The 144,179-nt window shown below is 40.6% G+C and overlaps 7 protein-coding genes across 7 annotated transcripts; 2 read left to right on the forward strand and 5 right to left on the reverse strand.

Moving 5' to 3' along the window:
* Positions 1-8,627: 8,627 nt before the first annotated feature.
* On the reverse strand, positions 8,628-16,353 carry rtn4ip1 (reticulon 4 interacting protein 1; the record flags this gene model as incomplete). The annotated part of the gene is made up of 9 exons (XM_083907429.1): positions 16,029-16,353; positions 15,411-15,562; positions 14,138-14,206; positions 13,768-13,892; positions 13,620-13,668; positions 13,224-13,360; positions 12,916-13,099; positions 8,997-9,089; positions 8,628-8,753 (listed from the first exon to the last, which is right to left on the reverse strand). The coding sequence occupies exons 1-9, from the start codon at positions 16,339-16,341 to the stop codon at positions 8,628-8,630; spliced, it is 1,248 nt and encodes a 415-aa protein (XP_083763555.1). The 5' UTR covers positions 16,342-16,353.
* Positions 16,354-16,748: 395 nt separating this feature from the next.
* Positions 16,749-19,932, forward strand: qrsl1 (glutaminyl-tRNA amidotransferase subunit QRSL1; the record flags this gene model as incomplete). The annotated part of the gene is made up of 11 exons (XM_083908172.1): positions 16,749-16,772; positions 17,235-17,394; positions 17,473-17,571; positions 17,666-17,762; positions 17,851-18,012; positions 18,102-18,277; positions 18,397-18,509; positions 18,700-18,892; positions 18,972-19,089; positions 19,189-19,394; positions 19,626-19,932. 11 exons carry the CDS (start codon positions 16,749-16,751, stop codon positions 19,832-19,834), a joined length of 1,557 nt encoding a protein of 518 aa, XP_083764298.1. The 3' UTR covers positions 19,835-19,932.
* A 5,496-nt stretch (positions 19,933-25,428) lies between these two features.
* iars2 (isoleucyl-tRNA synthetase 2, mitochondrial) lies at positions 25,429-32,831 on the forward strand. The gene is made up of 23 exons (XM_083908176.1): positions 25,429-25,763; positions 26,114-26,236; positions 26,427-26,580; positions 26,664-26,812; positions 26,912-26,961; positions 27,063-27,172; positions 27,278-27,365; positions 27,528-27,643; positions 27,728-27,897; positions 28,005-28,095; positions 28,214-28,365; positions 28,532-28,692; positions 28,802-28,904; positions 28,997-29,090; positions 30,622-30,730; positions 30,861-30,963; positions 31,058-31,174; positions 31,532-31,663; positions 31,749-31,855; positions 31,944-32,089; positions 32,166-32,356; positions 32,444-32,588; positions 32,669-32,831. Exons 1-23 carry the CDS (start codon positions 25,500-25,502, stop codon positions 32,812-32,814), a joined length of 3,021 nt encoding a protein of 1,006 aa, XP_083764302.1. The 5' UTR covers positions 25,429-25,499; the 3' UTR covers positions 32,815-32,831.
* Positions 32,832-33,781: 950 nt separating this feature from the next.
* On the reverse strand, positions 33,782-47,780 carry rab3gap2 (RAB3 GTPase activating protein subunit 2 (non-catalytic)). Its single transcript, XM_083908175.1, is given in 35 exon segments — positions 33,782-33,955; positions 34,267-34,431; positions 34,533-34,757; positions 34,908-34,997; positions 35,142-35,357; positions 36,122-36,196; positions 36,703-36,738; positions 36,819-36,889; positions 37,103-37,169; positions 37,303-37,409; positions 37,507-37,683; positions 37,917-38,095; positions 38,097-38,340; positions 38,451-38,559; positions 39,095-39,192; positions 39,647-39,860; positions 40,351-40,472; positions 40,588-40,678; positions 40,775-40,839; positions 40,944-41,026; positions 41,499-41,642; positions 41,948-42,143; positions 42,390-42,529; positions 42,639-42,731; positions 43,070-43,149; positions 43,245-43,393; positions 43,609-43,707; positions 44,085-44,184; positions 45,012-45,113; positions 45,201-45,276; positions 45,378-45,425; positions 45,527-45,608; positions 45,781-45,898; positions 46,134-46,219; positions 47,446-47,780. Coding segments are annotated over 35 exon segments (4,209 nt in total). The 5' UTR covers positions 47,555-47,780; the 3' UTR covers positions 33,782-33,802.
* A 9,734-nt stretch (positions 47,781-57,514) lies between these two features.
* On the reverse strand, positions 57,515-68,023 carry LOC310942741 (potassium channel subfamily K member 5-like; the record flags this gene model as incomplete). The annotated part of the gene is made up of 5 exons (XM_083908170.1): positions 57,515-58,446; positions 58,689-58,857; positions 58,956-59,122; positions 59,334-59,445; positions 67,838-68,023. The coding sequence occupies 5 exons, from the start codon at positions 68,021-68,023 to the stop codon at positions 57,515-57,517; spliced, it is 1,566 nt and encodes a 521-aa protein (XP_083764296.1).
* A 16,402-nt stretch (positions 68,024-84,425) lies between these two features.
* LOC310942623 (potassium channel, subfamily K, member 16-like) lies at positions 84,426-89,055 on the reverse strand (the record flags this gene model as incomplete). The annotated part of the gene is made up of 6 exons (XM_083908037.1): positions 84,426-84,562; positions 86,431-86,679; positions 86,959-87,127; positions 87,930-88,096; positions 88,237-88,351; positions 88,840-89,055. 6 exons carry the CDS (start codon positions 89,053-89,055, stop codon positions 84,426-84,428), a joined length of 1,053 nt encoding a protein of 350 aa, XP_083764163.1.
* Positions 89,056-90,582: 1,527 nt separating this feature from the next.
* On the reverse strand, positions 90,583-140,734 carry kif6 (kinesin family member 6; the record flags this gene model as incomplete). Its single annotated transcript, XM_083908038.1, has 25 exons — positions 90,583-90,791; positions 90,943-91,111; positions 91,830-91,996; positions 95,720-95,835; positions 96,485-96,592; positions 96,678-96,761; positions 97,840-97,922; positions 100,353-100,488; positions 100,630-100,720; positions 101,369-101,419; positions 106,114-106,169; positions 106,671-106,773; positions 115,133-115,327; positions 120,361-120,535; positions 122,617-122,722; positions 124,083-124,186; positions 128,449-128,535; positions 128,769-128,912; positions 129,178-129,384; positions 132,118-132,247; positions 133,878-133,987; positions 134,096-134,243; positions 138,072-138,146; positions 139,111-139,220; positions 140,675-140,734. The coding sequence occupies 25 exons, from the start codon at positions 140,732-140,734 to the stop codon at positions 90,583-90,585; spliced, it is 3,024 nt and encodes a 1,007-aa protein (XP_083764164.1).
* Positions 140,735-144,179: the final 3,445 nt, after the last annotated feature.

Raw genomic sequence — 144,179 nt, forward strand, 5'->3', positions numbered from 1 at the left:
TGGAGATCGGCTCTTATGGGATCCCACAGACCACTGGCTCCATTAAGGTCCATTCAGGCGTGTAAGTACTTAACCTCAAGTCTCATTTACACTAACAGTGAACAGGCAATTGTATAACACAAAAGAAATATGAATTTACAGACTTATAGTACATTAAAAATGTGCATGATGAACTAAAGATAAACCTATAAGGGCTGCAAGTACAAAAACACTAATTTGTATTGGTGCAACTAAGCTTATTGCATTATTTAATGTACTTTTCAGTTTTCAGTGCATTTTTCATCTTTTGTTTTCATTGCTAGTGGAATATTATGTAGCTCACTGGCCGTTTTTAAGGGTCACAGCGATGCACACTATGTGGACACTTTTACGGGGAAATGGTCTGTGAGCAGCATCTGTTTTCTGTTCTCTGAAGGAATGTGAGCTGTAGGGTAGGGCTTGTGCTCTCCGCTTGAACTGTTGCTGATAACTGACGGTTAGCATGGCGTGGAGAGGGTGAACATATGGTGTAGAATAGCCATTCCTAGACTTAAGAGAGCTTGAAATCTCAAAAACCTTAGAGGCAACACCCAAACCTTAAATCACGACTCTGATCAACACACGAGACTAGGATCAATAATTCCTATACATATATATATTATTGTTAACATATCGTTCACCACATGCATGTGGTTATTACAGCTGGCCTCCATATTTACCTCCTTTTTATCCACTCTATCTCATAGCTGGTTGGTGTGTAGCGATCCAGGCTTTGGAGGTTTTGTAGGAGTTCTAGAGGTGGGGGAATATCCCTGTCCAGAGGCCTGGGGTTTCTCTGAGCCCTTCATCAGCTCCCTCAGACCTCTCCGAATGGTACAGTACATTCCATTTTTTTTCCCAATGTAATTTACAGTCACGTTGTCAACTTGCTATCACCTGACAGTTTTGCTGTTTCTTTATTTTCAGGGAGCAATAAGGGTGGAGCACCCTCATGAAGTCAAGGTGTGTTGTTACTTTTATTACAACTGCTGTGTCTGTCAGTATCTGCTGTGAACTTCTGCTTTTTTTTTTAAACGCACATTTTATTGTCGCTGGGTCGTGTTTACAAAGCTTATGTGTTTGACCAATCTGATATTTTCAACAGAGAAAAAAACTCTCAGAGTAGGTGTAGTTCATGAATGATTATGAAGCCACAGAGCATGGAGGTCGTAATTCTATAGCTCCTTCAGTAGAAACACACATAAGATCCATGAGTTTCTCTACAGGTTTGGGCTTTAGAAACACTTTATACAGTTCCTCAAAGAGAGAAACATATTAAATTATGCTTTTACAGTGTGCTTGTGTTGTGCTGGCAAAAATGTGAGATACAGTATGTTAAAGTCCAGTCCAGTACAGTGAGGTCTAGTGTATCACATTTAGATTTATTGGCAGAAATTAAGTATGATACCTATAAAAAATGGTTTAGTTGTTTTATGAATAACTCTGTAATATGTATTTCCCACGGGTTGCTTGCTTTATGGAGTCATGTTTCTACAACAGCCCGAACAGACATGCGTTTTTGTTTTTTTGTTTGGTTTTGGTTTCTGAGACTCACCTCCTTCCTGCTCTTCCCCGTTTAGGCTTTATTGTATGAGAAGCCAAACTTTGAAGGAGAATGCATAGAGGTGGACAGCCATGTGTACAGCCTGCAAGAAACAGACGAGGAAGAAACAGCTAACTGTGATGAATACATCATAAAGAAAACATTGTGCACAGTGGGCTCTATGAAGATCCTCAGTGGTCTGTAAGTATCTGCTAACATGAGATCCAGCAATCAGTGTTATTAATGAATTCATGTTTAATTTAATGACACATTTTGTTTCGTTCTCTGCAGCTGGGTGGGCTATCAAGAGGAAGACTTTGAGGGTCAGCAGTACATTCTAGAGGAGGGAGAGTATCCACACTACAGTGACTGGGGAGCATCTGAGGATGGGATCCTGTCACTCCGGCCTGTGTGCACAGTAAGTGTCATCTTAGATTTGCACTTCTTAAAACAGTGCCCAACTCTCATTTGCTTTTACTAGAATAAATGTAGACATAAATACAGTGAGGGCATAAGAGAACTGTCTTTTCACTTTCTAATTATTCCTCTGTGTTTTTAACTCCCCAAGGATTTCCTGTCGCCACACGTTAAACTGTACAGCGAGCGAAACTGTGACGAGATGGGTCTCAACGTGAATTTGTTTGGCCCTGTCCTCAACATGGAGGGCACCAGCCATGGGACCAAGACTCAGTCTGCCAATGTCATGAGTGGAGTGTAAGTAAAAAAAAAAAAAAAATAACAAAGTTAAAATTCATAAGTAAGGGAGTGTCCTGGAAGCTGAATGGTTACAATGCATTCCACATAATTGCTGTGTCCGTGGTTTAATTCTGAGTCAGATACTTTAACCCTTTGAACCCTCAGGTCTTCTGGTTCTGGTATTTTAATCATCCCAAGAGTAAAAAGTAAGGCCGCTTTTTGGCCCACGTTTGTAAAACAGCCTCCCTGAAGACCTGAGGGCAGCACTGAATGTTCATATTTTATTGTAAACTCAAGACCGACCCTTTTAGTGTGGCTTTTAATCAATTTTCTTTTTATTAATAACAATATTTATAGTTTTATTTTACATTATGTAATTTTTGTAATTTTGTATTTACATGTCCGTTTACTTTATTAGCATTAATTTGATCTCTCTTACGCCATATTGTCTTTTAGCGCCCCCTGCCTTTATTGTTTAGCATTTATTTTCCCCAATGTTGTTATTTTTGTCCAACCTCCACATAGATGATAGTGTGTCCCGACAAGTTTTGTCCCATCACTTTTAATATTCCTTTTTTGCCTCCAAGTCTGTGACTCAGCACCTTTTCATTTACAGACCAAGACAGGGAGTGTCCTAGTAGCAAAATGATGTGTTCTGGAATAATCAAGAGTGATGATAACCATTTTGCACGGATTGTGTTAAATAAGCTACTTTCTAATTTACTATTCAGGATATAATGTGCATTACATCACCTCACATACGAATATGATGTGTAATACGATGTGTATAGCATCGTATTCACCAGATTTTGTGCAGTTATGGCTCGTCCTTCATTTAGCTTGGAGCCTTCTCTCGTAAGCCTAGACACTGGGGCGTTTCCCTTGGTGGTTGCCATGTGGCGAGTTCTGCCTTACAGGACTTCATTACTGTACAGTTTGTCAAATTACTGTCAAGTCAATGATTTATAAAATCCTAATTAAAGCTCATAAAAAAGCAGCATAGTTTTTCAAGTGAACAGACTTTTATCAGTCAGCCATTTGCTTGTCTGAGCTTGAACAGTCACTGTACTGTAACAGAGTGCTGTTTGTTTTACCTGGGTTCTTTTGCAATCCTCTTGTTTATATTCTGATTCACCCTTTGAGTCAGAGCAGTATTCAGAGCAATAATCTGATCAGTATTGGCGGTTGGCACTGTGGTGTTTCTTATCATAAGATGTTGTTTTTTTTGTGGATGGCAGATGGGTGGCGTTTGAAAAGCCTGGATTTGGTGGCGAGCTCTATGTGCTGGAGAAAGGCTTGTATGCAAACCCAGACGACTGGGCAGCCCAGAACGTCAAGATCTCATCCATACAGCCAGTCTTCCATGTGAGAAACGATATGATAGCAAAGCTGAATAGCAAGAATCTTCTGTCTTCTGTTTCTTATACTTTTATTCTTCCTGTTTTGTAGGAAATTCTGATGGGCTCTCCAAAATTCAAGGTATCATCCCTCCCCTCAAGGCTTTACTGTATATAAAATGAATTAGTAAACCATCTCTCTTCAACCGACCTGGTTGTATGTGCCTAAAGGGTCACTAAAGTTGTTTGTATTGTGTGTTACAGGTACAGCTGTACTCTGAGCCAGACTTCCAGGGAAGGCTGGTGGCTCTGGAGGAGAGTACAGCAGCTCTGGATGAAGACTTCATGCCCAAGTCCTGTAAGGTGCTGACTGGCAGGTAGGCACAACACACTGCCTGGAACTACCACTGGTATTTCTGTGTGGAAATGATGAATGATGTTGATGCACCAAGAACTAAATGAATAGGTCTGATTTCTCTGAGTCGGGGATTTTCTTCTGACCTTTAATATGAAAGAGTCACTTGAGAACCAGTGTATTAAAAGAAAAAACTGCAAACGTACTCTTAAATGTGAGCCTTTTGTTTAGTGGCTAAAATCTGTTTACTTTGGCAGCCATATTTTCAGAGAGGGTGACAACGCCTGTCCTATGTTGCTGCTCATTGTGCTAGTGCATGTTAATAAAAACCTGAACTGTCACTTTAAGGTTTGTTAGTTGGTCAATAGCGGTGTTTAAAATAAATAATTGTTTCATATGTGTATTTATGTCAGCTGGGCGGCCTATGAAGGAGCTCAGTTCACAGAGAACATGTATGTGCTAGAGGAGGGAGAATACTCCAACACTGTGGCCATGGGCTTCCCATCGCCGGACTCTACCATCCGCTCCATACACACCGCTGGACACGTGAGTATGACGGCATATATAGAAAAGCATATAGAATGCTATACATGTCACGTTTGGATATGTGAAATATGAATGATGCACTCACTCTCTCTCACCTCTTGCTGTTCAGGAGCTCTCGCTGCCCTCCATCAGCCTGTTCGGCATGGCTGGCTGCAAAGGTCGCAGGGTGGTGTTGCAGGCTGAAGCTGTGAACCTGCAGCTGGCGAGCCTCAACACACGCATACGATCTGTGCTAGTGGAGGGAGGAATGTATGTCACTATTCTTGCATTGCATCTTTTTTTTTTTTTTTTTTTAAATCATCCTGTTGAACTGAGTCATGGAGGAAGCCACTGTGTCTCTCTGTAACAAAGTGGTCTGTTCAGACAGGCCTGGACTAGCTGGTTAGCATGGCAACCTAAGTAAAAGCAAAGAAACTATGACAGTGGAAGGAAAAGACAGGAGTTAGCGCAAGTCTTGCCTTGTTTCTCTGAGAGACAGATTCGTCACACAGAACAGTGCGGAACAAAATACAGAGCATGTAACAACAGTAATAACAGTACGTTATATGATAAAAGTACAGTAACATACAGTAAAATAAAATACACTAAATGCACAACAAATGGTTAAATTAATGCTGACAGGTCTGTTTTTTTAGTGTTGGCATATTTTCATTTCAGGGAATTTGTTTCATTCTGTTCTTGTTTTAAATCCAAATGCTGATTGTCCTAGTGCTTTTTTTGGATGTTTACCACGTTATTCTGACTCAGTACACGGAATACATGTAGCTACTGGCTCGTCCTTAACGTCACGATTGGCAGTGACCGAAGAAAATCCAGTATTGATCGGGTTCTACGCCTGCCGTTAATCCTTTCTTGATGGCATGTTTTAGCATGAAAAGCACATTAACCACTTTCATGTAAGTCAGAACAGTAACATTGTACCAGATAAGTTATGCAAAAGTTGCTTCTGCTTTTGTAGACATTTTTTTTTTCATGACTTTTATGTTGTTAAAGTGGATACGGATGGCAGTTTAACCCTCACCTGCCCCTTAGATCTGTGCCACAGGCACTTGGTGAATTGACGTGGGAATAACACACTCCTTAAATGGACATCCTAGGGCGTGTATAGCTCACATCTTCTTTACTTTACAAAATGTGTTGTTTTCGTCTCCTTATGTGTTGTTGAGTCATAGTTATGATTCATTTTACAGGAAATGTAAAAAGTGGGAAGCATGTAAATGATCGTAACGTTCTTCAAAAGGTTTGACAGGGACGCGTGAAATTCCCAAAAATGGTGTTAGCTCAGTTTTTCGAACTAGCACGTCAAAGATGTGAGGAACCCAGCAAGTCAGTAAAATGTGGTAGAGAAAAAAAATCTTACCTAATACACACTTGTCTTCTCTCCAGGTGGGTGTTGTATGAAGGCAGTAACTACCGTGGTCGACAGCTGCTTCTTCAGCCGCGTGAAGTGACCGACTTGTGCAAGTTAAACGGCTGGCAGCGGATAGGATCCCTGCGTCCGTTACTTCAGGTATAAAGGGAGCGATGAGAAATTAAGAATTTTCTCGTGAATGAAAACAAATACTTACCCATGCTTCTATATGCATTTCCGGCCAAAACAGAAACAGACGTACTTCTGTCTGCGGAACAGGGAGACGGGATGTATAATGTCTCTGACAGGAACTCTGGATGACGTTAAGCTGATGAGGATTCAGGCTGTGGAGGACACAGGAGGAGTCGAGCAGATCTGGCTCTATCGGGACGGACAGCTTACCTGCAAGGTATTCAACTATGTTAGCAACGCATAAAACTGGCAAAAGTCATTTTCTAATATGAATGGAAAAATTACATCCACAGCAATTTTAAAACTACGAAAGTGAAGTGAACATAACTTTATACTGTAGCTGTGCAAGTATGGCCTTAAAAATCTAGTGACGAGCACTGCAGCTGTCTGCAAGGAAGATCTGCACTGAGCAAAAATGCAGCAACAACAACAACAGAGAGAACTTTCACCTACTTTCCCCTTACGAACACAGGCAATTGTGTTTAAAGGAAAAACCCAACCCAGAGCTAGTGACATAAAACCCTATAGTGGAGTCTTGCTGTCATAATGCAGACCAGGAAACAACTTGTTTTCCTAACAGTCTTCAATAATTCCACTGGTTGTGTAACCAGAGGCTCAGAAGCTTTTCCATAGCTATTTATAAAACGTTCACCCTGGATCTCTATTTGTATTTATTGCAGTGTAGATTAAGAGTGAACATTAACGTAAAATACAGTACAGGACACTGCAGGTATTTTTCTACACTTTCACAACATGAATGATTTATAAACCAGACTTTGAGGAAGTAAGTAAAAATAATATGTAGTTACAAATTAACTCCGTTTCCTGTTTCTGTCTCCAGATGGTGGAGGACTGTTGCCTGGAGACGTCAAGCAATGTGGTGATGGCGGGCAGCCGACTTTGCGTTTCCCCAGAGCGAGGCAAGGAAAACCAGCTGTGGAACATCACGCCAGACGGCCTGGTGCACTGCCATTTCAAACCAGATCTGGTCCTGGAAGTCAAAGGTCAGAGAGCTTTTCTTAACCCGCGTAATCACTGATCAGCTCATTTATGTGGAAAAACTTCAAATTGCTCTGAGCTGCACCGCTCTGTGCCCATCCTGTAGCTCCATCTCCTGGTTATGTAAGGAAGTGCACTTGTGAAAATTGCAGTTTTTATCTATGACACACATAGACCATATCTGAAAATGGAGACAGCTATCAATCACTCTGGTGTCCAATCATGTGCTGGGTACATCATTTACAACATTCACTTATTTACTTACAATATTTACTCATGTAATAAATCCAGTGAGAAGTAGTCAATATCAGCTTTATCAGTGAGTGTATATAAATTTAATAAATAAATTTAAATTTAAATTTAACATGCTCTGCTGTCTCGTTTCCCCAGGTGGTAAACAATACGACAGGAACCAGGTGATCCTCAACACATTTGATGAGAGAAAACTGAACCAGAGGTGGACCTTGGAGATCCTATGAGAAGAGGAGCTTTCACAGAGCTCTGTGTAGCGTGTGACCCATTCCACAGACGTGATGTTTATGTGCTTCGTTTTTGTTTTGACTCTCATTTACTCTCATTGAGGAGTTTAGCCATCGCCTGGACCAATATTGTGACAACTAACCAAACTTTAAAGTGCATGCTCGTACATAGCAGTTGATGAAATGTGTTCCTCTTTTCTGTTAAGTAAAACATTGCTAATGTTCTAACACTGTATATACCAAAGAATATGTTGTAATAGCATGTAGTGAAAAATCTGCCCTGTTTCAATGCTGCATCTCTCCATCTTACCCTTCTACTCCATGGTTTCAGGACTGACAAATATGAATGTATACGTCACACTGACGGCTACAATATCAAGTCTGATGTGCCTACACTCCAAGATGCATCTAAAGATGTCTAAATTATGTGATATCCGTCGGTCAAATATGATCTATTGTAAAGTTTTGATATATTTTTAGGAACCCCAACAGATTTTACACTTTTACACAAACTTTCTTTCATTTGGTTGTACATAAGCATTACATGTATAGTTGTTGGTAGAAATTTCAATGCAGAACTGCAGCAATAATGTTGCCCACTGTTAGTTGTAAATATGTTAATGTGAAAGGAGGGAACGGTTACACATGAAAATAAACAATTGGTTGTATTTGGTGCATGTTTGTCTTTTTAATGTGTCTTTCTTTCTTAAAAAAAACTAGTTTGTTATACAGTCTAATAACCTGAACCCTGTTCAACAGATCTGCTATCACTATTATGAGCTACTTGTGACACAAACCTGTCAGTTTGATCCCTGGGCATATAAAGTTGTATCTGTCGCATTTCCACCTCATTCTGATGTTTGATTTGAACATTCTTCTCCATGTGTTGATGCCACACGATTGGCTGAATGCAGGAATTAACATTTCCAGATGAGTGTGCACAGTATCATGAGAGAATCATATTAAAAACTACACAAACCACCCAGGAAAGCAACTAAAACTGTAGTTACCTTGTTTATTCCCATGTACTGCTGGAGATCTATTGAGCTGGTAATCTGTGTTGCAATGATTATTGTTCGTTTAACTTAACGCAAGTGTCCAAGAGTCAGTGCTATAGGCCATCACCCTCTTTAATGACCTGGATCACAGTCTTTCCTCGGGCGTGACCCTTTTCCAGCTTCTCAAAGGCCTGAGGAACCTGGGAAAAGCTGAAAGTCTCCTCCACCACGGGCCGGATCTGATGGAGAGGAGACAGAGGAAGGTTAAATGCATGTCACACAAACCTCTTTTTTTTTTTTTTTTTTTACTCTGCAAGGAAAGCAGCAGTTAACTTCTGCAATTTCCTTTAATAATAAAAATGCTTAGCACGTGAAATTTCCATCAAGCAAAATGATTGCCAAATCTTTGTGAAGCAAGAACACTGCCCCCTACTTTTTAAGAATGTATCTACAGTTAATTTAAGTATAATGGGATGCTGTACCTCTCCTGCATCCACCATCTCTGTTACTTCATCCAGCGCAGGACCACTTGGTGCAAAGAATCCCCAACGGTAGTGAACTCCTTTCATAAGGTGCTGCAAGAAAATAGAGTAAGAGAAAAATAAAGACCAGCACTTTATTAACATTTTGGGATCTGAGCAAAGACAGACACTTTTATTATCCAACTCTCCTATAAACTCTCGTGGGGATGAAAACAGATCGCAGAGGAGGTGCGCAAGTGTTTTTCTCTATGATTATATTATGCTGAAAGGTTATTAATTCATCGTCTACCACTTTATCCTCTACATGAAGGTCACGGGGCTGCTGGCGCCAATCCCAGCTGACATGGGGTGGAAGGTGGGGTACACCCTGGACAGGTCGCCAGTCCATCACAGGGTCACATATAAAGACAAGTTATTATGGAACTAATCAATCACGGCAAAAAGAAATACTGCCTATTGTACCTTTAAACTTTTACTAGGTGGAGATATTATTGGATGGGTGGGAGTCCGTGCCAATCACATTAAATGCTTGAGTCAGTCTTTGCGTGTGAGCCTGTGCGTGTGTGTAGGGAGTTCTAGTGCACAGTAGTGAGTTACTTAACATGTTTGCAAGGATACCGTGATAACCAATCCAGCTGTTGGCGCTCTACTTTCCCTTGTGCCTACAAAGTGAGCAAAGTGCGTGTTTTTAACTTCCTGTTATAAAACCTACAGTACTTCTCCCACACCTTTTTACTCAAAGGTGTAATTGTGTTGTCAAATCATCAACAGCTTGACATTTCTGACAGAAAGATCCAGTCATCGACAACAAGGTGATGCGGCTGCAGCAGCTGGAAAAAGACACCTCTGCTGCATCGGTCTAAATAATCAGTATCAGACTGTAATTCTGATTGGGTCTGTGGGTGCTAGTGAGACATAATACTGCTATGAATCTGGTTCTTCCTGTGGGAGTGCATCGCTTCTAATCTCTCCTTCTTACATTGTCTACAGTAATAAAATCAGGGGTTTATATCGCCGTTTAATATTCCATTTGTATGTAAACAGAGGGAAATGAACATAACTTATGTGCCAATGAGGCCTCGCACTGTGCAGGCAGTGCTACAATTAAAAAAAAAAAAAAAAAAAAAAAAAAAAGTGTCTCTGGGGCTGTCCCGGAAAAGGAGGGCGATGTTTCGAGTTCATGAGTAATTCAGGAACAGTTTTACTCAAGTTAGTTAGCGATGAGGAAGACGAAATGCAAGACTTCGTTACTCATCTGTGCCGTTGTTGTTTAAATATGTATTTATTTGAATGTCACATCATTAGCATGCTGACATTAAACAGCTATGTGTTGCCAACAAGAGCTCTTGTTGTAATCTCATTTAGCTGTTTTTAGATGCATTTCTATTTTGTGTCCATCACTATGATAACACTCACTGCATTAACTGTTTTTATATGTTTATTGAGGTTCATGGATTAACTATAATTTGACATCTTTTGTGTTTTTTTATTTGCATTTGTAGTTTTATCTCAGAGTTTTAAAAAAGGGTTTATACTTTTTTCACTTTAGTCTTTTCCTATTCATTGCACCCGGTGTGGTGTTTTATTGCTGTATTTTCTTTGTAAAGTTTATTTTTGTATTTTATTGTCGTATTTGCTTTTGTATTTCCCTTTTATTGTGAAGCACTTTGAGCTGCAATCCTTGAAGGAAAGGTGCTTTATATGTATATACATATACTGTATATGTATATGTATATATGTGTGTGTATATAAATATTTACACACATATATGTACACATATACATACATATGTATACATATACATATATACACACACAAATATATATATATACATAAACACACACATACATATATACATACACGCACACATATACATATATATACATATTATTACATTAACCTTGGCAATTTAGCATTTGTGAATTGGTACCAAAAACAGGAGCTGCAGTAAAAGTAATTTGTTATGAAGGTATTTTGTTAATGTGACCTTGTGAAGGGACCAGAGTAAGAGTCACAATTAATTATTGATTAAAAGACAAGAAGATCATGTGGCAATGAAAGCAAGATTAGAATGAATTTGCATTTTAATGCATGTTAAATATTCTCCGTCGTTTCTGGTCTCAACCAAAATCGAGTGAGTAACTCTGGTTGTCTATTGTGTGATGTTGACCAAGTAGCCATTAAAGAGTCTTCCAAATTAATGAAAGACAATTTTGTTGTTTGTGTGAGAGAGAGAGCGAGAGAGGGGAGGGGTGGAGGAAGAGATAAAAGTGGCAATAGTTCAGAACTATTACTCAGAAGTCAGCAATATTAACTTAACTTGTTATGGAATTTCCAGAGGATTTCCACCAAACTTTGTTTCATGTAGGAATGTGAAAATGTAATTGAAATCGTCATCGCGATTATTCATTATAATCCTAAATGACCTCTCCAATGACAAATTTGGCATTAGATGTGATTGGATGAGTTACATTTTGGTGCATCTATTTGTACGAACACTATAAACCACAGTGACACATGTTTGAGTCGGTGAATTCTCTGGTTAAGACTTGAGGGTGGAAAAAAGCAGTAATGGTAATACACCGGTGTAAAACAGACACGCCACAGTTGCACTGTGTGCAAGCGTTGCTCTGCTTTTAACCACAGTGGGCACGACGACAGGATGCCACCAACACAGTGTGCTCTGTGTGTGTGTGTGTGTGTGTATTTCTGATACGAACAAGGAAGGATTAATGACGTTATGTTTCTTCGTATTTCGTATGTGTTAATCTCATGTAACAAAAAAAAGTCTGTGACTCGTTTCTGTTGCATGTTCACACCACAGAAACAGTGCTACCATAGTCACTGCATTTTTTTTTTTTTATTGGCGATAGTCTCCTTTCTAATCAGAAAGGAAATGACTGTTTTCACACACGACAATTCAGATGAGATTACCATCTGATTTGACACAGCTTATTTCATTTCCTATGCACAGTATAAAGGTTTATAATTAGAGAAAGAAGCCAGATTTTGCATGGCAGAAATCTGCATTGGTTGTTAGTACTAAATCATGATTTATCACATCTCATTTGAACAGGTTGCTGGAATTTAGTCACACAATTTTAAATGGGTTTGGCATGAGTCTGACATCGATACTAGGACTGCACTTGATGAAACACACATTAATGTTCGTTTAAGCAGAATCCATGGGAAGTTAGAGGGTCAGGTGATGGAAAGGTCAACAGCAAACATCAATTGATTTGAATGATGATTATTTCAATGTTTGTTTTGCAAATGTCGCCTTCCTGTTTCTTATTTAACTATGACGTGTGCTGCTGCCTTTCTTGGCCAAGGTCACCCTCATCTCAATGGGTCTTTTATCTGGTTAAATAAAATAAAATAAATTTGATGCACTGTGCAGAACTATTAAAAATCACACAGGAGACTAATCATGTGGTTGCTTCAGAGTTGCTCACAACTCTACTTGTATTTAATATTGTTTTATAGTGGTGAATTTAGTTTAATATAATGTATAATTTAATTTTTTTTATATTTATATCTGATTCTGATGTGTGCTTCAAAAGGCTTGAAAAACCTTGCCATTTTTTGTGCAGAATGTGCAATATGCTGCTATATTTCCTCGTTACTGTGAGTGTAAAACACGAAGGGGAAGCTCGACATGTGCAAGCCTTTGCAATACTGTAAAAAGTGCATGAGTGGATATGATTAAGAAGGGCCTCAAGATGCATGTAGATGCATGACAGTAGAGGACACACAGAGCTGGCTACTTGATATGTTTTCTTATAATGTAGAATGTAAAAGTGGCGCACCACCACACAATATATTGGAAACTTATTATTTATCCATCTTATTATAATGTAATAGATGCAATGTGTGCAGAACGAGCTAAATTGAATCTGTGTTTTTTAAGCACAATTACCTTGAGGGCCTTGGTGGCCACAGTAGCAGCATTCTGCATCATGCCATCAGCAATACCCAGCATGTCCGTGTTCTGGAGGAAAGGCGTCACTAGAGTGACATACTTGGCGCCGCACCATGGCTTGAGCAGAGTCGGTGCCCAGCGCTCTGTGTCCCCTCCAACATTATCCAGAATCAGGTCAAATCTTGAGGTGTGAAAAATAAAAGTAAATTAGAGGGAGAACCTGCAGGTGTGGTGTCATATGAGAAAACAGAGAGACACAGCAATTAAATACCAACATGAATGAAATGATACTGTGTGCGTCTCACTTGTCCAGTGCACTGAGCGGCTCCTCGACAGGCCCAGCAGTGTAGTCCACCACATGGTCCGCACCCAGCCCCCTCACAAACCCCTCGGCATTCTGGGAGCAGGTAACTGTCACATGGGCTCCCCACGCTTTCAGCATCTGCATACAAAATTATATTCCTATCAGCTGAAATATGAAAATATTCCTGCAAGACTAAATGAGGACAAAAGTCTCAATAATCATTCACATTTAGAGCAAGTGCACAACATATACTGTATATTTAGGTTAGGTTTTTCTTCCGCTGTCTTAAGTATACACGTGGATATTAACTTTAGTATAACTTACAAAACAAATACTGCACTTATAATAACACATACAATGTACTGCTTGGCGTTCATCATTGACCTTTCTTCCATACCTGGATAGCGAATGTTCCCACTCCCCCAGAACCTCCAAGGATCAAAATCCTATGGATAAGATGAGAAGCAGTTATTAATGTACTGATAATGTTTTTTTTATTACTATTACTTTGAACTGCTAGTATGTCAGTGTTGTTTTGTCCTCACCGCTTCTTGCCACAGTTGTCTTTACTGAGTCCGCCAGTGTTGACCAGTGCTGACCACGCAGTGGTTGCCACATAGGGAATGGCTGCCGCCTCAGTGTGGCTCAGTGACTTTGGTTTGTGGGATATCTGAGCACAGCACACAAACATTTATTATAGGATTACCTTCACCTTCATCGACTATCAATAGTGCACAATCTGAGTCATTCTGAATAAGTGCCAAAACAGCCGTGCCTGCTACAGCTCAACTTGATGTTTTGTAATGATCTGCTTGTTGTGTTTTTTTTTTGCATGCAACAGAAATAACTGACTGAAACTGTGACAGAAATTTCCAGCTAACAAAGCAACAGTATATGAGTTCATCATGACAATACCTCATTTGCACTCAGCACCACAAACTCTGCTAAGCTGCCCTGCTTCCATGGTGGGATAGCAGCCCAAACCTAGAGAACACACACAGCAACAAAATAATCATCAAGCAAAACTCGATCATTACATATTAATGTATAATCTGGCATGCAAAGTTGGTTTTAAAAGACAATAAATGTCCTGAAATGAAAATGTACATTCTGTACAATTTACAAAAAAAATATACAAATAATAATATAAAGTCTATAATAATTATCATTCCAAGAAATCATAAGGAATAATTATTATAAACAATCCGTGAGGTGACAACTGAGAATTGTGAACTGAAGAAAAAAAAACCCAGAACTGAAACATTTTTGAAATGAGAATAAGAAAGTGCACGTTTACAAGCTTGTGGCTGCGACTATCAGTTTCATTTCCAAGTAATTGACCAATTGCAGTCTCACTTGATCGAAACATTTGCTTGTTTTTCATTATTACGGAAAGGGAAATGCTGTGGTAAAAGTAGAAAAACAGCATCTCATGTGTTTATTACACTTTAACCTCATTTATAAAATTAACTATGTAACACTGGCTCTACACGCTGCAGAAAGTCTAAACTCATGTGTAACTTTCTAAGCCAAGTTGTGCTGACAGCGCATGATGCTGTTTGAGTTGATTGTCGCCACATAGCATTTAGTGCGGCCAGGAAATGATGGACTAGGTCATCCATTCTGCCTGCACACAGTGTGGTGGTATTACAATGTTAGCCACAAACTGACACATTACCAGTGACATGCCAACACGATTCCTGCATAACAGTGACTCGACAAGCCAAGGGCTCATCATCAGAGGTTATTTGCCTTCTCCATTCTCTGATGTATCTGAATGATTCTATAATATTGACAAATCTGTCTTTCCAACACAGCATGTTTTTATCTCGGACAAAATTTATACTCACACATAGGGGAGGAAAATATGGCTGAAACATCACAATAAAACTATTTCATCACGATAAATACCAGATAATGAATTGGTAATTGGTGATAATTCGTGGACAGAAAACACTTCTAATCCTTCAACATATTTTTGCACAGTACATAAATAATATTTAGATACAGTTTATACTGAACGTCTGTCAAATTATAAATGTATACTGTATATGTATTGTTATTGAATCACATTTACATGAAGCACTGCACAGGAACAGGCCGTTTCCATAAGCACTGGGCTTCCTGTTTGTAAAATGAAGTGTGCACACATGCACTTTGACTAGAGGTGTGTTGGTTGCGTTACTACCTCATCCCTTTCTCTGAAATATTTCACGTCCATGCCACACTCGATGATGACCCCCGACACGTCCCTCCCCAGGATGAGAGGGAATTCGCTGCCCGACTGCGCGCTGTCCAAAGGGTTTCTCTTCATAGACAGAGAAGCTGCACCATAGCCACCTGACAGGGAGAAAGCGTTTTGATTACATGCAGAGCTTATAACAGTTCAGTCATCAGTGAAATCTATGATTCAACTGTATTGAGTAAATCCAAGGACCTATGAAGGAACTACAAATAAGGAAGGTGAATGACTGAATTTTCATAATTAATAAATAGGTCAAACTTCTCATCACTCACTCACTCATCTTCTACCACTTCATCCTCCACATGAGGGTTTACATATTAATTGTCTGTTCTTTTGGATGTTGTGTTCACATGCTTTTGTAAGCATTTGAAAAATTATGTCATTACTTGTTAGTCACAGAGAGGGACATAAAACACACAATAGACAATATTATATGCAAAAGATCAACAACCCAACCAGTGAAACTTGTGAAAAACTGTCACTCTCTTTCCTCGCCCACACTTACCCACAAACTGTAATATACCAGACAAACACTGACTGAGTGGGGGGCTTTTTACTTACCTCTCATGCTGACATCGAGTGGGTTTAATCCCGCTGCAAACACTTTGACAATGACCTCATTAGGGAACGCCAGAAAGGGGAATCTTGCATTTTTATTGTAGCGTAAAACGTCATTGCTTCCATATTTATCAATGACCCAGGCTGGCATAATAGTCCTGCACCTGCTGGAGGTACTAAACGGGCTGCTTTGCCTAGAAAGTAATGTTTTTACATTCGTCGAAGTACTGAGACGTAACAACCACCTTTTATACTCTAAACGTCTAACACAAGTCATACTTGAAATCTTAAATAGCACAGAAACTGTCGCAGACATTTTGTGGGACTGTACTAGTATTAGCAACGCATTTACTTGCTGTTTCGAGTCAAGCTGTACACGTTACTTTGCCTGTGTTAAAGTTCATTAAAAGCCACGGCTACACTGTGACTAAAACCATTTTCTTCCGGTGTAAACTGTTCGTCCTTGTCGGTAATATACACGCTTTAATAAATCTATAATTTCAAAACAACGTCCTCTTCCGTGACATGCCTCTCCCTCCACCGGCGCGCTGCACCTCTCACTCAGCGCCTAAACCAATCAGAATGCGCTTTACTAACCGGCTGTCCAATCACAGGAAGCGCTGTTAGACTGTGGCGTCAGGAGCAAACATGGCAGCCTTGTACAGCGGCAGCTACTGTACACCGTGAAGGTTGTTAATAACTTGTCACAGAAACATTGTCAACATGCTGAACCTGACAATAAGAGAGGTCGGTGTGCGTTTTTACTTATTGGCTAACCTTAGTTCTCCATGTTTTGTCATTTATGCTGTATTTTAGCTTAGCTTCACTTTAGGTTTGTTTATCGTTACTCATTTGGGATGTGCTCCCTCCTGACAGAAGCTTAAAATGCATTCCAGCAATATCAAAACAGTCAAATATTAGAAATGCAAGGTCAGTCAAATAAGTTATTATTTATATTGTCAATAATAGAGGTAGTAATTATGCAGACCACTATCATCATTTATAAGCTGCATTATGATATTGACCAATTCTATGACCAATTGTTCTGTGTGCAAGAATAACTAATTCAGGTATATATTTTAATTGTACTGTTTTGTGTATAATATCTTAATATCTAAATAGATTATTTATTGATACTGATGGAAACGTGTGCTTAATTTGTACTAGTCGAAAGGTTTGGTTTTAAAGTGTTCACCATTGTTTTTTCAGGTGTCTTTGGCACTCAGGGAGGGAAGGATTTCGGCAACGGAACTTTGTAGGAGGTGTCTGAACCGCATCAAGAAAACTCAGCATCTCAATGCGTACATCACTGTGACAGAGGAGCTGGCACTGAAGCAGGCTCAAGAAGCAGACAGCAGGCTTCAGCAAGGTTTGGACACATGAGGATGTGTTTGCGTCTCTCCTGCATGGAGTCACAAGGTGACTGTTTGACTTTGTCCCTCATTAGGTGTCTCCAAAGGTCCTCTAGATGGAATCCCTTTTGCAGTTAAAGACAACTTTTGCACAGAGAATATCAGGACCACATGTGCGTCCCGGATGCTCAGAGGTACTGCATGTCTGCATATCACCTCAGTGTTAAGTTACCATGTTCCACTTTATGTCAGTCCACTAATGATTACTTGTGACTGTTTTTGCTGCAGAATACTCTCCACCTTATAATGCTACAGTTGTTCAGAAGCTCCTGGACCATGGGGCTATCATGGTGGGGAAGACCAATATGGATGAGTTTGCTATGGGGTAAGACCTTAGGTATATTTTGTCATTTCTTTTTTTAATTTGAATAAACAAAGAGTACATTATTTTTTTTATTTTTTTCCTTTCAAAGTGCAGGCAGCACAGACGGTTCTTACGGACCAGTAAGGAATCCCTGGGGCTATGCTGCTCCCTACAGAGAACAGACAGGGGCAGCGCCAGAGTCTGATTGGGTCATCACTGGAGGAAGTTCAGGAGGAAGTGCAGCAGCTGTGGCTTCACTCACCAGCTATCTGTATGGAAACGCATTAATTTATATTAAAACAAATACATAAGTAATGGTGCTTGCATATTAAAATTGGCTTTTTTGTAATTACTTGACAGGGCTTTGGGTTCAGACACAGGTGGTTCTACACGTAACCCGGCGGCACTCTGTGGCGTTGTGGCCCTGAAGCCGACCTACGGTCTGTTATCCAGACACGGTCTTATCCCTCTTGTCAACTCTATGGACGTTCCAGGCATTATGACACGCACTGTCAGTGACACAGCCATCGTCTTAGGTAGCAAAACATATAGTGTGTGTCATGATAGACTCTGAAGGATAGTGTGCTATTCATTTTACATGCCATCCTCAAATAGTGAACTGTATAGCTGAGATTTTATTAAAAATGTCACACAGGAATACTCCAAGGCCTCGATGTAAGAGACTCAACGACAATTCCTTCCCCTCCATCCCTGACGGAGCTACCTGAAGACTTTGATGTTAAGAATCTCTGTGTAGGCATCCCTAAGGTGAGCCATTAACTCTCTTCTGTAATGCCATTCTCATACTCATACTCTCATAATAATACACAATGTATGTGTGTGTAAAATATTTGATATATTATAATATAATATTTGAATTCAAAAAAATCTGTGACATACTTTAAGTTTTTTTTAAATGTTTTTTTCCCCATGACTACCTTTTCCTTTTTTTTCCCAGGAGTACCACGCCCCTGGACTGTCTGTGGAGACTCGAGCTCAATGGAGTCGTGTTGCCGACATGTTTGAGAGAGCTGGGGCGAGGGTGGAGCAGGTATCACTCCCCCACACTCAGTTCTCCATTGTGTGCTACCACGTCCTGTGCCACGCCGAAGTGGCTTCTAACATGGCCCGCTTTGACGGGCTTGAATATGGTATGAACCTGCCTGCTCTATAGACTCTATAGATGGTGACAGTGGCGATGTATTTTGATTTGTACCTCTTCTCTGTCAGGCCACCGCAGTGAGGTGAACAGCTCAACTGAGGCCATGTATGCTTCAACGCGACACGAGGGCTTCAATGACGTAGTGAGAGGAAGGATTCTTTCTGGGAACTACTTCCTTCTCAAACAGTAAGACAATAGACTGAACCTTTGCAGACTATCATGCTTCAGTTCCCCCAACTTCAAACTGTTAAAACTCTAAAATGTGTTTTTTGGTTTTTTTTTCAGGAACTACGAGCACTACTTTGTGAAGGCCCAGAAAGTCCGCCGGCTTATTGCCGATGACTTCAAACACGTGTTCAGCTCAGGTGTTGACGTGCTGCTGACGCCCACCACTCTGACTGACGCAGCCCGCTACTCCGACTTCACACAGGAAGACAACCGAACGCGCAGCGCACAGGAAGACGTCTTCACTCAGCCTGCCAACATGGCAGGTACAGAGAGGAAAAAAAAAAAAGAGACATTTTTAGGCAGAACACACTTAAGTTTACAGGAAGTCCTGCATGCGTGGATACACTTACATACACCCACACAACTGTAACTGAAACCTTTCTATTGAAATAAAAAGAGAAGTTAATTTCTTCATCACTGAAGGCCAAAATGAACATCCTACCCCAAAACAACCCTCATAATCACTCTATCTTTTAACTCTTCTCATCCTGCAGGTCTACCTGCTGTTTCAGTGCCAGTTGCTTTATCAAGGCGAGGGCTTCCCATTGGTTTACAGCTCATTGGACCTGCTGTCCAAGACATGAAGCTGCTCAGCGTTGCCCAGTGGATCGAGCAGATGGTCGGCTTTCCCTCCATGAGGGACAATGACAACTCCAGGAATGAAATAGGAATGACTGAAAGGGAGAGGACCTCTGCTGTATGACTATGAAAAACTATGGACACAAGGAACCCAAGTACATGTCCTTAATGGAAGGGAAACACATGAAATACTCTCTTACTACATGGATCATATGCCGGGTGGAGGGAATGCCTGTCAAATGTTGATGAAGATGTTTCTATTGCTGTTAAATAAAAGTTGATTGTTATTGCAAGTGTATGCATTCCATTACCAGCACCAGATAAATCAGGTAGCAGGGCTTGACCTACCAGGAAATGTATCTGCACATTTAGCCCACATGGCTATAGAAATAAGCCAGATTGAAGAAAGTGACAAAAAGAGTGCATTAATGTCACAAATTAAAGCTTTATTCAACCCACAAATGTTTTCGCCTACAGCCAACTACTGAAACAGACTAATATTATTATTATTTACTATCATTTTGTCCTAAAGAAAACATAAAAGTAGAAGAAAGTTGAAAAGGCAACTCGGGTAGAAGAACGACTGATTAAACCATTTAAACAATAGAATTAGGAGGCCACATTGCAACAAACCACATGCATTTGCATATTTAAATATTAGGTTTAAAACAAATGTGCATATCCATTTTACACAAGCATGTTGCAGACTGCAGAGAACCCGTGTGGGGCTTTTGTTTCCTTTGACATTTTTCTCTCCGGATGAGTGGATTTACATGGTGTAACCCCCTCTCCTCTCTTTCATCCTCACTCCATCCCATCCCATGCAGCTTTTTCTTCCCATTGCTGGCTATTTGATCCTGATCTCTGTGTTCATATACGCAAATATCACCTTTGCTCAGGGCTGACAGGAAAGGTTGTGCAGATAAAAACTCCCTACAGTGAGCAAATACAAGAAACATTTATTTGAATAATGCAATATCACCAGCCATCATCAGGAGACAGTGCAGTAGTCTCCTGATGTGGATGGTTGTGTAAACTGATGCACATCTTTAAACCACATGTAAAATGACACGGATGTTGTTTTTTAACCACCACTTTTGTTTTTTAAACCACTCGTTCACAGCATTATATGATGAGACCAAATTATTTAAACTGCTCCTAGTATGTTGATGTGTTTATGGATCATTCAGTTCCTTCTGTTGAGAGGAGATATGATACGATTTAACCGTATGCGTGTAAAAATCTAGGTGTGAAAAACAGGAACAGGATGAAGGGTGTGTTGATTTATACGCAGCATTTGACTACAACCCCCCACAGAGCTCAACTGAGACTGGAAGTGGAGTAAAGTTTCACTCAACCGAGACTCTAACATCCAGACAAAGTGTCAGCGGTTAGTGAAGTGGAGAGAAAAAAAAGACGGAAAAAAAACCCCACACACACAACAAAACAAGTCATATTAAAGAAATAAACCAGTTAGATCTTGTATAGGTAATTGTTTTATTCGTTTTTTCTCTTCAAGGTTTTGATCAAGGTTCCACATTTATACACAGGATGTGGTTTACAGCGCACATCTCCATTTCCCTGAAGCGATGATAATGATGCCTTGATGCACAATATGTGACGGGATCGGTGTAACAACATATGGTTAATCCATCATCTGTATGAAAAGACACAGAATGAGTCGCAGAGTGACGGGACAATGATCTAGAGTAAAATATATATATATTTTTTAAAACTACACATACCGTAATGGTGTCGAGGCCTTGACGTGTTGGTCAGTTAAATGCCACACACAACGTCACTTATTATGGTTTTAAATGTCATTCATGGGTCGCGATGTAGGTCAGATGTGATTCACTGATGTGAATCCTGATCATCGTCTGTGTCAATCCTTCAGGTGATGTTACAGACAAAGGGGTCTGTCTTTATACATGGTGTTATCTTCATTTTATGGGCCAAATTTTATGGGTTTTTTGGCTCCAGATTATTTCTGCTTGAGCCCTCTTGGGAGATGGGCTTCTTTAGAGGTTGCAGACGCCGTTATTAACACAAAATATGACTGATGAGCAACAGACTCTGGCCTTTTTAGACACAATGTGAAATTCAAACATTTCACCTGTGACTGCAGCCAAAACACTTATCACAGACTGCAACCTCATGGTCTTTAAAGTACACATTCCTGCTTTTGCAAACAGCAGGTAAGATGGCTTCACAGCACAGGAATGAAAGCTCGAGTGTCCTTCACCTCTCTCTGATCAGTCTCTCCTTCCTCATGCCCTTCATCTACCCTCTCTCTTTATTTGCCTACAAGAATGTGCTGCTCCCCCCCCCCCTCTCTTATCCACCTGCAAACAAATACCTAACCCCAAACTCAGGCTGCTTACATTTCAGGTGGACAGAGATGGGTTGAGCAGTTAAAGGGGAGGAGAAGGTCAGCGTTAAGTGGTCACACTCCGGTGGGTCAACTAAAAGAATTCCTTTTTCCAAGTGACCCACGCTAGTGTCATTAAATCGTCATGGCGGCGCTGCAGGAATGTGGCTTTTAAAAACTTTGACTCAAGTACAGCGTAAACAAGAGGAAAGACGTGGCTGTCCACATCTTTCCGAGGAAGTCGAAAGCTACCGATGAATAAGACCGACTCCTGATCTATAAAAAATCAACCTAAAATTTGACAATTGAGCTTTTGTCAGGTGATTCATACAGGGATCAAAAGGGGGCAACACAGGTGGGGGGAGAATGCAGGTGAATTCCAGTAATCTTTTACAGAGGTTCTTTGATGGCAACCCTGCACCAAGGGAATCAGGAAGCAGGGCTCGACTTGCATTATATATATATATATATATATATATATATATGTACTAGAAAAGCACTCAGTGCAGCTCATGCCTACAAAATACACCCTGCTGGCACATAAACTTTAATCGGCTGTTCCCATTGTGGACATTTCCTGAAAATTGAATCCAAATCCATCCGTGACTGAGTTATGGTCACGAACAGACAGATAAACTCAGGTCAATAGTAATGAGTGTCAACTGTCTGGACCAGATGACAAGTCTGGAGGGGATTTAACTGCCAGCTTAAGCAGGTTTTAAAGTGTGTGTGTGTGGGGGGGGGGGGGGGTTAAGGCTGAGAAAACTTGATGTTCATCACCAAGTCAAACATCTCTCATAGCAGGTAAAAAACCAGTGCATTTGACTAAAGTTAAAACAATAAGTTACATACAGAAATAGAAATAAGCCACATTTGGAAAAAGTAGTGACAAAAAGTGCCATCATGTCAAATTAAAGCTTTATTCAACTTAGAAACATCAAAATCTAAAAAGGCATGATGTTTACATTAGTCACATTCCAAAGTTTGCAATACAAAACCGTCTAAACTCGCTTACAATCATTAGGTTCAAAGGCTTCAAGTCTCACACACCCCTGCAGTAATAGAAATCTTTAAACTACATCCGTATTTTTTTAAACAGGATGTTGGGAAGCAGACTGCCACGACCATGAGGGTGAGGTGTTGACAAAGGTGTGATTTCATTGTGGTCCATGATGGTTTTCCTGCAGCGAACAGGGGCGTTCATTCATTGTCAAGTCCACAACCTCATGGAAAGGTATCTTAAAAACATTTTTGGATAACTCTGCGCCCCTTAGTTCAGCCTCGTTAGTGGTGTCCAGTATGGGTTGAGCCATCAGTCCGGTCATTGCGACCATCCGTGCAGGAGGGAAGCAGCCAGAGCCAGCGGCAGCAGCACAGAGACTCCTGCGATCCTCTCACAGCCATTCTTATCATTGGATGTGGCGTTGACTGAGGTAGTGTGAGTCACTGTGAGGTTTTGAGGGGCTGCAGTTGTGTAGTTTGCCTGAACCACCTGAGGAATAAAAAAATGTCACATTAACATTTCCAGGTGCATAAAATTCAGTTCCAGTACCTTCAATGTACAGGAGCACAATATAATCAATACATTTTACATTTGTACATTTTACTGCATGTTTCTTGCCAATATTTTACAGTGCATTTGTTTCTATCATCTTAAATCACACACTCAGTTTGTCAACCACAATGCACAACCTAATTATATTATATTATAAAAAAATCCATAAAATCAAGTAAAATGCAAAACAATTCCTCACCAAGATTTTTAGATAAGATTAAAAATAGTACGTTTTTAATTCAGGACACTAAGACGCAGTAAATTCGTTTTTAAATAAACTTTAAAAAAAATAATTGCCCTTAAAAAACGGTGGACTAATCAGGGACACCTGCGCCATTAAGACACTGTGATTAAGCAGCTTAAAACCGTTGTTTTACACGTTTTGTTTCCGTTATTTGGAACAAAATCTCGTCAACTAGCACAAACTAAGCTTGTTATCCCAATAAAAGTTGAGAGAATAAACCGTTACTGACCTGTGAAGAGAGGAGAGCCAGCAGGAAAACTCCAAGGAAAATCACGCACAGTTTATTCATGTTTGCGTGGAAGGGAGGATGTCGTTGCTCTGCTCTGCTCGAAAGATGAAGTGAATGAGATCAGAACCCGCTGCAGTGCTTTATATACAAGGCCGTGACGTCATCGGTCACTCAACAGCACCTGCTGAAGACCACGATGCATTCAGGTGCTGTCGGACAAAGTAATTAATAAGAGTCTCGAACAGATGTTTGTTTACTGTGACATATTCGATTATTGTCTGCTATTATTCGAGGTCGAGCTTACATGGTTATTTGAAATCAACGTAAATTGCAGATTTGACCGTCATAATGTGTCTCATTGAGAGAATGCACAAAGGCCATTTCATTAGTATGATTAATATATGTTCTATTCAATGGACAGGTTTATTATTCCCCCCCAAGTTAGTTTAACAGCGCCCTCCAGTGGCCACTTACGCCACCAATGTTAAAATATGGTCAGTATGGATTTTAATGAAATTAAATTAAAAAAGAAAAATAGAGATACGTTTGAATATTTACACAACATAGAAACTTTATTTCACAATAATATTGAAACAATTAATTAATCAAAATTCCCCACAAAGCTAAAGAGAAACACAACATTCTTATGTAGAACTTTTAGCGAACTCACTTTATGCAGTTGCTCAAAGTCCAGTTATTAGGTCTCTGAAACAAAGCTACGAGGCTTTTCATTAATTATCCCATTCGAAAACATGCTTACAAACGTGCAGTTAGAGATACGGTGCGCTCAGTGTTTTTTTCATTTTGAAAACCGGATCTCGACGTCCTTAAAAATCAGCTTGACGCATCGGATTTCAAGCTTTTCACCGTAAAAGCCTTTGTAAGAATGGCATTAAAATTCATCGTCAGTTATTTAGAACACGGTCTATTCTTTTCATGAAAATAGTGTGAACGTATCATGACAATTATAATGACTGTATAATGAATTTTATGGTCAGTGTTGTTTTAATCATTGTAAAGTAAATCTTTATACAAACTTTGAGAAATCAACTGAGAGGGCAAATAAAACGTAATCACATATCAAAGTGAAAAGGCACAAGTACTAATTACTGAATGTAAAATATATAAAAAAATACTCACACGGTGATCAGATTTTGCAGTTCGAATTATGGGTTTAAATAAAAAAAAACAAAAAATCGTATGGCCCCGTCGAGTTTCCGTAGATGTCCGTTGTTTTATTTCTTCCGGAAGAAACACGACACTGCAAGAAGGGCGGAACGTAACGACGGAACAACTGCATCTGTCACAATAAGGAAATAGACGCTCGGCACTTGTTTATTTTTTGTTGTTTTCCTTCACTTTCGTGGCCACAGAGCTTTTTCACCTCCCCATGCTGCTGTGCCGGGTTTCGGCAGTTAGCCATGCGTTAGCCAGATGGGGACGGAGGTCACACCGGGGAGGCGGCCTCCTCCAACCTGCTCTCTCCTTCAGCTCGAGCCGCTGTCATTTCAGCGTCAATTCCGGAGAAGACATAGCTCAGTCCCCAGGGGCAGCTTCTCCTCAGTACCGAGAGACGGTGCTCCTTCCTCGGACCGAGTTCCCAATGAAACTGACTGGACAGAAGCTGGTGGACCGAGAGCTCGAGATACAGCAGGTGCGACCAGTGCAGAAGCTGACGAGACTGCACTCAAAAGCTGATAACTTTATTTATACATGGTTTTTGGTAACTAGGCAGACATTGTGTGCATTTCACAGTAACTTAATTTTCTATAAATTCGGCTTTACATACATACCACAGAATCATTGAATGAGGAACATGGAAATCTGTCATTGACCCCAATCTGTCAAAAAAAATCTCATGATCACATCCTCCAGTTGTCTTTGTTGTGATTGCAATAATAAGCATGTACTATACTATACTACTATAGTATTAAGTTATATTACATACAGGTCACTAATTCTGGTGCTTTTTCTTTTCTTTACATAAACTTGTGTGCATTGCAGGAGTGTGGTTTTGCACATTTATATTCCTGGCAGAGGGAGAGAAAGGCAAAGAAGGAGTTCTGCCTCCATGATGGACCCCCATATGCAAATGGAGACCCCCATGTTGGACACGCGCTCAATAAGGTGTCTTATTTACAGTGGCCTTTATGGTATTATTTCCTTATATTGTGGTGTAATATAGTGATGTGATACTAAATTTTGCTCTGATATTAGTCAAAATCACGTAAAACGTCTGCACTATAGGCATTTATTTTGAAGAGGTAAGAAGACTATATTGTACTATTATCGGTATTGTGGCCTCTGTATCTTGCAGATCATAAAAGACATCCGTAATCGCTTTGAGATGATGAGAGGCCGACAGGTCCATTACATCCCAGGCTGGGACTGCCATGGCCTACCCATCGAGCTGAAGGCTCTCGGAGACCTGGGGACCAGTGGCCTGAGTCCCCTACAGATCAGACAGAAAGGTTAGAAATAACAGAAAGTCCCCATGAACATTAACTCTATTAGATTTGCATAAGCTTATATGTTTGGATTCTGTCTCCTCCAGCAAGGGAGTTTGCAGAAGGGGCCATAGCACGTCAGAAGGCTGCTTTCCAGCGCTGGGGGGTAATGGCTGACTGGGACCAGTGCTACTACACCTTTGATGGGGCCTATGAGGCTGCTCAGCTGAAGGTCTTCCAGGAAATGCACAGCAAGGTGAACATGCATGTGTTAATCAGCCAGTGTTTTATGACTAATGACCATTAACCAAAAACAAGAACAAATCAAGATCTTATTAAACATTTTGTCTTCTAGGGGCTCATCTACCAGGACTACAAACCAGTCTTCTGGTCTCCTTCTTCAAGGTACTGTCAGGATAAACCTATGTTTTTCAAAAAATATTTTTTTACGTCAATATTTAATACATTCTGACAACCGTGTGACTTCTTTCGCTGTGCGTCTCCAGAACGGCCCTGGCTGAGGCAGAGTTGGAGTACAACCCTGAACATGTGAGCAGAGCCATTTATGCCACATTCCCCCTGACCACACTGCCACCACAGATAGCCTCAGAGAACGGTAACACAAATACATTTACACCAAAGTGTGATTCTGAGCTTTTATATTTTTGACCTGGTTGGAAATCTCTTTTAATCATTTGTGGGTGTATGTGTGCCTCTGCAGGTCTGGAAAATGTCTCAGTGTTGGTGTGGACCACTCAGCCCTGGACCATTCCTGCAAACCAGGCTGTTTGTTACATGCCCAATGCCCAGTGAGTAGCTGCACTGAAAGATAACAACGTCCGTCTTAAAAAACACATTTCCCATCCACACAGACCAGTTTTTCTGCCCAAAAGAATATACTGTAGCATTTCCTCCTGCTTCTTTGGTTTGTTGCAGTACAGAAACAGCAGTGACTTTTCCATTTAATACAGATACTCTGTGGTGAAGAGGGCAGACAACGGTCAGCTGCTCATGGTGGCCACTGAACGCACACCCAGTGTGGCAGCACTGCTCGGCACAGAGCTGGAGAGCGTTGGCACCTTCACAGGTAATGTACACTCACAGAACCGCCACTGTCTTTAAAGATGTTTTCAGTTACCATATAAATGTCCTGTCAACTTTCTCCTCCAAGGCTCCCAACTTGAAGGCGGGCTCTGCAAACACCCGACAATTCCTGACAAGGACGTGCCGCTGCTGCCAGCCAATCATGTGACTATGGCGAAAGGAACAGGGTTGGTCCACACGGCACCAGCGCATGGAATGGATGACTACAGTGTGGCTACACAGTTTAAACTCTCTGTGGTATGTTTGGACATTGTGTTGTTTAAGCAATGCCAAATATCCAACTAACCCTATATACAGTTAAACAGGTTTGTATGTAACACTGTGTGATCTGCTTCTACCTTAAGGATTGCATTGTGGACGAGGATGGCAAGTTCACTGAAGCAGCAGGTCCTGGTTTACAGAATCTGTCTGTGATGTCAGAAGGCACTGACAAAGGTACAGTATGAATGAAGTGTGACATGTGGACACAACATGCCCTATATGTGTTTTTTTTCTTTCCTCATATTGTCCGTTCATGCATTTACATGGTCATCGCCTTTCTCTCTCTGTGTAGTGATTTCCATGCTGAAGGAGTGTGGGGCTCTGGTAAAAGAGGAGCAGTGTATCCACAGTTACCCATACGACTGGAGGACTAAGCAACCCGTCATCATCAGCCCCAGTAAGCAGTGGTTCATCAACACTGCATCGCTGAAAGACAAAGCCAAAGTAAGTAGGTCAGCCATGATAAAGCTGCTTTTAGACCTGCTCTGAACTTTGGAGATTCTCTGAAGATTGTCCAACGCCATGTTGAGGTTGCAACCACTTTGTTTCCATAGACAAAAGTGTGTGTTTGAGTGTATATATATATATATATATATGTGTGGTTATCTAGGATGCACTGCAGAAGGTGCGTGTATTGCCAGAGTCAGCAAAGGGCAGCCTGTTGGCGATGCTGGACAGACGGACGTACTGGTGCATCTCCAGACAGCGAAGCTGGGGCGTCCCGATCCCCGTCTTCTACCAAAGAGAGACCGGAGAGGCTCTGATCAACAAGTAAGCTGACGCACAACAACACAAATGCAAGTCAAACCGCACACTCGTAAACATAAAATCTCCGTGTCACAAACACTGAATATTCCTATTGTTGTTATGTCTTCTGCAGACACACAGTGTCCCACATATCAAAGCTCTTCCAAGAAAAGGGCAGCGACTGTTGGTGGGAGCTTCCCATTGAGGCCTTACTGCCACCAGAAGTCCTTAAGAAGGTGAGATGATGAATTAAATTCAAAATGAACTTGCAAGCACAAAAGATCAACAGGGTTACTAACAAGTGTTCGCCTGTATGTTTTTACCACAGAGTAAAGCGGGTCCAGTGACTGACTACGTTCGCGGAGAGGATGTGCTGGACATCTGGTTCGACAGTGGGACGTCGTGGGCTGCTGTGCTAGAAGGTACATTTAAACTAAATATCAAGATACGCCAGGTTTTTGTTTACAGCAGCTTAAGACATGGACACACAGTTGAACTCCATGATGGAGGCTGTAGACGCCACTTGTTTCAAAAAGATTCTCACTTTTCATGAGGAGATAATGTTTCTCTAGCTCCTCTTCATCAGTAGCACATGATATATGAATACTGGGATATATAAGGTATCTCTTTTAAGGACAAATTTACCAGGATTGGATTTTTTCATCCAGCCTTAATGTCTATTTTGTTAATTAAGTACCCATTTAGAGGAAAACAGACGATAAATTATGAGTAAGTGGATCATCAGTGTGATTGTATAATAGGAGTCTGGGTGCACCTTGTAAACTCAGCTCAAACTATGTCAGTACCACATACAACAATACTTTAAAAAACTAAACTGTCACATGAAGAACAAGGTGATTCCCTTCATTTTGGATAAAATCTAGCATCTGTCCATCTAAGCAAAGCTGTGCTTTGTTCCCTACAGTAACCGTCTTTCATAAGGAAGTGACTGCAGGCTTTCAAACGGCCTCTAATCAACTCTCCTTTTAATTACTTTTATTGCAGAGAAAGCTTCTTACCGCCGTGGCCAGTTAAGTTGCTTATTGCAAAAGCGTGTTGTAAACAAAAGCAGCAGTTTGCTGACCACATACCTAGATTAGATGACAGCGCAGTCTCGGTACACCGACGTCACGGTGCTCTGGGGTTTTACTTTCAGCTCTAGTAAGAATTAACCACTGTAAAAAAATGAATACATTTGTATTACAGATGCACGAAGAGTCTGTTAAGAAATTTCCTCACCTGTTACAGCACTGTTGATCCGTCGGTCGGTCGGTCCCCTCAGAATGTAGACTAGATGATTCTAATGACTTGACAAAACATCAGTGTTTGGTGTGTTTTTATTTCCAGAGGAGACGGAGGGAGATTCTGCAGAGCCTGAGTCTCGTCTCAGCTGGCTCCCCAGTCCACTACGCAAACCTCTGGTCACAGGTTATTTGACCGTCCACCACATGTGGCCCACTCTTAACCACTCTTACGTCACTCATTCCTCCTCTTTTTTTGCTTTCAGAAGCTCTTGGATGTGTTTTAACCTTGTTTAGGTGGGACTGTTCTACAAACACCCTCCTTTCCTCTTGTGCTCTCTGCTTTGCATGCAGGATTTAGACAGGGCAACTGGCTTGGGAGAACCTTGTGGGAGTTTGTTCCTTTTTTTTTTCCAGGGATGACCATTAATGTTTTCTCCTTGAATGGATTCAAGGTGTAGATGGACTTGGTTGAAGGACAGCTGTCTATAAACATATAACCTCTGAGTCAAATAGATTTTGAAAAGTGGACAATGCATGTTAATGAGCAATAGTCACGTAAAGGTATTGCACAAGTGGTAATTTTCCTCACTTCTCACTAACAATGTCTCTTTTCAATGCCGTTTTACCACCATTGTTTTGTAGTAGTGTGGAAATGATTGATCTTCTTCTTCTTCTTGTGTTTCTACCACCTGCTCCTCCTCCACTTCAGAGTCAGACTCCAGAGCAGATGCATACGTTGAAGGGAAGGACCAGATCGGAGGCTGGTTCCAGTCTTCACTGCTCACCAGTGTAGCCATCAGGAACAAAGCTCCTTACAAGTGTGTATCATAACCAGATGAGAGAACATTGACTGTGATGATTGTGTATAATAATTGTAAATGTGTCAGACAACATGATTTGGGATTTAAGAACCTTTAAGTCAACTATAAGTGAAATAATTGAATTTAGGTCTCTGGTGGTCCATGGCTTTACCGTCAGTGAGAAGGGAGAGAAAATGTCCAAGTCTCAGGGAAACGTTGTGGATCCTGATAAAGTCATTCATGGAGGAGAGGTGAGATAATCGTCGATGAAATTAGATATGACACTTTAAGGCTGCCTTTGGATTGAACCAGTCTCATATCTTTTGGGGGTTTTTTTTGTCTCAGGATCTGCCAGCATACGGGGCGGATGTGTTGCGTTGGTGGGTGGCAGAGTCAAACATCTTCTCCGAGGTTCAGATTGGGCCCACTGCACTCAACTCGGCCCGCGAGAGCGTCAACAAGGTACAAGAGCAATAAGGAGGCAATTTTAGTGGCCGGATCGCGACTGACAAGTCTGACTCCATCGGTGGTGCTGTATTGCTCGATAAGCTACAAGCTAGTGCTATTGAGTGCTATCAGTTTTCTGTTGACTTTACGTCAAAGACAAACGTGCAAATGTGGGTATTCTCCATAGCTTTCGCATAGCTGATGCCATGGTGTTATTTCTTTTCCGACAACAGTACTACAGGTTATATGTAGTCTCCTTCTACTTCTGGGTCAAAGACCAGGGAGGAAATTATTGTCTTAGTTCGACTAAAAATTGACTCTAAACATGCATGTAAACGCACTGACTGTATCTCTTCTGCGTTTCCCTCCCAGCTAAGAAACACACTGAAGTTCCTGCTCGGTAACCTGCACGGTTTCGACCCCCTTTCCCAGACTGTGGACTCCAAAGAAATGCACTACATTGACCAATACATGCTACACCTGCTGCGAGAATACAGCATGAAGGTGTGTGTGTCTATAACAGCAGGGCCGTATAGGTGGAGTGTAATAAAAGAAGCATTTTAACGCTGAAGCTTGTTTGTGCCTGCAGGTCACAGACGCCTACAGCGAGTTCGATGCCGGCAGAGTCATCCGTGTCCTCCAGGCCTTCATCACCAGAGACCTCTCCAGTTTTTATTTCAGCATCATCAAAGACAGGTAGTAGTTTGCCACAGCATGAAAACCACACCTCACTTCCTACGCTGCCTCAGTGCCCTTTAACCTCGGATGTCTTGTTTTAAACCAGGTTGTACTGTGATCCTGAGGACTCACTGGGCAGAAGATCATGTCAGACTGTTCTGGAGGAAATTCTGGATGGCGTCACCAGATCCATAGCTCCCATCCTGCCACACCTCGCTGAAGAGGTGTACCAGCACGCACCCGGACACGACAGTAGGTGTCAAAAATGGCCAGATTCAAGGCACAATCTTTGTGGTTTTAAAAACTCACAGATTGTTTCTTCATGCAGAAGGAGAGACTTTATTCAGGAGCGGCTGGATTAAAAGCAGTTCCGTGTGGCGGCGACCAGGATTGGAGGAGGCAGTGGAGGGAGCGTGTGCCATCAGAGACTCCTTCCTGTCTTCAATTCCAGGCAAAAACTCAGCGCAGTACGACCTCACTATAGCCATCGAGCCTTGTCTGCTGTTTGAACTCATGGAGGTAACGTTTAACTTTTGAAACCAAAGACCTTCCATTCGTCCGTCCTTTCCCACGATAAACAAACTCATCGCTGCATTTAACTTCCAGTCTCTCCAAGAGGAACCTTCGTCCACCTCTTCGCAGCTGGCTGAGCTGATGATGGCCGCACGAGTCAACCTGACCAGCGAGCTGCCCCGCGACCTGCCCTCTGACGCCCTACTCAACCACGGCAGCTTCCTCATCAACCTGGAGGGTGAGCAGTCTGAACTTATTTTGTGCTTCTCCCCATTTGGTAAAAAAACATGCTCAGTATGTGCTTCTGTGTCTCATCAGGTGGCGTTATCCGCGAGGACAGCGCCTACAGTATCGCCGCCGTGCCCACCTCTGCCGCTCGCTGCCCGCGCTGCCGGCGATTCACCGCTAAGTCGGCAGACTGCCTGTGCCCGCGCTGCAACACCATCGTCTCGCAGGCTCAGTGACCCGCCCGGATATCGTCACCCGACCCGTAAACAGCAGAGATGGCTTTGTTCGCTGCATTTGGATGAAGTGAACAGGCGTCTTTCTTTCTCCCAGTGTCGTCTGCTGAGAGGAACGAAACTGGACTGTATTTAACGCAATAGAAAATACAGCTCGAGTCAATTGCACGCATCTTGTCAGAGCAGCATGTGGGGAATTGTGAGAGAACTCTTTAAATCAAAGAAGCCCGAGTCAGTCCCTTTTTGTCAATTATGGTTTAAATGTGTAAACTCCAATTATGATCTGGTACCACCGCGCAATCTGAGGAATGACTGAGAAGGTTTACTGTATAAACTGCTGCTAACTGAAGATACCGATTGATTTTCAGTAATTGTATTTGAGTGTGTGTCACTATGTGACAACAGTAGCGAACGTTGATATAGGTGAGTGAAGGTGAACAGCTGATTTTTATCTGGACCCTGTGATTGACCAGGAATGAACCATTATCCCAAACGTTTACGTGTGAGCTTTGCACAAACCTCTTTATTCTGCATTGGTTTTTTTTCGCCCAGTGGGACTACAGAAAAGACGGTGTACAGGCACAGCTCATTCAGCTCTGTCTCTCTATATAAATAAAAAATAAAGGTCCATATTTCTTTATGATACATCTCTTGTCGTTGCGAGGGAAGGGGAAGAGCAGAAAGGTCAAACAGATATGGCACACTGATGTCAAAACAGACAATTGAAAATTAAGCGCAAAGGTGACAACGAAAAAAATCTTAATTACAATTCCTACACTTATACTGCCGAACACTTTAAGAATCAATAACACAAGCACCCAATGAAGTAAGTGTTAAATGTGTGGACATGTTAGATTCAAAATTAAAAGTCAAATAACTACTTCCATGATGATGAGTGTACATGGTGAATAGGCTGCTTATCTTTCGGGTTTGCAGCCTCACCCCTTTTCTTTTAAGTTTGAAAAGGGTAGTAGCGGGTGAATCCTCAGGGTCAGTCCTCTGTGGTTAGAGCCTCCACTGCCTCCAGAAGGTGCAGGGCCAGGCTGTACTGAGCGTGATTCTCTGGCAGGATTTCAATCACGCGGCTGACCAGCCGGCTGCTCTGGGACAGAGGGACCAGAGGACACCGCAGCTCGCTGGGATCCTGCACAGCAAAGGAATGTATTTAGATTTTGTACATACACTACTGTTCAAACGTTTGGGGTCACTTCCATTAAAACTCACACTTATTCTTCAAACTTTGCTTTCGTCAAAGAACCAGCAAAACTGTTTTCAGCTGTGCTAACATAATTGCACAAGGGTTTTCAAATCATCCAATAGCCTTCTAATGCGATTAGCAAACACAATGTACCATCAGAACACTGGAGAGATGCAACATTAACAATGTATGGAGTGTATTTCTGATTCATTTAATGCAATATTTATAGAAAAAAAAGAGTGCTTTTCCTGTCTTACCATGGCCTTGAGCCACGTGCAGAGGGTTGGGGGAAGACGGGCCAGGAGCTCCATTGCAGGCTGCGTCTGACTCTGGCTGTGCAACAGTGAGAAGCTCAGTCTCTGTCCACTCAATACCAACAGCTGAGAGCCCAACACATCCTTATCTTCCACCTGTAACATCACCTGAAAGACAGGAAGCAACAACAAACAGGAAAATGACAAGTTATGATCCCAATTTTAGCCTCCGTCTGCAGCAAATAAAGAACAGTCCACGTCTCCCTCACCTCTTCTGCTCGGAGGTCCAGGCCTTGGTTGTAGAGTTCACATACGAGGTGTCGCCGCAGGATGTCGGGGTTCACCTGCAGCAGGGAGCCCAGCTCCAGACACAGCGAGGGCCACCAATCAGCTTTGGGGCCACTTGATGGTAGAGGAGGGCAACCAGTGCCAGAGGCTGAGCTGGAATGATCATCTATAGCCTGAACCCAGCCAGACAGCACCCGCAGGAGGAACTGAGACACAGTGGGGATGTTGATCATCCAGTCTTAACCTTATAACCGTTCAAATGAGCCACTATAGAACCAGAGGTGACGATCCAGGCTATGGCCCCCCCTCAGTGCCTTGACATATGTCTTTTAAAAACAACTAAAAACGTCTCTTACCTCCTGTCTCAGTGAGACCAGGCCTGGGTCCATGTCTCCACTGGGCATCAGCTGGATTGACGTCAGGTCTCTGAAGAACGCGTTCTTACCCTTGAACAAATATATCGATATATTGTCATTATTTCAAAGTAATTTTTTGTGTACAATATTTAGAAAAAACACCATATGATAAGACAATATCAGTGTTATATCCCTGTGTTGGATCTCCTGTATGTGAATGTGCTGTGTCCTCACCTTGCTGTCATACAGGCTGAGCGGTTTGACCTTCAGACTAAAGGTCATAGCAGCATGTAGCAGGGAGGCTAACAGGCAGTGGTGTTGGACCAGAGGGTAGTGGACCCCTCTCTGCTCCAGGGCCAGTTCAGCTATGGAGGCGGGGCCTTCTGCTCCGCACCACGCCTCCTCCACAGAAAGCTCCGGAGGTGACACCTCCTCTACGGCCGAGTCGGCCTGCAGGAGAAACCAAAGAGGAGACTTTATGCACAGCAGCCACTTTGACGTATTAAACAACAGGAGTTACTGATCACTTGAACAACAGGTTTATGCAATTTATTGAACGTACAGGTTTATTTATAGCAGTAGAATCTACTTCTGAAACGTTTTTGTTACATACTACAGCTTTAACTCACGCTGACTGGCACCATCTAAGCCTCTTCATTAAGTTTCTTGCAGCATTATTTTTTTTGGTAATTCCAAGTGTGCAGTATAGAGGCATACGTTATGCTTTAAAAAGAGAACTCTTGACATTATCAGCACACTTATTCAACATGCGTGTAATAAAGTTAGCTTGGCCATGCATCTTACAACACGGTCTGTATATACTGTACATACATCTTAACATACGTCTTAATCATTCATCAATTTGCTGTGTTATCTCAAAGTTCTGTTTAGGTGTGATGTGATATTATGTGAACTATAATTATTAGTTGTACATTAGTAACCACAGTTGCAGCAGCAGCACAAAAATGACCACCTACATTAAAGACAATGGGTATCATACTGTGTCTCAAGTTCATCACACTTCAATTCTATTTCAAATTCAACAAATAAAAGAAGAGAGACCTGGTCGGCCATACTTCACTGACCATGCTCTGTGCCGAGTTTATGTGACGCACTGCTCATTCTCCATGCTTTGTTTTTGGGATGTTTTTTTTACTCACATAATATTCTATAAAAGAAAAAGGCCACTGATTCTTAACCAATACTTCAGTCACCTCCATGAGGATCTGCAGCAGCTGGACACAGCAGCCCAGGAACAACGTCATGGCTTTGTCTCCCATCCCGACATCCTGCACGCAGAAACACACGTGGTCTTAATGTACTGGCATAAAATGTATATATGTATATATATAAATTTATATATAATACACACACATATATATACATATACATATATATATATACATATATAAACACATACATACATATACATACACATGTATATATACACATACACACAAGCATATGTATACATATACATATATGTATATATGTGTGCATACATATACATACATATGTGTATATATATACACACACACATATATGTATATATATACATATACACACATATATGTATATACACAAGTATATGTGTGTATATATATACATACATATACATATACACACACACATATGTATACCTATATATACATAGACGTATATACACATACACATATACACATCCACACATATACTGTATATATATATATATATATATACACTGTATATATGTATGTGTACAAGGGAGAAAAATAAATATGCATATTTGAGAATCAGTGCTGAAACACATACGTACCCGTCGACATAAACGATCTTTAGGTGCTTTGCCCACCTACGAAAAACAAGTGCAAACTGTTGTTTGATTGACGTCACACCCTCAGAACAACTGGACACTGCATGTGCACCACTTACTTTCTCCATGAGGAAAGCTGCAGCTGAGAATCGTTTGACAATGAACGTGCTCCACATCATTGCGGAAATACCTGTGAGAACGATTCAGGAAAGTCCAGTGATGAAATGTTCAGTTTTTTGGTAAACATGAAGCAAAGAAACCAGAAAATATTCACTTTTGAGAAGCTGAAACATCAGCAACCTTAATTTAATTATAAAAAAACAAATATTCAAACCATTTAAGTGATTATAAAATGAGTTACGATTAATTTGGTAATCGATTAATCAAAAAAGAAGACACTAACCTAATTGGATGTGTGGACTGGAGATGACTTTCAAGTGTTCCACAGCCCAGCACAAGCATTGACCCTCCTGAGATAAGAAGCAGGTGTGAGAACAAACGTGACCTTCGTTGCGTAGACTTATGGAAACTAGTTTTTTCTAAACGAGCAAGTAGTAAAGAATCCCATCAGCAAGAGCAAGATATTTTTGAATTTGTGTGCACCTCTGGGTCTTTGTTCCACTGCACCACGTATTCCCAGCAGCAGTGGGCGAAGAGCAGGTCAGGTGAGAGGGAGTGTGGGAACCGCTGGCACACAGCCACCAACAGTTCTGGAGGAACACATTTAGAAGTGACGACAGTGAATAAATAGTAAACACTCAATCATAACATTGCTAAAATTAGTCATTTAGATGTTTCAGTCTTGACCTGCTGTCCTGTCGTCGTCCCCCTGGCTCTGCTCGGCCTCATCATTTCCGTCTTCTCCCGCCTTCTGCTCTTCTCTACTGTCATCTGCATCTTCTCTCTTCTGGAGAATTTCCTTCAACCGCTGTGGGGCCAAGTTTTGCCTGAACACCCACTTGGAGACACTGTCAGCGATGCCACCTTCACAGCGAAAGGAAAAGCATAACCAAAAAAAAATATTTATGTGTCTGCAACATGAGAGACACCAGACAGAAGAAAGTAAACAAAACTGAAAAAAGAAATCCGTGGAAAATAGAAACATCAGGGTAAAAATAAATGAGAAGCAGCAGCCATGTTAGCAAATATCTTCCTGTGCGTGAACATAAGAAAATAAGAAGATGTGAAATGTTTTTTGAGGCCATTCTCTTTTCTACCTGTGCCTCCCTCCAACAACGCTTTGACAGAACACTGTGCTGCAGCGCCTGTGGGTGCTCCCTGAGGAGGAGGCACCAACAGCAGGGTCTGCAACACCAGCACGTCCTCCAGCTGACGAACACACACCACCCACTGCTCCAACTCCAGGGACACTGCCTCCCACTCTGAATGCAACTGTCACACACACACAGAGAACAAACCCAAGCTGTGAATTTGAGTCCCAACAACCTAATTTGTGCTTAATACATTTTAAAAGCTCTACCTTGGTGTCAGCGTGGCTCGTGATGCTAGCCTTAGCAGCGCGGTGGGCAACAAAGGCTGCGAGCAGAGCGGCGGCAGAATTGTGAGACTGAATGCATGTAGTGCGGACCTGCTGCCACCAGGGGGAGACGGACTGAGGGTCCCATGAATCATCCACTGCGCCTGAGAAGTCAAAAAACGACTTTATTTCTATGTATTTATTTACTGATAGTTCACGTGTTCTCCATGAAGAAGAAACATTACCACACACAGAATCAGAACACAGAACATACCTTTCATGTTGCTCAGGACAATGAGGAGTGTGTGTAGGTTTTTAACAGTTTCCTCTGGTTTCTGTAGCACCTCCTTCTCCCTTTGCAACCACACGCTCATCAGCAAAAACTGATAGTAAGACAAAAAGTAAATAACATTTATTAACTTATCGGTACTGCTAAATGTAAAAACACATTATTAGAGGTGGGTTTTGTGGAATTATTGCTCAATAACGGCAATAATATGTTGCCTAACCCAGCTTTAACCCTGTGGCAGAAGGTGACAAGAGATAAAGATTGCTTGCATTCCTTATTCGGTTTCTAATATATATCGTGACAAAAGGAAACATGAGCACAATAAGGAAGTGTGCTGTTCGCTGGAGAAGATACATGTTGGTCTGTCCTCTCTCTCGCTATGTTTACACGGAATAATGGGAATAAATAATGGATCTGCAGAGAGTTGAGCAAAGTGCTTTGTGTAATATTAATCAATATTAATCATTGTGATCATCACGCGGTTTCTGCACAATAACGTTTGATGGGTGAGGAAATTCTGATCCACTGTTGTGATTTTAAGTATATAAATATATTTATATCAGGAGTGAGATATTGGTTATTCTCTTGTCTGGCACCTGACTCTTTTGATTTTGAGTTTGACATCTTACCAGCAACTGCTGTGGACTGACGCCCGTCTGCTGCAGTGTGTCGCACACTTTATGGATCGGGCTTTTTCCACACAGACAACCCCAGAACAGAAAGTTTCCTGCAAAGACACAGACACACAAGGGCAAAGGTCATCAGCCTGCATTGTTCATTATAAATCCATAACGCTCCTCGTGGCTCCCGTGAAACCTGACTGCGCTACTTTTTACACTTATCTGCGTGATATGGTGCAGATTGCACTTTGATTTGGAGAAACACCAGTGAAATTCCACACACTGACACTACTCACTGTAACTCACCGTCAATGAGATGTTATACAATTTAGATTTAGCCATCACAATTAATGCTTCATTTTGACTGTGTCGTGGTAAAGTAAGTTCAAAGGTTCAATATAATGTGTGCTTTCTTTGTACATGCATGATGCATGGTTTTTAATTGCTTCAACATGCATGAGCAACTGCATGACGAATTGTCGGAATAACCATGTGTATAGAGTACTCCTACTCACGCGTGATGCATGTATCTTTCAGAGACAACTGGGAATTTAACCATACCGAGCTGGTTCCAGTCCGTTTCAGCACCTCGGATCATTTTCACCTCCCCGTCCTCGGTGCACTCCATCTGGGAGAGAAAGGCCTGGGCAGTGAGGGGCGAGTCGGGCGAGTCCTGAGCAAAACTAACACTGGGTCTCGAGGTGAGCTGAGTGTAGCACTGCAAGGTTGGACCAACGCGGGACAATTCATCCTCGATGCCCTCTAGCGAGTCCTGCTAGGTGGAGAGAAAATATAAGTTGAACACAAATGCACATGCTTAATCTCTTAATCTTTAAAATCACTTCACAATTTGGAACTACTTTTTTCTTGTTTTATTGCTTTTATAACTACTATTCTTTGGTCTTATTTGCTGTTGTATAATGTTGTCTTCTTGCTTCTATTTCTCTGCGAATTGATTTATATTGACATGACCAATTCTTGTGTGTGCATGTAGTATATGTATGTATGTGTGTATATATACATATATATACACACATACATATACACATATGTATATATATATATACTTACATACATACATACATGCACATATACATATATTATATACACATATGCATACATATATATATGTATATACACACATATATATATATATGCAGTATACACATGTAAGGTTGTTGTATGGTTAGGATAAGGTCCGGGTAAGGCCAGTAAGTCAATATTATGTCATCTGAGATTCATAGTACCAGACTGTATGCACTCACATTTCCAGAGCAATCCTCTGTGTCTGCAGCAGAGTGCAGCTGCTGGATGTCTGAGTAAAGCTGTAGCAGCTTCATTTGCGAAGAGCAGAGCTGGAGAAGTTCTGTGCCCACTTCCTCTGGGTCTGTAAATACAGAGATAAGCCACCACATATAAGCGTAGTGTAAAATAAAGTGAGAACTTACTCCAACTACATCTTAAAATGCACACGATTTCTCCAGCAGTGGACTGGTACTTACCGTGTTGCTTCAGATTGTCATATAAGGAGCGTGTGATGTTCGTGAGACAAGAGACGGGGGCATTTTTATTTGACAGCAGAGAATCTAGAGCCTAAAAGGAAATGCAAATGTTGCAGTTACAATACTGACTGTTGAACACAGCATGCACATCCATCACAGTAGCGTGTGTGGTGGCATTTTATCTCACCTGCTTCTTGATGGCAGGGTGTTTGATATCGAGCAGCACAGTTTTGGCTTCTCTCTCAAAAATATCTATTTAGAAATGAAGAGTAAACACACAGAGGAAAGTTCTCTCATCATCCAACACAGTTACAATCTTTTTATTAACATCTAGCTTTCACTACTGCATGTCTTACCAGGTTCCACACCTCTGCTCCTCAGTATAGTGGTCAGCCTCTTTAACAAGTGCATATCTTTGGCTCGTTCGCTCTTCTTGTCGCTGAAATGGTCCAGACAAAGAAAGATGAGTCATGGTGTCATGACCGACAAGAGCAACTTGTCATTTTTACAAGTGAGATACGACAATAAAACATGCAAGCTTGAAATGCTAACAGCCTACTGTCTGTAACCTTGTATATATAAACACATATTCACCATTAACTAGGTGCTTACTAACATGCATATAGGTAGCATACTAGCCCTTTATTAGTAAATATTAAACGCTTATTATCACCTTATGTAGGAAAAATCTTGTGTTGTAATAGAGGTAGAATAAGGTTATGTCGAATAAGGTGTTAATACGTGCTTTATGATTACTAATAAAGGGCTAGTATGCTACTTATATACTTGTTCTACTATAAGAAAAGTAAGTGAGTGCATTTTCTGCAAATAGTAGATGCTCCTTTCAAAAAAGCTAGTAAATAAAAACATCTTCAGGATAAATGTGCAGTATCTTCCCTCAGTGTACCAACCTGAGGGCCAGGTGAAAGGGAATGTTCACAGTCCTCATTGCTCCTGTGATGGGATCCAGCAAACACACCTGCTGGGTGTGAAGCTGCCAGCCCTGACTGGTCACACTGTTCACGCCCATTAGATGGTAGCCGGCATACAGCAACCTGTGCGTGCGCACACACACACACACACACACACACACACACACACACACACACACACACACACACACACACACACACACACACACACACACACACACACACACACACACACACACACACACACACACACACACACACACACACACACACACACACACACACACACACACACACACACACACACACACACACACACACACACACACACACACACACACACACACACACACACACACACACACAGTGAGCATTTGCATAATGTTTCTAATGACAGAGAAATATATGTAAGAAAAAGCTGCCCGTACCTGCAGTGTTTACCCACAGTGAAAGCTCCAACTCGAGGCCCCTGCTGCATCCCCCACACCTCCAGAATCCCCCTGCGGGGGGCATATATAATAAGGAAGAGAGCATGCCGTCTGGGGAGGGAAGAAGTGGGGGAGAAGTCCCGATCGCCTCGCTCCTCCGGAACCTGCAGCCAACCCAGCTGTGCGTCTCTGTAACCTACAATGAGGTTGAATGTACACTTCCGTTCAAGACTTATGTCCTTATTTTTGAAGGAAAAGCTATTTTTTTTTCAATGAATATATATCATTGAATTAATCAGAAATACACTCTATACATCGTTAATGTGGTAAACGACTATTCTAGCTGCAAAGGTCTGGTTTTTAATGGAATATGTACATAGGTGTATAGAGGCCCATATATATCCTGGTAATTTCTTGATATTTCACTCTATGTTTCCCTCACCTTTCCACATGCGGATGGCAATGCCCCTGGCCAGGTCCAGCAGCGTGACTCGACCAAAGTCATCCGTCACTCCAGCCATTGTGTTGCAGGGAGACAGACAGATGGACTCTCCGTGGCGACGAGAGTCTGGGAGACCGAATCTGAAACGGACAAGGGAAGGGCATCAGCAAGTTTAATAGTGCCGTATCAAGCTTCATATCAATAAGACACTGTATATGTATTTCTGTCCAGATATCGTAATAATGGTACCTGATTCCTAAGCCTGTGGCAGGCTCCACCTTGGGCTTCTGTTTCTGAGGCGTCTCCTCTTCGTGCTTATTTTTGTTCCAACCTAACCACCCGCTGAAACAAAGTAGGACAGTGATCAAGGAACATTAAAGAGGATGAAAAAAAAGAACATACTAAGGTTTTAAATTAGAGGGGTCTCAAGGTAGGATAAAAAGCAAACATGCTCCTTGTATGGATTTACACTGCCACAGAGAAGAGAACAGGCTTTAAATGAGATTATTGATTGGACGGCTTTGTGTGTGCAGTGCAGTCCCACAGCGACACAGAAGACACTGATGCTATGACTCATTCATTTAACCTTGACTACTTCTTTATTATTGGACTTTATGGTAGCAGGACTATGTTTCAGAGGGTCCTTACTCCTGCACAAGGACAGGTGAACAAAGACATACCTAGCAGCGCTGAAGAGGGCTGAGGTGAGTTTACTGGCCACAGCCAGAGCTACGTGAGATAGAAGAGGCTGGGAGCTTCCCTGTGAAGAGATCCAACAAAGAGACACGTCTATGTCCTGTTTTCTATGTCATGAATGCATCACCCCGACAAACACACACACACACACACACTCACCTCTATAGCGTAATAAAAGCCCGTGTAAGGTCCTCCTCCCACAGTGACATACTGGCTCATGGCAGGGGGGCTGCCCTTCACTGAAGCATTAAATCCCCCCAAGATAGATGCATTCTTCAGCTGATCGAACACACACAGCGTCATAATGCCTAAGAGGAGGAGTGGACAAATAGACAGAGACGAGTCAGAAAGAGCTGTAAACGTTTCAATCCAATTTTGCTGTGGAAATACTGTGAAACATGGCCTGTAAAATAAGATTTAATATCAATTAATCTCACATAGTGACATGGTTTATGGTGGAGTCGTAAATCAAGAGGAGGCTAATCCATAACTATCAATCTATGTATAACTAATAGCACCTTACCCACACTACCGTGGTCCACAATGGTGTCCATGTCCTGCAGAGCCCACTTCTTGTAGGCCAGGGGAGGAGGCTGGATCGAATCACTTCCTGCTGCAGCAGCTGGGTGAATGAGGATGAAAGAAAGGTTGAAGACGGGAGAAAAAGCAACATAAAAAAACATAATTGATGATTTTTCTGAAAATCCATCATGTATTGCTTTCAGCAGGCAGGCATATCTTGCATCTAGCTTAACTGAAACATGGGATAATGCTGTTTAAGGGTATACATTCCCAGAGTACTATTAGCACTGCTTAAGATTGGATACCAAAGGCTGAATAAGGGTGTATACTCCAAGTAAAATAATTTACAATAACACACTGCAACAATACCATTGAATTCAAAACTACACGCCTGCAACTCTGAAGCTAAGGTGGACACATAAATATTTCCGCATTAATACACGCTGGTTTCATCATGCACACACAAACAGAAATTACCTCTTGCCACTTGGTTTCTGCAGGCACGTAGAGACTGAAAGAGGCTGAAGCCATCGATGGTGACCAGAGCAGCAGGGTAGAGGATGCTCAACTCTTCATGCTGCAGTGGAATAAATATCAATAAACACATCAAATAAAATGGAAGGTTAACATTTAGCCGTTGCAAAAAAAAGAGCATGTGAACAGGAAACACACACTAGTTACTGCTACCAAAGAAAAATATCGACCAGGTAACGACAAACCAAACAGGTACATATTGTTTGCCTTCACCTTCTTGGTGTTTGTCCAAAGAAGGGTGTGTAACTTTTGTGGGGACACGTCCTGTTTTATCATTTATCTGGTCCTGCCCTTAGTTTATTTAGTTTGGATGTGCATTGTCCATTGGACAGTTTTTGTAATTGATGCAATGTGCAGGTCAGAATGTTTTACATCCCGTATTGTAATGTCCAAGCAATTGCTACACTGTGCTAAGCTATGCTAACCTGTTGTTACTTAATTTACTGTACATTTTATAAAACATCAAACGATTCAATGTGCGGAATTTCAGTGCATATTTCATCTGTTTTTGCAAAGTCATTTAAATACTCTAAAATGCCAATTTGCATATCTTACATCACAATATTAAATACATATACATATATATTTACATATATAAATATATATATACACACACACACGTGGGTAAATATATGTGCACACATATATATTGTATATTCACATATATACTTACATATAAACATATATACAGTACATATATACACACACATGCACACATATATATGCATATATACATATATATATTTACATAAACATACATATATACATATTATACATATGTATGTATATATATATATATATATATACACATATATACATACGTATATACGTATGTGTATATATATACAGATATTCAGATGTTATCATTACCTGCTCCGACACGCCAGGATGACGAGGAATCTCATATGTGCGACACTTCAGCCTCAGCACTGGGTCCTCATGCAGCAGCTGGGCCAGGAGCAGAACCCCATTCTGATAACATACAATGAGTTTTATGTCAACAAATGTCACGCAAAATGGTTAAGAGCTATAAGATCGTAGTAACGATGGATAAGGTACCTCTGTGTAGAAGCGGACATAACCAGATGTGAAACCAACAACCACACATGTCCAGTCAGGCCGTCCTGTGGAGCTCCTGGAAAAGCAAACGCAAACATTCACAGTTAAAATGACACATGCAAATATTTGGAACTGCCACAGACATCTCATCTTTCACTCACGTTAAGTATTACCTACCGCTTTTGGCTTGCCAGAGGGATACAGATGCAGCTGCTCACACACTCTCTGAGGGGAAAGCGTACATACAGTGTACAGTGAGATAGGTTATTTTCCCATAATCACACTACCCATTTTTTTCTTCTTATATAAGCTGAATATACTCTCACCCTTCTTCAGTACTGAGGGCGCCAGTCCAAGACACAGCCAGAGTCATCTCTTCTTTGCCACTGTCATCTGTGCGCCACTTTGCTGTAAGAAAATAATAAAAATAGGAAGTCACATTCAAAGATTCAAATCTCTTTCCCAACTCATCTGCATATCTTTGGAGATGCAAAGGCTGTGAAAAAGTAAATAAGTCAATCCAGTGTCCTAAGAAGAATAGCTGCAAAACCCTATGTGTGTGTGTGTGTGTGTGTGAGACCTGAGAGAAAAACTGCTTTTTGTTCACGGGCCACCACGAGCAGGTCCGAGCAGGGTGACAGCGAAACAACACAGTCCTGCAACCAGGGTCCAGTATGCCCTGTGGTCTCTTCCTCCACCTGCACATCAAACAGAAAGGTCAGTGGTTAGTGATGATTGCCATGCAACCAGTCAGCAGTCCAATATTTAATAATTGTATGATTCAGTATGATTCAACTACTCAAGTAGTTTTTCTTTTACGATGTTAACTCTGCAAAATCAAATGCTCCTGCTGCTAAATAGTACAGGCTGACAACTGGAATTTGAGGGACCTGTATGATTAACTCTGGTGCAAAAGACATTGAAAAGACAAACCGTTGAGGTTGCAGCAGCTTCCTCCTCCTTGTCACCACTCTCCCATGCTGACTCCCAGTCAGATGTGTCCCAAGTCAGCTGATCATCTGTTGAGGAAAAAGTGAACAAAGGGAGAGAGAGAGTCAGTCATCTGTATTGAGACTACAAACCCAAAAAAGAGGGAAAACAGGGGGACTGATGCAGGTGATGCTGGACCTAAACATACTCAAGAGTGGGTGGAAGACAAATAAGGGGGAAATAGGAGAAAAGTCAAGGACTAAGACCTGTTGCCATGGATATTTATGATGTGTGTGTGTGTGTGGGGGGGGGGGGGGGGTCTCATGCAGGATGACTCAAAGCTGAGAGGCTTGGCAGATTTCTCCCCGTCATGGTGTTGCAGAGCACAGCGCCTCTATCGCACTGCAAAGCCTTAATACTGAATAATTAATACTACAGTCTGATCACCACAAAGCTCTCTACGTTGCACAGTTTATCTTGTATTGTATAACTGATTCACTGCATTACCTGTCATCATGAATGCCAGGTCCATGGTTTTAACACAGTGTTGTAACACATGACCAAAAGCATCTTAACAAGTGAAAATGTAATTGTTTACAGATAACTTTCAAGCAGTTCTTTTTGTAAAGCATCAGGTTCAGCCCTCAAGATGAACAGGTGGTTGAAATGATTTTAAATAAAAATATGTTAATGTGCAGTTGTTTATATATATATATATATTAATTGTAAAACTAATTTAAATAACAAAAATGACAATAACAGCAATAATAAAATAAATAATAATAATAATTAGATTTATACCAGTGTCTGAAGCAAATATGATTGTGTCTGAGGATGATGAGGGAGTACACAATCTTACTGGGAATAAATCTGCCTCCTGTTAAAAGTCTTCTGACTTTGCTCAGCCTATTTACACACTTTTCTCAGGTGTTACTTGGTATAAAAAGTGTGAGAACCCCTGTTCTAAAGCATTTGGCTATTAAACTAATGCTGTTGGACCTTGAAAGCAGTGTAGCAGTGATGTATTTTTGTTTACTTTTTGTGAGTAAAATTGGGGACGATGAGAATGGCCAATGGCTAGGTTTAATTAACGCAGACCTGGCAACCCTGCCTGCAAATTAAAGTTTAATCTATCCCATCACCCAATGTGCTATGATTTTATTGAAGTATACCCATAGTCAGAAGATTAGCAATCGCTCTGATTGTATTGGTACTACAGTATGAGTGATTAAGATGTTCCAGAGGTAACGGTCTGAAGTTTTGTGACATGACATGCAACACTATGCTAATGTGTTTGTCCTCCAAGCCTTCGTACCTGTGTCTTTCTTCTCCTCCACTGGCTCAGGTTTCTGGTTCTGGAACAAGTAGTCCCGGACTGTCCTGAGCTCCTGGAGCCGGCAAAACTCCAACAAGCTGCAGGACATATCTCTGCTGTGCTGACCCGTCAGGACCCAGGCACACAGGGAAAACCAGTTAGCCTGCTTGCTAACAGCCCAGTTGCAGAACGGAGCTAATCAAGTACGTGTGCAAATCCTCCTACCGTATTTACTCTGTGACAGCTAATTTACAAAGACAAAACCACTGACGTGTCTCGAACAGTTCCGAAAAGGAATATCGACACAAGTCTGATATTCTTATTTTCGCTAATATTCGCAGTTCCCACCCGAGCCCTGATGTACTGATGACACATCATGGATGTATTATTAAGAACTGGAAAGAGCACCGCCCCTTTGGATGGTTTATTTCCGGGTTGTGGGCATCCAAAACATGGATGTATTATAAAATGATTTTATAATACATCCATGAGTTCCATAGGAATGAACGGAGCCAAAGGGGCGGTGCTCTATCCATATTTCATAATTCATTCATATGGAGCTGCTGTGACACATCCATCGTTAGCATAAAAACACTTGTTTACTTCCGGGTTATAGCTAAGTCAAATGTTTCAAAATAAAAGCGGCACATTTGTGTGCATCATTGTATTTGTTCACAAACAGCAACTCAAATGCTATAGAATAATAAAATCGACACCAGTCAGTATATAAATGCCACACGTGTATGTTCTTTATACACGTTATTTTATTTATTTATTTATAATGTGTTACAGGAACGCTGGTGTTAGGTTGCATTGATATGTTTTTGTCACTAGATGGCGGTAGAGGATAATTATTTCAGACGCACCGCTTGTTCTTATGTCTTTTCTTGACTTCCCAATGTTTTTTCCTTTACATCTGCTCACCCTCAGTTCACAGTTCCTACAAATGTACCAGAACACTGTGTTATGTTTTTACCATTGTTGTTCAGTCTAATCTATATAAATCCCACTCCAAACACATTAATCCATGCAGATTACATCCATTGGTGCTTTGTGTAAATGTATAAGACAAATGTGATCATCGTATTCGTTTGACATTGTTTCTGATTTTATGTTGTTCATTTACATTATTCCTCATTGTGGGATTAATATACGGTTACAGGACGGTTGCAATATAGGTTATGAAATGACTTGTTTTCACACATATGTGCTATCTAGGCCACTGTGTCTCATGCTTGAAGACTTGTGAAGAGTATTACATAAATACTTTACATACTGGGTTGACTTCTCAATGAAGTTTGACTATTTACTGGCCTGGAGTCATTTTTTGTGTGTGTTTGAGCTTGAGCTTGAGCTTGTATTCAATATTGGTCTGTACTTTTATTTATTTATTTATTTGAGTTTCATCGTGAACACAAAAATTCCTTGTTCAGTTTCAGTATTGTCACAATATATGTTTGCATATTCAAAATACAACTTAACTGGAGTCCATCTTTGGAGAAAAATGTCCACTTTCATTTGCAGATTTGGGTATTAGGAAAACTGGACATCCTAAATCAGGGGTCTCAAAGTGGCGGCCCGGGGCCACATGCAGTCCCCCAATCAATTACATGTGGCCCCCCACTTAATATCATGTTATAATGACCACGACCTCGCCGTCTTTTAAACACAGTGTGTGAGGCAGAGCTGCCAGCGAGGTGATAGAATATATGTTTGCTAGCAATGTTTTTATAACAGTAATAATAAGACATTTGGTCATAATTATCCTATTATTAAATGTTTCATATACAACATTCAATTACATCTATAAATACACTTGTTAGGGCCTGAGCCACGAAGAGCAGTGGCCGAAATGGCTCCTGGTACGAATTTTAATTACAGTTGTCCACACTATTATTTATGTAATTTAAAATAAATGTCTGTTTTTGATATTAATACATTAATTTTGCATCATAAATAGTATTATTAAGTAAACTTTTTTCTCTAGGCCGGCCCCCTCTTGACCACAATAGATGCGCATTGGCCCCCAGGTCATTTCGGTTTGAGACCCCTGCCCTAAATTGACCGTTGGTATGAGTGTGAGAGTAGTTTGTCTCTATGGGGCCCCCTGTCAGCTGGAATCAGGGTTACTACGTTTATTCCTCTGTGAACAAACATGAAATCACGTGGTCATCACGACCAGCTATCAATGGCATTGTTCAACACAGTTCAGTGTCTTTTCCCCATCCTTTCCTAAACACTATTTAAAAAGCAATGGGCGTCTTGCCAGCGCACTTCCCGCATGTTGGCCAACAATCCCACTATGCTCTCACATTCAAAACACACACACACAGTGCAGTGCGTGCACTCATAAATAGAAAAATACAAACTCACCTTTGGGGGCTGCCCAAACGTTTCCGGGCCGGAAGGCCGGACACAGAAACTCAGGAAACAATTGGGTGTCAGAGAGGTCCTTGGGTCTGTCTCAGTCACATTTCCCCATCCTGGGCCATTGCTTATTGAACTGCGTTTAGCTGTTTCACAGGCCACAGAAACAACTCTCCATCTGGTTCCCCTTCTTCCTTTGTTGACAAGGGGCTGGCATCATTCTGTCCCAGGATGGACTTGTTGTTGATACACAAAGAGAGATGGCAGTGATATATTAATGCACCGCTGTGTTAGTCACCACGATGGCCAGTAAAGGAAACAGCACGAGTGATGTGTCGCTTTACAGTATATCCTTGAGACACATGAGGTTGGCATTTAAATAAATAAATAAATAAATAAATAAATGTGTGAAAGCATTGTTATATGAATTTTATCGGCATGTATGACACACAATAAACGAGGAGTGTGTTTGCCAGCCTCGCTGTAATTTCATCACAAGTACACTCGACCTCTGCGACACAAACTTGGGACGAAGTAGCGCGGTGTGAAATAGGGAGGCCAGTATGGAAGGGTGTCAGTGTCAGGACTTCTTACATAATCTCCCCCTTCACATGAATTATGTACTCACACAAGACCACACAGTCCAGAGAGGTCACCAGGAGTGTAATGTTATTATATACCTGCCCTAGTTTTACCTAAGAAAGAGACGAGAGAGTGTAAGACATTAAGAAGCATAAACATGTATATTGTCTTACACAAACATATCATTTATTAAAGGTGCATTATGTAATTTGACGTAACGGGTTGCCAGTTACGCCAAAAAAACGAAACCTAAAAGCAACTGGCCATAAAATCCTCCTAATGTGTCACAGAGACTCCGGAATAATGTTGATATAACAAACTGAACTCACCAACAACAACAGTACAGCCAAAATATTTGCATAAAATTTTTTTTTGTTGCAGACTGCAAATCATGTTTTGGCATGTGGCGCCACCTCCTGCCGTCTACCAATCATTGCAGTCAATAGAGTCTCAGCTGCCGAGCAACCACGGGTTGCCAGTTACATCAAAAACCTAAAAGACCTCGGTATTTTGAATTTGAATGTGGTCACCGTTTTTGGCCACATGCTTATTACATATGGCACCTTTAAATATACAGTTTCCATAGATAGTGCGGAGTTAATGGTCACCCAAAAGCATGAAGCTAAATCGAGGTCGAGAGGTTAACTTCCTCAGAAGTGTGTCTTGTGATTTCTCGGAAATGAAAAGAACCAGTGCGAGCCGACCAGACTTTTACTTTTACTTCTTGTGCAATGTACATTTCGCAGAAACCTTTTATTGCTTTATGTCACAGCAAGCACAAGAATCCTTCTTGATACAATCCTCAATAAAACATTTTTATAGCGCATATACAGTACTTGTAGTGTATATAAAAAAATCCCCTTGCAAAATAATAATAATAAAAAAAAAATCAAGCAAGAAATCTGATTAGAGTTTATGAATTATATCATAGACATCATCTGAAATCAGCACATGTGCATTTGAAAGTCTTACATAACTTTATGAATGACTTAAAGACACTAATATAGATCCAAAGGTCAAATAACCATAACTGGGTTGAGTCTTTCGCGACAAATAAAATCTGCTATCTGAACGTTGCAGCAGAATTTTCTAGTTAAATCATCAGCGTGAGTGTGTAGTTTTCGATCTCAAGTCTCCAGATCTTATCAGTAAGGTAGAAGTCAACAAACGTCGAGGAGGCATTTTTTTTTTTATCTCAGAGGAGCAAAGGTCTCCCGACCTCTTGTCGTCATCTTGTAAAATCCCCGCAAACTACTGCGGGGTTTGCAAGTAGGTAGAATGTGTGTGAAGTACAAGCGCAGTTAAAGCGAAGGCGAAGGCAGACTCTGAGATCCTCTTTTACAAGTGAAAAACTGAGAATGAGGGCATTCAAGGTCAGCTGACCGACACTCGTCATAGAGGGAGACGAAGTCTTTACTTCTTTTTAAAAAGACAAAAAGGACAATCATGAGGTAACATGTCCTTAATGCTACCTTGTCCACTGTTCACTGTGATGTTTGGCACCTCACCTAGAACTAATCAATGCTGGAAGAACACAATAAATAAAAGGCGTCTTGCGTGGTGGGCACAAAGTTCAGTGGCGTTGAGCTGCAGAGTGTTTTCCTCTCTCTCTCTCTCTCTCTCTCTCTCTCTCTCTCTCTCTCTCTCTCTCTCTCTCTCTCTCTCTCTCTCTCTCTCTCTCTCACTCTACTGGACTGTACTCACGCGGTTTTACAGTTGGTAAAGACACATTTTATGGGTAATTAAAACTTTCGGAGGAATATAATGTGCCCGAAGGCGAAGTTAATTTTGAAGCCATAATGAATACAACTACAACAATAGCATCCTAAAGAAGAGAATAAACCCTCAAAACTTCCTCTTTAACTTCTCAAGTCTAAAAATAGTGTTCTTGTCTGTGTTTAGTCTGTGTTAGAGTATAACATGTATGTTTTAAACGTCTGTTTTTTAAATTAGATTTCTAAATTACTTTTAACCCTTTAAGGTACACACCAAGAAAAAAGCAAAGGAACATTTTTATTAATTATTTACTCAACTTATGATAACAATAACGAAAATCAATATATATATGTTTTTTTTTTTTTAAATTAGACAGTATTTCAGATACAGGCCTCTACCAAACGGTTGAGATGTCTGTTCATTATAAACCTGGTTTGCATAATTCATTTAAGTACAACATTCAGAACAAGTCACAATAAGTGTTAGCGAGTTCAGCTTGATGCATTTTTCAATGAGATATAGTGACTTAAAGTGTGGTCGACCAAATGGTTGAGTAGTACCTTAAAGGTGCATTATGTAATAAATCTAAAGCAACTGGCCATTAAATCCTCCTAATATGTCACAGAGACTCAGGAATAATGTTCATATAACAAACTGAACTCAGCAACAACAACAGTACAGACAAAATATTTGCAGACTGCAAATCATGTTTTGGCATGTGGCGCCACCTACCGCCGTCTACCAATCATTGCAGTCAGTAGAGTCTCAGCTGACGAGCAGCCACGGGTTGCCAGTTACGTCTGAGCTACAATGGCGGAGAAAACGAAACCTAAAAGTCCTCGGTATTTTGAATTTGAGTGTAGTAACAGTTTTTGGCCACATTCCTACATATGGCACCTTTAAAGGGTTAAAAAATAATGTAATTCCGGTTCTGTTTATTTTTGGGGGTTGGATGTCACTGAGTGCTAACATGAATTATGATATCGTCCAAAAATACCCACGTATGATTCGGAAGAAGATAAATTTCATTTAATTAAAGGTCTAGTGTGTAAGAATTAAAGACATGGCTGCAGATGGAGCACTCACTCCTCCCTTTCCTATGCACTGCAGAGGACTATGGTGGCCCTTGCACACCAGAAAGGATGCCATTCCTCTTCATTTGCTAAGCTTCTGCTGTATGATCTGTTTTTTTTCAAGCTGCTGTAGGAATGTGGAGGTGCAAGTCTGCAAAATGACGGCCCCCATAAAGCAAAGCCCTTACCCAGACTACGTATAAAAGGCTTATTGTAAGGCTATAAAAATGTAATGGTTTGTATTTTAAAGCACTTATACACCTATACAAACATACTTATGAGTAGTAAATTCACTTTCTGCCCCCCCCCCCCCAAAAAAAGTGACACACTGCGCCTTTAAACAACACTGGGCTCAATGTTCGTAGTAAAATTTACATGAAGGATCAAACGTCGGAGTGAGCGACTTGAAGACATAAATGAGGTTTGATTTATGTCGCGCATGGAATCCCGCAGAAACAGGAGACATTCTGTTTCCACCAGACTCAGCACATTTCCACAGCGAGTTCTGTTTTTAGTCTGGTTCAGTAACCATCATCAGTTTTTTTCGAAAAGCTCAACAATGAACATTTATAAGGGCAAAGTCCCATAGCGCCACCCATTCCAGTGAAACATTAATGGTCGAAAGGATAATTAGGCATATTTCGAATTTTTTTTCAAAGTTGTGTTGAACATGCCACCAGACTGAGAGGCAGCATCGCCGCGTAGGTGTTAGGGAGAAAATAATAAAGTTATCAATGGGTTGTTTGCTCAATCATATAAAAAGCTGACATGTATAATTCCCAGTTTATTTTTAGCCTGTGCCACCATCAGCTGACTGGCGTGCACAGGTTAATCTTTTGGCCGATCAGTTAAGTCTCGACATCCTGACTCAAGTTCAGTCAATCGCTGACAAAGCTAATTTGCAGGGTTTGTGTCGCCTATACGTTATCACTTATGTTATATTGTTATTCAAGAATTTTTGATATGCTACACGTGCATTCATTCATTCGTCGTCTCCCACTTTATCCTCCACACGAGGCTCGCAGGTTGCTGGTGCCAATCCCAGCTGACACAGGGTGGAGTACACTATTCTGCCGTGTGACCCCCCCCCCTACACATGCATAATCGTAGATAATAATACAAGTGACTGTGCACTAAGTTCCAAAAGGACATACTTATTACTAGAACTGTGCCTACATTTGTTTTCGCAAGCTGACTTGCTGTTGCATGTCATTTTTATTTTGCACTTGAGCGTAAATGAGCATACTATTTATTTAAGAGTTAAGAGTTACTATGTATTTGGCATTCTGAAGCAAGTAACTACGGAATGTGAGCTGGTCATATGAAGGTGAGAACTTAAAGGGGACATATTATGCAAAATCAACTTTTGAATCATCATTTAAATCCTTATATTTGGGACTCTGGAGGTCCTATCAGTCGGCAAAGTGTGATAAAAAAAATTACTCACTCATGTTTTTTGTGGTCCTCCTCAGTCTAAGTACAGGAGACGAAATGCGCGATGTTGACTTCTGTGGTCACTGGGACGTCACAATGCGCTAAATTCCTGGAATTGTTGTCTCGCGAGAGTGCTGGCGAGGGCCACAGTATCCAAAAATCAGAAGAAAAGTTCTATTCTTGGCTCCACAGTGTAGCACAGAGTTCTACACAAACTTCCAGCCTCAGGGGATTTATCTGTCCAGCGGATGCATGTTATATATGACGGCATTTTGCCTACTAGAGCCTGCAAATGATCACTTTTCCAAATGCTAACTGCTGTTAGCTCCCAGTAGCCTCTGTGGCTGATGTCATTTCCTGTCCCGTAAGTTTCGTTTTACTTTTAAGGTGGACCTAAAGAGATACTACTGAGCAGAGCGTTCTGAACAGGGCTGTTTTGGCAGGGTGATTGAACTGCTGTGGTGCTTCATCCTTATGGTATGTTGACCAAATCATGTCACAGACATGTTCATTAGGACACCAAGGAACTCTGTTAACTTGCAGAAATAGGGTATACATTTTATATTTATATTGTGACAAGTATTTATATTATTACTATTATACTAATGTCTGTCATATGTCATATTTATAAATTTTTTTATACCCCTTTAAACATACAACACAAACTGACAAGTCTCCCAGAAAAATGGCCAAAACAGATGCAGAGATGCAAAGGCCAATCTCTTGACCTTTAGTCCCAATGGGTCAAACTCCAAAAATACTCAATCATACTTTCTCATAACATATCTCAAGTGTACCTTCCGCTGAGCTGAATGCTAACATCATGCTCCGTTTACTAAGGATATCATTTTAAGAAACCAACATCAATGCAATGATCACAAAAACTCAAGTTTTATTAAATGTTTATTTTTCATGAAATATACAGTTTTGTCACTTACAATACAAACGTTGACAAAAAGGAATAATTTAATCATAAAAAAAAGAAGAAACTACAACACAACCATAATGGAGTTTTTACACAATGGAGCAACATTGACACAAATTTACACTACACAAACAGACAATGGGTTAAACCAGCCTAACCTGCTCTTAGATAGTGATCTGGAGACACGCTTCAGTTTGGACAATAGTACCACAGCTGCATCACAATGCAACACTAAGATGTCCAGGAAAAAAACAGTGAAAATGAGAGGGGAGGGTTTGAATTCTTACAAAAATGGTCCCTATGGTGAACTATGCAGAAATAGAAGAAGGGAAAGAAAAACACCCAGTGTGAAAGATTACACCTTTTCAGTGATTTACTACAAAGCACATTCCACAGATGTTTCATCATACTAAGTATCCTCTCTGCTTTGCAGTGGATTTAGGACATTTTCATTCGCGAGCAGTCATCCATAAGGCTTTAGGAGTCAGGTAGTGTGGCCCGTGGCTTTAATGGAAGTATAGTTTCCAACATTACAGAACCTGGCATGAATGAGAGGACTTGTTTGAAATGTGTTTTTTTTTTTTTTTTGCCACTCAGAGTAACACTGTTTCTTTAAGGTTTTGTGTGCAAGTTTAACATGTGCAAATGGCAGTAAGTTAGCAGGGGCAGCTTACGGAACTCTTACGAAAGACATCGGACATCATACGCTGGGAAACGCTATACAAAAAATTGGAGAGCCCCGATGCTGCCGACTGAGTCTCTGATGACAGAAGCGTGCGTCAAACAGAGCATCGATCCGTTACAAGTTAACCTTGGCTGCTTGTCACACGCCACACTTCAGTCATTCAATGCCAGTGCGAGCCCCACAAAGGCAAACAAGTAGCAAGGCCACGTCCTGAGCTGAGCTGTGGCTACCGATGGGCCTCCAGCCAACATTTACATGGCAAATACAATGAAAATTTAAAAAGAGACGGAAAGTGAGACTCTTTTTGCTGCGAACGTTTCACTCCCCCCCGTTAAGTGTTGCCATGGCAGAAGGCACGGAATTGACACGCGGTCGGTGAAATATGCATCGACAGAGGTTAATAGTGTATTCTGTATATGTATACTTGCAAAGCTGACTTTACAGATATTTGAAAAGCTCGGAACAGGAGTACAAAAGAAAAAAGATAGAAACCGTCTCACTGGCAGAAAATTGAAACTCTGGACTTCTATGCCGTCTGTTCAGTGATGACCTCTAGTGCAGTCATAAACATGTTGCATACAGTAAAAAAAAAGAGAAAAGAACAAACAAAAAGACACAATATTCACAATATAAACAAATGAAATACCAGAGGCCCATAACCCTTACTTTAATTACATTTTCTTCAAGGACAAATGTTTGGCTCAGGTTTTAAAGACAGTCTGAAATGGAGTGGACTTAAAATTGTCCTCATTTGGTGGAATTGTGCATTGGGAAGACATATTTACCCTTTATTTATTTAAATAAAAAAAAACTACTTTGTCCTTCATTTCAATAAATACTATTAAAACACCAATATGGTGAATAAATACGGAAGAAACTACGTCATTTCCACATAATTCCTTATCAGCCCATGAGCTAAAAACACACTCATGATAATCAGTTCTTGGTTCGGACATAGCAATAAAATATGTAGCATATCATTCCTCAAACTGTATCACTGACAGAAAGAGAGCAACTGTTGAATACTCATGGGGTTATTTATACGTCTTGCTTTAAAGTCCATTTTCATCTGGATGTTAGACATCATTTGTTCAAGAGTTTACAGGAAGTTCATCTTTTAAATGAGGAAATGATCTTGTTGTCGTCTCATGATCCGACCTCGAAAAAGTGCAACGGGGGGGTCATCTGATCTCCATTCAAATGGTTCACATTAGAATTCCACCGACAACCAAAGTCAACAGCAGGTGACTGGTAGGTTGTGTCGACTTGTAGTTAACGAATTATAACTCAAGACTCTGTATTGTCTTCCTTTGCGTACTCCTCTACAAGTTTCTCGTAGGAGTGTTCGGAACCGTCGCTTGTGAACACGGACCCTTCAGATTCGGAGCCCTGCTCCTCCTTGGAACTCGTTTCAATGTTTTCGTCGCACGTAGTAATGGAGAGTTTCGCTTTGGAGTCGTCGTCGTCATCTTCCTCCTCCTCCTCCAAGTTATTGCTGAGGAAGTTTTCCTCATCGATAAAAGTAATGTTAGCATTTTGGAATGTTAAGGGATGGTACTCTTTAGATTCCCACGTCCTTCGACCGCCTGCTCCGCACTCTCCCATCCCCTGTTTCTCAAGGTCCACGTCCTTATCAAGTTGGTTCTCATACATCTGGTCCTGGTCTAGTTCTAGGTCACCCTCTACATGATCTTCCGTTAGCAGCAAACCGTTGTCCGAGCCCAGGAGGTAGTTCTTGGACTTTGAAAAAGCGACAGTGACACGGTCACTGAAACTGTAGCGTCTCTTTTGGCGTGGCGAGCGGTCCAGACTGAGGATGGTGTGCGTGTTCAGCGTTGCGGCGTCGTTGCAACTCTTGGACCGATTGTAATCTTTGGACTTGGCCGCGGCGTTGCTCGCGATCCTGTCCTCTTTCTTGCTGCCGATCTGCTTTATCAAGTCGTTGTAGCCTTCCTGCTTCTTGGACAGAAAGCTGAAGATGTTGACGTCATTAGGAGTGGGTGGCAAACGGGGGGAGGCCTTGTGCGACTCTTTGTACTGTCGGAGCTCATCCAGCGATAGCTTGCGCAGCTTGCGGCGTTTCTTCAGCGCCTTGTGAGCCTCAATAACCATCCGCACTTTCCAGTTGAAGAACAAAGAAAGCCAGGCCAAGCCCAGGTAGATCCACACTTCCACAAAGTAACGGTACAGAGTTGGGTATTCTTTATTTGGCTCCACACCTGCAGGACAGAACAAATCTGGTCAAAACCGACAGATAAAGTTCTTACGAAAGTCAAGTGAGGGATAAAGGTTTCCTCTTGTTATCATGTGACTGGGTCAATCAAAAGAGATTAACGATAATTACATTCCCTTTTACAACTTAATGTGATTGCTCATGTGATTCAGCACAACATGGCAAATGTTCAAGGCCATCAAGGGTGTAAAGCTTTTAAATGTGAAAAAAATAAATAAAAATAATTACCTGCTACCAAATCCCCAAATCCAATTGTGGTCAAGGTGACAAATGAGAAGTACAAGCCTTCGACGTATGACCAACCCTCCTGGGACATAAATACAAAAGGTGGAAGTACTAGATGGACCAGCACACCCCAGAGGAGAAATATGGCGGTGCAGGTGAACTGAGCCTTTCTCTGGAAAAGGAAAACAAAGAACCATTGTTTCAAGGAGCATTATTTTTTTTAAATACCCCAAACACATTTACAAGATATTGAAGTCCGTATTGACTTACCAGTGAAAATCCTTTCTTTGTTAGATACTGGCCCAGGTGCTTGGCTCTGCCACCGAAGAACTTCCCCAGCTCACTGATCCAGGTAAGACACAAAGGCACACCGAAGAGCCCATAGAAGATGCAAAATACACGTCCTGCTGGTGTTTTGGGGGCGATGTTTCCATATCCTTTGAAAATAAATAGACAGGTGGTTTAAAAGGACAGTTTTTGCAGTAATTTAGTAGCAAAACAAACAATTTAATGCATTAAAACCTACTTCTTTAGTCGGGCCCTCTGTATGCATGTTTAAGCCATTAAGAGATACATTTTATTGTCATTTAAACACTCAAAAAAAAAACATGTGACAGATCAGATATGTCACTGGTGAAACATCCTTACCGATGGTGGTGATAACGGTGGCAGCAAAAATGACAGCATTTGGCCAGTTCCAGTTGTTGAAGGTCTTGCTGCCAGTTATAGTGACCCCTTGGCCTGCAGCATCAGACACCGCCTTGAGAAAAAGAAAAAAATAAAGAGCGAAAAGGTGAGATGAGGACATTTTAAATTCAGAAATAAATGAACAAAAAGAACACTTTTAATTGGCAGTTATAAAAGAGGGCTAATCTGGCTAATCTGGCTAATCTGGCTATGCAAGGAAAACAGGAAGTTGGTTGTGTGCAAGTGCCATTTCTTCCGACCACATCCTTCCTACGATATATTTCGATCATATCTCAAGTAGCACTGATGAGCTGAGACAACACTTGCGGCACCCTGGTGAGTCGCCATTAACCTGAGGGCTCAGCATTTCCAAGAACTGCTTACTTTTGTAGGGAAACAGGAAGGCAAGTGCTGCATCCCTAAACAGCGATATGTGGATTAAGAAGCACCAGGGGGTCGTTCAGTGGCTTCCCTCTCTTAAGTTTGTTTTGCTTTTTCCCCGAGATCCAAACATTAATTAACAGTATCATGTTGTGTTTATTCGTCTCCAACCACCTTGGGGGCATGTCATAGCCTACATCGGCTCACTCTCGCATTCGATTTTTACTTGAAATCCAAACGGGGGACAAAAAAATAATTCCTAACCCAATGTGTGCTTGAGCAGCCACAACAGAAACTCGAGTGCCCCTCTTGGGTATTCGCAAACACTTGGCCATGTGTGCCGGGACGAAGCATTTCCCCCCACACCAAAGTTATTCTTTCTCCAAATGTGCTGGGAGGAGGGGAAAAGTGCAAGGGTTGGCAAAATCCACATAAGCCCTAAAGTACTAGAAGATGCTTGGTTGTTTAATAATAACAGGTCTGTGACAGTTCTGCAGTGTAATTACCAGCACGAGGGGAGGCCATTCTTTTGTCTGCTGAAACAACATCATTCTTCCTCTGGGGCTTGAGGATGACAGTAGTGACCAAGTTTGTGTTCAGACCATGACTGGAAATTAAAGAGGGAAAAACCTCAGTCGAGTGGATAACTGCGCTGCCTGTGCTTCTGGATTTGATTTGACGGTCCCTCATGACAGTTTCGCTGCATCTGTAATGGCTGCTGTATGGGATGAACTTAACTCATGGGACATTTCAAGACAAAATAAATACTATTCAGGGAATTCTTTGAATACCCCAACAGTGGACGTGCTCAGGCTTAAAGTCCTGTTTGTCCCTACTGACCTGATGAAGTCGACAGTGTCTAAGGGGCTGACATTAACAGAAATGACATGTCTCCAGTGCAGAAAGTGTCCATTTCTACATTCTCCCATTATAAGCAGTAGGTGTCGCCAGTTTCCACTGCAGGAGAATTAACATGTAGCGTATCTAAACTTCAAAATTGACGAAAGACATTGAGCCAAGCTGTAATTCAATTGAAGTTGCAGCCTCCTCATCGGTGCACATGTGCCTGATGTTTCCGTCCGCAGACTCACGGAGCACAGAGGCCTGACATTCAATCATGTGATTTTTGTTAGTGGACATTCAATCTGATCTCATGACTCCTTTTCTGCAGCGGATTCCTCTCCACCTCACTCACATACAGTATTCCCCACAGCAACATGAAAAAACAGATTTAGTTTGCCTGTTCATGCCTGTGATATGCTGTCTCCTATGGGTTCTAATTCTTTTTTTCTTTTTTTACTTTAGCATAATTCCAAAAGTTAAGGGCAGATCACATCAAATTTTACTTATATAGCCCACAATTTCAAAACACAGTTAGCCTCATGGGGCTCCACATGGTTGGTAACATCCTCTGTCTTTAGACCCTCGACTATAGAGTAAGGTAAAACTACCAGGGAAAAAACCCTTATAATGATATGGATTAACTTTTTCTAGGGAAGTGGGCTTACAGGAAAAGGAAGAAAGGATTCGATTTTGGTGATCTGTTTGCACTCTCCGAGTGCTTTCTCTACGTCTGTAAATGTGTTATTTTTGTTGTTTTTTTATTAACAACCCCTGTCCTTAGACCCTTGACCAGGGTAAGGAAAAACTACCAGGGGAGAAAAACTCTAAGAATGATATGGATTAACTTTTTCTGGGGAAGTAGGTTTACAGCCTGAGGAAGAAAGTATTCAGTTTTTGGTGATCTTTTTGTGCTCTCCAAGTGCTTTCTCTAATTCTGTAAATGGGTTTTTTTTTGTACCGTGAAAGAAGAAGAAAATCGTGCAGTGTCTGAGTGACAGACATTTACTTAATCCGTTTTTCACTTTAGATTTATGAACTTTTCTATTCGTTCATGAATGCACAACTTTTACTTGGCAATATTTCTATTCCAGACTATTTCCATTCAGGCCTCTTTTTTTATGTCCATATTGAAAGTGCACACATAACAGCTGGATGGAAACATACTTAGTGATTCATTAATTCCTCCATTGCAGCCAACGTGAAATCTGAACGCAACCCCCCCCACCCCCACCCCTCCCACACCGTCTGAAAATTATTACTTAAACAGTTTGAGGTTCGCCCTGCACCTTACTCTAGTATTATGAGGGCAGCTTGCACATGTTTGGTCTGATAAAAAGTGCTGAAGACTGAAACATGCACAATGCTGACTCAAAGGAACACAATGACAATGGACTGCGCTCTCCAATATAGGAACGAGAAGGAAGGTGACCTTTAAGACTAAATGGTCAAAAGGTAGATTATAGAGAAGCAAATATAATGTGATACAACCTAAAAGTGTGTCAAAGTGGGCCTTAACCAGATCGGGGGAGAATTGTTATTCTGGTGGCTTCACAAATCTAACCTCAGGACAACTGCACGATAAACCGCATCATTCGATGACTAAACATTTGCTGGGTAATTCATAAAATATGGACCAGATGAAATCAAGTGTCAAGAGCCAGTGACTATAGACCACGAGACAGTGACCATATTTTTCATGCTTCACAAACCGTTTTTCTTGTTGATGTCAAATTTAGTTGTGGCGAAAAAACTATAAATGAGACTGTTTAATAAAGAAAATGCTTCAAAAAAACATTTTACCAGGATAACTCAAAACGTATATCAGTGGTGCAAGTCCACACTGATTGATGAAATGTTACCAGTGCTTTAAAAAAAACGCAACATTCCCAAATATGCCGTCAGTTCCAAGTTGCAGTAAACAGAAGACAGGATGGACAGCTGTTTTCAGACATGCACTGAAGTCAGAGAATTCTCTGTAGAGGCTGCACAACGTGAACACTAATGTCTTGCAAAAGTCGCACTGGAGATTCTACATGGATTCTCCTGCAAGATCCCTAGTAGTGAGCTCTCAAAGTGGGCACATGGGAGAATGCAGCAGGAGGTCCACGGCTAGTGAACGGGCAAGTGTCCTGCTGTCGTGAAGGCATCTCACCCAGCCACCGTCCTGCCGAGTTCATCGCATGTGAACAGCAAACTCCAGAGAGTCCAAAACCCAAATATCTCTGGACGGTCCCCAGAATTTGGCTGCAGAGAGAGAGACACTGACAGAGTAGGAAACACAAGACCTCTGAAGACACTTGGAATTTTCCTATTTTTGGGTCCGTCGCATATTCCGGAAAAATAAAATCAATTAGAACGGCACTCGCTTGGCTGCCGACGCCTGGAACGGCCCACTTAACCACATCTGCACCAAAAACTATGACTCATTCCCCCAAAATATGTATAACACAAGTTTTATATAGTGTTTTTTTCCCCATACAAACAGCTGAAATACAGATGATCTTGGCCACTTTAAAACACTTGTATTAGGGTTTTCCTTACTTGTCATCGTGTGCCCTCTTATCAAAATGTCTATAATGTTTTGACACCCGTTGTATAACAGGTAAATGTTGCAAGCTACATGATCTGCAGACATTCAATGATGCACACTTCTATCAAGGAAGGTTAATCTTTAAAAGGTAATACAAGAATAGACAATCATTTCCTCCTTCGGGATCCTTAGTTTGACCTCTTTTCACCTCCGATTTCTTGCCATCGGTGTTGCCCATTTCTAGAAAAATCCCTGCAACCGTGCAATACGCCAACTGCCATAAAACACAAAAGAAGCCAAACCATAACAGGTCGTGCTTCTGCGGAAGTGAAAGTGTTGCTAAACTGCTTGGATCAGCAGTTCAGTCAGCCACTGTCACATTGTGATAACCAGTAAAAAAAAAAAAACCACAGTGACGAACTGCTAACAATTATCAGGGGGTCCCAATATACAACCATCCAGGTCCTGGTACTTTTCCACTTCCAGCAAACAGTTGCTCGTGCAAACCATTGACTGACTTGCCTATAATGAAGTCACTCAAAACCTTTCCACATCATTAGACATTGATTTCTGATAGGGAGGTTTGTGTACACTACTCACAAATTCCAGCACACAGTATGTTTGAACTTTAGGGGGGAGATAACGCAAGACATGGAAAATTTGGTCAACTTTGTGTGATTTAACCCAAAAGCACGTCTTCACAAATTAAGAAAAAAAAGATGTTAATTAAGACAATAATTTAACGCGTTTTTCCAAGACATTAAAGGGAACGACCTGTAAAACCCAGAGAAAGCGAAACAATTTTTATCTTCCATCTGGTTGACAGATGTAATATCATTAACAGATTTGTGTGAGGCTTTAAATCACGCTGCGTGAAATCGCAAGGCTTGCTTCATTAATGCCACATGTTAATTTCCTTGATTCTCATAATAATAACAATAATAATTCGGTATTGTCGCATTCCTTGCTAAACTAGGTCAAAGCTCTTCAACAGTGCAGTGTCACTGCACAGTGCATGCAGTCATCTGGGCCTGAAGTAAATAAAGTTTTTTTTTGTGTCGAGCTAATTAATAGTCCAAACCTAAATCGCATGATGTCAAAAACACCCACTGCTACCTAACAAAAAATTCAATTTTCCTCTCCTGTCACACTTTTCAAAAAGAAGAAGTAAAGACTTTAAGATAGCGGGGCCCTGCGTCGTACACTTGTCACATGACTAAATTCACTTTACCCAGAGAAACAGTGCGCTACTTCATCCAACTACGCTCTCATTCGCGACCAGGGGCCACGGTTCGCCCTTGAGCATGTGACGGCAGCGGGTCGACAAACAGCGTCTCATTTGACTACACAAACGTGGTCTTCAGGTCACGTGCGACGAAAGGAATCATGCGCGTAAGTGGAAACCACCAAAACACAGTGTTCTTCAGTGAACAAAAAAAAAAAGAGGCAACAAGTGCAACGAAAAGCTGCACCGAGGAAGAGGCCAATTAGGGAAGGTCTGAGGTTTGACCCCAATATTTTGGCCTAATTCAAGGCTTTGACAGGATTTAGAGTGTTCCCTTTGCAGAATTTGATCTACTGCTCTATTTCAACCAGTATGCTTTTGGTTATCGTCAGAAAAAACAATTGCTTATCTAGTAAAAAATGATAGTGCTATTAGGTTATTTGTAGCGCTGCTATTTTCTTTTAATAAACAGAGCGCTCCAGTTCGACTGTAGGCTCGCTAATGCCGCTAAAAGGAGCTAATGCAGCTAACGGAGCTAACTGGTAAACGGGGCCTGGACTCCGGTGTCGCGGCACGTAAACATGACGTCATGCGCGTGTTTTTCACGGTCAGTCTGTCGTCACGGAAACACGTCGCGCGTTAGCGTTGATGCCGTTTTTTGACGACACTATAAAAATAAGAATAGATTGGGCGATCGTCACATTAGACGGTTAGTTCTAGTCAAATTTAAGACTTTTTAAAACGTTTTAAGACCATAATGAATACAATTTGAGACCCATTTCAAATCCGTACTGGCAAAAAAGTACAAAAGACATGAAGGAAAATTGGAACCACAAATTGTTGAACTTGCAATGCGGCTTAGCTGTGGGCTTTCATGAAGTTTTCTCCGCTGCTATGCTAAGCTGTAACACACCGCGGCGCGTGCACAGCACACTAGCTAGCGGTGCTCGATAAATTCTTACCGGGCAGCACAGGTGGCCTACTTAAGTTCCGTGTTGTAGTTATTTTATCGCATCCTCAAAAAAAGAAACATTTCAAAACGAGACCGAAGTTTATGCATGTTTTGAATAATTTTAAGACCTTTCAAAATTGTATTTAAGACCTTTTATGAAATTTTAGGAGAATTTAGGAGAAGACATTTTAAGGCCTTAAATTCAAATTATTGGATTGGAAACTACCTTTTTTCCACATCGGATACAAGCTGAAACGTTTTTGGAAGCGTTGATGGATAATTTGAGAGGGAGCACTTTGTTGTGAAGCTAAACCACTGATTTCTTTCTATTCCTTATTCACATGAAAACAATAATATTAATGAATTATTGTTCCGAGTCATGCGTGTTGATCGGAGTTGTGATTCAAGGTCTGGGTGTGGACCTCGGAGGATTTGAAAGCAGACCCCGGCACTCGTCCATTTGAGAATGGCTGGTCTAGATTACTTCTGTACTGACGAACAATGAACAGGTACCGGTTCTTGTTACCAAACAGCAGTCTCTAAATCTATCATACAGCTGAATCAAACATTACTTTTATGACACTCTCTCTCTCTCACACACACACACAGTTTACCCCCCCACTGAGTTTTTATGGCCACTTCTCAAGAGCCAACATTGATGGGCTATAAAATACAATCTTTAAAGTGTGACCACTTCAAGGGTCCAATAGTTAATAGTAAACTCCTTGTTAATAAAACAGAGACTAACTTTAACAGCACTGTCGCCTTCTCTTGTTAAGCCCGCGTATATCTTTTAATTGTTAACAACCCTCGGCATAGTTTCCACAGTGGAAACCCAATAGAATCTCTGCCGCCGACACAAATGAGGCTGGTAAAACCTAACCTCGACGGCAATATACCGCACATGGCTCCGCTTTAATATACTGACTCTGGAGCAATTGCAGCAGGTGCCTTGGCAAACTCCAGCAGAGGAAAAACACTGGAAAACCTAAAAATCTACTGTGATGGCGTCAAGAATCTTAACCGGACTGCGACTGAGGGAAAGGCTTAAGACTTCATATGCATATACAGGTGGAAAAAAAGTAGCCTTTAGATTGTCAAACAGGAACTCATTTGGCCTCTGCTGAGTGGCCTCTTTAAGAGTTCAACCAAAGATTACAACAAGCCAGTCAGCTGTTGTTGCACACAGCAGCAACCGTCAGAGGTAATATTCCAAAATCTCTCAATGATTAGGTCTCTGAAGCAGATTTGGCCACTGCAGGTTTTTTTGGCTGTTACAGAACTGTGGCGTCGGTGGGGGGAAGGTTCAGGAGCGTATCCCTTTCAGTCCTTTGAGAAGAGAAAGAAGGAAGCAGATGGAGGGGGTAGAGAGAGGGGGATAATAAAAAAACAAAAAAAAACTCCCCAATAGTAGTGTGGCCCCAAAGAGGGGAACAGGTTGAGACATGTTTCTGGGCACAAGTCGGTTAAACCCCCCCCCCCCAAATAAAAATGATGAAGAAGAAGGAAAGAAAAGGCATAACTTCCTTGTCTTTATACAAAAGGGACCACTGTCAGGAGGTGGAGGTGTTTCCGCCGTAATGGTATGCCCCACAAACCACTGCAAGTGTTGTCTTACAAGTAATCATTGAATGTGCACATTTCAAGGAAGTGGACACAGAGCACCTGTAAATCATGATTCGTCACGATGCGTTTAAAGCCCTGGAGGTCAATGACACCACATTTACGGCTGGTTATAAGAATTTGGCTGACTATGATGATTTTTTTCTATGGACGATGCCAAGTTTCGTCTATTAGGAATTAAGGCAGGTGATTGCCGATAAATGATCTCAAGTTTCCTTCCATAATGTGTATAAAGTAACAACTGCTGCACATGCTTACATAACCTAAACACCACGCAAAAACACATGGATTTCATGGTCTGTCTTTTCAGTTGACGTCAACAACTTTCTTGTTTGGGGATAAATAAACTTTGTCCGTCTATGGAGCCATCCGTCTCGCACACAAAATTTATGAATGGAAAAATAACGTTTGGGTGCACTCGGCAGTCGCCAAGACAATAATCGGCCCAATACTGAAAAAAAATATATTGGTCCAAGTGATCGGTCGACCTTAAAGTGGAACACCGTGTCCCGCAGCTGTGCAGACTGACCCCTTCACACATCTGGTTATCACTATCACTTGCTCCAGACACTGTTTGCAGAAGAATCATCTATAGGCAATAAAAGAATGAGGATCCGCATTCATAAAGTGTCTGCCAGAAGATAGATAGGGAGTTGGGTGCAGACTGGGACTGAGAGTGGGTGTGTTGACCCACAGAGATGACAAACATGTCATTCCACAGAGTTTCTCCAAGTGTGTGTTGAGCAGACACACACACACACACACACATAGCAGCAGCAGCAGCAGCAGCAGCTGTGGCTCATCATGTGTCACTCCCTCTCATGTTAGTCAGTGCACACAAACTTCACTTGCAAACGTGTTGTTGTTCTTTTTTTTTTTTTTTTACACAGAGTTTGAGAGCATGTCCATACCTCTAGGATTCTGTCCAAATCATCTTTCGTCAGACACGGGTAGTCCTCAAGTATCTTATCCTTCTGGTCTCTATATTGCTGTGCGGCCGACTTCCAGTTGGGCTCCTCCAGGACTTGAAAAATAGCCGCCCCAATGGACAGGTAGAAAATAACGGCAGAGGTCAACAAGGGCCCTTTATCTACCATACTTTATGTACAATGACTCAACTCGGGAGAACGCGGGAGAAGGAGGGAGGGAGAGGGGGGGATGATAGACAACGGCAGCCGAAAAGTTACGCGGGTCTCATCCTCAGCAGGTCTTTTTTTTTTTTTTTTTTTTGAAGCCCTCTACAAAGTGTTTCAGTCCTTCACCCGCGCGGTGGCTCGGGAAAAGCGCGTGAGACGTGCCGCAGCAGACAGCATCGGCGCTCGAGACATAACCGTGGGGTGGCGGAGGCGAAAGATGAGCGCGAGCGAGCGCACGCCGTAGTAAGAAACCCCCCCACCTCAACAACAACAACAACAACAAAAAAAAAAAGCGAAAACGAAGACGACAGCAGCTGCAGCGGCTCGACCCACTACTGTCTCCACGTGCGCAGCCGCGAGGACGACTGGCTGCTCTAGTACTCAACTCAACTGTGAACCCGGGGGGGGGGGGAGGAGAGGAGAAGATCCGCCCAACAAAAAAAAAATAGAGCAAGTGGGAACCCCCACCCACTCTGCTTGTCTTTCTTTTTTTAAATACAGGTGTTTCTATGGAGGACCCGACCTGACATATTAATAAATAAATAAATAAATAGATTGAAAAATAAATAAATAAATAAATACAGGAATAAATAAATAAATAAATAAATGAACACAGTAATAACTAAATAAATAAATAAAGGAATAACCCTTTAAGGTACCGGTAGAAACATGGCGTCTCGCTGCTAACAGTGGCTATGCAACCGCGGTCCGCGGTCATGTTATTTAACATGACTTTTTGAAACACTACGAAAATGAAACAAAAACTATTACACAGCGACTAGACAATGCAGGAGCACATAATATGTATAAAAAAAGTGGATTTTGGGTTATATAAACCCATAAATACTACATATTGTACCTTTAACTTATGATAACAATGACAAAAAAAATATCAATACCAAAATGTCAACTGCTCCAATGTTTGCCCAAGTGATATACGTCCTGTTGTCCTTGTTGATGTCGCGAGGAGCAAAGCTCAAACAAAGGAACGTAAAAATGGATTAGCGTTGAGACAACGGAATATTCCTAAGTGCACACCGGAACTTATTTGCATTACATTAAACGGTAAAGTCTTTTTTAACATTTCCACAATCATCGCTGCAACAAGACCACAGTGCACCTGTGGTCTAACAGTTGCAGGCTATGTAAGAATGTGTGGCATGCAAGGCAATAAAACATTGCATCATGATCACTGGCATGTTACTTGCCCTAAGGGTTTTTTTTTTTCTCTCTCCCTCAGCTCGTGTGTGGATGTTTGTGTTCTGATTTATGCTCGACCAAGTTCAAGTTAGGTGTAAACCCACGCAGTTTCTTTTTTAGACGGTGCTGCACTCTGCACATAATTATTTCCCCGTAGCTTTTCTCCCCCCCTCCCCTGAGTGAAGTGAAAACCCTTTGAATGCAAAGTGAAGAGCAAAACCCGCCGCAAAAACATAATGCTGCTACTGCTGCTGGTGGTGGTTTCCTTTTTACGCGCGGAACAATACGGCAACAGGCAGATTACTTGCGTTGGTTCATAATCCAGGATTGTGTGTGCCGACTCCTGACACTTCCTCCAGAGGAAGTGCAAGTATTAACCTGTTCCTTGAGTCAAATATGTAAAAGAGCGATGAAGAAACAGTGTCGAACATTTCATTTGGTGTCCTTCAGCGGAGAAAGAAACACGCCTCCTCCTGCCAAAATTTACATGCCAGCACAGTTTACCTTAGTTTATACAAGATGTTCTTTCATGAAAAGGTTGTGTGTTAAGGACAAGGACTTCCTTTGAGGTTTTCCTGGATCCTTCCTTCATTCTATCATCTATCATATGCAACATTCACCTTTAGAAACAAGTCACACTTGCTCTGTTTTTGCATGCAGGTACATTCCCACAGCTCCATTTAAACTAAACCAAAGGTCCGTGTCAGTGTTGTGGTCCACATATGCATTCTCAATCACTCATTTCAGAAGTGCAGAGTTCTCAGACAGGAGTTCGCCCTCCTTCTGTACGTGCTTGCATGCTTCGAGCAGGGAGTTGTGCATGTGTGGATACCAGAAGTTTTCATGATTACCGTCTTTTTTCATTGAAATGCATCACTAACTAAACACATTTTGACTTTAGCTGAGCATAATCTGCATATGATGAACTTGTGTAAACAACAAAAAGTTTGATGATGTAAATGTGCCGTTTTACCGAGGGCTTATGCGACTTGTGTAATCGCGACAAGCTGCCAAACGTGTCTCTGCGGAGACTTTAAGATGTTAAATTTCTTGATTAGCATCACACAAGAGCCCTGACTACCTGTATGGTCACTTCCACTCGTTCTGCTGAGTGAGCTCACCAATCTTATCTGGTCACTCCTTGCAAGAAAACAAGGCAGGGTTATGTTCCGCTGTGAATTAGAACACGGGACTTTGCTCTTTATTATGGAAATGCAGTTTAACGTAAACAGAAACCGGCATTCCTGATCTGCTGGTATAAGAGATGGACGACATTTGAAGGTCCTGACAAACTAATGATCTTCTTAGTATCAACACCCAATATGAAATTGACCTTTTTTATCTTTCAGTATCAGATGATTTAACGCACAAAGAAAAGCACTGGAAAGTTCCTTTCTCTGTCCTTAACAAAAATATTCCATTCACAGTCATGTGGACTTTTTTTGCCACGTGAATGTAGACGACAACACAAGATTTTAAACGTAAGCTGGTGTACGCCATCATGGTGGTCTGGTCTGGTGAGAGGACCTCTGGGATACAAGGGGACCTCCGGAGTTTCAGGCGAGCCAGATAAGACAACCGGAAGAGCCACATCTGATAGGGTGGCGGGTGACGGGTTGACTCGAAGTCTCCGAGGAGGTTAGGAACTTTTCAAGACATCTTGGAAACACCGAGCATCTGCTACTTTTTCAAAGACATTTAATTAAAAAAAAAAACAACAACCCGCAGAGTAATTCTCTGTGATCTTCATGGTTTTCACTATCATTTCTTATTCGTGTCACATGTAGACACTTTGCAGGAAGCTGTGACTCATTTCATTTCACATTTTCAGCGACAAAGCTGCTGCTGTGGAACTCATGTCGGCAAACTTTTGACAGGCCTAAAAAAAAAAAAAAGTGTTAAAACCTGCTTCGTGTTGACACTATTTGAGAATCTTAGCTCCAAAAAGTATTTTCCTTTTACTATTTTTTTTTTTTTTTTTTTAATGGCTGGATAATTAAAAGTCTACAGTTGATATTGTAGAGTGCAGGCTGTAGATTTCTGTCCCAATCTTGTTGAATATTATCTGCTTTAGATGTGTTTGGTGACATTTTGTGGGACAGTGAGATGTCAAGTTTGTTTGACTGTTCCTCAGTCACTTACTCACATTTATCAATGTTGGCAAACAAACCCTGGCTGTCACCTCCTGAACTCTGACCCCACTTCAGGGTAGCAGCACAGGTTTTTTTTTTTAAATTATTATTATTGTGTCTATCAATAATTAAAGGTGCCATATGTAAGAATGTGGCCAAAAAAGGTTACTACATTCAAATTGAAAATACTGAGGTCTTTTAGGTTTCATTTTCTGACGCAACTGGCAACCTGTGGTTGCTCGGCAGCAGAGACTCTACTGACTGCAATGATTGGTAGACGCCGGTAGGTGGCGCCACATGCCAAAACATGATTTCAAAATATAAACATGATTTGCAGTCTGCAAAATATTTTTTTAATGCAAATATTTTGGCTGTACTGTTGTTGTTGGTGAGTTCAGTTTGTTATATGAACATTATTCCTGTTTAAATTAGGAGGATTTTATGGCCAGTCGCTTTAGATTTATTACATATTGCACCTTTAATGATGTAGTAATAACTAAAAAAAAGTAGCCTCTAGATAAAATGCTTATTAGTCACTAAGGATTAGCCAATCACTGAAATGTCTAAGTGTTGACAATATGTTCTTCCTGTTTGTTGAGTACAACTCTTTGCCATCCCTTTGTAAAGGGTTATTTTTAGCACGTTTTAATGCGTACGGAGATGTGACCATGCGGAACGACTTAAGGACCGCTTCCTAGTCCCATTGTTTTAAGTTTAAGTTTCCGAGCTTCGTCAAAGGGTCAAGCAGTGGTGGGGAGGAAACCTGCACAATCAGTTGAATAAATTAGCCTCTGTGTGTGTGTGTGTGTGTGTGTGTGTGTTTCTTCGAGAAGAAAACTGTATTCCTGTCCCAAACAGGAATCACATAGTGTTTGATGCTCTCGCTTCCAAAAGAAACCTAATGGAATTAGGAATATTTTTTTATGAGCTGGGATTTTTATATAATTTCTATGGGTCAACATGAAATAATGTCTCTTAAAATACCAAAAATTGCTGTTTTTACTTTCATTTTCTAACTTGCAGAATATCACTACCACTGTTCAGAACCTGTGTTGCCTGCTGAAGCTACATCTAATCTCACAGTTAAAATGTAAATTACACACAGCCTCAGGGGGAAGGTGCTGCGAGTGAGGTCAAACCACAGAACCTGTTAGCTCCTCATGCAAACGCTACTTAAAGCACCAACATAAAGAATCGAGAAACCATATTATGTGTAACTTGTGAGCAGATTGTTTTTTTTCTGTCCAAAAACATGTACACGGTTACATTTTGCACGACGTGTACGAGATCGACCGCAGGAAATGTGAGACAGACACTGTTGTACTATAACTGGCAGCACGACATTGGTGAGACAACGAGACCGGTTCAAAGTGCAGCTCCTTTGGGTTCTTTCTTTCTTTCTTTTTCTTCTTTTGTTTTGGCAGACCTGTTGTCTGGAATCACACTCGAAACCAGTGCATAATTAGCAAGAAAATAAGAGGTGGCTGCTCACGAGAGGAGAGGCCTGTGGATATTCAGGGAGTCCCTGTATAACATAAATAACTGTTGTTTAGCAGATGTTAAAGGAACAATCTACCAAGCTTGCGCATCAAGATCTGTTTACCTGTCAAAGTGTCTGAATAATAGTGTCTCTTGTGGCTCAGTTTCTGTCTGCAGATCTTTAAAAGATAAGAGTTATTGATAGACATGGCCCTCTACCAGACAGGCTCTAACCATGAGACACTAGAGCAAGGCCGTTCAATTACAAACTCAGCTGAGACGCGTTTTCAAACCGAGAAATTCAGCTTTTCTGCAGCCAGTAAACAGCTGGTGAGGACAATTTTTTAAACCAGCACAAATGCATGTTAATATGCATAAGGAATAACTTTACCTGAACAGAGTCTGGGGTACTAGGAATAATGTTTTCCATTGCACAACTCAAAGTGCATAAAAACAAAACTGTGCACAGGAGTAGCTATAACAATAGTTTCTCTTTCTCTTTTCTCAACAGAATGGTAAATGGTCATGGGTATAATACACAACTCCTTATATGGACATCCTAGGGGTGTGTGTTATAGGTTACAAATTCAGGCTTTACATTTTTTTTTGTTGTTGAGTCATTTTATATTGCATTTTTAGTGGTGATAGAAAGTAGCAATACTTGTGCAGAAGACACAAAATAGACCGTTTTTTCTTTGCCTTTTGTTCATAAAAACGAGCCAAATGAACTTTCAACTGTGGCGTATTTCCAAATGTCATAAATCCAATCTGATTGCTTAGGTTGTGCTGAAAAAAGGATAGAAGACACTCTATGTTGCACATTATTATAGCCTCTGTATATCCTGTACATTTAAAGGTGCCATATGTAAGAATGTGGCCAAAAACGGTTACTACATTCAAATTCAAAATACCAAGGTCTTTTAGGTTTCGTTTTTTGACGTAACTGGCAACCCGTGGTTGCTCGGCAGCTGAGACTCTACTGACTGCAATGATTGGTAGACGGCGGTAGGTGGCGCCACACGTCAAAACATGATTTCAAAACATAAACATGATTTGCAGTCTGCAAAATATTTTTTTTTATGCAAATATTTTGGCCGCACAGTCAACAGCATTGGTTTCACTTTGAAATAAGACAAATATATGTCATATATGAACCAGGATACAAAACAACAATCAATGCTATCAAACCTATCAGGATACACAGAGTGTTGCATTCATGGCCAGTGCTACTGTCGGAATTTGTGTAGGAATCTTTGAGGGACAGTGAAATGTGTTTTTTTCTGGTGAGACCACAGGCTGGCCCACTAAGAGGTTGTTTCTGGGCTGCATGTGGCCCACGGGCCACGATTTGAATAGGCTGGCACTGTAGAGCGCTGCATTTTGAAAGTGTGGGATTGTGTTTTTGAAACTTGACCGAGTTTGTTGTTTTGAAACTCTTGTACCGTTCCCTGAATTGACTCATAATAATAGCAGGTGAATACCAGGGTTGTATATTGAACTCGGTACTTATGTTACTCACCATCACCATTTACTCATACCCGCCAAACATGGGGACCTGAAGGCACATCATAACTGAAGAGGGTAATGCAACACCTAAACCAGATTATCATTTTAAAATAAGCTTTTTTTTTATATATATACACCCTCCTATTTATTCAGGTGGCTCTAAATAAATATTGTCAGTGTTGCAATGAGGAAGTTTGGACTTACCTTTTTCACAACTTCAAATTTCCCTTTTCTTCAAAAGTCCCAACAAAAAAATGGTGCAAGGGGCATCTTTACATGAGGCGATTCAAAATGATGCACAACCTGACTTAAAATAAAAACACAGAAGATTGCAGTTTTGATGATGATGATGTGACCACTGCTTCTCTAGAACCTCTGTAGGGAGCATTTGGAATTTGAAAGTGTGAGACGTCATTGTTTTCAGACATGTCCATGTGATTCCCCATGTAGTACACAAATCAAAGAGTGAATTAAAAAAAAGGTCTGAATGCAGATAGTGTTGAAACTGGTGTTAAAATAGCATCAGTTTGATCAGTGGTGGCTTTCTTACCAGAGACATGAGATGCATTCATTGATTTCTGTAAGAACAGACACTAATCGCTTCAACATCGCAAAGTGTGAACAAAGAAGACTCACTCATGTTTTTGTGGTCCTCCCCAGTCTAAGTACAGGAGCTCCGCTTTGTCCGTAAAACACGCGAGAGTTCTGGCGAGGCCAACAGTATCCGAAAACTGGAAGTCGGCGAAGTCCACGAAAAGTTCTGTTCTTGGCTCCACAGTGCAGCACAGAGTTCTACACAAACTTCCAGCCTCAGAGGAATTTATCTGTCCAATGGAAACATGTTATATATGACGGCATTGTGCCTGCTAGAGCCTGCAAATGATCACTTTTCCAAATGGTAACTGCTCTTAGCTCCCAGTAGCCTCTGTGGCGGATGTCATTTCCTGTCCCTTAAGTTTCGTTTGACCTTTTTTTAAGGTGGACCTTTAAGGTGGACCTAAAGAGATACTACTAAACCAAGCGTTCTCAACAGGGCTGTTTTGGCAGGGTGATTGAACTGCTGTGGTGCTTCATCCTTATGGTATTTTGACCAAAGCATGTCACAGACATGTTCATTAGGACACCAGGGAACTAGTTTAACTTGGAGAAATAGGGTATAATATGTCCCCTTTAAAGAGATAGTTTGGATTTTTGGATATTAGTTGTATGACATAGATACCAGTCAGTCGTAGAGTGAATGCAACACTGTCAAATACAGTACAATTCAAAGAGTGTCCTGGTTGGGGCTGGTTATTTTGCCACTACTCCTAATGGAAATACAAAAAAACACTTACTGTACCAAATGTACTGTACCAAATTGAGTACACTTGGTGGAAACACAGCTTTAACATGTGTATGTTAAGTACAACTGTGGTTATGCAATGGAATGGAATAATCATACCATTACGCCAATATGCTATCTGATGAAATTGTATAATGGTAAAGTACTACTCTTGAATATGGAGATACTCAGCAACTTAACTCGATCACAATGTTCCCAAAACATCATTGCGTAACAGGGAAAAGCACATCGCATTTTCCATACATTAAACGCTGCTTTTCATAGGCCCGGGACACATAAAACGGATACAAAGCTTTTATTCAACAGCGACCACACAACCGTAAACTACAAACACAGCAAGTGTTCAATTTGAGTCTCATATGACATCAGTCACAAGTTGAGGCTGAAGAACAGCTGCTGTAATTCAGTGTAGACAGCGTCACAGATCCATGCCCTTTACTTTGTAATAGGCATGCATATACAGTATGTGACAATAGCCTGAGGAGCACACCCCACACCCATATAGCTGATCTTCATACAGTATATACTTTATCACACATACGGGCCTTCATCTCTAATTATGGATACTTCTTTCATTCATTTAGTCAATGAACAACTAACTGTATGTCATGAGTTCAGTGTTTTAAACGTAACACTGTAAGAGCATTGTCACAGACAGGGACACAGAAACACTTTTGTCCTCTGTAGTACTATTAGCTCCCTTTGATGGTTTTTTTTTTTAGTTATCGTAGTGCAGACGGGGACCTCAGTGTTCCTCCGCTCTTCACAACACTGTGCGACAACTGTGTGAGGAACGTCAGTTGCCGTGAGGTGACTCTACGGCGCGTCTAGTGCAAGACGCCTTTGCACAAGTTCACACTTTCACAAGGTCAGGGTTTTCCTCGTATGGCTTTACCCCTTAAAATCCCTGGTGTTACAATTAAGAATGCATTGCGTCAAGCATTTCGTGCCATGTTTAATTGCGAGGGAATGTCGTAAATGTAGTAAGTTGCCCATCAAAGCCTGAGCAGATCCATTTGATCTATTATGAATTATATGCAGTATTTGTCTCCTAACCTATTTAAAAGGTGGTGAACAAAATGAACAAAACAAATGTTGTCAGCCTAAACAAATTCTAAATATCCATCTATATTTACTGTATTTTTTAGGCAGGAAAGATGACGTTAGTAAAATCCAAGTGGAAAGACAACTTGTTTCAGTTTGGTTAACTGTAACATGATTAGGTTTAGCATAAAAGAAGGCGTGTACCTTCCGACTTCCTCAGAAATGGTGCTAACACATCCGTACGATCGGCATTTAATCAAAAACATTCAGACTCGTAACGGAAAAGAAAATTCACTTCATGGAGGACTCCCAATATAGCATAAATACTGGTATTTATTCAATCTATATTTCTTTCAGTTAGTTAACACACACTCTTAGAAATAAGGGTTCCAAAAGTGTTCTTCTACAAGGGCTGAGGTTCTACCTGGAACCGTTTGCTTCTGAAAAACCCTTTAACCGAAGAAAGGGTTTTTCAAGGGTTCTTGGTAACACTAATGGTTCCAGTAAGAACCATTTTGATCCAGAGAACCCTTTAAAACCCCTTTCCTGAATAAAGGATTTTAAAAGGGTTCTTTGTGGAAGCCTCCAAAAGGGTGGAACCTTTATTAAAAGGTTCTACCTGGAGCCAATAAGGGTTCTCCTATGAGGACAAGCCAAAGAACTTTATATGGTTCGACTTAGCACTTTTATTTCTAAGTGCAGATGCTCTGGCTGTACATCAACTATGATTTGACCACATAAAGCACTTCACGTTATCACCCTATAGCAAAATATCACCCAGACAAAGACAAACTCAGACAGACACACTGAAGTGTCCACACTGCCAGGCCCCTGTAAGTGACACAGACTCTTTGTAGTGGTTTGTTATCATAGCAGTATGTAAACAGACCACTGTTTCAACTCAACTAACCCAGAAAAAAGGGTGTTGAAATTTTACCCGTAATGTCTCAGTGGGTCAAGCGCAGGTACATTTTTATGCTCCGTAATCTACAAATGATATGTCTCCTGTATGAGGGGAAAAACATGTCATTATTATCACGATCTGTCGAAGGTGAGAGTCGCAGTCAGAGAACAAAGGCTTTTCGCAATCAACAAGACCAAGTGAAAAGATAAGTGAACACGCAGTTGAACAATAACTACCAGAGAGATAAAAAATGTGTTTATACACTGCACAGATTAAGGAGATGTCACTCATAGACCATAGTCTTTTTATCTCTAGTCTGGTGATCCTGAACGTCTCAGCATGTGTTCTTGACATACATTCACACGTTTATGGCTCCCACCGAATGTTACCTATACTGATTTTGGCCCTACTTTCTTCTAGCACTATGAGGTGACCAGAGGTATGACCACTGCATTCTCTTTAAACCAGAGGTCTCAAACTTTTATTTTGAAATTCTGTGAAATATTGTCATAAATCACGATGGGATATTGTGCTTTAATTTTAATTTGATATTGCACACCCTTAACTAAACAGTTTCACTTTTTCCTCCTACTTGACCAGCCCCCTCAGTGGCCCCCAGGTCATTTAGACCCTTGCTTTAAACTGATATCTCAGAAATTCAGTACGAGATTCTTAACATTCGGTACAAGGTTCTCTTCCCTGAATGTAATTTGGTGTTCAAACATTGCAAGCCAAGATCACCGTGACCTCACATTTTGTTTATCAGGAATTGGAGGGAGTTCCATAACCAAAATTCCTGCACTTATGACACGGCAAACATCCATCTATCCATTTACGAGAGCTTAATCATCCACACGAGGGTCCTCGGTCACTGGAGCCGATCCCTGCTGACACGGGGGCCAAAGGTGGGGTACACACGGCACAGGTCGCCAGTGCATCATGGGGCCAACACACTAGAGACGGACAACTGTAACACCTACAGGTAATTTAGAGCGTTCATTTAACCTGTGCATGTTTTTGGACTGTGGGAGGAAACTGGAGAAGACACCCCACACACACACACACTATTCCACTGTGTAGCCCACATAGTAAACAAGACATCTACAAGACGTTGCTCGATACAGTCGACCAACAGTATGTCAGATGGTTCTGGACAGACCTGGATGGAAATGGCCTCTTGAATGGTAAATGGTAAATGGCATGTAATAACTAGCAGAGCCGGGAATCAAACCCCACAACCTTCAAACTTCAAGGACGACTCGCAGTACCACAGAGCTACCGTCGCCCCCCCCAAGGACTCAAATGACTTTACCTGCTGATGTAAACAGACAGCACAGGTGTACAGTATGTGCTGCCGACTTTGACTCCATCACATGATCATGTGACAGATAGATGTGTGTGTGTGTGTGTGCATGTGCCCTGTTAATGAGTACTGAGGAAGTTCAACTCCTGCACCGTTTTGGGCAGGTCACCAAGGCCTGAGATTATGTTGTATCTGGTCTCGCTCTGCGATTAGTCAAAACAGTTTTGAGCGTGTGACCTTGCCACTTCGTTGTTCATGTTTGCTTTGTGGGCGAATGCTCGCAAACACCCTGTTCTCTTACTAGTGTCTTCTTGTGTCGGTGTACGTGTGCACTGACGTAAAGTCACCACCCCCTCATTGACAAATGTGTGGAGACACATATTGAGCTTTTTGGTAACTCACCTGCACTATTTATTTATGTGAAACTCTGGGGACTCACTTAAAGCTGGAGTGTGTGATTTTTTTTTTGCTGTTGGTGTTCTTATGCTCTCCCTGTGAAGAGAAACCATTTAACATTACTTGTGTGCTGTGTTCTTCACTGCAAAACAGGCTCTGTCAAGCAATACTATCAGACCTGAGTGAGGGAGGATTTGTGTGTATGCAGCAGCAGTGCAGGGGCGGGCGGGGACAAGAAGAATAAATGGAGTCAAACTGAACTTTTTCTTAATTTTTGTGGGAACTTATTTGTCATGCAAATAGTTGATGAAAGAAATCACTTCCTGTTAGAGATTTGGCGAGCTGACTTAACACTTTGTCGAAAAATTGTATAAGAAAAACTAGCGTTAATGGCGTGACGTCATGTTTACGTGACTCCCGATTGTTAAAATGAGTCTCTAAAGTAACGCTAAACTTTAAAAATAGAGGCACACATCATTCAGCCGGAGACGCGCTAACGACGCTAAAGGGGCTAATGCAGCTAACGGAGCTAACTGGTAAACGGTGCCTGGATCGTAAACAAAACGCCACGCGCGTCTTTTTCCAGTCAGTCAGCCGTTATCTATCTATCTATCTATCTATCTATCTATCTATCTATCTATCTATCTATCTATCTATCTATCTATCTATCTATCTATCTATCTATCTATCTATCTATCTATCTATCTATCTATCTATCTATCTATCTATCTATCTATCTATCTATCTATCTATCTATCTATCTATCTATCTATCTATCTATCTATCTATCTATCTATCTATATATCTATCTATCTATCTATCTATCTATGATAGTGGTGGAATGATTTGGGACGTTACAAGTTAAAAATGATTTTATTTCCTCCTGGTTTGTCTAATAAAACCTCCCTCTGTTCAGTTTGGTCTTCTGATTATCTGTTCTCACAGCACAGGCTGCCGTCCTCCTGACTGTATCTCCGAGTTGTGCTTACCGCTGCCAACTTAGCATGACCCTATCCGCGCCCTCGGCCGATTACAGTAATTGTTTGGGATTTGCACGAAGCCCAGCTTTTACGGTGCCTCGTAAGGAACGTAAACACGAAAGGCCGGCGTCAGCTGTGTTGCAGATAGATAGACAGAACTATGCTGGGTGAGGAGAGAAAAAGGAGGAAGAAAAAGAATCCACACATGATTTTAGAGGCAGGATGTGCATGTTGTCCTCCCATTGGCTCACAACAGGGAGTTGGGGTCCAATGAGTGGGAATGAAAGAGACACGCATAAGGCAAACACATCAGGTGAGCGACACTACTAATACTAGGGGCCAAATGTGAAAAAGCAATAAAGGACGATGAACAGGGACACTTAAATACAAAATTCACTTTTACTTTTACTCTGTGACATTTCCTTTAACTATCTTTTTTACTCGTTACTACCAAATAAAATCAGAGGAAGAGTTGGTCATTTATATAGAGCTTTTCTAGATCTATCTTTACTATAGTTTTGCCATTCACTATACGATTCAACATGGTTAACCCCATGTTGCATCGTGTCTTGCTCAAGGACACGTAGAGACAACCACAACATTCCAGTTGAAACTTCAACTTCTACCAATGTCTTCTTCTGGTATCCCTTTTAGGTACTTTATAGTCATATTTTCGACAACATTGCATCAGGACATCCCTTTAATATTTACCCCAGCATAAAATGTGTCATTCACCTTTAGACCTATCACTTAAGCATTAGTCATTTATTGCGGTAATATTCTGCAGTATCTAGATTAGCTTGAAATTCCTTTTTTATCTCCGTCTCGCTGTTTTTTTTTTTCCTTTTGCCAGATCCGAGCAGATGCTTTGGGTGTCAATGATTAACAGCCGCAGAAATGTTGTGATGAAAGCGCGCTGATAACCAGCTGTTAATATCGGTCAAGTCACCTTTTTGGTTTCCCTCACAAACCGCACCCCCCCCCCCCTCCCCAACGTCTGCAGTTAATAGAGTAGTAGAACAATATACGGTTCTTCGGCTTGTCCTGATAGGAGAACCCTTTTTGGTTCCAGATGTACCAAAGTGGAACCCCTAGTGTTACCAAGAACCCTTTTAAAACCCTTTATTCAAAGTGGTTTTAAAGGGTTCTCTGGATCAAAATGGTTCTTAGGAAGGGTTTTTCAGAAGCAAATGGTTCCAGGTAGAACCTTAGCCCTTGTAGAAGGACTATTTTGGAACCCTTATCTCTAAGAATGTACGACTTTATGTGCACCACCATCTGTGCGCTATATGTGTTGAATGAAGCACAAATCAGATGTTTTTATAGTATGAACACAATAGTCCTACGACGGTTTAGTGTTAATCCAGCCTGGCTTCACTTTATAACAACATGAGGCTTTTTTGTCACCAGTGGGAAAAGAAAAACACACTCTACGGTGAGCTAATGAGATGTCCTAGGTGTAAAAAAGACACGTGTTACTTAAGTCACCGACACTAAAGCACAAAGGATAATATTTGTTGAGGCTACCGTTACATTCTTAATCATACGCACAAAGCTTCACCCCGTAGGACGAGTTTGCTATTCAAACACAGATGTTCCATAGATGTGTCATCCTCTGTGTTGATGCATTAGTTTGTGTTGTTCATCGTTTTCTGTCTAAAATCATGTCCGTTCATGTGTTTTGGTTGCACTGTGCGTGTGAGACCACGGCATAACACACACTTGACACTTCAAAGACCTGCCTATATACTACAGCATCCCGTGTAGCCTACACACCGACAGACACACCTACATAGTTCGCATACTCTGCAGCGTGTGAAACATGTGCTTCGTTTTGTCAGCCAAAAAAAAAACAGGTAGGTATTATAGGATAAGTTGAATGCAATCATTTTATGCAGATTTTTGCATGGGTTTTATGTTCTAGATCAAGGTTTTTAACTCCTGGTCCTGAGGAGCCACTGTCCTGCATGTTTTGGGTGATTCCCTGAGGTGTGTTGGAGCAGGGAAACACCTAAATCATGCAGGACAGCGGCTCCTCAGGACCAGGAGTGAGAAACCCTGTTCTAGAGTGAAGTGACAGAGCAAGATGGTGCATGTGGGGGAAACTAGAGTACAGTAATGAAAAGGATAATGTATCTTTTGGAGGTGCAGCACATGAGTCTACATTCAAATTGGCCATTCCATGCAATCCATAGCCCATAACTTGTGCTTGTCATTGTTGCACGAATGTCGCTCCCCTTTGGATTTTTACATTTGAACCATCAGCAATTTGGACTTGATTGAAGCCTGATGATTAGACTTCAACATGTATTCTCTGAATCACTTTTCAGTGTTTGCTGCCATAAGTTCAACAAGATAGTTTGGCTTGAGATGGATCCTTAAGTTGTTGCAAAAGGTTGCATTTCTCGGCAGATTAGTCATGAGCAGACTTTGAAGGATGCAGCCCCTAAATTGAGACACCAAGGGCTCACGGGGGGCCTGAAGCCCAAGCCTCTGCACAACTATCCAAATATCTTCACTTTTTACATTATTAACCCCCGATACCCTCAGCCAAATGGGCCCCTTAGGCTATGTATGGTTAAAACCTTTGTGGCTCATACTCCATCCAGGGTGATAAGGATAAGAGCATGAGAGGAGAAGGCTGCAACATTAAAGATGCTGAAGAAGAAGAAGAGGAATAGACACAGGAAGTATCTATGGTGTTTCTGGTTTAACGGCTCTGAGTGACACAGGTGTGTCTTCGGCATTTGTTTGATCTGAAAGGCATTCAGGAGTAGCATAAGTAGCGTCACTCTTATCTCTTTTAAAAACAAGGGGAGGACACGGTCTGCACGGGGGGGGGGGGGAACGTGCACCTGGAGCAGCAATGCACAGAGAAAAACTCAGAGGGACAGTTATTTTTGTTCTCGGCTCAGGACACCATCAGAAATATGTGTTTAGCTGCCATTGCAATGTTCTAGAAATAGCCTGATGAGGCAGGCAACTAAATCCACATGGTCAATGTTGGGGAAAAGCTCACGAACCTTTTAACATTCCTCTAACTCATTCATTCTATACATAATATGTCTGGAACCAGAGCCGGCCCATGAGGCATAAGTGAACTAAGCGACTGCTCAATAGTGTGTGGAGAAAGAAGATACCTTCAGATATATTTAGATTTGAGCTTAAGTTATTTGGTTTTATTTTGTAGTTGAAGATTTGCTCATTTAGTGCACATCGGCACATCTGTTCTAAGATTTAAAATCTCAGTTGAACGCACACACGCCTGACCCAGGACTTTACCATTCCAAACCGTACTGTACTGTACCAAAGTGAACCGTACCATGATACAGTATTAGCCCTCTAAGGGTGACACTGGATAGGTGTAAACAACACAATGCTAATTAATATACAGTTTATAGTGTTCCATTGGTATCAAAAATAATCAAATACCATCTACTCTGATGTGGTGTGAGGGCCCCCCCAAATCATTTTCAGCTTAGGGCCCTATAAAGGCTTGCCCCGGCCCTGCTCAGATCTCTGAATTAACAATATTCTTCAAAGTTATTATGGAATTATTGATGAATAAAGCAACTATTATATACTGTGTCATCCGTGCATGCAGACATGGGCCAACATGGTTTCTTTGCAGCACTTAGATTTCTGTCAGTTGCTTCTTTGAGGCACACACACACACACACACAAACGCGACCTCCGACCTTTGCAAAAAAAGAAAAAAAGAAAAAGTGTAGTCATGCATGAAGTGCAGCACTCAGGAATGTAAAAACGCTCTGATATTTCACACGTGATCGCCACTTTTGCCACTGCTTTTATGTTTTTAAACAGTAATGACCAAGGACAGCTCAGTCAAGTGACATATCATACAGTAAATGCTGTTTTGATCTGCTGAAAACCATGGTATATTAGTTTTCACTCAATTATCCATGGAGAAAGAGTCTGCTGTCTGGAATTTTGCACACCCCCACCCCAATTTTTTTTCTTTTTATAAAACTGACTTCATTTCTCTTGTTTTAACATCCATCACTTTCTACTTTTTCCATTCTCTTGCCCCTGCTGCTTGCCGTCTGCGTTTGTCATTCACTCCTCCACAGCGTAGACTGTCTCGCTCTGTGATATATGATCCTCAGGAGGTTTTTGCAGGCCGCCTTGGAGGGCTACCATGTCCTGCAGTAGTGCTTTTTCCAGTTCGAGCCTCAGTGAAAGGAAGCAATCGGCTAAAACAAAGCACAACACGAAAGAACCGTCGTGTTCGGTGATGTAAAAAGTTCAAGAAATGACATCAGACGTTGGACAACAACTTATCTGGACATCAAATTAGATTTAGTGCAGTAAAAAAGTCATGTTTGCTGTAAGAATGTGATCAGTATAGTTTAATTGATTAATTCAAACTCTATTATACAGCATAAATGTCTGCTGCACAGTACAGTGCATTTGCCGCCTTCGCTTTTGATTTGAAATGTAATTTCTCCAAATTGTGTTACAGTTGCAGCACCTTGTGGACACAAAGCACATTACAGGTTTAATCTGAGCTAAGATCTTCTCAAACATTAGGACAGTCATAAAAAAAGAGATTGATTTATTGAGGTAAATTGCAGTTTTAATAATGTGTTTAGATAACAACTAATGTGGGAACATAACTTAAAGATTTAACTGTACAATGATGTAGTGACATCTAGTGGTGAAGTAGCATATTGTCGCAACAGAGTTGGCCAGTAAATGTGTATATATACCTTAGAAAAACAGCATAATCTGTTCCTGCCTTGTTATTCAAACGTATTTTAATAATATATTTATAATCATCTCTGAAAGGAAAATATCAAGTGTTGTCTTCATACAACAGAATGATCAACGACATCATGTTAGTCTTAACTCTGCAGAAACCATGTGACATAATGTACTTTTCTTCAAGGAGTCGATGACACACGGTTTCTGCTGTGTAAATCGAGTCAGAACAAGATACATAAACAAAGTAGAATGTCCACTGCAGAAAGGCCGGAGAGCTGGTATTTGCATAAAAGAAGGTGCCTCTTAGTCAGCCAGGAAATCAACCATCACTTAATTCTTTTTCCCCATTTACGCCCTGTAAATCTCTTAAATGGGATTAATTTGCTAGTTGGATAAAACATTTCCAAACACAAAGATAAAAATCTGTTCCTGAAAAATTGTAATATTGATCCAATTAATGAAAAAACATGTAGAACATGATGCAAAATGTTAAAACTGCTGTTATTCTTTCATATTTATACAATTTCCCAATTCACACACGCTAGTATACTCAACAAAAATATAAACGCACAAACTTGAAATGGTGAACAAAATAGAATGTCATGACAATCTCAGATTGCGTATATTTCAACTCACGAGAGTCACGGAGCATGGCAAAGTGGTGGTCAATATGCGTGACCAGTACACAGACACTCCTTATGGTCTGGTCAATAAAAGGGCACACCAAAATGTGGACTTTTGCCACTTGTCAATATGCCATAAATGTCACAAATCATGAGGGAGCGTGCCATTGGCATGCTTAGTGCTGGGTTGAACGTTACAGCTGTGGCAACACAACTGAATGTGCATCATTCCACGATCATTCCAGGCCACGATCGACAACCTGGTGATGTCCATGCGTCGCCGGTGTACCGCTCTGCGTGAGGCTAATGGTGGACACGCACGTTATTGAAGTTTGTGAACTTGGATCATCGACCCCCATTGTGTTCTTCCTGTCATTACTCCAGGACTTTTGTTTTGAAATTGATCCTAATGCTCGCAAATTAAAGCCACTTTATTGATAAAGTTGTAGTGTCATTTTTGGATAGTTACTCTGTTTTGTCACATAACAATTTTTTTTTTGTGCGTTTATATTTTTGTTGAGTGTAGATACACTATTCTTATATATAGAGATGGGGCTAGAAGGTGTAATATGCTGACATTTGTGCCTGTGGTGTATGTTTGGTTTGAGGATTAAAAGCTGGAAGACGAAGAGAGACTTCTCTTCTTTTAAGACAGTTCTTCGCTGACTCAATAAAAATGAATCTCTTGTTTGGTGGTGCAGAACACGCCACCTCATTTACACAGATTTACTGACTTATCGGAGGCTTCTCCATCTCGTCGTCTTCCCCCTCGCATAAGTCGGGACTGTCAGGTTCTGTGCTGCCAGAACAAGACTCCTCCCCCTGCTTGGGTCCGCCCCACCGCTGTTTGACGAGGTTGTTGAGCTGCTCCATGATGTCGATGGAGTGGTTGATGACCAGAGCCAGCCATGCCAGGCCAAAGAAGATCCACGAGGCCATCAGGACGCTGTACCAGTCTGGGTATTGTTTGTCAGGATTAGTGTCTGTAAAAGACAGACTCATTTAATGCAACACTGTGAAGAGTAAACACAACACTATGATACTGCAGTGGGCAAACAATCATTTTAGACTTTTAAATAAGGCAGCTTGAGGCCAAAAGGGATGTGCAATGGTTTTTATGGTGTTTTAACAGCTCTTTTAATGCCTTTATTGTGTTATGAGGACAATTTTAGTCCAAGACAAATTTCCTTATGGGACAAATAAAGTATATTGACTAATAGATTGATATCAATATCACCCGATAAGAATATAATGTGCTGCACCTGCCACATAATCTCCAAATCCGATGGTGCTGAGGGTGATGAAGCAGTAGTAGATGGTCTGGGAAAAGCTCCAGCCCTCAAATTTCTGGAACACCAGCATGGGCACGATGAAGAAGAGAACTACTCCGAGTATGTAGGACACCAGGTGGACAAAGAAGCGGGACAACTTCTGCAGTAAAATGTAGAAATGATAATAGTTTTCCTCACTTCCCGCATCAGTTTGCCAAGCTGCAGAAATGTTACTGTTGTTGGTGTAATACCCATTTCAGCCACAGGAGGCTGAGGTGCGTCACTGTCTCATTTTGAAAAGAATTGTGTTTTCACATATTTAATTGTTTTCTTTTGACTCCAAACACGGAGTTACTTCACAGTCACGTCTTGAATTTGGCTAAAAAATGCATTTGAATAGGGGAAACGCTTATTATCAATTCCAAATATCATTTGTTTTCTATTGTTGTAAATTGATAATTGGTTGAGATAACCCACACGATGTTAAGGAAAAAGAATATTGAAAACCAAATATTGGGCAGACACGGGACGGCATGACCACTTCCTGTAATAATCTACTTAGTTTAATCCATAGAAGTTTCATGTGCACAAATATGAGGTCCATATGGACACAGAGGGAACTGCTGAACTTAACCAAATGTTTCTGACATTAGCAAACAATGTTGTAATAATGGTAATGCTACAAAAACATGGCTTAATGAGTGGAAAGATGCACTTTAAAATAAATCAGTAGGACAGCATACATTGTCCCATCCCAACCTCAGGGGTGGAAGTCATGTGTTTGATCCATTCATCCATCATGACCTGTTCAATTACACTAATGTTAAATAACCACTACCTGGAGAGAATAACAAATACCTTGACCTCCATTTTATGTTGAGGTATTGATGCGTTTCAGCATTTTGTGGCTAAAAGGTTAATTACAACAGCAAATAATATTAATACTTAATATTTAGACTTACCCTTCGCCCAGTCTTTCCCTCAAAGAAGTCACATATTTTCCTCTCAATAACCAGCATGTACTTGCCCACCCTGTTCAGCACCACTACGTTGAGCGGGATACCAATGAGTGCGAAGAACACGCAGAAGATCTGTCCTTCTGTGGAGCTGGGACTCATGCTGCCATAACCTGCAGAAGAGGAGGCTGTTAACGACTACATTTTTGAGAATCTGATGGCAAATGTGGAACATCCTGCGTAGCATATATGATTTAATCTTTAGAAAAAAGAATTATTTCTTGATCCCCCAAAACTGTGGATGATGTCTGACCTATAGTCGTGACCACAGTTGCAGCAAACACGGCCGAGCTGGTGAACTTCCAGAAGCCGTCTGACGTGTGGTTGTTTTTCAAACTCAGGCCCAACTTTGATGCATCGCTAACGATCTGACCAATGAAAACAAAGAAGGAAACATTACAAAGCTGGACAACAGAGGCGCTCAAACCTCAACAAAATCGACCCAGAGAACGAGGCATGTACACACCTTAGAAAAACATCACCGCACACGTTTGCTGCTGTGTAAATCGAGTCAGAACAAGATACGTAAACAAAGTAGAATCTGGAGAGCTGGTATTTGCATAAAAGAAGGTGCCTCCGAGCCACATGACCACTACAGGCCAAGAAATCAAACCGGACTTGTTTTTTCCCACCCATTTAAGCCCGGTTAATCTCTTAAATGAGATTAATTTGCTTGTTGAACAAACTTAATCTGTACACATGTAGAACTCCACATAATGAAGAAAATATAGATCTACTGTTCATAGAGAGAGCTGCAAAGTGTAATGTGCCTGTTTAGTGCTCTGGTTTGAGGATTAAAACCTGGGTTTTAACAGAGTTATTGTCATATATATGCCATATTATTTCTTCACCTCACCTGAGCCATTTCCTCCAGGGCCTCTTGGTTCAGACAGGTGTACGTCATGAGCAGGTTGCTTCTTCTTATAAGCACTTGACCGATATCCCTCTGTCCGTGCTCTCCCTCCAACTTCCAGAAAACCACCCCGCCGATCAGGACGTAGGCCACGTAAACCAGGCCCAGTATGAGGATGGAGGGCACCGGCACCACGCTGAGCATCTCCTTTATTTTCATCTCAGATAGGACTTTTGATTCCAGATAATCTCAGCGTCTCGGTCAGTTCAGCCGTCAACAGCAAGGAGTGAGTGCTTCCTTGCCTTGGCTCCTTGTCCGTCTGTGCATTGCAGGTAAATGAAACACCAGCTGCGCTACTGTTTTGCAACCAACAATGCAAATCTGTTGGAAAACGAGCAGAAGAGGAAGAAACAGCAGTAGAGGGCTGAGCTGAAGGTGAATATAATGGTTCTTCTGCCCATGAGGAAATGTATTTGTGGTCAAAGAATTCATGACAGGAGCCTTAGCTCAAGATAATCTACAGAAGATTGTGTGATTTCTGGATTCACACACACAGTAGTTCACAAAACCAAAGGGCCTCCACATTATATCTTGCAGTATTCAGTAAAAAACAAAAATCAGTCTTGCTGAGCTCCAGCTGCTGATCGTGAAGCAGCCGCTCACCTCACTTCACCATCTTGATTAATGAGTTTGTTCAAGATAAACGTCTGAGCTCAATTCACTGGAGTTCAGCATCAGCACACAAACACAGATGTGGTCTCGCGAAAAAAACAATATTATGTCACATTACAACTGTCTGAAAAGGCGGTTTGGATCATGTCAGATAAAAACTCATAAACCATGTCACAAAAACACGGCTGCAGCGGTTCTATCTGACGAGGATAGTAAACATACATGTAATACATGATTATTCATTATTGGGGAATTTTGCCGCGATCAGCATTATGTCAAACTTACAATTTCACAAATATATAAAGTTAAAGGTCTTTTATCGATAAGCATAGACTTAAGAATACTTGTTAAGTCTAAAAAAAACATAGAGGATCCTTGATAGATGTAGTGAAATATGAAGGTGAGCACACACATCTGCTCACTATATCATCTGTGATTACAAATATTACCTTTTTCAAGATATTTGCATGAGATTTGCTGTATTGCATGTATTCCTGCTTTGACTATGACTGTGGTTTTTCATTACTCTGCCTACTTATACATAAAAAAAGTAGACATGAGGACAACACAAACTGGAAACACTAGAAAAAGAAGTATTACTCAGCATCACAATGATCCAGAAAGGATAAAGAAGAATGTTGTTTTGTCCCAACACATGCACCGTTTCGTTTCATTCCAGTCCTGCTTTCTTTTCACGATCCTTTTATTTACATTTACATTTTCCCATCTGAATTACTAAATTAGTTAAATTGCTTGTCAGTACAAGTTAAGTCACTTGTGAAATGTCCTTGTTGCCCTTTTGCAAAATAAAATGTGGGCCCTGGTCTGCTGTGCTGCTTCAACTGAGGTAGAATTGTTGAAGAAAAACCTATAATGTGTCAGTTATATAGTGAAACAAATCTTGTTAGGTGAAAGTGAATTGTTTGAAGAAAAAAATAAATATTTACTGTACAAATTTTTTTTCTGACTTACCACTTTCTTCCGTGCTATACATCACACGTTGTATAGTAAACAATCACACAAAATGGCTTCTATCTAATGAATACTACATTTTCTTTATGATTAACCCTAATGTCAGATCTTTGACATGTCCTCAAGTTTACAGGAGGACGTGTCCTCTTCCTCCTCTTGTTTCTTAAAGCCCGGGTGAGTCAAGACGACTACATGCTCCATCATTCTGGTTCCCATGTTGAGGATAAGAGCGAGCCAAGCCAGGGAAAAAATGATCCATATGCCTGCGAGGCCACGGTACAGAGAGATGTACTCTTTGCCCGGGTCAGTCCCTACAAGAACAACCCTTGTCAGAACATGGCAAACTCATCCCAGTCAGTAAATGATGTTATGTGTTATATATTTTAAAAACAGTTATTGTATTGTAAGAAAAAGTGTGGCCATCTGGTTTTACATGAAAGCTTGTTTGCACCCTCTACTCACCCACCACGTAATCTCCAAAACCAATAGTGCTGAGCGTAATGAAGGCGAAATAGAAGCCCTCACCAAACGTCCAGCCTTCCACGTAACTGAACAGCAGAGGAGGGATGACCAGAAAGAGCAGGCTGCCGCTGACGAAAAATAAGCTCATGGCCAGAGCCTCAAATGTTTGCTGGATCAAAAAATATAACCACGGCTCGGATTAGATTCAGGTTTAATTCAAACGTCCGTGCACTAAATAAAGCAAACACGTGTGATAATGACTGAAAACACTAGAAAGTGGTTTGGACCACAACAGCACAGCAGAACATGCAAAAAAACATTTATTTAAAGCAATAAATTAGCATATAATTATATAAATGTGCTCCATTTAATAAGAAATAAGGAAACAGTTTGTCTCATTAATGCAGAAGTAGTGTCATATATAGAGCAATATATAAAACTTGACCTTAAATTAGCAATACCACAATAGTGTAATGATATTATATTATGGTAATATCACCTTATAGCTTATAGCCAATGTATTTCCTGAATACTACTTTGTAAATCCTTTATTAGCACTCTTTTTTTTAATCATTTTATCTCATTCCTCTTTAAACACCTTAAATCAATTAATATTTGTTTTATTTATACTGTTTTTATGTGTGTATATCGACGAGTATGTAAAAGCACTTTGTAAACAGCTGTCAAAGGTGCTATACAAATAAAGCTATTATTATTATAATTATAATATTATGGTGGAAATGGCAAAAATATGACCTCCCCGTCACATAATGACTATTACCATGCCATTACTGTACCATAATGTAAACCTACTGTTACCTGACTGCAAAGTTGTTATAATAAAAAGTAATATTTCAATTTCTGTGGCACACTATCTCCGTCAGTACCTTGTGCGGTCCGACCGAGACCATTCCCCTCTTGAGTCGACCCAGGTGGAAGGTGACCCACTTCCCGAGCTGTTTGAGGAACGCCAGGTTCAGCGGGATGCCACAGAGGGCGTAGAACACGCAGAACACCTGACCAGCCACGGTGCTCGGGGAGAGGTTGCCGTAACCTGTGAGGCAGATTATAATGGACGAGTATCTTTTAAAATTTAATCCTACATTTCTGTATTTTATGTATGTACAGACTGTAAAGCCCTTCGAGGCAAAAGGGTATTTGTGATGTTGGCGTTTATATAAATCAACCTGACTAAATACTCACCTATAGTTGTGACTACAGTGCCTGCAAAAAAGAAGGAGCTGCTGTAATCCCAGTTACTGGGGTTTGTAGAGTTGCCCGAGGGATTGACTCCATTTTCCCAGGCATCCAAAATAACCTGAAAACAGAGACAGATAAAGGGTTTAACATAGTCTTAAACATAAACAAAGAAAGGAATTATTCACTCACTTTTTTTTTTTAAATCTTAATCACACATTACGACTATGTACCTAAGCCAATCATAAAATTGATCTTTCATTCTCTCACCATTAAAAAAAGAAAATTGACCGACATCCCTCACTCATGTCAACATGCAGTAATTACATTGTATGTGTGTTTTGGATTATGACACACTTATCGTTTTTTTGTTTTTTTTTAGGTCAGATTACCGTCATAGCATTTATTACTATCTACCTACGCTAATCATAAAATTGACGTTTAATTTTCTCCATATTTGACAGTTACACATGCACTTTAGCCTCTGTTGCTGACAAAACACAACACAAAAAACATTATTTGTCAAACAATTTCTAATTATTATTATTATTATTAATGATTAAATCCTTAAAGATGGGAAACCTGAACAAATTTCTCCAAGGCGGCTCCGTCTAGGCAGGTGTAATTGGTCAAGAAATTCAGCTTCTCCAGTTGGAAGTGGTCACGGTTGTTGATCTCAGCCTCTCGCTCCAGTATCTGGAAGATTATGGCCCCGACCAGCAAGTATGTGAAGTAAGCCACAGACAAAAGTGCAGTCCAGTTCACTTTGACACGCGCCAACTGGAACCTCGCCATCAAACACACGCTGGTGTTTTCGCGCTCCAAAAAGGAGAAATCCCTTTCAGAAAGGAGTGACAATCAAACGCACGGATCTAATCATGTGTAGAGAACATCCATCACTGCACAATCTCTTCCAGGCAAAGGAACAGGAAGTTGTCACCAAAAAATGTGTTTCTTTTAGAGTAAGCTAGAGGCAGTAATAATAGTTCCCTTGAAATCTGCTTCAAATCACAACCGCATGAAGAAAAGGTGGATGTTTGGTGAAGCTGTATCTTGGGGTGACAGCACTAACTCGGTCGGTAAACATCTCCCCATAATGATCTTGCTCTGATTGGTCAGAGTGGCAGAGATGTTGGGCATTGATTTATAGGTTGCTTGGGTAACGATCAAACTCCTCTTTGCCATTAGGGCGACATCTGGACACACACACACACATACGTTCAGCTGTTTGCACTAATAAGGAAGTGGTGGCGGCATCTTGTCAGCAGAACAAAAGTTAATGTTTTACCGGACTGCTGCTGGTCATCCGAGCACTAACGTCGACTCTTTCCTTGGGACTCGTTTTTTATTCAAATATCAAATTTTACTTCAACCGCAAATGATACAGTTCCTGACGCACTTACCAGAAGCTGCTGTAAAGCAGATTTCATAATGATTCAATTAAATTAAATTAAAAAGCGACGAGCGGTGCCTCAACCTGAGACATGTCAACGGGGATACGTTTAATTTAATTGCGCTTAAACTCATCAGTTTAGAGGCTCGGTTTCTGTAACATCTGTTAGAACAATCAGACGTTTTCCACCACAGTCAGGAGCCGAGCATATTTATGGTCAGGTGGAGAGGAAGGAGAGGACTTTGTGGAGAGGTGTGGAGGGTACGCTACTTGATTGTGAGCCATAAACCAAAGACGCCTCAGGAACAAACCTAATGGAGCTCTGGGGTTTCAGTGTGTTAGTATGATATACATGCACAGTAAAAAATAGACACACAGAATTGACATAAAGTTCTAGAAAATATAGAAGGTTGTCTTCAAGTCAAAGCTAATATCTAAGGTGACGATAAGGAACTTAAGCTTGACTCATCCACGAAAGAGTGTTTCCTCAAAGCGACTTGATGCAAATTGTGCAGCTGCTCGTCATCCGTCAAACAAATCGACGCAAAGCCATGCAAACAGGTTGTCGCAGTGGCCACAGGTTGCCTGCGCAGGGATGTTCAGATAGGAAGTGTTTGATTAGCAGCTGTTTGACACTGACATATTACAGTCAAGCCTTTTAGGAGGAGTCCTGCTATTTAATCAACTTTCAAGTAATGATATTGCCAGGATTGACTGTGAGCATCCAAACATCATTCAGCTCAATTATAAGTAGAGGACACAAAGAGATGCTTGTAAACCCAATTTGAATTTCAAATGCATCTTAAGGAAGACTGGTACAGACATCCCTGTTTCACAGTCATCGACGCAGTGCATGCTGGGATAGGCTCCACCTCCCTCTGTCTCTAAATGCTAGTGACCAGAGACGGATTATTTTAAACTCCTGAAAATCCATTAGTAAAACCACAGCACAGACACAGATTTCACTTATATTTGCACATTCCTTTTCATTACAGCCTTTAAAATGCGACTAGAAGGGATTTTCCACTAGTCCCACACACAATTTGTGTGGAATAAGTTGAGGAAATAAAGATTTTCTGTTGAATTCAATAAGGACAAAGGAAATGTGCACAGAAAAATAAATTAGAACGGTTCCTTTCTTTGTTAATAGGCAGCTTTAATATTCTTATCCTTATTAATACTTTGTTCAAACACAAAAGCTACTCCACATATATTAAAAACACCCATTTATACCATTGTACAAAGACATTTTTTTGAATGACATGAAAACACAGAACTATATTTCACACTGAAATGCACTCGGACCATTGAAAAGTCCAGTTTCATTCCAACCGTAAACACATATTAGAGCCAGATGGTTTCCTATTTTCTGCTCTATCCTCTGATATCTTGAGACAACATTTGTTTAGCTCAAATGGCCGGTGCGTGCCATGATTTATACTGCTGCCCATTACATCAATGGCATCATTTTTAGATGGTCAATACGTGTGTGTGTGCATGTGCAAACAGAATGACAAAAAGGATGAGAAAAGGACGTGTGTGTGGGGTGTCTTTTCCATGTGAAATTTGGCCTTCTGACATAATTTTCTCACATCATCACTGCCCATCATTGCTCATAGGATCATGTTATCACCTGGCAGATGTCGTGGTTGCACAAGCAGTCAGATGATGATAGCTCCAGGCCTTACATTCCTCCTCAGACCTTCATATCACTGATGAAGAGCATCTGAAAATAGATAATCCAGAAATTAGGTAAGATGTGACGGAACATATCCTCTGGAGTGTACTCGAACCTTCACAGACATAAGAGAGCGTATTCAAAAAGAAACAACAATGTGTGTTTTTTAAGTCAGGTTCAAATCTCTTTTGATAGGGGGTATAGAATCATAGAGAGGAAACACAGAAACCGAGATCTGAGGCTTCCCTGTCAAAACAGGGACGAAAGAAAGAAATACAGGAAAGAAAAGCTTCCGTTCTTCTGCCTGGTATCTGCTAATTTATTCCTCATCATCGACAAACCACGAGATAGGGAAGTCGACTTTACATGTCTGAGTCAGAGGAGAATATGGAGAGTTAGAGAGTTTTAAAGGTAAACAATAACTGATTTTCTTTCATACATTAAAGACTCAAGAAGATGTAAAGCAGCAAACCACCAGAGGGCAGTGTTGATTACAAAATGCGAATTACCTGGTCTGTTGAGGAGGTTTTGTCTGGCTCTGATAAAGGCCAGGATGTCAGCATCAGTCTGCTGGTGTCCAGTCAGTGGAATAGAGGAGGACGAGAGCTTGGTGCTAGAGAGGGACCTGACATGATATGTGAATATGTTTGAACGTCAGAAAAGGTCAACATGAATTATCCACATATTATCGAACAAGAATTTATAAAGTCTAACTGTTCTTGTTCCAGGTGCTTCAAGAGAGTGAGTTCAAACCGTTTCACAAACGCATCGCTGTGCTCCATGTGCTTGTGCAGACTACGACTACAGCCTGCATGTGATGCTCTGAATGTTTTACTGTGCTTGTAAAAAAAAAACAGCGCTCCAGTGAGAAACTATGCCTTTGAATTGGGTAGAAGAGTTTGGAGACATTACTTCACAAAAAAATAAAAATTTATGGCTACATTCGTAAGTGGAGAGAAAACACAGCGCGGCTATAAAATCTACAGGTCCAGGCCGTTTGTGTAGATTTAACGACCACTGCAAACATGTAGACTGGCTCCTGTGTTGTTTGCATTTGGACACGCACTTAAAAATGTACACAGTACTTAATTTTACGTCATATTATGACATAATTATTTTCACAGTGGCCTAATCTAATTTCAACACATTCTAACAAAAATATTTTGAATGTATCGAACACAGGCAGAGATACATTTACACACAGTGTCATTAAAAACCAATCCGTTCTTTTCAAAGCCACACGTTCATTTCCAGTAAGTCTGGCCCACATGTACCTCCACTCAGATGAAGGAGTGAAGTGAGTCACGCTCCCGTCCATGGACGTATCGTGCCATGCTGGTACAGCTGTTATGGGAGGTACCAGGTTTTGAGGAGTGAAGCTTCTGAAATTCACAAATAAATTCATACTAATTAGAACAAATTCTGACAAGTGGTAAAACACAGTCATGGAACAAGAGCTGGGCAGACCTGAGATCTTGAACAGAAGAGGTGGACGTCTGTGGAGTCGGGTCTGCAGGGAAGTCTCTCACTGTGCTGCTCAGAACAGGTGCACCACACAAGTTAAAGGAGGATTGTTATAGCACAATCTATATCTGCATCTACAGTAGATTTGTTCATATGAAAATCTATACTAAATTTATTTTTAGTATCATCACACAGTGTACATGTGTTTATCTAAACCATAAGAGATGGTAACACTGAAATGTAGTTTCCACGCCAATATTTTATGTCCAGCGTTTCTGTGGGGTTCACCTACTTTATTACACAGTCACACCATTCAAAGCATGAAAACACGGTGGAATACTAGAAGGCGAAATAAGGCCAAGAATTTATGATTTACTGTTACACTTTATAGCAACCATCCAGACGTATTTAATCTGATTAATACGAGGAAAAGCACCCAGAAAGCACAGATCTCCACCAAGGTTCAGCACATTTTTTTTATGGGCCATAAAAAATATATAATCAAAAACTGTTAATCAGCATTCCTCTCTGATGATGTTTGAAGACTTTATTTGCTGCAAAGCTGATGAACCTCTGAATGAACAGTAATGACAACAATAATCCTCAACAATATAATTCACTTTAAGTTCCAGGGTGTATAGCATCGGCTAACATCCTTTAACAACCCTACAACAAAATGTGATAACCGACATTGATACTGAGAGCAGGCAGGAAAGCCTGCAGCTGCAGTCTGACAAATGGACTGGTCATAATATAATGGTGTTTTGTTTGTGATGTGATACAATATCTATTTGATAAAAGCCTCATGTCACGTAGAGAGAATTATTTTATCAGTAGGGTTGGTGAAGCACAAAAAAAAAGGGTTCCATGGAAACTAGAGCTGCAGGTTGTTGGCCATTAAATCAAGTGACATTCAAGCGCAGATGGTGAATGGGTAAAAATAACTAATGAATTAAGCAGAAGTGAGTCAGTGAGGAGAAGGTGTTTCTTCTACATGTAAGCAGTTGGCTCGGCTCAGCAGAAATTCAGAATAAATGCTTTATATTAAGTTCATTTTGGCTTCTCCAAAAAGTAAGTTCAAGGTTGTATTTATATCTGCTGTAGCGCAGGACCGATGGAAAGAGAGACAAAACAAACAATCACAGAGCGAGAGAGAGAGTCTCACCCTAGTCCGGGAGTGCCGGGTAAAGATGGCTGTAAGGTTCCCTGTGGTGAGTCTGTGTGACGACACCTGGCTGAATCAGGTTCCTAGAAACAATGGTTGAAAGAAAACGTGTGAAATTTTATCTGGAGCCCTTCTGATTGGATGACAGTGTATATAAGTAATATGTTCCCTTCAGCTCCATCAGTTTTTAAAGATTAACCAACCACATGTAAACTAAACAATCTAGACTTGAACCTGTTGCTAATGTCCCGGTTGCAGACCGACGGCCCATTTCCTGCATGAAAACTGCACATGTAAGACCTGTCTGTGCGACTTCCTCTTTGTCAGTCGGTGATAAATTCCCTGGCCCTTCCTCGGATGTGAGTAAGATGGTATTCTCTCCGTTCGCGAGATCAAAATAAAAGAGTCGAAGCCAGCCAGTGTCTGCCGGTCAGATGTTGTTGGTTCCTGAAATGTGCACAACAGCCATTAAAAGGCCAAGCCAAGTGTGTGAGTGTGAATCCACAGACCCATCTCTCTTTGTCATTTATAATTTGTGCAGTTTCTACTCAACTCTCTATCCAAGCCTTTGCTAACATTGGCTTTCACAGTGTGTCCGTATACTGTAGACATCTCCTAAGTATTGAGTACAAATACAAAGGTACTATTTAGGACTGAAATAAACACTGACTCATTTATTACCCCCCTGTGTGTTGCTGTGAAACCCCAACAACATATTGTCCTAGTTAAAACTCTGACGACCGAGAGTGTGTATTGATGTATTTACTCTCTTGCTTCTAGGTTGCTCTCTGGGAACCTTTGTTTGGGTCACATGGATTTCTGTGTTTCTGAGTATTGGCCTCCTACACATCTTCCCACCAGGACCCATTCAGCATGACATTGAACAGAGACTGAGAGAGGGTCACACTGGTGCCACATAGCAGCTTGTAAAGAACATTACATTAGAGGTGATGGAAGATGGGCGAGGAAGCACTGTCCTAGCACATGAGACAATGCATAAAAATAAAACTACCAGCAGTACACATCACTCATCATAGCATCTGCCAAGAAAAGGAAAAGCGGATATGGAAAGTCAATTTTTTTGATGTATAAGACGAGAAGAAGTCCCAATACTGTGTTGATGTAATAATAATAATAATAAATTTTATTTGTAAAGCACTTTTCATAAAGTTATCTCAAAGTGCTACAGAAACCAAAAAACAAAATAAACAAAAGACTAAGAGAAAAATCAGACACGATTAAAATCAGACACGATTAAAATCAGCAGAAGAAAGAATAGTTAAAGGAGGAGAAGAAAGTGCAGAAAAGAGAATAAAAACATCTAGGAACGACCTAGGAAAGCCTGTTCGAATAGAAACGTTTTAAGCCCTTTTTTAAAGGCATCGACAGACTGGGGTTGTCGTAGGTGTTCAGGGAGGGAGTTCCAGATGTGGGGGGCAGTGGAGCAGAAGGCTCGGTCTCCCATGGTGCGGAGTCGTGTGCGGGGCTGATGGAGGAGGTTGGTACTTTGGGACCGGAGGTTACGGGTGGATGAGTGAGGGGTAAGGAGGTCTTTGAGGTATTGTGGGGCGTTGCTGTAGATGCAAAGGTGGGTGATGAGGGCGATTTTGTATTGGATTCTTGAGGTTATGGGAAGCCAGTGTAGGTTCTGAAGAATGGGGGTGATGTGGTCGTATTTGCGGGTTTTCATCAGAGTTCGGGCAGCACAGTTCTGAATGAATTGAAGTTTCTGAAGGTGTTTGTTGGGTATACCGATGAGCAGGCTGTTACAGTAATCAAGCCTGGAGGAGATCAGGGCGTGGACGAGTTTTTCAGCATCAGAGAAGGTGAGGAATGGGCGGAGTTTAGAAATGTTCTTGATATGGAAAAAGCAGGTTTTGTACAGATGTTTGATGTGTTTTACAAAGGTAAGTTGTGGGTCCAGCTTCACACCGAGGTTGGTAACTGAATGTAGTGTTATTGATGGACAAGTTCAACTCCCAGCGTCTCTACAGCTGAACTGTAAGAGCTATATGCGTTAATGAATTTAAAAAGCTTCAGAATTTAGTGCCCAAAAAGCAGCTTTCACAAGACCACATTCTGATTATGAAAGGCAGGCAAGTACTGAGGTGTAAGAAGCACAAACTTGAATCAGAAAAAAAAGAATTGACCATGTTGCTGTACAAAAGAACCCCAAAGTTTGCATTGTGGGCAAACACTTTACATTCTCCTCCTCTTCAACAACAAAAACCACATGTGACATGTTTATACTACGTTTGTAAAAAAAAAAAAAAAGAAAAATCCACCAGGGATTTGCCAAAAGTCTTCGGGACCTAAAACGTAAACAAAAAAGGAACTGGACATTGTTCAAGCCATTCAAGCAGAACCACCTGTCACAATTACAACATGAAAACATAGACATACATGCAAAGCAACAACAATCACTCCAGCTATTTCTGACATGCGATCATGTCATGTCACAGAAGCTTTATGTGGTGTTGGCACATATATAGACAGAAGGTAAATCTAGTCACCTGAACACTGGAAGCCTCCTGGCTCCACCACTTATGAAAGTCCTTCTGGAGCTTGACTTTTGCCCTCTCCAGCAACAGCTGCAGGTGCTCAATCTCTGTCCTCAAGGCTTTTAGACGGCCAATGACGCTCTTGTAGCTGATGGGAGATATTAGCAGCAAAACATTCATCTCTTTGTCCCCATTTCGCAGCATCTGCTGTGTCTCATCAATCTCAGCAGGGACCTAGGGGAAACTATGAAACCATGGTATGATGACAAAAAACTTTGACTACACTCACGTTTCTTTTTCTTGCAAAATCTGTTTGCACAGGTTTTCTTCCTCCAGGGCATTCATCTCCTCCCCAGCCTCTGTGTAATTCCCCATCACACCTGTAGTAGCATTGGACACGAGATACACTTTAAAGACAGATAATACATGAGCACACTGAGGAGAAAAACAGTCATGTTGTGGTTGTGAGACAATGTTTTGTATTGGCTCTGGATAACAGAAACCAGGCTGCTGTGACGTGTTCTCTGATGCAGAACTCAAAATAACAAGAAAAGTCTTTGGAGCCTGAAATAGGATGAGATGTTTGTAGTCTTTACAACCAGATTTCCTCATCAAAGCATTTATGTCACCGATCAAACCAGTCAGAAAAGACTAAATGAAGGGGTCTCGGAGTCGTTGCCGCCCAGTCTTTCAGTCTTTGGTCACTGAGCTTTCAGGCACTGAGGACTGCTGCAAAGGCTTTGAAGTGGCCACTGCTAAACAAGAGCACCCACATTGTGTTCACTTGTTTACCAGGCCGTTCTGAAAAGAGTTGAATATCAAAACCATGGTTGAAGAGTTTCCACTTGTGACAAAACTGCTCATTTCAAAGGATGATGTGGAACCAACTGAGTTTTAACTTGGATTCTCTTAGCTCAAGAAAATGCATAAAATACATTCATTTAGTCAGTGCACTGGTGAGCTGCTGGTGTGGCTGTGGATGTACAGTCTGTGGGTATAGATGGAGCTGGAACTCAAAATGCTCTTACCTTGAGCTGCCCTCTGCCTTCTCCTCAACTCTAACTGCTTCTTCAGATCATCTGAGAGAGGAGGAACACAAAAATAGAAACTGTAAATTACCTCAATTCATTCAAACATATCCAACCTCCAGTGTTAATTCTGATGCTGACGAACATTCATGGAATTCAAAATAAATCTGCTATGAGTAGTTATTTTTAACATAAAACATATCATCCCTTAAATTAGTTTTTATTTAAATCAACCTGTCTTTTCTGTGGTTTCATACGAACTTGATATATGCACCGAGCTGTAATCAGCTAAAATGGCTTGCTTGATTAGTTTCTGTAGCTCGACTTCACACTTGAAGATACTTCCCACAGAGAACTACTGAAAAAAGAGCTTTAATTAAATAATGCTTAACAAGCGAACAGGTGCACGTGGCTATACGGTTGCATCACAGCAAGAATGCTTTTCTGTGAGTTTGGATGTTCTCCCTGTGTGTGTGGGTTTTCTCTGAGTTCTCTGGTTTCCTCCCCATGTGTCCAAAAACATGCAGAGGTTAATTGGACACTGTAAATTGCTCATAGGTGTGAGTAAATCGTTGTTTTTCTCTTAATGTTGGCCTTGTGATGGACTGGGGACCTGTCCAGGGTGTACTCTGCATTTTGCCCTATGTCAGCTGGGATTGGCACCTGCAGCCCTCTCGCAACCCTCCTGTGGATGATAAAGCCATACACAATGGACAATAAACTGTTTTTCAGTCAGCTGCCAAACAGCCTGCTTCTTTTACTGTCCCTAAACTGTCTTGACACAAACAACTTGTCACTCCAGGTTCAAATGATTTACTCTTCTTGCATTGCATCGTCGAGTTATTTGCATCAATATTATCTTGACTTAAGACAGGACACTCTCTGAGTTACACAATAACAGTCCTCAGAATGAACCCTCGACTCCAGTGAGCCAGGAAGCAACATGTTGTTTTCCAATCATCTTGTGACAGTAATCCTGTGTTAACAAATGTATAAGTCAATTCTGTTTGTCAGTTTAATGAACTAAAACATGTACGAGCCATATTTGATACTTCTACATATCTATAACTACACCGAGGGTCAAATCTAAATGAACGCATTATCAGACGACAAAAAGAGATAACTGCACTTTAACATCAAATAAAATGGCTCAAATTTCAGATGCTGTGTGAAGTGAATGACTAGGATAATTACGAGGCAGACTGAATGATAAAAGGGACATTGAATGGCAGCAATTTCTGTGTCGAGTTCTCATTACAATCCCCCAGGTCTTATATGTGCACACTGCGCTGTGCTGTATCTGTTTCTGTAATAGAATCCTTTTGCCAATCTAAGAGCTGCGGTTCAAAAATGAGAAAGCCAGATGACGTATATATCATTTTTGCAAACAAAAAGGGGGTGTGTGAAGATACCTTTTCATGCAACACTTTTCATGGTGCCATAAAAAAGTGGGATTTGAACACAACAAGTGGGATTTGAACACAACAAGAGAGGGATTAATTAAAAATAACAATATCACTATCATAGACTATCAGCCTTTCATTGCTGAAGGGAACAATTTGCAATTAGCCCAGGCAATTCACAGTAAAACTCCTCGCAAACATTTCTCTATGAAGCACATAATTTATTTTGAGGTTTCAGACGACAGTGGAGCCATGAATGAACGATCTGAAATGTACTAAATGACACCCCGGGAAATGTCGTGCCCACGATGACAGTGTTTTTCCCTAATCTGATGGGTTACGAGCCAGGGTTTGGAAGCCCCTCACAAAGCCATGTGTTCTCATACAAAGTTCAGTCGGTTGGGAAGCTGGAAATGTAAATGAAGTGAGACGCCCTGTGGCTTTACATTGTGGTGCGGTGGTCAGACAAAGTCTTCCCCAACAAAACAACTCAACTGACAAACGATGAACGTTATAGTCACTAAGTCATGTAAAGCCTGCTTTGTTCATAAAGATTAAGAAATATTTATACCATGAGTATTCCATGTTGACATGGCGAGGATGTGCAGGAAGCAGCAACATAACGAGCTCTGTCCATGTGGCTCATGTCCTTAAGTTTGATTAAAACCACAAGGCCAAGCAGTTACACATTCATCTGCAATTTTCATGACACAATAAGCGTCATTTAAGCCTGCAATTTTAATGAAGTAATCTTAAATATGAGAGTAAACTGTTGGAAACTCTATTACCAAAATATGGATCTCAGTGACGACTGAGGAGTCAAGACCGCCCAACACTGACTTTCCTTCACTGACAAGAAAAATTCCATTAAGATAAATTTGCATACGTGTCAAGTAATAGTGGCGTGTGCATGCTGCAATATTTTTTGGATTCCACTCCAGTGCCCCAGGACAAGACTGCAGGCAAAACACCACAGCCTCCTCCAAACCACGCAGGGTTTCCCCCCACATCGTCGGGAGACATGCCGTCGTCTTTAAGGACTGGTTTCAAGCTACAAGCCTCAATAAATATTTGGTCATTTTTGTGGAGTGGAGGTTAAATGTGATATGCCGCAGTAAAGCTTGAGATCCAAGCATCATGCATGCTATCCTGCTTCTCGGTATCTTAGTGGGTGTCAATTCATGTCTGTATGAAATCATAAAGCTAATTTTACTCAGAAACTGCAAGTCTGAGAGCTGCATTTCAGATTATATGAAAGGAAACGTATAAACGGTTGTAAATACTGAATGAGTTGGGCTCAGCATTGTGTCTTTTTATTGGACAGATGCGTTCAAAGACATTTTTGTCTGGGGACCATAATAACCTAAACCAAGGACATCACATAAACTGTTCTGATGAACAGCTGATACCATCAGCTCTAAAAGTAAATCATTGCAACAGTCATGTTAAATCTAGTGGCTGTTGGTAACAAAGACCACATCCAATGAAGAAATCAAGTTACATTCTTTCTGCAATATTCCTTTTCCAGTGCCTTGGAACAATATTCTTGGCCACAATTTTCATTTAAGGCTCCAGTATAGTTTCCCTGCAATTTATCTCGAAAATCTGTGGGTCAATCCAGCAAAGGTGAGCTGATAAAAGTCGTCCCAAAGCAGATACCAGATGCTCCACCTCGCACGGTGCCGCATAAATCGCTTCACATCTGGCAGAGAAATCAAGAGATGCTGCTCATTTCCAGCTGCCCTACACCTTTCATGCTCTCAAAGATGTGCATCGCTGACCCCTCTGAATAAATATATATGCTTGCACTTTTTGGACCAAAGGGCTCGGAACATATGCTCCTCCAGTGGGATTGGATTCCAAGGCCATGTGCTGTGGCCAAGAACAAGACCGTAAACCAAGAAAATGTTTATACACTGATGTCTTCATGGGCTACTACATCTCCCCCTCTCTCCTACTAGTGACCCTCACGCTGGGCACATCCATCAGAGAGAGCAGCACAAAGCTTTTGTCTATATTATGCTAACTCTTTCCATGTTCTACAATAACCATGAGACACATGTAGTGTAAAATTTCCAAGCGAAGCTTCCAAAATGGCAAGGAAACATACTGAACTAAATATTATGGTACTACTTTCCAGCCAGAAGAGGCAACCACCTTCCACTAAAAACACTGTCTCTCATGAAGAAGGAATGCAGATCCATGCACCTAAAAATGTAACGATATTTGACAGCGTCAAGATGTCTTTGGCGGATTTTTTCAAATTTGAATAAGCTGAGGAATTTGATCCCATCAAAGATCTATGTTAATTTAGTCATAATCCAGACGTGATGCTTCCTACAAAGCACATTCTACATGCTGCTCATCACTGACTTTTGTGTGATATATGACATGTCTGATATACGGCTGTGTCAGCAGATCACAGCATAAATCCTGAAAAATGATGATGAATGTACGCTGCTTTGAGGTTTAACAAAACGCTACCAAACCACCAAACGTGATCTGAGGCAGTGGTGATGCCAGGCTCTGGTGTGAGGCAAACCTATTCATTTAATGTGGCATGTGTAATAAGCCACAAACGCACACAGTATGTCGTTGAGGGAAATTCAGAAAAGTAGCGTGCAATAGTACATGCAAACCAGATAGTCATAATAATACATTTTTGATGGAAAATGAAAGCAAAGTGCAGTGAAATCATTTAAACTCGCTGACACTGCGGACAGGGCTTCTCGCTCGCTGCCCGTGTGGAAGAAACCGATGACATATTATTGAATAAAAGTCATTTTGACAGCATGAGTACAGACTCCAAGTGAGCTTTCAAATCTGAATAATAATAATATACTTATTGGTAGAATAACCACTGGAGCAAAGCTGTAAACTTGCTCAGCATTGTCTGAAGCTCCGGCTCATGCCAGGCCTCATTTTGGCACAGAACGGCTACCTGTCAAGGACATTACCCAGAAGTACACAGGGGTGCATTTAAAGTCACTATAAAACAGCCGGAGACAGGCTAGTAAAAAAAAGTACAGGTTGGAGGAATAGGTGGGTGGAAATCAGAGTGCCTCTCTGTCCTGGAAAAGTTCAGGAATGTGCTGAACAACATTTCTACACTCCAGGGAAACTGAATATCCAATAATCATTAACGTTTTCCAGGCAGGTACGTGGGCTGGCGTCTTTTGGGACCAGAAGAACGTTAACAAACATTATCACCATCCAACACAGAGCTGGTGCCACAGTCTATGTAGGAAGATGATGAAATGTAAAATTGTGTGTGTGTTTTCTCAGCTGCTACATGTGTTGTGTTTTCTGGAAGGCAACCTCTCATCTGTTGATACGACTTACTGATTACATTTCTGGCTTCAGTCAGTTGCGTTCCAAGTTTTCTGGCCTCAGCTGACCTGTACAGGAGATCGTAGGTGTTAATGGGCAATGGTCGCATATGGCATTTGTAGGCCAAAAAAAAAATAAAAATCCCTTCAGTATTAAATAAAAACATGTATTACATGCTATGTCAGATGGGATGTTACTTAAAATCTTACATAATCTGCTCCTGGATAGAAGATGCCTTTTCTGGATTGTATAAAATCTAGCAGCTTCTACAGATGCTAATAATCTGAATGAGGAGAATCATGGCCCACAAAATTCTCTTCTCAATGGTAAACACTTTCCGTCTTTATAGACCAATCTCCCTGACATGCAGCATCGTTTGGGAAATGAGTTATTGCACTACAAAGGTTTTTATGTTTTATTTTCGTTTAATGAAGTTGGTCATTTGAATAATGTAGAAATTACAGAACAATAATGACCTGTTCGAGTCTTCGTTCAAATGTTCCTGCGTGATATCTGGGGTTCTACGCTTAAATGAGATTAAAACAAAACACACACAGCATGACACTAACCTTTGTTTGAGTAGGTTCTTGTTGTCCTCAATGGTCAGATAGTCCTCATGGTCTCTTATAAAGGTCTCAAAGGCTTCTTGCTTTCCCATAGACAGCTGTGGACCTAAAAAAGAAAAAAGAAAGAGGTGCAAGATACATTATAATGGCAATATAATCACCAGGGCCTTGCTAAACATCAATCAAATCAAATACACTGCTAACAAGGCTACATTATCATACGACCAACATGAAACCTGAAGTGTACATACAGTACATGTTCCCACATCCACACACACTCAATCTGGCAACCAGATGCATGCTACAGCCCCACTGATTTGGTGACCTCCCACCTATTACTAATTACACAATTTAAGGACTATTAGGCAGCCGTTCAAGGATTAGACCGAACATAAACACAAGTATAAACGGGGGGGGGGGGGGCTTCCATGATGAAATGGAAGCCCCCCCCCCCCGGCTGACTTTGGAAACTTGCCACATTTTTAAGGAAATTATTTTTTAATTAATTGTGGACACATCACCCTGCTGATGTTGTGTAAAACAGGCTTGTAATATTTAATAGGCAACTTTCTTAAAGCAATATAAATCTGGATCAAAGAAGTAACAGATGCTGACTTATGAGTTTTAATCTAAGAGTAAAGAGGGGGATATAATAAAAATTTGAGTATGAGTTTAATAACAATTAAGAACAATAAGGCACTGCTACTGACTCACCCAGCATATTTATTAACAATGCTGCATGTCATTAATTACATTTGTGCTTTTTTTCTTTTAGTATATACAAAAGTAGTGAATATAACCCCTCACTGGACCTCAAAATAAAACTTCCATTTTCACTTCTTTAATTGTTCTTTTCACTTCTTAAATGTGCTTTGGATTTGGATGATTGTCCTGTTGTACAGAGGACACTATACACAACTTTGATGATTGTGGACAAAGAGCTGAATTTACCTTCATAATTTTTCAAAAAAATCTGGTTTATCAAGGTGTTGTGTTGCAGACGTCAGACACTGACAGACACATACAGTTCCCCTTAATAGATTTCAAGATGGAGAAGCTTTGGTATCATTTTATAACTGTTGCAACTTTATCCTTCACGATTTACATCCAGATGACTCCAGAATTACACAGACTCATGATTATTTAGAAGTGCCGCCATTTAGAATTATACTCAACAAATGTATGAATGCAACACTTTTGTTTTGACTCAAACTTTCCATGATCGAAGCTCTACGTGCAAAGAAAGAGCTTATTTCTCTCAAATTGATTTCACAAGTTTGTACATTGATTTCACATGATTAATGTACATGAGTGCCATGGACTGGTCCAACTAAAAGGCCACTTATCTCATATAAACACCTACATTAGGCACTGAACTAATAAGGCATCTGAAGGGCGGCAGAGACTTTCTTTGTGACCAGTCCAAGGCACATGAGTGCAATAAATCAGGCTCTTTAATCAGTATCTTATGTTATACACATTTGTGAACCAAAAGCATTTTGGATCACATTTTTTTACTTTAATTCATGGAAAATGGGAGCATTGTTGTTTGAAAAGTGGCTTTTGTGGCAATAAATTGGCTGTTCTAGATTAGGATGAGAATTTGGTTCCTGAAATTAAAAGCAAAGACAGTTTCGTGTTAACAGGCTAAAAAGGTTTCCTGTAAGAAAGACACCACTGGACTGTGTATTACAAAAATCTCATAGTAGAATACAAAACAGAGCTGTGCAAGATTCCCTGTGCTAAAACCCAAAATTAACCAAAGACATCCAGAGGACAGTAACTCATGTGAGATTAATTGTTGGACAGTGTGGAATAGTCCTGATTGAAACCAGCAGGCATCTCACAGGGATAAAAAAAGTCAGTGTTAGGGTTTCTCTAGGGAAACACTTAATTCAACCATTGTAAAGGACAGCATTCCTCAAATATCTAAGCGTGATATGACATCATATCATTTTGCAATAAAACACTTTGTGGGCTAATGAAATCACATAGAACTCAGGCCAGTTTTCCTAATGCTCCTTTTCCACCCAGACAAACCGCTGAGGTTTCAAGGGGAGGAAACAACTTGTATATTGTTACCATTTTAACAAATACCAGTAAAATGAAATATGACAATGCTGTTCCATCAATTAATTAGAAGATTAATATTGTCAAATAGCATTAAATGCTTGCAGAGGAAAAACAAAAACATCTGTGTACAGTGCATATTCCTATACTGTGGCCAAGAGTGTTTGACTAAATGAGATGTCTCTACTGTTTCAGGCTTCTAGTAAGTTCACAGAAACATGTGGAGGACCTGGTAAGCACCTTATCCATTCATTATGCCATCTTTGTTTTAGCACATAAGAGACTTTTTCTGTTTTCCTGTACGCATACATTCAGGAAATTCACAGACAGTGGCCATCAATGAATATAAAACTCCCCAATGCCCATATTTTATTTTATGTTTGCGAAGCTAAAAGCTCCCCACAGAAGGACGGAGAATGGAAAGGGATGAGTCAACGAAATGTCATTCAGTAGACATGAATGGTTTCCATGGAAAGGTCATCATCATTACATATGCAGTTAATCTTCAGGGGGACAGCAATTACCCTCAGCGTAACCATAAGAGGCTGTTGGCTCACAGCAGCAGGAACCTCAGATTAAACGTGCATTAAAACATACATAAACATTCGGCGAAGCATTGAGCATGAGGAAAAGATAATGTGTGTCGTGCATTTGTTTTGAATTAGGACAGAACAAAGAACAGTGATTTACTGCACGTATAGTTTGGTTATGACTCTCCAAGTGGGTCACAGAAAATCACCACTCCAGATGTGATACATATGATATAATACAGTGTAGTGCACGAGCTGGAATGGTTTTGTTTTCCTTATGTTTTGCACATTCAGTGTATGGAAGAGAAATTCAATATGTAATTGAATGTAATTGCCTCGCTACAGTATTAAATGGTGCTTTGAGGGGGAAAAAAAACTCTGACACCAGGTGTGCTGCAGGATTTCACATGGTTCAAGTCAGAAATACTCAAGTGTTAGTTGTTGACCTTCTCTGATCTCAATATGTTCATAAAAGCTATTGGTTCCCAGTGCAGAGCCTTTCTGGACATTAACAGCTGATGGAAGAAGTGTGTTGTACTCACGATGTTGATTGCAAACAGAGCAAAAAAGAGGCAGATATTTCTCACGACAATTAGAATGAGTTATTTTTCGCTCACACCGTGTGAATTTGACCTCTGCATTTAACCCATCCTTATTACACAAGCCTGGCGCAGGAGAAGTGGGCAGCACTTATCCGCGCCCGGGGAACAATGGGGGATTGGGTGCCTTGCCCAGGGGTACCCCAGTCCTTGGCCCTTTCCCAGATTTGAACCGGCGACCTTCAGGTTATGAGCCCAATTTGTTTCCTGTTGGCCTGAGGTATGAGAAAAGTGGAGGAACATTCCACAGTGGACATGTAACTGCTTATAAGGGACTTGGGAGTCTTAACGGGGAGAGCAACCTTTCCACAACAAATTGGACAATAAAATACTATAATAATATTGTTGGCAAAAGTACTTAATTTAGTTATTGTACAGTCTGGTTTAAAAGTGGTGTCATCTGTTAACACCCTCTCAGTTCCAAAGTAATGTTAACACTAGTGAAGCTGTTTATCTCACATTTTTCTCAAGAACTTATGACCCAACAGCGAAATCCATACCCGTATTAATTACTTAGTGCTTTTCACTGTCATACTTGGAGCTGAGTGTGAAGATGAGAGTGTGACACAGGAAAGCTCCCCAACATCAACAACTTAACTGCAATTCTCAAGTCTCGCAGTTTTTATATGTGGGAAAATAGGAGAGACAAAGTTGAACAATTACAGCTACTTAAGCACATGTGGGCACTCATGAGTGATTCACTCACTTTAGGGGTCAATGAGTCACTATGCGTACAACTGGAGCACTGGCATCCTTTCAAACACTGGAGTGAAGAAAAGCACTTTAGTCTGAAGCAGAAGCTACTGTTAAAACGTGGCAAAACTTCAACAAATCAATCAGACTTTATTTATATAGCACCTTTCATACAAATCAATGCAACTCAAACCACAACAAGGAAAAAGCCCACCTCTCACTCATCAACCATCGAAACAACACACACGATAAACAGGTAATCCTATCTGTGAACCTAACATCGCCTTCACACAAGCCTTTCTGTGTTTCTACTAGCAGAACAGTGCAGATAATTGACTGCCTCTGTCTTCATGTCTCTTTGATATTTTTTGATAGATAGGATGTCTTCCAGATCCCTTCTAAGTCCATGTTCAAAATCCACTAGAGGCTGACTCTGCTAGTTGTAAAGAGAATTCAGTTTGAATGGAAATGGGAAAATTAACTACTTTCATAATGTAAGTAATTTAGTTAATGCAGTTAAGGGTCTCAACCTGGGTGGAGACGAGTGTCAGGGTGATGTATGACAGAAGGATAGCAGCACAAATGAAAGGGAAGATCTATGAGACAATAGCAAGACCTGGTTTGATGGTGGCCAGGATGGATTAGAAATTAACATAATTTGAGAGACAGTTCAGTCTAAATGGTTTGGATATAAAGTAAGAGAGGCAAGGTTGAGATGGTTTGGTCACATGCAGAAGAGACATAGTGATTATTGTACAAAGGATGTTGGTAACGGGGCTGCTGGACAGGAGGAAAAGAAGAAGTCCACAGAGAAGCTTCATGGATGTTGTGAAGGAGGACAAAAGAAAGGACAAGATGCAGGATGAAGTTAAGTCTCTCAACTACTAGGGTCTTTGATGAAACATTTAAACTTTGTAATTTTGTTCTAATGTAGAATGTTGTATTGCAAAACACCAACATATCGCTGAACTAAATCACAGTTCTGGATGCTTCCAAACAGGATTTTAGTTCCTTATGGGTGGCGGCACAACCAGTTGTCTCTTGGATGAAACGGTAATGCATATGCACGGCTCACAGCTCCCTATTTGAAATTTCCCGTAACACTCACACTAATGACCATGTGGTGATTCCACAAACTCAAAGTGCATTCTTGAGATTTATGACATCCACTAGAATCACAGTGACACAGAGGCTGTTCACTGGAACACATTGATCATGCTATTAGCAGTTCATCAATTAAAGAAATGGATGCCAACGGAAATGAGAATGCCCGCTCATAAAGATAAGTGCCTGGGGACAACACAACAACACAGCTTGTGGATCCGAGTGTAAAAAATTGCAGTTATTGTCCAAGATCATCCTAGGGGCCCCACATTCCTACAGCTTTATTAAAACATTTATAAAATATTTCACATTATAGTCTGTCAATCTATGTGGAAGGGAACAGCAATGCAATTTAAATGCTGTATTGCTTTTGGGTCAAAGGCAGAAAGATCACTCAATGACTGTTTTACAATAAGGTTCCATGAAATTGTATTTCATTACCAAATGGCTTAATTATTTACATGTCACTTATTTTAATCAAAATTGATGGAGTGCATTTAGGAACTCAAACTACTTTAAAGTGCCTAAATCATGCAGACATTTATGTTCCCGGTTATGAGGACCACCACATTACAATGTACTTGTTTTTCCACTAAATGTAAACCATAGGTTAGATCACATTTGCCATATAGTGTTGATTATACTAACTGATAAACATCTTTCCAAATGCTATAACTGTATGGCTCTACAATATACAGACACAGTGTTTGGTGTATGTGTTTGTAAAGCAGTCACAGTTCATCCAAGTGGTAGTTGAATCCATGAAATCAGATGATTCTTCGTCTGGGTCATCATTAGATCACATAACACACACAGAGAGAGACTAAGACATATGGTGCATCATTTATCAGCATTTTTTACAAACCACAGCTTTATAGCCATCCATCACAGCGCTGCTCATTGTCCCCTCAATGAATGACGGATCTGCTTACCAATGCTGACTGGATCATGTTCAAACATGTGTTTGTTTTTGAATGCATCCTCTTACAGAGACCCTGTTTGCAATTACCCCTCTGCTGGCATTATTACCACACTGGGCACCATTACACAAATATGTCGAGGAGGATGAGGGAGCTGTGGTTAGCACAGACAGACGTGCAGCCTCAGTCTGATGAGTTGCTGGCTAATTCTGCGCCCCTTGGCCAGGCCCAAGCTCGTTATAAGGGCTCAGGTTTATCATCACACTTAAGGCTCCACTTAACCAAAATTAAACAGGAAAAGCCAAATAAACACTACTACTGCCTAAATAGGATATATCAAAGTCTGATTGGCTTGACTTCTAGCAACCACCACATTCCGGTTACATTTAATCCAAGTTCAATTTGGAAAAAAAGCAGAACAGCAATGCAAGACAGACTGCTCAGGCTGAGCAATAAAATGATAACAATAATGAAACCAATACACCATGTGTTCAATATAAACTGCCCAGCCAAACCAGAGTCACAAAGTTGAATGATTTGTTGGACGATACGCATTCACTGTGGCATCGCTTTTATATTACGCAACATCACAACATTCATTTAAATCCACGGTTGCATTCATTTTTCAAGATCTTGTGTTTATGATGGAGTTGGAGCGCTGTGTTAAGTCTTCTCCATGAAACCCCAAAGATTCTGAATGTGGTTAACGTCTGGACTAGTCAATTCATGTGTGAAAATAAAGTCTCAGGATCCCTGAACCATTCTTTCACAAATTGAGTGCAGTGGGTCCTGGCATTGTCATCTTGGAATATGCATGAACCAGCTTAGCTTGTTTTTTGAGCATATACTATCTTTTGTTAACCTATTTTTAAGACCTGATCAACTGAATGTATCAGTATCATTATGTGACTGTGTTTTAGGCAGGGCTGTGTATATCAATGTGTATATCAAACACTTTGTTTTGAATGATTATCTGTTTCATCCATCTATTCTGTCAACGTTTTGTAACCCCCCCCCCCCCCAAAAAAAAAAGCAGCATGTTTATCTGTATATGAGACATTATAGTATATAGTATATTATTCAATTGAAATAAAAGAATATAAATAGGTATTTAATATTTCCCATGACATGATGCTGCCTTTATTTGAATTCAGGTTTGTAATCCCAGTAACGTCTGAATGGTGTCTCTTGTGTTTACACTGCTGCATTCTTGGGCCCTGAACCCTGCTTCATGTTCCAATAACTATTACAGGTTTTAAACTCATCAGCAACAAATTGCAGGCTTAATATACATAACTGTCTTATGTTGCTTTGCTGACATGACTATATTGGGCCACTTGACTAGCGTCCAAAAAAAAGAAAACCTCCTAAACACATGCGATCCAGCTGATGACATTGTTTAGAAATAAGACAGAACCATGGGATGTCAGACTGTTCACCATACACTAAAAATCAAGAAATAAAGGATTTGTCACAACCCCAAAGGCAACCGCAGCAGACACACTGAAATTCAGCAGGATCACAGCCAACTGCTCACATTCCAATCAAGAGAGATCACTCACTGTACTCCTAGCACCTCATTTATCACAATCTCTTGTCACGTTTAAACTAACTAGATTTCCTATGCAATGCTTTTGAATCATTCTTATTATTTAATAGCAGTGAGCAGCTGTAGAATATTGCCATGGATGAACAGTTTGTGAAGAAAATAACCTAGTATTTAAAATGTTTTGTGGGCAGAGGAAGCCCTCATGAACAGAGAAACATGCAAACTCCACACAGAAAGGCCTTAGTTGACCCTGAAAGTTGATTCACACCTCCGGCCGTGCCACAAAAATGAAAACCACTGATCCCCTATGCTGTTCAAGAGTCATCCAAACTACACACAATATCAGCAGACAAAAGATGAAGTTTGATACTGGTTTTATGGACCATGGATCTGAGATATGGCTTCTCAGAATTCTGGCATTGTCCTATTAAAGAGGATGTCGTGTGGTCAGTTAAACAACCGGCATGAATGAAAACCTTTTTTCAGAATGGCAAAATCAATCAGTGTCTGTAGCAATGGCCATACCTTGCTAGGTATGTAAAAAACACAGACATGCATGAAGATGCAAATGGCAGCACCAGGGATCAAAACTATATGGACAACAGTATTTGTTCCCAAAAGCAAAGACCTGACCCGCAACTGGAAACAGAGATTGTGGCTTTCTCATCCAACATCCGTGCCTGACCTCATAATGCTCTACACAATGAATGGGCACAGACTCGCATAGAAACACTACAAAGTCTTGAGGAAAATCTTCCAAGAACTGTGGAAGCTGTTATATCTGCAAAGGGGGACCAACTACATATAAAAGTAATGTATATATATATATATTTGAATAAGTCATTACAGTCCCTGTTGGTGTAAAGGTCAGACATCCCAATGCCTTTGTCTATATATGCCAAGGCCAATTAAGACACCATTTTGTATTACTTCTACTTCATATCATAACAACAACTGTGATTGTAAAACTTGCTTTGTAAAGACAAACTGCTTCAGGTACCTCTTTTCATGTACTGCATTGCTCGTCTTCCATGGTTGGTTGAGATGCTGTCGGTGTCGTTTTCCCTCGGTGACATTGCTGACAACGTTGGCGTACTGTGGGGGGCTACACTCTGGCCACTGGTGATCTCAGCAAGCTGGGCAGCAACATCCTGGGCCTTTTTCTTCTCTCTCTTCAACATCTTCACCAAGATACCTGTGGGTATTGAGTTAAGGGCACTTCTTTTTCCCTCAACTGCACATGCATACAGTGAATACGTTTATCTATACTATGAAAAGGTAGCACAAAAAGACAAGATGGAGTATGATTTGCTTAAATGCATACTGTACAAAACCCAGAGGAGTGTGTGGATGGTTGAACGATTGCTGACCTGTCCATGGTGTTGCCTGCCTCTTGTCCAGTGTCAAGTGGGATTGGCTTGAGCACCCTATGGCACTCAAATAATACAGTAAGTAGTAAACATAGTGGACAAAAGGGTAGAAATGCAAGAAATAAAAAAGAGGTACAATGGCCTCCAAAGTCTTTTTCTACAAGCAACAGGCTTTACTGTGGCAGAGAGATGACATGTGCTCAGTGTCTAACCTTATAGGCTCGGGTAGTTGACATGGTCTGGGATAAATCAGTGGAAAGAGGAGGAGCAAGCGAGGCTGCAGAGACCTGGCCAGGATTCCAAGAACTACTTTCGCACCAATGAGGACACAAGTGATCGTCTAGTCCAGAGTCCAAGTTTAGAGGCATCTGTACATCTGGGTGCGCTTGTGTGAGTCTGACAGAGAGTAACAGAGTGGCTACAAGAGAAGGCTGACAAGAACGGCAGCTTAAATCCTGTTCACACTTTTATTGCCACGACACGTTTCACTTCCCAATATGCAACGTCTCTCTGCATTAGGACAATTTATTATAATTGTTTCCTTCGCTCCACATAGTACACCCAGCTTCCAACTCTGCAATAATCAACTCTTTGATCAGCTGCCTCCTTAAACAGCTTTCAGCTGGCTCAACATTTTTCTTTTTTTTTTTGAGCAATAATGCAAAAAACAGGGCACAGTTTCGTTCAGCTTCTTCAAATTTGATTATCAACTTGACGCCTGATTATTATTCCCTTGTAAACGTGTAGAGTGACTTTTAGCTTTTGCAATCAGAGCTGCTAAAAAGAGAAAGTGTGATAATAATCAAAGCAAAGGGACAATGCACACACTTAGCTAAAAATGCATGCTTGTGAAAAAAAAGTATGTCTAACCTTTAGTTATGAACATCGCCTACATGTATAAAACATTGCTCTCTTATAAAATATTCATCAAGCTCCTGCCTCCTGTTTTTCCACTATAGTGTGTTTTAATCACAACCCACAATTTAAAGTAATCACATTAGTCTGCTCTTCAGACACAGGTCTATCATGAGATTCACAGACGAGCAGACATGGAGCTGTGGCAAAGTGAAATTGTGGTGGTCAGAAGATAATTTGTGAAAAACGTCACAATGTCATCATTTTTGGATGATGAATGGACATAGTTTCGAAGGAGTTGGAGAAGTTAATTTATATTCCTGTCAGCCAGTACAAAGGAGATGTCAGTGGAAACAATAACATGAATGAGCCGTGTCTCCAGTTACAATTACATTTCCAAGGAAGCCAAATATGCAGTCATCTTAACACTGCCAAAAATCGAAACCCAGGACTGTTCCAAATGACCTATAGCAGCCAGGTCCTATGTCATTGTTTCATACAAGTCATTACTTCAGACGGTAGACTTCACCAGGTTTTTCCATTATTGACATTTCTGGCACCTGATAGCTTTAATCATGCTGGACAGTACCATAGACTTGTAGAATGAAAATGTTCTGAGGGGTTGCATTTTAGATCCGGATGCTACAAAATTCCAACACACCCATGTTGGAGTCAAACTAGAGAATGTCTGTAAAATTACCACAGAGGGTAATTTTACAATGCATATCATAGTGTTGCAAAAATATGCCTCATTGTAAAGAAGCTAGATTACAATTACGTCTTTGTCCTTAGCCTTAAAAAGACTGAGGGTACTGGCTAATGACTTTTCCAACATTCTGCAAACCGCAAACCATTCCGCCACTGAAAATAATTGCCATTTCAGAAAATAATTGTGTTTGTTTATGTTCAATATTGTCCAATAGCAGCCTGAGGAATTGTGACCTTGACTTTACTCATGTCACCAAGTCATCAATTTTCCCTGAGGCCACTGATTTTAACCCAGTGTTATGTCTTTATGCTCATTCACAGGAACTACAAGGAACATTGTCTGGTATTTCCATCCCATGTCTATAGTGTAACCACTATAGGACTATAGTAGTAAAAGTCTTATTTTCCTTTTGAGGAAGAAAGTCCAAATTTCTCCCTTAAAAAGTGATCCATGGCAGGATATCTTGTCCTGGACTGACACAGCTCATGGAATCTGGAGTTTATCCCTTCACTTCAGAGCTGGATTCATGTTTCAGACGATCCTGGGATCTTTTCTTTTCTATTGTATCAAAAGTGCCCAAAATATTTCTCATGTTTTTAGATTTCCATGACATTTCTTAAAACATTTGCAATGTTCAAGGCCTTTCATCGAGGACGTGTAGCAACTAGGACATAGGAAAAAAAAGAACAAATTTGTATCCTAGAGATAGGATTTTAATGTTTCCCATGTGGGCTTATGCTGCGACTGAACATAACATAACATATTAACAACTCTTGGTAAAGGTAAGGGGAATATTGTGGTTTGTAAACAAAATGTTAATGACTCAAGCAGCAGGTAGAGCTTTAAATGTGTATCCCTATCTTTGGTGTGACAGTGCACCATCTTTGCCAACCACTTCGACATTTCCTCTAACAATAGCACTCAAAAGCACATAAATTCAATGTCTTGTAAGTCCTCATCTATGACACTTCATTAGTCTGAGCATATCACCATGTACACATTTAACCAAGTCTGACAAGAGTATGAAAACTGTAATCAATGACCTCTGGCCAGCATCAGCAGCAGGATTTATACGGGTGATTACACCCAATATTTTACCAGAATAACTGACAGGATGCATTAACACTTGAACAGAGTTTGAGTGCTCTATATTGTTTTCCAAGAAAGAAAAAAAAACACACATATTTTTTGGAAGGAAAACGCATCATAGGTCTGAGGCAGTTACTTGGACAAAGTGTTGAGCACAGCGATTTGAAAAATACACGAGACTAAAGCCAGTGCTTTGAAGACATGCCGACGTTAATGTCAACATTTGTGTCGACGAAGCACTATAGGAGTAATATTCTGTGTTTTTGATGATTCCGTTGAAAGGCTATACTTCATGTCATTCAAATTATAATTTTGTTATAATCACAACAAACCTTTTCTATCTGATTAATGACAACTGTCTCATAGCCAAACTAATTTATTGGCTGCATATACACATTCAAATTCCATATTGTTTTGTGTGCAGGGTTCTGAAAACCCAATCAGGAACACACAAGCCTGTGAAAAATACCCAGGCCCCTTTTTCGGTTGTTACACTGGGTGATGTGCATATTCATAAACACTATAATATGTTGAATAATTATAACTTGTTGTAATCCTGTTTACTTAAAGAAATAATTTTTATGTTAATGACGTTCAATATTGAGATTCAAGTGATCAAACAGTTGCAGTAACTACTAGCAAATTGCAACTGACGTAAGAAATCTTTTTGAACAACGGCGAATACATGCAGGGTTCATTTCTGAATGTAATTAGCTGCTGCAATTGTGAATAATGTTCAATAAATTAATTGCTTACCATTATCAATAATCTTTAGGTTATGATCCCAAAGCTACACTGCTGTGAATGTACCTAAATTTAAATCTAGTCTATGAGATTGGAAATTTGCGTAATTTTTTGAACCTTTGAAAAGCATGTGCAATCAAGCCCGCAGTGCTGGTTTGTGCTGGTTTGGTGCCCCTTGTTGCTCTGTCATCACGTTGGTGGTGGATGTGCTATTAACCCTGCTGACTCGACTAAGCACTACCAGGTGCCCCCAACTGCCATGGCAACTGGGTACATGGGAACACACAGGGACAGTGGGTGGAGATACACCCCTTTGTTTAACAGGGGACTATCCCATAATTAACACTGAGGACCCAGCGCCAGTCTGGGAACTGTAGACCTGTACAATAGAAACCAAACCTCCCAGTGAAGGTTTTAGCAGAGTAGAGAGTTGGACAGATGGACAGACATGGGAAGCATACTGATTTATGCAGCAAATACAGATTTATGGAAGAAATTGTCTAAATCTAGATAGTAGTTAGTGTTCAGAGTGGAAATGATTTCACCCTTTAGTGCTAAATTAATCCAACTACAGAGCTACTGTAGACAGACCACCCCAAGAGTTTAGGCTACTGCAACCTTATATTCAAGCTCCTCAATGAAAGAACATAACGGTGATGCGATCAGCATAGTGATTACACTACTTGCCAAAAGTACTTTTTACTTCTAAACACCGACTGGAGCAATTTTGGCAATTATATTTGCATTATGTGAAAACCAGTATATGGCATATTGAGAGGAAAAATCTAAAAAAAGAAGGATAAGGGTTCAATTTATTTTGGAAAGCTGAGGTTATTGTGGCTAAACAATCAAGCAGACATCTCAATTTCCCTACTAATGTACTATGATCTAATGACAAGCCACAGCATGAGTGCTTGATTCCATAAAGCCATTAGAAATATAATATTCAAATGCAAATACCATAATTATGATTAATAGTAAGCATGATTAATTGCAGTCATTAGATGAAGTGCTATATCTGAACATAATATACATTAAGACACAATTTCATGTTGGCTCTGAATGCAGATTCATTTATATTTTCAAATTCACATCTTTCTGCTTAAGAAGTTTTACAATATGGTGAGTGTGACATAAATTTAAATTTGAGTTGAAACATACCATACCTGATATATTACTCCCTTCTCTCCCTTATTAGGAAATCCACGTCTGGACATGCTGCATTCATTGTCCTGCTAACTCTAACAGACTGCAGAGTGCTTGCCCATGATGCATGCACTCCACCGCTGCCTTTTAACACACAATTGGTCAAAAATACTTTTATAAAATAGTACAGTACCATGTGTTCTTCGGGGGGTGTTAGCTTTCCTTCTCATATTTGATTTTAAGTCATGTCAATCACGTAAAATTACATAGACTATTATACCTGTTGGCTGTACCAAGGATACTGTCAAAGGATACTGATTTCATTATCGCGCTGAGTCAGCATCTCCTTTAAATTGGTCACTTGTGCTAAATCGAGGTGGTTGCGTTGAATTACTTCTTCACTCGCTGCTGCTGCTACTGCTGGTGATTCTTTTCCATCACTGCCTTCAGTCCCTCCAGTCCCTCCAGCTTCTTCGTTCAGAATCATTTTCTATACAAAGAGATGACAGAACCAGAATTAACAAAAGGAAGATTTCTTATTTTGATATACATTTTCTCATACTAGGGACATGGGGATGCCATATCATACCAACCCAAAGTTGAATAACCCTTTGATGTGACCTACAATCACAAACTTCAAAAGTAAAAGATTGCTTTCTACCACAGGTGGATATTTTCATGAGGAAAACAGTATAAACAACCATAATGAATGCAAGAATCCAAAGAAGCTGGAAAATACATTGCAGTACCAAGCCAAAAAGTAATGCTCTTCAAAATTCTTTGATATTCCTTTATGTTAAATTGTCCCATTTTTCCGTCTGCATTTATAACTTTATTAGACAGGTGGCAAACATGTTAAGGCACTGGAGTAGACACAGGAGAAAGGTACAGAAGAGCGGAGAAGCTGGTCCCAGAAGTCCTGAAGGTAAAGGATTGGCATACTCAAGACACTTAAATTAGAGCTGATGTTATCCAGGTTTGAAAATAGATTCACTGCTGCAGTTTCACAACATATTAAACATACTATACAAAATTAAGGAGGCCTCACTGCACATCTGAGCTTGCAGTAATGAAAAGATTTAACTGCCTATATTTGAAACTCACACAGATAAAAATGATGATAGAAGAGCTGAGCATGAAGAGCTAAACAGTTTTGAGAACAAAGACAAGTGAAATCAAATTTAAACCAGATCCACATTCCTACAGAATCACTGGAGTGTGACTGGGGTGATGCTAAGAGGAATGTAAACTCAACAGGAGATCATAACAAACTGAAGGAGTGATAAACAGAAATTCTAGTGGGATCTGGAACGGCTTCTGGTGGCTGCTCCAACTCCAACCGAACCAGATCCCAGAAACAGTGTGAGCGCTGCCGTGTTTTCCCTACGCTCATTTAGGGTCATCAGCTGCTGTTCGAATTAAGTCAATAAAATTAATCAATATTAATTGGCACATCCTCCCAACAACCTGCAAACAATTGCTTTTCTATACACCAACAACAACAAAATTCAGAAAAACATCATCCAGGTGATTCTTGAGTCTGATAATCAGCTGCCAGAGTTAATCAATTTATAAAGAAGCATTTAAATGAAATGTATATACTGTTTAAGTGCAAACCCTATGTGCAGTACAAAGACAATAACACAAATCTATCAACTAACGTATTTACTTTTGTTCTATTGATTCATGCAAATCAAAAAGTTTTAACTCATCTATAAAATGTCACAAAGACACATCATTGTGGGACACCTTCAAATGCTTTGTTTTTCTTCGAAGCAGAGACTTCTTTTCTTGAGCCGTTGTGCAAACCCAAGTTTGAAATGTCACATAAACGTCTATATGTCAACATTACACCTTACATCTAATTAGATGAACAAATAAGTGTCTAGACTTGAGGCCATGTGAAAAGTAACACTGGTCACCATTGTGTCTTAAAGTATTTTCACTTTCCAGCCAGGCAAAAGGAAAATACATCACAATATCACTGAGAAAAAAACATGTTTTCACTGATAATGGTAATGAATATTACACACAGGATTTCCAGTTATCTGCCAAGTTCTAACCCTAATATCCTGTTAATTATTAGCTTTCTAGGTCAAACTGAGGTGATACAATTATATCTCTATAATGTGATTAGATAGATATCATTTAAAAAATAATAAAAGGTTAATTCAGGGGTAAAGAATGTCACAGCAAAGACAGCAGGGGGAGCTATTTAGAGGAGGAGACTGTTGAGCTGGTCACTTTGCTGAAGAGATTGGATCTGACACCTCACTGTTCAAATTTGTTTTACTTCTTGATGTCTATACATCCAGGTGAAAGCTATCTTTTACATTTACACTATACAATAAAATTCACATTATACTAAAATTTCAAAATCAAAACTTCAAATCACATTTTTTAATATTTTTTAATTAACTAGCATGGCAACCTGCACTGAAATCTGCTGTCACCGTGTCAAGTGAGTGTAGCATGATATGTAAAGAAGGGTGTAAAGATGCTAAGAGAACAAACATAGATAAAGAGTTCAGGGCTCATGCAAATACATGAAGTGATGTCTGTAAATATTACCTTCAGCAGAGAGAAAGAGTACTGGATTTTCCTCATGTCTGCTCCCAGTGACAGTGTCACATCAGGATCGGGGTCATCAAGAAAGGCCTTGACCAGCTCTTCCAACCTATGCATACACACACACACAGTGTAAGCACCTACCAAATACATATATTACATTCTATGTTATGGTCTTTCACCAGGCACTCACACAGTTAATATTCATGTTTGAAGAGCGCTTCTACTGTTTAAAATATTGGTCTGGTTAAAGAAAACTATTTACATAAATGTGTGTTCCAGCTCCACAAGTCCAGTCTGTTGATAAACTATCACTGGATGACAGTCCAAACATTGGTTCTTCACAATCTGGAAAAGACAAGGAGCCAAAAATCCAAAGGGATCCGGTGTAGGCACGTCAATGTGTGGTTTTTCCGTTTTCCGTTTCAGCGTAGAATCATGCTGGCTTCACATGACAAAAGACTTAAAACAAACTCGGCAGTCTTGTTTCATGCCCTTGAAACCAGATTGATGCCCTGCGATGCCATGTGCAACATGTTGTACCTCTCAAATGCCAAATTTGAATAGTTACATATATTTTTTTCCAAAGGCTGAAGCTGACTAAAATTCTGTTTAGGAGAAAATGACAGTTTGTTTGGAAGGTTACCAATATCTGCAGCACTGAAGATAAAGAATAAACGATGTGTGCTGAGAAAAGTGACAACAAAGAAGTCATGTAAATCAGTCGCTCCTGAAGGGTGAGTCAAGACATAAAGTGGTAAAACAAAATCTGCATTTACAGTAAATGTGGTCACAACAGACATCAATAAAGTCTCTCTCTCTGTGGCTTTGACGACAACCAGAGTGAATTGAAGATAATCACCCGGGTATAGAGGAAATCATAAAAAGGCTGAGTGAGGGGGTCATGGCATGGTAAATACATCAAGGCTGCATGTGTTGAGTCCTCAAAGGAACCTCTGGCCTGAACTCTGGCCCTACTACCCTCTACCCTCTGCTTTTTGAGTGTAAGAGCGGAAATAAAGCAGTCCCGGCTTAAGTAGAACATGGGGAAACACCATTAGATCTAGTTAAGCCTCAGCTTCAACTCACATCAATGCATAGCTCAGTAGTATAAGTTATGGAGGCACTTTAAGGAAAAGACATATAAAAAAATGAAATAATGATATTATTCTAAGATATTGATCTCTGACTTCTGCACATTTCTAACTGGCATCCAGAATAAGACTGTATTCTCTCTTCTGGGTCTGACGTACACTAGAAACATGTGAGAAGGCTGAAAGGGCTGACACGGCTCTTTTTACATCTGCACTGCCCCGAGCTGACTGATTCATACATAAATACACACACGTACATACCATACTCCTCGATTTAGTCAAATCTGGAATTAGCATCATCGTCCTAATGTCTATAATGTAATAACCCTGACTGGAGTTGAGGGCTGAGGAATCAAGGAAGAAGACGTGACCTACGTCTGGATCTCCTCCACAGTTAGTTGGTCATCTCTCTGCTCTCCTGTCACCATGGCCAGCTCTTCCCTCAGAGACTCAATCTCCCTTTTCAGACGTGCTATTAGCTGAAATACAAAGCAGAGTTAGAGGTTTCCTTCATGTGCACATCCACATATTAAAATGCACATTTTGGAAGCTTCAGTACAGAGACAGACATACGCAGAAAGACATGCAGACAGACACTATTTCCCTACTGCCAACTGATGAGACAATCGCTCTAAAAATTATCTTGCGGCATATCTTGCTGATGCATTTTGAGGATAAACTTAAGTGATTCCAGACTGGATGCCCCAGAAAAAAAAATGCAGGAAACAAAAACATAAAATAGCATTAAATTGCTACAGGGGTGAAAAAAGAACACACTAAATCCTGCTGCTGTCTGTCTGCACGTGTTTGGTTGAGGCCTAGCACATGGAGCCAACAAGCTGCTTGCTCTTAGTAACCGCTGTCCGAGTCTGGTTACTGTATTTATAAAATGCAAGATATCCTACCAAGTCCAGACATAGCTTTTTCATTACTCAAATAGTCATATTTGCAACAAGTAACCAGAGCGACAGCAAGAGTGTCTATTAATGTCAAATATCATCATCATTACTAGAGTGTGTACCCAGTGAACAGTGTATTTGATTGAAAAGTCAATAAGAGAAAAACATTTGTCCAGACCTGGTCTTGTGGACATAAACTACAATCTTCAAACACCAACTGTAAACAACATAATGGATCACTGATCTGTAATAGGAGAAGATTGGCAAGTGTGTAACATAATGGTGGGCAACAACTCAAGAACCATCCCCGACTGAACTGACAGTCCAATTTGAAACTCAATAAAATCCACTTTCATAACAGTGTGTTTGTTACAGAATAGCTTTAATTTTTGAAGATAACTGTGTGGTTTATCTCCTCTACGAAAGGGTCCATGCATGGATGGGTCAGTCTATGGAGCTTCATGCCAGGATTAGCAGGTGACTGGCTACCTGTGTACGTACGTGGCATTACATGTTTGCAGGGAATGTCAATAAATCTTTAATTCTGCATTAATATTGCCACTAATGGGACACAGCCTCAACCAACAGTTACCAGCAGTGTGTCAAAACAATCTTGATTTGCTAGAATTAAAAGTCAAAAGATTAACAGATAAAAATTAATTAAAGACTAAGACTAATTAAAAGCTGTTGTGTGATTTCTCTGCAACTCGAAATTTATTTGCCAAATCCCAACATGTATGCGCAATTGTCCCTTCCTGGACCAGTTCCCTATGGTCCAATAAGGGAAAATTAAATATATCCAGAGATGTGCCATAACATATTAAAAACAGACCAACATCAAAATCAGTGGTTGGCTTCGTTAGTGAAAGGGTTCCAGACCAGTTGCAATAAAAAAGCTGCACAAGTCACACCACAAAACCACCTACTAAACCACCTAAAAACAAGTGGCAATAGTTCTTTGTCTCACATGACCCACTTCTTTCCTCAGTTTTAAGTCCCACTTAACTACCACCACTGAATTTGACCACACAGCAGAATACTAAAGCGACTAAAAGATTGGAATGTCTCAGAAGAGGAAAAAAAAGCACATGCAACACAGAATGGCGACTGTGTGCTAAGAGACAAGACATTTCTTACACAAAGTTCCTAAAGAGCCAAAGGTCACCAAAACTAAATCAATGTCAATGTCCAGACGGAGTGAGCTAACTCAGAAAAATGCTGCCACTTCTAGCAGACACATGGAAAGACAAAACCAGTCATACATTGTGATGCTCTTGAGAAGAAACAGACCTACAGTGAGGTTTTGGGAAGGTGCCACATTACTTCACAAACATTCATCTCTAATCCAACCCATATCACATATTTGAATATTCACTACCATAGCTGACCATGTCTCACCAGAGCCACTCCCTGCATCTCATTTTTGGATACCACCGTCTAATGCAACTCTCTCAGCTGCATCCTCCGAAGCTGACCACCAGTTGTTGGTCAGCGGAATGGCGCAGTCTATTTCAGAGCGCCAAGCCCAGACTGGTACCACAGCACCACAACACACTTCTAAACATTCTGAAAAAGAACTGACTCAGGACATGTGACGGATGATGTCAGTGTATCGTATGGAAACCTGTGTCAGTACAACATGCAGATTGTTACGGTGACAATACACACAATCATCCACTCTGTGCAGAAATCTACTATAAGGTGTGTGCACTTCAGAAATTAAAGTTTCTAATAGATACATGAAGTTATGAATTTAGCAGCTTACAAGTGGATGAACACGTTAGTGTGGCATGGATGACACATACTGTACAATAAAGCATCCTCTTTCTGGAAATGTAAGCAGGCCTCTGTCTGACTCACAGGTGTTTATCACAACTGTCTTCTTGTTAGAGATTTTATGCCTCCATCTTTTAGTACAGTGAGAGTCAAAGTCCAAGGGACACTCAGTCTCCTATTACCCTCTGCTTGACTGCAAAAGAGCTTAAAATACAAACCGCAGTGAGGTGGTAGAAGTACAATGGAGGATACAGTTACTGTTAACTGTGACTGACGATCCCCTCTGATATCCATCATATCTTCCTGGTCTAACAGGAGGATTAAGACTGACCTTAGTTTTATAAGAGAAGCTGAGAGAGATGTGCTCACTGTGGCTGATTCACCATGATCACAGGCCACTGACAACACGTCATGGTTTCCCACATCCCAGAGATTTGTTAAATATTTTATCTGGTCTGGCAGTTTTCCTGCTAATCAAGGTATTTGAGAATTGCATTTAGCAGCCTCAAGGCTACAGCGTAGGACCATTAAGGCAGTGTGTGGTCTGAAAGATGGAGCAAACACTGATGGCAAGTTTGTAAAAAGCAAACTTCAGATTTCAAATCAATTACCACAGGCAGCATGTCCAAAAGAGAGTGTGCCTTTAGACAAGGAAGGCAAAAAAGGGAGGCTGTCACCCAATCCACAAAAAGGTGACATCATTCTAATCAGCCCTGCTGGCTTTGCTTTTTATTCCCTCAGTAAACTGGAGGGGAATATAGAAGGAGAGACACAGAGACAGGAGCAATGAACAAAATGAGAAACACTCTAAAAGGCCATAAACAGAGACAAGAAGTTTGCCCACGGAGTTTGGGTTTTCCTGGAGCTGTAGTTGTGCCGGACCCACTCGGGAGCTGCCAGACACTGTCACAATTACTGCGCCAGCCGCAGACTCTCTTAAAAATACCTCTGTAGGGTTTGCAAGTGGCCAGCCAAGTCTTAGTAGCAGTAATACAGTAGCAGTTAATCCCGAGGCAGATCTGGGTGTGAGGGCAGGAAGCGGATATAGCTGTGATGACTTACAACTGCATATGCCCAAAGGGGCTATTACACGGAAACTACCAGGTCTGTTCTCTGTCCCATTACAATAGGGGATGGTTAGGGGTTTCTTTCCTATCGTTATTAAGAGTGTAAACTCTTGAGAAGGTTTGGCAAGAATTCTACATGGAGAAAATGATGGGAGGGAAGCCAATACTGTCTCTACAATCTGCAAGTGCATCTCACATGGGAACCCAAGTTTTAAAGATGAACAAACACTGCCAATGTCAAGAGCAAATTTCTGACTACATATACACTTATTTTTAAAAACTTTATATTAAAATGGAAAAAAAAACAAAAAAGACAAAAAAACCCAACCCAGAGTCCAGAAACAACTGGCATATGTACAGTATATATGCAATGAAAGATTGATATTAAAGCATGTGCAAGGACATTCTATGTGAGAAAGTAACATATGTTGCAACAATCTAAGCAATTACCATAGGTCATCTGATCTACTACATCTGGTGAAGAACTTCTCCGTGTCACAGAGCGTATACAGCTTGGGCCTCTTTGTCAGAATGTGTGTAAAGGCACATTCTGACATATAAACATTACACGCCAGTCTGCAGCTGGATGCATTTTTAGATGCAGTGAGATATTGGGATAAAATATGCAATAGCAGAATTGGATGCATGTAAACTAGACAGAGAACGTAAACAAGACTTGGCCTCAATCTAAATAGCTCAAACAGACAGATGTTCATATAGTGAAGGTGGAAAACTGCTGCTCCCAGTAGGACTGTCTGGCATTGGAAAAATGAATTAGGTGTTGGAAACCTAAAGAGGATACTTGAGCACATGGTGGGTTACACTTAGTTACATGTAGACACTGGATTCTCACTGCAGTTCATTCCTTGATCAATTTAAGGTCTGGAAGCAATGAGGAGGGTCTGGCCCTAATGAAACTGCACATTGAGTCATGCTTCTGTGGTGTGATTGTGTGGTATGGTCTGCTATGGTATTTGTAGTCGTGTCTGGCTGTCTCACCAGTGCAGGATCCAGTTCCTCATTTATTATAGCCTCGTTCTTAATGAGAGCCACGCGCTGGGCAAAACGGCAAGTAGAGATGGACTCCTGAAGAAAACAATTTTCATCATGTTAATATTTTTCTGTGTAAGAGACAACAATGGCTGCTTATTATTGCTTCTTAATTTAGCTCACAGTACATTTTCTCCAGTGATTACACTCAAAGTCTCATTACTAAGAAAATGGTCACCATGTACTGTATATACTTTAGGATACAGTGCACAGCTTTTATCAACCTCTAATAATTCTGTACATGGTGTGTACAGTGTGTTTGTACTCACATCAAGGTTCCTCTTATCAATTGCCATTGTGGCAATCATGGTGGTCATGCAGTTGCCCCCAAGGCTGTCCCTAAGCACGGATGTTAACATGGAGTTTCTGTAAGGAATGTGCAAGCGATTCTTCTCTGACAAAGCGATGATCACCTGAAGAGCAGATCAATAATGAAAAAAACAGGTGCATGTTTTTAATGCATATTCACAAATGCATTTTTTCCGAACTTTACTATCCATACAGTAAATAACCAATGGTTATTGTCATATAGAAGGATTGAGATACAGTATTAGCCTGAAGGTGCAGGGTATCGTTTTATCACTTACAGAAAATGAGGTATACTAATAAAATAAAAAAATATTTCAGTGTTTACATTAAATACATGTTAAATGGTAAAAAGTACACAGCATAAAGTACCTGTTCCAAATAATGAAGGGAGAGGTTGATGTACTTGGCCTCAGTGAGCTGCAGCCCATTCAGGCCGGTCTTGCTAACCCTATCCGATCCAGCCAGATCCACCAGGTGGAGCTTGGAGCGCTGCACTGTGGCTGAGCCTGGTTCTCGTCTGCACAAGTGCACAGTGAAAATACAGTGGGAGCGTGTCGATGCCTGGTTCATGGGAGTCTGAAGAAGATAGAAAGAAAGAAAAAGAAAGAAAAAGCAGTGAGGTGATATTTGGGAAAATATGGTCATATTGTTAGAATGTAGTTTGGTTTGTGTCTGAACAATTCTCTACAATTGGTACACATGGTGGGCATAAAAGGGGTACTCCCATAACAACATGAAACACTCTCATAAACACTCATAAAAGGCTTATTTTTGCTCCTCCTGGTTTGAAGATCAAAGTCACACCATGTGTAACCGATGAGCAGTAAACATTTGGTGTCAGCTTCACAAATGCTGGTCAGTAAAACAGCATTCGTGGGGTTCAGACCAGCAAAAGACAGAATTAGAGAATGAGTCACTCTGCACAAACAAGCTTTATTAACTGGAGGAGGATGGATTGGGTCCTCACTGAGAGAATAAACAAAGGAAATAGATATTCACTGGCCAAGTGCTGATCATGGACCTCTTATTGTTTTCTCTTTTTTGTGCAACCTTGCCAACAACAGTGTTTGTAAAATGATGCAGCAACATCTTGTCTTGTACATGCTTCTGGATCAAGGCATAGATTCACTTTCTCTCTGCTTGAAAACATCATCGCAGACATTCCAGGTCTTTCGTTCTAAAAAGGTGCATTGACCCTGACTTGTTGTTGGCATTTATGTGCCAACGCCTGCCTGTTAGGGTCATGACAGCTCGTGACTTATCTTTCACTATCTTAACCCATAGCTGTCATCTCTTTCCACCAATCCAAATTCTCTTCTTTCTGTACAGCCCTATGTTTGCTCCATGTGGGATTCCTTAAAATAATGGCAAGTAAAGAGATCACATTCCTAATGTTACTGCAAAGCCACTCAAGGTTAGCAAAATGAGTGTCCTAATGAGTGCTACCATTAACATCAATCAACCTCAAGAGCAACAAAAATCTTGATAAGTGTCTTGCTCTTTTTAGAAATTAATTTGTGGTCATCCAGAAGGCATTTTAATCAATCGACACCTTACTCATGTGCCACTGAGATCAACAGTTTTAATTTGCACAGTACTCAATGTCCAGCCTGAGTTTGTATAATGCATTCTCTGTTTATAAGAAGGCAAGTAGTGTATTAACATTATCTGCTTAAGTGTGTTTTAATGGTGACACACACTATAAGCAGCTGTTAATACAAGCACTACAGTGGAAATACAAACAAGAACCCTTAGATGACTGACAGAAAGGCAAATGCCAAGAGATTAGGACCGACTAAATTGCTCCTTGTGTGTTTTTGTGTCCTTTATTTGTACCATTTGATTTATCAAGATGAAGCATGAGCTGAGGGAGTCTGGCTGTGTTTTGATATGTGCTTCATAACAATTTCATTTTGATACACCCTGTCATCATATGAAGGTTCTTTTAGGAGGCTCACTTAAACTGTCAGCACAGTCAGATAAAAGCACATCAAATAAAGCATGTATATTTAAAATGTTGCAAACTGTGTGCACACACAAAAAAAACGTTGCCTGTTAAAATGATGCCTGACTTAGGGCCAGGCCGTGCATCCTCATATGTGAAGAGAACAAACAAGGATGCAGAGACTGAACCAGATGAGAGGAATTGTTTCCCAGTGAGGCTGTAGAAAGGGTGAGGAGTTGAGAAGGTGCATTTTATTTCCTGTCCAATAAAAGTGTAGAGGGGATTGCCAGGTCTCAGAGTGAGTGAGCTCATGTTCTGTTGAGTGTGGTGTGAATGGATGTGTCACTTTCATCCACAAGAGAAGAACAAGAGAAGAAAGACAGCACTATATTAACTTTATCTGAGGTCTATAAGGAGCAGGGACTTCTGGGGTGAATCTGGCAGGGCTAAATTGTTCATGATGGTTCTTTGTTTGCTTTAGGCTCAAGAGAAATCTTCTTGTGGAAAAAGTGCCAGAGAGAAGGTCATAATAGATTCTGTGTGGGTGGACTATGCTGAAGGCTCCCTACTGAACTGTGCAACACCCCATACAGCCTGATAAAACACAGGTTAAATGACAGAATGCTGGATATTAAACCCATTTTCAAGTACAACCATGCATTGATTTAGATTAATAGAGGAATCCCAGCCACTACACAAAGCTTCTATGGTCAAAACTTAAAAGCAAATCACTGATTGAAATACGATTACCCATTTCACTTTTACTCTGTGTTATTTACATAGAAAATAGGAACAAGAGTAAACAAGGTGAGACCAGGCCTTTGCTCCAAACCTCAGGTTGCAAAGCATAAGCTGGCCCACCGCATGTCTCATCAGTGTGGGGAGTCTGTGTGTCTGAGTGTAGGAAAAAACATGCGGACATAAACAAAAATTACAGAGAGAATGCTTGGTTTTACTGGGAAAAACATGGTAAAAATGGACCACAAGACCAAAATAATATTTTAGAAGGGTCTTAAGGTAGTTTTTAGAAGACATATTGCATTTACAGCCAAAAAATATTGCTTATTACGCTTACTGTGGGTGTGGTTATGTATTTGTGTATACTCTTTACAATCTTTACTGAAAAACGGTAAGGATGCAGAGGTTAGTGCTGCTGAATCATGGCAAGAAGGCCCCAAGTTTTAATCCCAATTCAAATGGGCTCATTCTGTGTGAACTTTTCATAATCTCCCCATGTTGGTTTTCTCCATGTACTCAAGCTTCCTCCCACGGTCCAAAGACATGCAGATTTGGGGTCAGGTTAAATAACTCTAAGATGGAATGGATGCTGTGTAGTTTCCCTATGGGTTTCCGAATGTTTTTACCTCTGCAATCATACGATTGGTGTCTCCCAGGAAAAGTAGGTTCAGAGCCTCTTCCTCATTTCCTGCCTGCTGCAGCGAGAGGTTCCGAAGGTGGATATTTTGGTCTGAATCTTCCATGATTGTTACTCGTCTGAAAAAGTGGAGAAAAAGGGCGGTGCATTGTGAAATTCCAGGATAAAAAGATTTTAAATAAAGATGAGTCAAGACAAATCCAATCAAAACCAAATAATCCACACTGAAGCAATTATGAAAAACAAAATGTATGTAGGTTATGTCATCTGTTTTCCTGCCTTGGCCTCGATCAGCTCTTAATCTAAACAAACCACATCTGCAAGTCAGTGTGGCCTGTGACCCCAGGTTGACATGTGCTTTATCTGTCCAGGGGTTCATAACTTGATAACAGACAGGTCTCGCTTATGAAAATAAACGGGTGATTAGCTTTTTAGACGCACAAGGCACCCCGAAACACAGTAAGTCTGAACAGATGGGTTTGAAATGACTTCTGTGATCTTACCACATCATTCCCATCACGCCACCAAGGTTGTGACACTATGGCTACTGGATTGAGATGTCAAAGAGGGGAGGGATGACTGCAGAACACATGTAAATAATTGTGTCAAAGTATGGAGGTCACTGAATTTGCTTGATAAAGCTGCGTTCCTCTTTATGTGATTAAAGACTGGATCTTGAAAGGATTGTTTTCCCAAACAGCCGCATTGACTCTAATTGGACTACAATTATTGCATTTTTAAACAAGTGCAAATATCACAGTATAAATGATACCAAATGAATTTAAAAGATTATGCACTGACTCTTAGCATGTTGATCTCAGAATAGTAATAATGCACAGATGTGGACAGAAACCAATGCAAGAAAATACGTGTGTAAAAATATCATAAAGAAGAGAATAGATACTGTAGGCAATAAAAGAGCAAGGCAGCCCAACAGTCAGAGAAAGAAATTTGTAAGAGCCACAGCTTCTCCTTGAATCAGCAAGTGTGGCTGCAGCATGGTTAACAGCGGGCACCATCTATTTGGAGAAGACTATGATTTGTGGGCATCCAAACCTTGAGCTGGATTCTCTGTAAAATGCGCAAAAAAAAATTGGTACAGGGAACACCATGATGTACCAATAAAAAGTTCAAACTCCACTGTCAGATATAATAAGTGAAAGAAATAATAATATGATGGACAGAAAAACTACAGGACAGATAAAGGTTATAAAGAAAGATGGATAAACACAATCTAAAAAGCATAGAGAGAAGCAACAGTAGAAGGACAATAAATCAGTGTTAAAAAAGAGATGCTTATTAAAATAGCTTATCCCTCAGACCAGCTGCAACAGCGACGGCTATGAAAAACTATTTTTCCAAATGACCCTCTTGCCCTCTACTCCAGCGGCTCAATCTGCCACCAGGTTGCCCACATTCATGGCTGTCCCACAGTCTCATTTTGTCAGTTGGCAGTTGGTCGTGGGGTGGTAAATACTACAGGCTCCACATTTCACCACACAGTGACTCCTGGCAAGGCTGTCAAATGACTGTTGAGGAACAAGACTTGAATAAACCCATAATGTTTGGGAGAATGGACATAGTGATGACTGGCCCACTTGGCTTTAAAATATGACGTGCATTTATAGTTGGGGTAATTACCAAAAGTGAACAATTCACTGCTTTGTATAAGTGCAGTTCACTTTCCTCAGGTTACTAGTAATTATATTACCAAAATATCTGTAGCAAAAATAAAAGAAAAACACTGACGGAAGGTCTTCTAGTTGAGAGGCTTCATGTCGGGAATCCAGAAGGTCATATCCCATCTCGTTGTAAATCTCCAGGTAGGATATACTTGTGGTATAAACCGTTCTGCTGTCCTGTGGAGAAAAAGATGTACGACTGTTACATTCATTTACATTTAGGTGCTACGCAGCACATGTCAATAAACAGTGTTAGAGTTAGATCGTTAATCGTGTTGTGCTGACCTGGCTGAAGCATTCGAACAGATAGGACAGTGTGCGGGGAATAATGCCTCGATCGCTATAACGCTCGGCGCCTCCAGTGATGGTGAAGGTCTTGCCACTGCCCGTCTGGCCATAGGCAAATATGGTGCCATTATAGCCAGCTAATACACTGCAGACAGACAAGCACACACAGACTCCACTCAACACTCAAATAATTAAGACCAATAATAAATAAATAATTATGATACAGCGATGTTTATGTATGCAAAAGGCCAAATTTAACAGCTGTACAAGATCAGTCATTGAGAACATGAGCTCATGCACATTATCTACTGTAATAACACTAACATTCATCACACTGTAAATATCAACATGTGGTGTCAAGCTGATCTCATTACTTATTTTAGCACAACACACTTTTTCTGTATACCACCTGGTTTCTATAAGCTCCTTTGGTGAACATTTGGATGTACGACTTGCAGGTTTTGTTTATACTTTTCAAAAAGGGAAAATATACACATACTGGAAATACAGCTAATTTGGATGACAATTTCATGAACACTGATCTTACCAAGCACAAAACGGCTGACATTGAATACCATCTGTTTTTAATTTTTTATAAGTGAAAGCAGATCAGTCGAGCCAATTTCATTGAAATTACTAATTCTCCCACAATGTATTTGTTCTCAGTTGACCAAAGGAATCAAATGTGCAATAGATCTCCCCGCCTGAGGTTATGTTGATCTAAATCAATGAGAATAAATAAAAACAGGAGAAGAGAACATGTTAAACAGGTGATTATTTTTGCAGCTTTTTAAAGATATTTGCAATACATGCAAACGTGGACCAAAAGATACTTGATGCAAATCAAGAAACGTGGTGATATTCGCAGACAATGCATCTTTTCACTCTTTTCAATCTGCCTCCCATGACATCACCATAAATTTAATTCGTAACAGTGCAAGGGAGTGTCAAGTGTACTTTGGTGCAGATACTAGAGATCTGAGTGAATTAAAGCTGACAGTTTAAATCCAGGAAAAGATGGCAGTGCTGCCAGTGAGGAAGAAATGTCTCAAAGTATGAGTGAAGGAAAAGGCCCAAACCCGCTGTACTGGACAGGGCCTGGTAAATTTCGGTTTGGCACTGAACCGCTTCTCCGCACATGCAAATGCCAATAAAAAGCAGTAGTATTTAGCTCTGTTTGACACATCTTAACATCCAAAATGATGGTATTCAAGAGGAAGAGAAAACTGGCTTTGCATCTTTCATCCACAGTGCTATCATAAAATGAACCAATGGGTCTCAGAGATTCAGGCCTGGATAAAACTGTGCTTTCTCACTTGCCTATTGTAAGAATATCTTGATGATACATTTTTCAACATTAATTCTGAATGAATTTCCCCCTTTTATTAAGCATCTGCCAACCCAGTATTTGAGCAGTGTGTGTGTGTGGTTTTCCCTTCCTCTGTGCTGTACAGTTTCATTAGAGGGCTAAAAAGTAAAAAAAAACAACAACTGTGAGTCAGGTCATATAAAACACTAAGTCCACTCATGGGCGGTTGGTTAGTTGACCATTACATGTAGGTGTCCAGTTAGCATGAGTCATGGCACTCACTGGCAGAGAGAGCGAAAGACACAGGCTCAGTGTTCAGCTTCATGTCAATGCTAATGATGCGGGCTGGGCTCCTCCACTTAGGCTTGGGTTTTTCCTGTTTACACTTCAATTTTCCTGGAGATTGGCAACTCCTCATCCAGCAGCTCATTTTTGTTTTTAATGCTCTTTTGATGACAAGCAGTGTGTCCAGTATTTGAGGTAACACATTAAAGGACAAAACCAAACCAGCCCCAGTGCTACTTTGAGCTTGGGCTGCAGGTCTCACAGCCATGTGAAATGAGATTACAATGAAGATAGAGGGTTTGCCTTGCCAGCCCGACATCATTACATTGGCTCATCTCTCCTGGAGCCATTAATACTGGTTTGCTTTTGAACTACTGTGTTGGGGCAGAAATTACTGGTTTCGGTTACACCACGGCAGAGACAGTGTGTGCTCGTGTGCAAGTAAAAGACTTTGAGCTTTTGGCTCAACTCGACGTGCGTGAAGTATGACTGAGTACCAACCAAAACAACAACCTGACAGTTATTGCAAGTTGAGAGGACAGACGCCTGCGTGCATGAAAGTGAGTCTTGGTGTGGTGACCAGGAAAGTGCTGCTCTTCAGAGGGACTCTTGACTTAACCTGAATAAATGTTTACCGACTACAAGGGCCATAGGAAAAACAGTGTCAGCCCAAATTTGATTCTCTTTGTAATTTCTATAAAAAGACAGCTGATTGCTCATTGTGGGAACTGTTGGGTTTCTCTCAAAAGTATTGTATATCGTCTCTCTAAAATGCCTTCAGATGGTGTCTGTTGTGATTTGGCAATGTACAAAAATAAGATGCAATCTGATTTGAATTTAAAATGTTAAATATTTGTGGAATTCAGAATATTAATCGTCTCAAATGACATTCTGCTGAGGGGAAAGGAAGGAAGGAACAGACACTGGTGTAAGAATTGTCTGATTGATGTGTCATCTTTGGATAAATGAATTCTGTCCTCAAGGATGCAGACTATAGTTGTATCAAAGACTCAAAGACGCCAAGCTAAAATTGATATGGTAAAACATGGTTGTGACTGAAACTATTTAACCTGATGTTTATCATCCGCCACAATAGAGGGGGGAAGTGTTCAAAGGTTGGCTCGGGAGAGCAACCCAATACCAAGAGTCAGTGAACCCGTGTCAGTGAACCAGAGTAAGGTCAATTATATTAATGTCCTGAGACGTCTTGCGGTGTTGTTTATGTCTCCTTTAACATCAAAATATAATGCAAAGCATTTGTGGGATTGCAAAATATAGTTAGTATTTATTAATTAAGCTGCCTGGAGCAAAAAAGGCAAGTAAAAACCTTGGTTACATGTAACACAAGTCACAATTGATGATTAGGAATTCCCTATTGTTGGTTATTTTCTTATTTGGATGGGAGTGTAAAGTTAGACCATTTGAGCAGGGTGTACAGTGTCTTGAATCTTTTTTTGTTCATGTTATGTTTTAGTCCTATACTAGTGAAATGTTGCTGTCTCAGTTGGTCTTGCCTTACTGAAACTAAATCACTTCCTGGGTGTAGTGTGGGAATATTGTCTCATAGCAAGACAGTCCCATGCTTTACTGTGTTAAGATTGCATGTTCTCTCCATGTTTGTGTGGGTTTTCTCTGGGTGCTCTGGTTTCTTCCTACCATGAGGAAACATGTGTTAGGGTAATGGCTCTTGAGAGTGGCCATGACCAATATTCAATCTGGAGTTGGTCCCCAGATGCTGCTCCTAGTTCTAGGAAGGTTCCTAGTAGAGGATGGGTAAAATGCACGGGATGAATTTCCCCACAGGGATTAATAACGTGACCTTAACCATAATATAATGACTGCAGACGACAGAATAACACTGAGTCGAGTGGAGCTCAGAGGAATAATAATAATTGTTTGAATTTTACACAGATTATTTCTTGTCCTTGATAGCCTGACATTTCAGGAAGACAATCAAATAAAAGTGTATTGCTCAGCTTCTGTATCTGTATATGATAGCTCTGTGTTGTGGCTTGAAAAAAGTTCTCACCCTCATGATGGCACAGTGTGTCATCTTGTCTGCCAGCTCAGTCCACTTAGCGGTTAAAGAATGTAAAGCATGCCAAACATCACAGACACCCGCCATTTCCATCTTTAAGAAAGCTGAGCTTTACTCACTTCCTGTCAACAACGCTGGCTAAAGCCTGTGCGGCCTGACCGCAACATGGACAGATGAGCACTGGTGGGCACAGGTGGACAGGGATAATTTCTCTTTTGTCAGTACATTAATGGGTTAGAGTTAAAAGGGATTACAAAGATTTATAAACGTATGACCTGGCACTGAAACAGATATAGTATAGATTTCACATTTTGAACAGTAAAGCATGATTAAGGGTTTACCTGTCTGCAACTGGTTTGGCAATGTTCTGAAATATCTCTTCTTGTTTGACTGCTTGATCAAACACCTTCTGGAACCTGGACAAAAAAAACAAAGTATCACCATGACACCTATGAGAAAACACAACAAGTCTGAACACCCATCTATTACTTCATTTATTACCATTACATACTGTAAAAATGTGTCTGATCACACAAACATCCAAGGCTAAATAAAGTGACCCACAGCTGTACTGAATAAGCACAAAAAGGCGTTCATTTCATTTCCCGTGTGGGTAAGGAGGACTTTGGTCATTCTGCTTTTCTAAAGCAGTCTCAACCCATCATGTTTTATCCCACTGAAAAAAAAGATGAGAGAGAAATCCGCCCAGGAATATTGTTAAATGTGGAAATTTTTATTTCTATAAGGGCACAAGGGAACCTCCACAGGCTATTATAAGACACTGTGGTTTTCAGAGGCTCTCAGTGTCCACTGCTGTCTGACTCCCTAACTGTGAATTTAGGGCTTGGAAGCGTGGCATGGGCCTTGCCAAGAGGGTATATGAGGCTGCTGCTTTCACCACCAGTGTTAAGCAGATGTTCTGGCTTTGCAGTGACAGGACTGGTGGTTGAATTGTTCATGGGAAACATTTTGTTTATGAAACTTTGACACACCTGGTCCTGTGTTTTCTTTATTTGCTTTACATAGATTCATTATATAGCTTGTGGTTTAAGTGAAATCAGTGCAACAATCTGCACTATTCTAGCTTGCACTGCAAAGAGATGTCAAGTCATGTTTTGATGTTTAACACTCACTTAAACCTTGTTAATTTTAGTCTAATCAGAATGTTAAATGGTTGGTCAAGCATCAACTGCTGATGCTTTGAGAAGGCAATGAGACAAAAAAGAAGAAAAGAAACCTCAAGGTAGGGAACAAAGTAACTGCTTTCTTTTCTATCACTGTTCTAGAGAGTACTGTAAACTTCCAAGACCATAGCAGTTTAACATCTAGGCCAAAATGAGTTGTGTGATTAGGGAAATTAAAAAAAAGTGCTCTCACTACCTGAACTTGTAGCACTCCCTCTTGTTGTTGACAAATCCATCAGCCAGGTCCCTGGGCACCACAAACTCCAGAGAGGCACCCGTCTGCTCCTCATTGTCCACAGAGTACACCTGAGGGAGCCAAAGACAACAAAAAGGTCAGGCCGATGGTGGAAGGAGGACTGTTGTCCTTTTTTGAAAAATTAAATTGGCACAACATAAAGAGCTGATTAACCACAACATTTGGGAGACATTTTCATCAAGCAGTCAACAAATGCATTCATCCACAGCATTATTTTTTTTTAGAAAAGTCTACTGTATGTTTTATGATTTGTACATGTTATTATGGTATGTGGTACCATAGATGCAGCCATATTTAAACAAAAAACAATTCACGTTACATTTAAAATATGACTTTGGTCACTTCTGGTATGTGTACAGTCTGCAAGCCTGAAAATGATGCGTATATCCTGTGGAAAGCAAATAGAACTGGACGACCAAAAATGATCACAGTGTAAACAAGCTCAGCAAATTCACCTCTGCTGACCAAAGAGATTTGGCTTTCGTAAGCAGAAAAACTGTGCAGCATTTAACAAAATATAGATTGCCCTATAGCAGTGAAGGACATTTAAAGCAAGAACGGGTGGGTCCATTCAAACACACCCTTTCCTCCACAGAGCTTTAACATACAGTATGTTCTGCCATATGTTTTCAATAGTCACTGATGCAATTACAAGCTGCAGGGTCCCAGGAGTAAAAGACACTGTACGACCTAAATGATTGCATAGTTTTTCATTGTCACACTGCCAGAAGTTAAGTTTCTGACCACCAACGTACTCTCATCTTTAAAAAAGCCGGCCTCACGTTAAACCCAAGGAGTTGTTGCATTGTGTTTGGCTGTATTCTGTCAGCTAAAGCTCAAGTGCAACAGAAACCTACCAAGTAATTTGATTATATCATCGATCTGCTGCAGTGTTCAAACAATAAACAGGAATTTAGAGAGCAGAGTCCATTTTGCCAGAGGTATTTTTCACAAAAATGTACTTCTTAAGAACATATGGATCAAATAAAGAAACCCTTTATCAAGTAACAGATAATACCCGTCTGTACCTTATTGTAATTATAACCACTAGTACTTCGGTTGTATCACTTTCCTTCATTTCCCAACATTTGCTATTACCATTTATGGGTTAATATCATGTATATTACAGTATGAATACTGTAAAATATGACATAAGCAGTGGTGGAGGTAAATAACTACTCACATTACTGTAATTCATTGTGGAGTACTCTTGTATTGTACATAATGTTACATTAATTAATAATATAAATAACCTAAATATTTCAGTATTTATCCATCTATCTTTTGGGGTTTTTGCTTAACATATAAAATAAAAATGTAAGAAACCCACAGACATTTTATACACAAAAAAACACAGGTGTCGCTGATAACTGTGATGATGTCATTGATTCTCACTAATCAATTTAATTAGCACACACGTGTCAATATGGCTGCCGCTTAAGGCCTATTGCGAGTGTAACCATTTACATCCTGCTATGCTAGAAAGTGTTAGCTGTCCACTTACAGTCGTCGTTTTCTTTGTGGGTTTAATGCGACCGAATATCTGTATCCTCTCTTTCACCATATTGTCCTCTAAAGTGAGGAAACGGCTTACTTTGCTTGGACTTCCTTCATCACATACCTGGTTAGCTCCTTGGCTAACTCTGGCGTTTACGTCGTTGCCGAGTTTTTTGTAGTTTTGTTGGAGCTGGTTGCTGGGTAACGCTGGCTCCCTTCCGTAGACAAAGATCGTCTATGGGTGCGAAGATGATTCCTCGGTGTAAAAACAAAAACAAAACTCCTCTCTTGAACCACGAATCAAAGATGTTCAGAAGTGTCTCTGTGTGTGTCCAGCTATTACTGATGTTGTGGGAACCTAAATCTGTTTACACAGTCATATTATGGGGACTTGTCTTCTTTATGTGGACCAAAAGCAAGTCCCCATAACGTAAATTACTACACTTTTTAAAGTGAAGACCTTTGGGTAAGGTTAGGGTCAGGGTTAGGCCAGTAGTCAAAGTGTCAAAGTGTCAAAGTGTCAAAGTAAGTCAATGCAATGTCCCCTGAAGTCATGTAAACTGAACATGTGTGTGCATTTACAGTTATTTTTGGCTTTTCTTGTTTAAACCCTGTTCAGTCCACATGGGAACAAACGCCTGGTCCTAATCAGGTATCATACTTCCTGAGTATCTTGTTAAGGTTGGAGCTAAGATGTGAACTTTGTTTACTGTAAGGTTAGGCATTAAGTGGTGATGTGTAATGTTTCGGTCAGGCTGTCCAAATGAATGGAATTCATTACAAGAATATCTGTGCAAACCCAATGCATGCGTGTGTCCGTGCGTGCACACATGCGGATAACACCATTGTCAGGAGTAAAAATAAAACAGGGATTTACTGCTGTTGTGTCCTCCGAGGTTCATATTATTCTGCTCCATGCAGTTGTTTTGTATATTCAAGACAAAAGGTCACATGAGGTTCAGTGACTCACATATTGACAGAGGCTTATTTTGTACAGTTGACACTCCCAGCACAGTAGGCCACTGGCAATTACTCATAATACAAATAGGTGCAACTAATTGCCAGATTTGGCAATAAACAGCTATTAAATAACAATGCAAAAATAACCTATACACAATAGATGTAATGTAAAATGTTTGAATATGAACTAAATATGACCAGAACATGGCAGTGAGTAAAAGTCATAGAATTTAACCAAATTATTTGGTCCACAACAGAAGATGAGAGACACTAGTGTGTTGAAATTAGAAATGACAGAGAAGAGGCTGCATGATGATATGATGTGGGGTTAGGAGGAGGGCAAAGTCAAGCTCGTACCAGTTTAAGTACCAGTTTGCATTTAGATACAGACTTTCTCACAGAGACAATACCGATCATGTTGCACAACTCACAGGTATATATAGGTATATGTACTATTGTGCCTTGCACAGTATGAGGATGGACGTGTTTATAAAGAATAAAGTTGCATCCACGAGGGATCACAACACACCCATGTCAACATGTCATTAAATTCCATAAGGGAAACAAAACCACTGATCAGCTGATTTACACAGAACCATATGGGTTGTGTTTTGCAGGACTAGGGTGAGGTGGAGGTTGTTGGCTCTGACCCCGTCTCCAATTTCAGTATGTGGTTGTCATACCGTTTCTGGTATTTCACCTTATCCCTACGTGCTCCCCAAATATAGCCTATTCCAGGAGGCCTACACCCCCAAGCTGCACAGCCAGCCAACCAGGAAAGCTGCTGGGCTTCACGGTGGCCTTCAGGAGAATGTATCGTGTTTGTTCCAGTGTGTTCCACGGTGCCACAGAAATTACCGGTTACGTCTTCAGAGTTGTACGTATGTGTGTTTTGTGTGTGATTATGCATGCTGCCTAAAGAGGCAGGTCTGGTTTAAGTTCAAGACTAAAATGGCTTTATAGAGGACTGCGGGTGACACTACAGTATTACTCAGTGATGGGCGTGTGACATGAATTTGAATGTATTGTGACAAATGTATCTCATTAACCCTTTAAGGTACTACTCAACCATTTGGTCGACCACACTTTAAGTCACTATATCTCATTGGAAAATGCATCAATCTGAATTCACTAACACTAAATTAATGTGACTTGTTCTGAATGTTGTACTTTATGAATTATGCAAACCAGGTTTATTATGAACAGACATCTCAACCGTTTGGTAGAGGCCTGTATCTAAAATACTGTAGGGTTTAATTAACAAAAAGAAATATATATATATATATATATATATATTGATTGTCGTTATTGTTATCATAAGTAAATAAAATAATAAAAAATGCAAATAAATAATTTTTCCTTTGCTTTTTTCTTGGTGCGTACCTTAAAAAAATACTTCTTTACTTCTGGTATTCCTTGATACTTACTGGTCGTTATTTACACAACAACCATTTTCATGACTTTTAATGCCAATCAGCACAACCTAATACTTATTCTACACTCTTAGAAATAAGAGTTCCAAAAGGGTCCTTCTACAAGGGCTGAGGTTCTACCTGGAACCATTTCAAGGGTTCTTGCTAAAACTAATGGTTCCAGTAAGAACCATTTTGATCCACAGAAACCCCAAATAAAGGGTTTTAAAAGGGTTTTTGGTGGAACCCTCCAAAAGGGTTCCAGGTGCAACCGTTATAAAAAGGTTCTAACCTGGAGCCAAAAAGGGTTCTCCTATGAGCACAAGCCGAAGAACCTTATATGGTTCTACTTAGCACTTTTATTTCTAAGAGTGTACGCTCACATTCATGAGCATTCATGAGTGAGGACGGTGTGAGGATTTGGAAAGGATGTCTTTCTAATGAGGTCCAAATGGTGCAATGTGTATCTGCATTCCTGCAGGTTAGACCATGTATTTTGGATATTTTGTGTTATGCAACAGGGCAAGGCCTCTGCGAGGAGAAGAACTCTTCATGACTGATGCTGACACGTTGCAGTTGAATGCCGTACGCCGCACTACCAATCGCTCGGTTCAAGCAGCCGTCAGTCAGATACTCCCAGTCACGCGTGGCTGAACATAAGCTTCAATGGGACCCTGCAGCAGTTAGACGACTTCAAAGAGGGTTTTTACACGAATTTCAGGTGCTGTCTCCGACAGCCATATTGTTGGAATTGATTGGGCAACGCAGTACAAATCAACAACAACTTTAGAAGCTGTCTGGACAGAATTCATTTCAATTTAGCGGCACAACATGTTGAAAGAACAGACAGTGGTAAAAGGTGTTTATTCGTGTTTTTCTTGGACTGTTCAAGCTGCAACTGGCAGCACTTTGTAGCCAAGAGCGAAGGTGGTGCCGAAAACAACATCTCTCTGTGCCATTTCATTTACAAGCGGCTCAGTTTTTACGGTTGCCACTGTAAATGTCACATTAATGACTTTGGGGCGTATTTCTAAACAACTGATACTCCAGGCGATCTTCATAATCGTCTATGGATCGCACAGGAACTCCGTAAAGACCGAGTGCTGAACTTTATCGTACGATTCTCTATGGTACGTCTGT

This window comes from Microchirus variegatus (assembly GCF_963457635.1).
Source record: "Microchirus variegatus genome assembly, chromosome: 21".
NCBI classification, from domain to species: Eukaryota; Metazoa; Chordata; class Actinopteri; order Pleuronectiformes; family Soleidae; genus Microchirus; species Microchirus variegatus.

What these genes read in the sequence shown, in the direction of transcription:
- iars2 (XM_083908176.1), top strand. Translation starts at nt 25,500, where the DNA reads ATGCTGCTGTGCCGGGTTTCGGCAGTTAGCCATGCGTTAGCCAGATGG. An exon ending in GAGAGCTCGAGATACAGCAG is followed by an intron (nt 25,764 to 26,113) that starts GTGCGACCAGTG and finishes TGTGCATTGCAG; the next exon opens with GAGTGTGGTTTTGCACATTT. An exon ending in TGCGAGAATACAGCATGAAG is followed by an intron (nt 31,664 to 31,748) that starts GTGTGTGTGTCT and finishes TTGTGCCTGCAG; the next exon opens with GTCACAGACGCCTACAGCGA.